Source organism: Mesocricetus auratus, unplaced genomic scaffold, assembly GCF_017639785.1.
Source record: "Mesocricetus auratus isolate SY011 unplaced genomic scaffold, BCM_Maur_2.0 Super-Scaffold_100008, whole genome shotgun sequence".
Lineage (NCBI taxonomy): Eukaryota > Metazoa > Chordata > Mammalia > Rodentia > Cricetidae > Mesocricetus > Mesocricetus auratus.
Window position 1 is genome coordinate 84,829,713 of NW_024429192.1, and position 121,896 is coordinate 84,951,608.

The window sequence follows — 121,896 nt, forward strand, 5'->3', positions numbered from 1 at the left end:
GCTCTCTCCAACAGCTGATTCGGTGTGGTCAGCACCAGACACCCTAATTTACACCTGCCTGTATCTCCGTCTCACTAGCCAGAGGATAAACAAGCCATCTGAATTCAGGGACGACTGCATCTTGTTCCTGTGTACCCTGCTTCTCTCCAGTCACTGGTACACGTAATAAACACCAACAAATGCTTGTTGAATATTTAAATGAGTGAAAACTGCTTTCACGCAGGAAGACATCGGCTTAGAATTTAGCTAGGCAACATCACTAGGCTTACCAGAGTGATCTAGAGCATGCATCTCACCCTTTCTGCAGTGGTATTTTTGTTTATATCCATGCTTCTGTGACTTCGCCAGATTGCCACAGCTCCTTAAATATCGCCCACCTCCGTCCTTTTCAGAACACGAATTTGTCTTTTGAGAAAATCTTGCAGAGCAAAAGCTAAAACGTTAAAATCAAATTTTACTTTATTGCTGTTCTTCAAAATGTCGTAGCGCCTCTTCCCTTAAGAAAAAATAGTGGAGTAAATTGGAAACTAATGAGGGGAAAAACTCTTTAAAAAAAGTGAATTTCGGATACAGAGTAGGAAAGCATTCTAACATGTTTGGAAATGGGTCTTCCCGTGCTGCCTGTGCCAGGTGGCCTCTTATTTTTCAGAAAAAAAAAAAAAAAATCAAGAGGGGCCGTCCAAGCAGAGGAAACAGGTGCTGTTGTAAGCAGGGGGTGTGTTGACATCAACGGTCCTGGCTCCATTTTTTGACAAAGAGCCCAGAAGCTAAGGCCATCTGACCAGGAGTGCCATCACCTTCGAGGGGGAGGACAAAAAAGGATAGAGGGCGGTGGGCAAGAGTGAAGAGGGAGAGGAAGCGTGACAAGCGGAACGAAAACTACCCTCGTCTTCAGGGAGCGAGGCTGGGCCGTGTCCCCCTCTCAAAGGACCAGTGACGGGCTGTCAAATTTTGTCTTTTCACTTCAAAGCTCACAAGCACCTGGCTCAAGCAGGAAACTCTAAGGAAGGCATCCTGCCTCGTGAAACTTCAGCACCCGACCCGCGACGAGTGGAAGACCACGAAGGGGCTTCGGCTGGACCAACCGCCTCCCCGGCAGCTCGCGGATGCCCCCGGGGGGCCACGCCTGCCGCCCGGGCCCGGCCTTTACCCACAAGCCCCCGCGCCGCGCGCGCACGCGCAGAGGCGGCGGCCGTCTCAGGAAGAGGAAAATGGAATAAACAACTCGGAGGAACCAGAGCGCAAGACGACGAGCGGAGGCAGAGTTTAAAAGCAAACCGGCTCCCTCCGCCGTGTCTTCCCCCTACGGCTGCCGGCCGCCGCCGCTTCAGGGTTCCTCCCACCCTCAGCCCCGGCCGCGCGCCCACCGCGGCGTCCCGCGCGGCCCCTTTAAGGACAGCGGAGAGGGAGAATCCCCACTTGCCGCCCGCCCCTCCCCCTCCCCGGGCGGCTCCGGCTCCCACAGCGGGCCCAACCCGCCCGCCCGGCTTCCATCCGGCTCCGGCGGCGGCTCCTTCCCGCCCTCGTCTATGGTGGCGGCGGCGGGAGACGCGGCTGCGGCGTGGCCATGAACAGTGGCGGCGGCCTCCCGCCCCCATCGGCCGCCGCCTCCCCGTCGTCGTCCTCGCTGGCGGCGGCCGTGGCGGTCGCGGTCGCGTCGGGCGTCGGGGGCGTCCCCGGCGGGCCGGCTGCGGGTGTGAAGCTCAAGTACTGCCGCTACTACGCCAAGGACAAGACGTGCTTCTACGGGGAGGAGTGTCAGTTCCTGCACGAGGACCCGGCCTCCGGCGCGGCCCCGGGGCTCGGCCTCCATAGCAACAGCGTCCCGCTGGCGCTGGCGGCCGCGTCGGGGGCCGGCTTTCCTCCCGGAGCGCTCCCGGGCGGGGGGAGCCGGACCGCCCGTGGGGCCCAAGAAGCCGGAGCTGGGCGTCCCGGGGGCGGCGGCAACGGGCGGCGGAGGCGGCGGACTCGATGGACCGCGGCTGGCGAGTGAGTGAGGCCCGGGCGCGGCGGTGCGGTACGGGCGGGCCGAGCGCGGGGAGGAGGCCTGAGGTCGCCCGCTTCTCCTCGCCTCCGGGCGGCCCGAGAGGCCTAGGCTCTGCGTAGCCCTCCTTCCTTCTTCCTGCTTCCTCTCTCCGCCGCCCTGGGCGAGCCCGAGAGCTACGGGAGGCGGGTTCCCCGGGAGCGTGGGTGGGTAGAAGCGGTGTCGGGGGGGGGCTCTGGGAGAGGGTGCGGGGAGGAGGGGGGGATGGGCTGCGGAGTGTGAGGGAAGGGGCGTCGTTTCCGGGTGTGTATGTGTGGAAAGGGGCCGGGTTTGCGAGCACATGTGTTCGTGCGTGCCCGTGTGGAGTGCTGTCTGCCTAAAGTTGAGGTTCACCAGTGGGTGTGTATGTGGGTAGGAGGCGGGAGGTGAGGGGCGGGCTTAAGGCCCATTAGCTTTGCAGGAAAAGAGGCGAAAAGTTTGTAGAAGGCTTTTAGGAGCAAGGTTTTCCGGGCTGGAAATGCTTTCTAAGGATGCCAAAGGGGCGGGGTGGTGTAGGGACGTCAGTCCTGTTTTCGTTTCTTTTCAATAAAGTGTGCACAAGTTTTATAGAACGCTTGGATTAGGAATTTCCTAGGACTTGCACTCTGGTAGTGTTCTGGAAAGCTAGAGTAAGTGAACAGGGTGTCTGCCGGAATTTGTCTTTCCCATAACATTATGAGGGAACTCTCGGCATTGTGCCTCAAGAGCCTCTGGCACTACACAAGCTTTCATGAGACTAATTTAGAGCTCTTTAGTTCAGTGGAATTCGCTGAAACTGTAAATGTTTGTGGAATGTTACCCTTGAATATTAGAGTAGGTGCCTGATTTCCCCTTTGTTTTAGATCTTGCGATAATGCAATAGGTTGACTTGGACTTCACAGAAAAGTCTTGACACTGAACAACCTGACACAATGTTTTAGAGTGCTTACTGGGACTATCTATCTATCTATCTATCTATCTATCTATCTATCTATCTATCTATATCTATCGAGACAGGGTTTCACTGTATTGTTTTGGAGCCTGTCCTGGAAAGCTCTGTAGACCAGGCTGGTCTCGAACTCAGAGACATGCCTGGCTGGGATGATTTATTTATAAAAGCTTGTTTCTTTTTGAATAATAGACTTGTCTCTGTTTACCGAAGCTTATGTACTAATAAATTTAGATGTTTTATAAAGAATAACTACATTATTGCTGGGATGTAGCAGTTTTTAAAAATTGCATTGTATGTATGTGTGTGTACCCACCATAGATAGCATGGTTATAGGGGTCAGAGGACAGTCATTTTTCTCCTCTAACAGTGTGGGACCTGGAGCTGGAACTGAGGTGGTCAGGGTTGTCAGCAGACACTTTAGTTACTGTGACTCAACGAGCCAGTGTTGTCTGTGCCTCCCGTCCTCCACTTCTGTTTCTTTTTTCAGACAGGGTTTCCCTCTGTAGCCCAGGCTGGTCTGAACTGAAGTTCATGTGTTAGAAACTAATCCCCAATGTCAGAGGTGGAAAGGAACCGTAATAAGAGGTAATTCTGCCCTGCAGTGGTAGTGCATACCTTTAATCCCAAAGACTCAAGAGGTAGAGACAGGTGAATCTCTGTGAGTTTGAGGTCAGCCTGATCTACTACACAGTTAGCTCCAGGACAGCTAGGGCTACACAGAGAAACCCTTTCTTGAAAAAACAAAACAAAAACAAAAGTGCAAAGTTCATAGCCACATGTAAATGAGGCATGGGAGGATGGTAAGATGATTCCTGAGGCACCTTCCATGAGTCTTCCAGAATTCAGTGGTGGAACAGGCACCCAGATAGATTTAGGGTTAATGTTCTCATTCCAGAAAGGAAGAGGCAGGAAAGAGGTTGTCTGTCCCAAGTATGTGCGTAATCTAGTGGAGAATTTAAGCATATGCTCCTCATCCTGGACTGGGAGTTGGGGCCCAGAGCCTCAGGTGGCCCTAGCTATCCCTGTGTCTTTTTTTTTTTCCCTCACTTTTAAAATATCTTAGCTTGAATTTTTCCATTTGATTTGGACACTGGTAACCTTGCCATTCTGTGGTGTCAGGGTTAGTATTGTCTAAATAGGGGCTGTGAATGTGTGACTCTAACTCCCTTATAAAGTTGGCCTTCAGGCTCTCCAGGGCACCCTTTGAAATGTGGTTGTGAGTTTGTCACAGCCCCTTAGATTTTACACTGTGTGACAGGCAGTGGTATAGTCCTGTATCTATCTGTTCTTGGCTGTGGGTTATGCTTTCTGGACTGGGGGGTGAGGGGTAGCTGCTGGGCGCAGAGAACCTGAGGCGATTTGGCAGCCAGCCTGAAAGGGTAATCTGGCCCTGGGTGCCTAGACTGTTTTCCTTTCTCAGAGCTTTGGATCAGTCCAGGGAGAGGCAATCTTAGAGGTCTCTAAATGCACTAGCTGGCATTTTCAGTGTCTTCTTGACCCCACACCCCCTTTTCATCTTCCTATTTTTTTTTATTTTTTTATTTTTTTGCCCCTCCCTATTTTTTTTTTAACAGTTTCACCCATGTTTATAAATGTGCTTCCCAGACCCTCTCTTACTCCTTCTCTCCCATTCCCTTTGGGACTCTTTTCCAACATGTCTCTCTCCTACTTTTAGGTATTTTATTTTTTTAAAGTCTTATTTTGGTTTTATGAGACAGGATTCCCTCCTGCAGCTCACTGTCCTGGAACTCACTCTGTAGACTGGCCTCAAACTGGATGGAGATTCACCTTCCTCTTCCTTCTGAATGCTGGGGCTAAATAAAGGTTTTCGCCACCAACACTCTGCAGTCTTTTTAAATTAAAAAAGAAAAAGTAAGTCTGGGGGTGGTGGCACACGCCTTTAATCCCACAGCATTTTTTGGGAGGCAGTGGCAGGCAGATGTCTGTGAGTTAGAGGCCAGCCTGATCTACAGAGTGTGTTCCAGGATAGCTAGGGCTACACAGAGAAACCCTGTCTTGAAAAATCGAAGAAAAAACAAAAAGTAGCCCATTGAGTTAAAATGGGGTGGTTTGCATGAGCATGCGTGTGGGATTATTAATGGAGCATGGGCAATTTACCTAAGTAGCAACATCCCTGAATAAAAATGACTTCTGTTCCCCAGTAGCCATTAACTACCAATAGCTCCTGTGGGCTAGGGGTGGGGCCTCATGAACTCTTTCCCCATCCTTGCTGGAATGTGGACGGGTTACATCCTGATCAGGTAACGAGTTCATGAGTTCCATGACTGTGTCATGTCCAGAAGACAGTTTCAACAGTATCCTCCAGCGCTTACATCACATTCTTTCTGCCTTTTCCCAATGTTCCAAGAGCCTTGGGGTGGCATGAGTGTGCCTGTGTGTGTTACAGATAATGTCCTGTTCAGAGTACTCAACAGTGGCTTATTCTCAGTACTTAAACCAGTTAGGTGTCTCAGTATTACCTGCTGCCCACTGCCTAAGGAAGCATCTCTGAGCAATGTTTCTTAGTAGGGTAGCTGCTGATGCAACTGCACAGAGTTGAAAGGTGAAGTTCTTAGAGCCCTCTGGCTCTAGCCCGACTCTGCTGTTTGGCCACATTCTTCCTTATGCTCCTAATTTCCCTTTTCATTCTTTCACGTGGTGAAGCTGCAGATTTCCTAAGTCTTTCTGCTTAGCTACTCTTAGTTGCAAATTCTGTCTGCTTTCTGCTTTTTCAGATCTTGTATGCAGCTAAAGGTAGTCATGTAGTTCCTTTGTATTTCCTGTAGAAACTTCTGCCAGATAGCCTAGTTCATTGTTCAGTTTCAACATTTCTCTGGCAGGGACAGAAGTCGGCCAAGTTTTGACACAGTAACAGGATGAGCTATTTGCTTTTGTGTAGTAAGAGCCTCTTCAGCTCATTTGTGAATAATGTTACATTCTATAAATGTATCATTTGCTTTCTAATTTTACTGTTAGTGGACACTTGTGTGTCGTGCTGTGTTGGTCTTGGAACTCAGAGATCTGCCTTCCTCTGTTCCCCTAGTGCTGGGATCAAAGGTGTGCACCACCACCCTCTGGCCAATTGTTTAATTTTTCTGTCAAGAAAAAGTTATGTATGTGAACTGGAGAAATGCTCAGTGTGTAGGAGCATTTGATCTTCCTGAAGACTGGAGTTCAGTTTCCAGGACCCATGTCCTACAGCTTCCAACCACCTGGAACTCACATCTTTAAGGAATCTGGCCTCTGCTGTCATCTTGTACACACATGTACACACAGACATAGACACATACATAAAAATTATAGAAAGAATTCTAGGTATATTTGGAGAGCTTCTTGCTCAGCTAACTAGGGGCAGAATTATTAGGTACAATAATGTGTGCATATATTCAGCTTCTGCAACCCCTGTCAGCTTTCTCCCTCTAGAAGTTTATTAATTTTGGTCATTCAATATTTGGAGTTTGACATTGTCTGTCATAATTGCAGCTATTCTGGTGGCTAGAATGTATGGTATGTTTTATATCTATGTGTGTTGACTTCAAATTAGTTAACAGTGACAACATGAGAAGATAAAAGAGGGAAATACAGATTTTTTTTTTTAAGTGCAGTGCTAACCTGTGTAGGCTCAGGTTCCTTGATGGGGCAAGACTTTCCATTTTGTCCCACTCCCTACCTAACCAGTGATTTACATGTGGGCATTTGAGTTTTTGACTTTTGCTTTAGTATTTCACATTAGCAGAATGTTTTGTTAATGGTCCTGATAGATTTAAAATAACCTTGAAAGCTAGTGTGGGGGAAAATTCTACCCTTACTTTGCAGGTATTGCAAGGGTGACCCAGGAAGGCTTTAGTATAATGAGTTGCCATGATGTTTCACCCTTGACAGGGAAGTAGCTTTTATTTTTTATTTTATTTTTGTAGTATAGGAACGCTCTCTACTCCAGTTCTGCTGACCTGGCAGTGGGGTAATAAGTGTGTTTTGACAGTCAAGGTTGTTATTAGGAGGTAATTTAAAGGCACTTGCTTTTTTGTAGTCATATTTGTTAGAGTTGATTTTTTTTAAGGCTTGGATGTGGTTTGTGTTCAAATGAATTGGTTATTTTTTATTTAGTTTTGCTTTTTTGAGACAGGTTTTCTCTGTAATAGCTCTGGCTGTTGTGGAATTCACTTTGTAGACCAAGCTGGCCTTGAATTCACAGAGATCCGCCTATCTGCCTCTGTAATGCTGGGATTAAAGGCATGTGCCACCATCACCCAGCTATGAATTGATATTCATGGGATTATATTTTCAAGTAGCTAAATTTTCAGGATGGCTTTACCCTAGGCGGCACTCAAACTTTAGCAGCCAAAATATGTCAATATTTAATATGCTTCATTTTTGTTTGAAATACAGAAGATCTATTTTTTTTTTATCAAAACTCAATTCTTTTTCAATTCACTGATCTGGTTAACAGTGAAGGCTTTAGAATAAGGATGTATGACAAACTGCTTCCTTAGTAGCTTTGTAACCTTGGTCAGAGTGTCCAAGCCTGTCCAGTGTTTCTCAACTTGGAAGCAGGTATTAATTAGTGCTGCAGGTGGAGCTGAGTAGTGAGGCCAAGCCAGGCAGCTGTAGCACCTTTTATAGAGTAGTTAGGAGGCTTGTGTGGGAGCTGGTAGGCCTCATGTGGCACGTGATAAATTGTTCAACCTAAGTTGCCACAGTTACTGAGTTACTATTTAGTTTAAGTTTTTCTGTTGTAGAGACTCTGACTGAAGCTCAGGCTGTTCTTCATGTTGCCTCAACCTCCTTAGGGCTGGGATCATTGCAGTGTGTCACCAGGCTTGACTTAATGTTAACCTTCATTTTACATCTGTTTCCTTTCTTTGTACATCTAGTTATTTGTGTTTGTACCTACCACTTCCTGTGCGTGGCCCCCCCACACTTCCTGCTTTCCTCATTGTTCTCTACATCATCATCATCATCATATTATTATTATTAATAGTAGTAGTATTTTGGTTTTTCAAGACAGGGTTTCAAGACCAGGTCTGCCTCTGTCCTGAGTTCTGTGATTGAAGGCATGTGCCTCCTCTGCCTGCCTATTTTATTCTTGAGATAGGGTCTGTTAAGTGAGTCTGGGTCTGTCTTGCTGTGATTACAGGTGTAAGTAGTCTCATTTGACTCTTTCTGTGGGTGCTGGGGACCTGAACTTAGGTTTCATGCTTGTGAGGCATGTTCAGTGAACCAAAGTGCAAGATAATAAAATGAGAGGAACTGTCATCTTAACAGATGACTACGCATCTAATGTTGTGTCTCCTTTGGTATTAGGAATTACTAGTATTGGATTGAGAAACCTGGGATTGTGGTTTTTAATGTTGTGATTTTCAAAAAAGTTGTGGCCTTGGACTGTACATGTGGTCTATGTGAAAATACAATTCTTTTTATGTGAAATAGAGTGGAGTATGCATTGTTAGCCTGTGTAGAATTCAGGCTCTATGATGGGGCAAGACTTTCCATTTTGCCCCACTCCCTACCTAACCAGTGATTTATCAGTGGGCATTTGAGGTTTTGACTCTTGCTTTAATATTTCACATTAGCAGAATGTTTTGTTAGTGTTCCAGATAGGGTTTTCCAAATGCCCTTTAAAATGTAGGTACTCACCAATGTCTTCATAACTGCTATACCTAAGTACTCCTATAGTTAGCACGATACAGATGCTAAGTTTACTGTTGTCCCTTTCCTAGTGGTAGCCATGATGGAGTAATAGCCAAGAGACACTGCACAAGAATTCACTGGGGGCAAGGAGAACTGAGGTCCTGGCTATCTCTGGGTCCCTCCTCTGAGAAAGCTGTCATCAAGGCCATGACATTTTGGGCATGTGGTAGAAGTGGCAGACTTGGCGATAACCAGAATACACTCAAGGTCATTTCATTCTTCTAGCAAACACTGACTGCATGAAAGGTTGCTTGATACTCTCTCATAACCTGTCAAGAGTTTTCTTTTTCTAAATTCTTCCTTTTGATTATAAATTTCATCTTAAGATTGTCTCCAAACATTTTCCTGTGAGCAGTTAAGAAACCGTCTGTCATCTTCAACACTTAAAAGTTCAGAAAACACTTGGGAGGCAGAGGCAGGCGGATCTCTGTGAGTTCGAAGCCAGCCTGGTCTACAAAGTGAGTTCCAGGACAGCCTCCAAAGCTACAGAGAAATCCTGTCTCAAATAACCAAAAAAAGAAAAAAAAAAAAGAAAAGAAAAGAAAAGAAAAAAAGTTCAGAAAACACTAGGACATGGAGATAGTTCAGTCAGGTTTTGTCTTTGTATTTATATGGCTTTTTGAGAATCTTACTATGTCAGACAGGCTGGCCTGGAACTTGTAGCAAACTTCCTGTTTCAGTCAGCCCTCCCTCTGGGTGATGGGACAGGTGGGTCCATCTTTGTCACTTATAAGGATGATCTTGTCTCCCCATTTCTACACTGTTTGACATTTCTTTCCATCTTAAGATCTCAGCGAATAGTCTCTATTACTTTTATCCTTGTGTCTTTGGGTGGGTATTGTGGAGGCCAGAACAGGGCGTTGGATTCCCTTGGAACTTGAGTCACTGCTGGTTGTGAGCTATCTGACATGGGTGCTTGGAACCAAAGTTGAGTCCTCTGCTAGAGTAGCAAGTGCTCCTAACCTGTTGAGCCATGTGGCCAGCCTTCTGTTCATGTTTTTGCTCACATTCTGACCGTGACCTCTTAAGTATCTGTAAAAAGATTTAGGTTCTGGTTGTGGCTCTCCACCTCACTAGAGTCACCTTTTAGTATGGTTCACCCTATGCTTATTCAGTTCTGAAGCTGCTTCCACACCTTTAGGCCTTTGTTGATATGACCGACACCCCGTTTCTGAGTACCAATATTAGTCTTTTTCTGCAGCTACAGCAAAATGTCTGAGACCAAGTAATATGTAAGAAACAGAAGTTTATTACTCATAACTCTGGAGACTGAGGTGTTGAAGTTCAGTGTGCCAATAGGTCCATTTTCTGGTGAGAAATGCTTTCTGCTTCAAAGTGATGTGGTTCTTTTCCTGGTGAAATGGAATGTAAAAGGACAAAGTTAAAATAATTTGGTTTAACATTTTTGTTAAATTCATTTATTTTTATTTTATGTGCATTAGTGTTTTGACTGCATATGTGTGTATGTCTGTGTGAAGGTGTTGGGTCTCCTGAAACTGGAGTTAAAGACAGTTGTGAGCTGTCATGTGGGTGTGCTGAGAATTGAACCCACCCAGGTCCTCTGGAAGAGCAGGCAGTGCTCTAACCATTGAACTATCTCTCCAACCCACTTGGTTTAACATTTAATTGACTTTATTATTAGCTTTAGAATTGTGATAACACTTGTTTGAGAAAATAGAGGTGTTCATGGGCTAAGTACAGAGATTTGATTTTTATAGACATAGGCTGAAGAAGGCTGAAGCAAAAAGAACAGAACAGATTGAAATAAACTTGTTACTATCAAATGCCTTGAAGTTATCTTTTCTTTGGGTAATGATTTAAACAGATATAACTTACTGCCTGTGTTGAAATTCGGTTGATTGGAACATGCAGCTTTTTTCCATTCTGAGTTCTTGGAAATTAACAGGTTAGTTTTACTTGATGTCTAGAGCTTCTGTTAGCAGGAGTGAAGCTGTCTTGAATTTTAGCCTGATCTTTGGGGCCTTGTGTAGTAAGAGCTTAAGTCCCAAACAATGAGCTTCTGAAAACTTAGTTAACAGCTCCTTGGGCAATCTCTGTGGGCGCTTTCCCACAGAGTCTGGTTTCAGACTATCTCAGACCTCCTAACTACTCAATGCTTGGATGAGACTTCAGTATGTGAATATACTGGGACATTCACAGTGCTGTTTGCAGAGGAGTAATAACGGAAATGGCCCCTGTAAAGATTCAGGCATTAAGCTGGTCGCCCCATCACCTGGCAGAATGCACTCAGTACCCTGGTCAGCCCAGGGTTCCATAACTACCAGTCTGCACGCCTATGTAAAGGGCCCCTTTAAAAGACAGACTCCCCATCTACGCCCCCTCCCCACCTTGCTGTTCTCCTGGACAGACAGGTCTTTTCCTGTCTCCCTCTTCTGTCCTCTCTCTGTCTCTGTGTCTCTCTACCTATTTTCTCCTACTAATAAAACTTCTCACTTAAGTTCTGTCTGCCTGGCATGTTTGTCCCTCTGCCTTGGTCACCCTCGCCTGCCATGGAAACAGCCAAGGTCCCCCCTCCTGCATGCTTTATCATAACAGCACCAGACTTTTGCAGACAAAGCTTAATTTAAATGGATTGCAAATTACTGTAAAACTAGGATTGAAGGAATAAAAAGAGCTCAGTAACATTTATTACCCTTAATTTAAATTTAAAATAGCACTCATACCCCTTGAGGTAGGATTGTTTTGTTCTAAGTTAAAAATGTTAGTGTCTTCATAATCTGTGTAGGATGGAATAATGTATTATAGATTAGTATTTTCCCCTTAACTAGTCTTGAAGTATGAATTGACTTTCTGTTCATCTCTAATCTGTAATTTGCTAAAACATGGAAATGTAAATGTGAGCATATAGCACTCTATATGTGAATTCAGATGTGTTTCAAAACTGTTCTATTAGCTTGTGGAAAACTGAAATTAAAATAGAAAAATACCTTTTAGATGTATTTTTATTTTTTGGGTATTTTGCCTGAATGTATGTATATGCAGCACTTGCATACCTGATACCCAAAAAGTTCAGAAGAGGCTAGTACGACTGCTGGGATTAAAGGTGTGTATCACCATTGCCTGGCTCTATGGCTGTGCCTAGCTTTGCTTTCTGAATCCTCAGACAAGCTTTAATAAGTCATAAATATGCATCACTACATGCAGGTCCTCTGCAAGAGCAACAAGTACTAAGCCAGTCCAAATTTGAAATTTAAAAATACTGATATACACCATTTGCAGTGAAAAGCATTTGGGGTAAATACACTATTTAAAAATAATTTGACTCTGGCACTGTGGTGTTAATAAAATTGCAGTCTTTTCTATTAGGGAAATGTGTAGATTAGAGGACCTTCTTCCTAAATGGCTCTCTCAGGTCTTGTCTTCATTAATGTTGCAAGAGTAGTTACACTGCAGAAAAGTCAGAAAAGAAATGACTTCTTTGGTCACATAACACAAAATAGTCAATATCTTGGCATATTTATTCAGTCTGACTTTCTGTGTTTATGTAAGTATGCATGATCATTGTGCTGTGAGATATGTTCCTCTCCCACTTTAAATATTTTAAGTTGTTACTGCACTAAAAGAGAAAATAGCTTGCTTTTTCTCTGTTCTGTACAGTCCCTCTACAGGAGCTGCTCTCCAGCTCTATACTCCACTTGGACATGGTGTGATGACAGCACTTACTGTTGCAGGATTCCCACCTGGGTCTCATTGCCGCTTTAGCCCCCAAATAACACCCAAGACACTATATTAATTATGAAGCTGCTGGTCATTTGCTATGGTTTCTAATTGGCTAGCTCTGAATTAATCATTAACCCATAATCACCAATATATATTTTTATAAGGACTTATCTTTCCCAGAACACTAGACTTGTGTTCTCTCCTCCAAGGATCACATTGCAACGACTCTCTTCACTACATTTCCCAGAATCCTCCTAGACTCCTAGTCCCACCTATCTTGCTTCCCTATTGGCTAACAGTGCTTTATTTACATATACACAGAAGGACTTCCCTCGTCACTTACCTGCCTCCTCACAGTTCTACAAGGTTGCCATTTCCTTCTGCCCCCTGTACTGTAGACATAGATTGCAGGTAGTAGGTCTCCTTATTATCTGTTCTTCTGTCTGACTTGGCTACAAATTGAGGGTTCCCATGACTTGCTTCTTGGGTTTGAGAATTTCCCCTATAGCTCACAGAACTTAGGATACATACTGACAGCCAGATGAGAAAGGTAGGCAAGGCAAGTTTCTGTCCCTTTGGAGTGGGTGCCATGCTTCTGGTCCTGCCTGGTAGTTGTTCGAAACCCATTAATTTAGGAGTTTTAATGGAGACTTATGTGAGCATGATGAATATTAATTCAATCAGTAGCTCTTTCCCCTCCCTGGAGGAAAATCTAGATAGGGCTGAGAGTTTCTTTCTTTCTTTCTTTCTTTCTTTCTTTCTTTCTTTCTTTCTTTCTTTCTTTCTTTCTTTCTTTCTCTTTTTAATACTTTATTTATTTATTGTGTATACAATCTTCTGCCCGCATGCCAGTAGAGGGCACCAGATCTCATTCAAGGTGGTTGCAGGGAATTGAACTCAGGACCTCTGGAAGAACAGTACCTCTGGAAGAACAGTCAGTGCTCTTAACCACTCAGCCATCTCTCCAGCCCTGGGGGTGACAGTTTCAAGCTGACAGTAGCAGCTTAGCACGTGATACCTTTACCCAAGATTAGAATAAAACATTTTAAGATTTTTGGAGCACTATGCTAAGAAGCAGGGTCAGAGATCCAATATTAGATCAAAAGGTAGACCTGACACTCCCCCCCCCCCCCCAGCTGCTTGGTGAGTTAGAAGTCTTAGGAACACTGCTAGGCTATGGAAACAGCTGAAAGAAAACTTTCATATTATCACAGATACATGAATTATTTAATCATCTTCATTTCTACATCCTCTTATTATGGAAACAATAAATTCCTCTTTTTCCTCTAGGGTCTTAAACTCTTCCTGTCACTAATTGTGTGTGTGTTGCGGGGGTGGGGGGTACATTCATAACATGGCCTGAAGATGCACATATGGTTTGTGTGTGTGTGTGTGTGTGTGTGTGTGTGTGTGTGTGTGTGTGTGTATACACTTAGCTTTTTGGCTTTGGGACTTGCACATCTGGAGGTGATTTAATTAATTTAGTATTTTGAGACAGGGTCTTTCTATGTAGTATTTCAGAACATACTATGTAGACCAGACTGGCCTCACAGTCATATGAACAGCCTGACTCTGCTTCCTGGGTATGCTGCTGTTAAATGTGTATACAGTCATGCTAGTTTTACTTTTTTTGAAGTTACTTTTCTTTCATTGGGATTGTTTATAATATGTAGGATGGGGTGGAGGGTATGGTGATAATGTACTACGTTGTAGTAAAATTAGTGATACTGTATTAGACTGGTGCTCAGAATATCAGACTCTGCAACAACAGTCATCATTCACGGGTATTGCTTTGTTAGACATGATGATTGGTATAAAACAAATCACCTCTTAAGGATCAACCATTTGGGGACAATGATAGCGTTGTCTAGTCATCTATTGTTCCGGTCTCTGCAACCATCATGGCCAGCAGAGTGACAACAATCTGGAAAGGCAGGAAGGTAGATTGGTTCATCACAACTCAGTAGGTGCTGTTGGTTCATACTTCAAGACTTTATTTTAGGTATATCAGAACGGCACAATTGGTGAAACATTTCCTGGTGATAAATAACTTAGTCTAGTGTGCATAGTAAAGCTTAACATGACTACATTGGAACTCTTCGTAAAGTACATGTGACATCTTCCATAATGATGGATTCTATAGATTGACAAGCTCACAATAGGTGTCTGGGGAGGATCCATGTGGTTTAGGTTACACAGATAACGCAAAGGTCACCAGACTATTAACTACACCCCCATCCAGCCTTCTGGGGGGAAAAACAGTTTATACATTCCTCCCTTTGAAGGGACACCCTGTGTGTTAATATTCCTGGTTTCTTAGTGCTTATCTGTGAGCTTAAGGACTTGTGTTAGTGTCATGATTAGTTATTGTGTGAATGAAAAGAAAAAATAAGTCTGTTGATTAGTATTGGATTGATTAGTATTAGTATTGCTAGAGCAGAGGAGGGACACAAATATATAGTACAGAATTAAGGGGCAACAGAGTGGGTGACGAGTATTGGCCAAAGGCTGACTGAAGAGAGAGGTTCAGGTAGACTTTCAAATAATTCAAAGTAGTGCTATCTTGTTGCAGGCTCAGCCAAAGAGTCCCTGCAAACCAAACCCATCTATGTTCCTTGGGAGAGGAAAAAAAGAAAGAAAAGAGTAAAGTGAAGAACAAGGTGATTATAGGATAGAACAGAAGTGAGCTGGCCTGATAGGTTGACATTGGTGTTAATGAAGGAGAAGATGTAGGGGGTGAGAGAGCTTGGTGGAAATAGGTTATGAAAACTGACTAGTGTGATTGTTGGACTATGAGCAGTTCCATCCTTTCTCAGTCTTCTTGGGATGTCTGGATTATGGATGCTGCCCCAGTCTGTAGGTCATGCCTCAGAGACAGGCTCCTATGCTGATTATACCTCTGCAAGTTTCTTCAGGGTTCATGCTGAGCATGCTGACCCTAACTCTATTCTGTATATTGTTTGAAGTCTGAACGTTCTTCTGTAGACTATTGTGACCCCTAGATTTTCAGCTCTCCAAGGGATGCATAGATCTGATCTAAAGCCCCTCTCCCACCTCCGTAATTGCACAATATTCTGTTAGTCTGCTTTCACGGTATAGTCCTTTGATACTTGGCCTGAGCTCCCTAGTGTATGGTTCACAATGGGTCTTGGGCTGCCATGCTGCCACAGTCTTAGTGAAGTGGCATCTTGCTTTTGTTGTGAGTTGACTCTGAGGAAAGAGGAATTCTCTTAGCATCTTTCTGCTGCTGCTGCTGCCTTGGATGTGATCCAATGGTTTTACAGAGTGTTTATTACTCTTCTGATTGTTGCTCTTCAGCTTTGCACAAATTAGTCCCTGAAGACTCTTGGCAGACCATGCCTGAGTGTTGTCTACTACATTAAAAGAAGGGAAACTTCAAACTTGTATAAAAGTAGAGAGGAGAGTATAATGATTCCAAGGCATTGGACTTTAGTAATGCTAAACGTTTTGCCAATCTGTCCAGTTTTGTTTTTCTGGAGTATTTGTGTATGGTAGGGAACAAACCAGGGGCCTCACTCATGCTAGGCAAGTCATTTACTGTCAAGTTCCCAACCCTCTGCTTTATTTTAATTACTTATTTTTGTTAGTGTTTGGTTGCTTGTTTTTCTTTTCTCTTGCTACAGTCCTGGCCTGAAACTCACTGTGTAGCCCAGAGGGGCCTCCTGACTCTTGAATGCTGTGATAAGGGACATGAACTGCCATGTCTTCTACCTTTAATTTTGACACCAAGGTCCCATTGAGTTGCTCAGCACGTCCTTGAGCTCACTTTGTAACTCCATGTATGCCTTGAACTTGCTATCCCACTGCCTCAGCCTCCTAAATAGTTGAGATTATAGGACTGTAACACCGGGCCTGGGATGCCAGGATAGTTTAAGTAAATCTTGCCCATCAGTCATACCTGGTAATTCTTCACTGGATGCATTAAAATTTACTTAATCATTTTTGGTCTTACTATATTTTCAGCTTTCTTTAAAGCGATTCATTCATTCTGTCTGTCTGTCTGTCTGTGACAGGGTGCCATAAATCCTAGCCTGGTCTCAAACTTACTATGTAGCAGAGGATGTCTTTGAATTCTGATCCTTAGGTCTCTACCTCTCTGGTGAAGTTCTGTGATAATAGGCATATACCACCATGCTTGGTTTGTGCAGAGCAGGGGATAGAGTTCAGGGTTTCCTGTATGCTAGGCAAGCACCCTGCTACTGAGTCATATTCCTGAGCTTTGTGGATTTTTTTTCTTTTTTTCTTTTTTTTAGTTTGTTCATTTAGGTGGGGGCTGATAAATTTCTCAGTGGCTACTTGGATCAGCTCAGGTTCCTGGTGTAAAACATAAGAGCATAAGGCATTGTAGAAAGTCCTGAATGTTAGCTGGGTGTTGGTGGCACACGCCTTTAATATCCCAGCACTCGGGAGGCAGAGGCAGGCGGATCTCTGTGAGTTTGAGACCAGCCTGGTCTACAGAGCGAGTTCCAGGACAGGCTCCAAAACAATGCAGGGAAACCCTGTCTCAAAAAACAAAAAACAAAAAGAAAGTCCTGAATGTTAGGTCCTGAGGATAGCCTTGAACATACGCTACCCAGTACTGTGGCCCTGCTAGTTTGATTGTCCTCTGTACCTCTCCCCTAAGTCAGCACAGAGCTCCCAGTATTCTGGTACTGTGGCTTTCAGTTTCTCTCTGAATTCTAAGATAGTGTAAAACTGACAGTTTCAGATTGGTTGTGAAAGAGAAACAGATTTGACAAACTTGTCTCTGTTTTCATTACTCCAGAGGTAGTGATTAGGAGTCTTCAGTCCTTTGCTAAATTAAAGGAAGGAAACTTGTCTAGAAAACTAGAAATACAAGATGTTTGGTTTTTTTCATGTGTGTAGTGTCTGTTAGGTGATTAGTATAAAAGTACAATTTCTAGTGGTGCAATGGTAGTGCATGCCTTAATCCCAGAGGCAGGAGTATCTTTGAGTATGAAGGCAGCCTGGAGAAGGAGCAGCCAGGGCTACACAGAGAAACACTGTCCTGAGCCCCCCTACCCCCTCAAAAAAAAAAAAAAAACCAAAACCAAAACAAACCTCAAATAAACAGAAAACCAAAAACCATTTCTGGATGCAGGGAAGGTGTAGCCAACATTTTTAAAAGTTTTTTAAGGACAAGTAAACCTTAATTTTATCTTAGATTATGACCTGGTAAAGAAACAAGTGACAGATTATGGAACTTTCAAACTTATTTAGAAATAAAGAATGATAATTGGTGTTTTGTCCTTTTAAATAATGGTAAATACTTGCATTTTCCTTCTCTTTCCAGTTCCTGGCATGGATGGAGGTGCTTTAACTGACACAAGTCTCACAGATTCCTATTTCAGCACCAGCTTTATTGGAGTCAATGGATTTGGAAGCCCTGTAGAAACAAAGTATCCCTTGATGCAGGTATCGTAGTGGATTGAGACGTTTTCCATTCTTAAACATTGTAGGTGGGAAGAGAGATGTTAGAGGTGAGAGGTGGGTAAAATGCAGGAAGTCATATGGTTGGAGTCAGTGAGAGCTTTCAGGATAGGGTTTGTGAAGAGAGATGGCAGTGGAGTGTGCAGAGGGTAGATAGAGAGTGTTCCACATGGATTGTCTGTATTAAGCTTGATCATGGTGGTAGTAAAATTTAAAAACATTTAAGTAGATAAATATATGCATATGATTTCAGTTTTGACAAAACCTGTCATCCCACTCACCAAACCTCTTGTTAACTTCTCAGGCAGCTTGCAGTAGTGTTAACAGTTTCCTGAGCTTTCTTTCTAGCAGGAAGATTCTACTGCACATTTCTGAATTTGCATTTAAGCTGTTGTGAAGCCAATGTACTTGAGTGATGTCATGTTAACATTGCCTGTACATTTTTAAAACATGTTCCCCTCTTTGTAGCTGACTTTTCTTTGTCATAACTGTGCAATGCTGTAGCCATTTTGTAGATATAGAAGAATTTTTGTAGAATTAGAATGAGTTTGGAAAATGTTTCTAATGTTATTTGTTGGAAAACTGCCATGATTGTGCCGTGAAAATGGTGCCATGCTGTTCCTTGCCTCGGTGGTGCCCCGCTGGTCCCCATGGTTTTACTAGGATGTTAAAAACACTGACTGTTTGGTTTCCATTCAGTGGGGGACTGACTCTAAGGAGCAGTACTTTTGAATGATTCTTAATTTAATTATTAAAAGCTTCTGTTTTAGCTGGGCGTTAGTGGCACACACCTTTAATCCCAAGAGGCAGAGGCAGATGGATCTCTGAGTTCAAGGCCAGCCTGGTCTATAGAGCGAGTTCCAGGACAGCCTCCAAAACTACACAGAGAAACCCTGTTTTGGAAAAACCAAAACCAAAACCAAAAAGTTTATGTTTCAGTGTTTCTATGTTCTTTATGGGCTATTTGAATGTAAACACTTCAGTAAGCATGCTGTCAGGGGCATGAGTAACCTCTCCTTTCCCTGTGTGTGTTTAGTGTATGTGTGGCATGATCTTGTGGAGACCACAGTTGGATGTCAGTTGATGACTCTGTGCTCTTTACCTTATTGCTTTGAGACAAGATCTCTCACTGAACTAGAAGCTCGTTGGTTTGGTTAGGCTGGCCAGCCAAAGCATCCAGGATCTACCTGTCTCCGTCCCACAATGCTGGGGCTACAGTAAGCTTTTGACATAGGTGGTGGAGATTCAATTTCAATTTCTTATTGCTGAGCAAGAGGTTAGCCACTGAACTTTATACCCATTCCTGAATTCCTTATTTTGAGTCAGGATCTCATGTGGCGCTGGTCAAAAATGACTATGTAGCAAAGGATGGATAACCTTTAACTCCTGATCCCCTCACAACTATCTCACAAGTTCTGTGGTCACACCATGTGTGTTACATGTCTGTTGTTATGTTCTTTTATATCAAAATCGCTTTAAGAACGTATTCTCCTCCCATCCCTCCCCCCCTTTTTTTCCCCGAGATAGGGTTTCTCTGTGTTGTTTTGGAGCCTGTCCTGGAACCCGCTCTGTAGACCAGGCTGGTCTCGAACTCACAGAGATCCACCTGCCTCTGCCTCCCGAGTGCTGGGATATTACAGGCATATGCCACCAACGCCCATCCAGTTTCCCCCTTTTAATAATGCAGAAGCTGACTAAGAAGTCAAGTTACTTAAGTTTGGGGTTGCAGGGTTTTTAAGCTAGAGCTGAGAAAGTCTAACTTAGATTACTTTTTCAGAGACTGAGTTAGCTTCATATATAGGACTTGCTGGTTTCAAAATCTTTCTAGGACAGACATAGAGGCAGTGGAATAGATTAGAAAAGCAGAGGATTTGTTTGGTAAAGAGAATAGCCTAATTGTACTGGCTTTTAAAGGTATATGAAGGATAATGCAAATTGAGAGATATTAGACTATGTACTGATTTAATATAGTTACTTTTCACATTGTTGGATGAGTATTAGAATTTATATATTGTCTTGCCCATGCTAGTAGGTTACTGAATTGTGGTTCAAAATTGGCCTGTCTTTAAAACACCTGGCTATTAAAGCATTTGATGTGCTTCCAGGGAGTCTGTGTGTAGGGAGTTGTAATCTAAGCAACAGTAGTAGGATGTGTAGGAGGGAAGATTAGTTTGTTGGTGATGTGAAAGATCAATTGGCATCATTAAAAAGGAAGGGGAGTATTCAGGCTGAACCAGTCAGTCTTACTGTTGGATGCTTTTAATTCTGTATTTCTCAATGCACATATGCATATTTTATTTTTCAGAGAATGACTAGTAGTAGCAGCTCCCCAAGCCTTCTAAATGACAGTGCCAAGCCATATGCAGGCCATGGTAAGATCTGATCTTGTATGTGAGTGCCATGTGTGGTTGCCTGTGTGTGTAATTCAGGTCCTAATTAGAAAATAAAAAAATTTCAAGAATAAGATTTTGAATCACCCATTTTTTTCCTTTTTTTTTTAAAGATTTATTTATTATATATACAGTATTCTGCTTGCATGTATGCCTACAGGACAGAAAAGGGCACCAGATCTCATTATAGGTGGTTCTGAGACACCATGTGGTTGCTGGATATTGAACGCAGGTCCTCTGGAAGAGCAGTCTGTGCTCTTAACCTCTGAGCCATCTCTCCAGACCCCCATTTTTCTTTTTACATTAGCAAATAGAATGATTAGGAATACATTAAACATTCTAATCATGGCACTTCTTGACTAATATAAATTAAATTCTTGCTTATTTTCATATGTTACATAATTGGTCCTTTTTTTTCCATTTTAGTTTTTTTTTTTCTTTTTTTCTTTTTGGTTTTTTGAGACGGAGTTTCTCTGTGGCTTTGGAGGCTGTTCTGGAATTCACTCTGTAGACCAGGCTGGCCTCGAACTCACAGAGATCCGCCTGCCTCTGCCTTCCGAGTGCTGAGATTAAAGGCATGTGCCACCAACGCCTGGCCTCATTTTAGTATTTTCTAATCAGCTCTTTTTTTTTTTAATCCAGGTTAGAAACAATCTTGTTTCACATGTCAATCCCAGCTCCCTCCCCCCCGCCCTCCCCAATTGTTCTTCTTTTACAAGAAGTGACACTAATGAGCTCTGTGTGTGAATAGTTTAAAAAAAAAAAAAACACTTTCATCTTGTATTTCTGTCAGTGTTTTTAATCATTTCTGTCAGTGCTTTTAATCATTTGTTTTGGATAGATCTTAGCAATGGAATTAGTTTTAAAATTATGAGCATTTAAATAACTTGTTATTTAATAGTTCCAGATTTTTCCTACATTTTCTTTTAAAAAGTGTTCCATAGTAAAGTGTGTGTGTGTGTTTGGGGGGGGTGCATGTGTGCACACACAGACATGTATGCGAACAACCCAGATGAAATATAAAATGTTAAAAACTACTAATAGTGATGAGTAAAATTTGCAATTTGATAATTTTCTGTGATATTTTATGTCTGTAAAGTTTCCATTACTGTTTAGGAATTTCAGTCTTGTGATGAAGAAAAAATAACATTTTAATGTTAGACTTAGTGTTAGAAATTACTTTGTAGCATTATATATTTTGGTATTCCCATATTATTTTTAAATGCTATAGAGGGTGACAAATGATACATAATAAATTACAGCGTTTTGAATGCCTTAAATGTATGTGTTATATAAAAACTTGTTTTGCTATATGTTAGCTTTTTTTGGCATTTTATATTAAATCATTTTAACACTAGTGAATTGTCACGACAAAGCAGCAGCTGGAAGAAGGCAGAGACATCAAGCAGAAATCCCTGTGTACTGTGTTGTAAGGAATTTTAGAGCTCCTTTAAGGGAGAGCATCAATGCAGCCTTTTAGAGTCTCACATGTAGTAAGATTTGTTGTGTCCATAAGTGCAGATGAAGTTCCATGTCTTGTGTCCTCAAAACTCCTGATGTGTAAAGTGGGAAGCAATTCAGACTTGTAATGTTTGAAGAGTAACATACTTTGAACCTCTGGATTCTGTTTGTGTACTTAAACATTTAGTATTTTAATCTTTAAATACTTTGACAAGAATGTCAGAAGTGTGCTAATAAACTTAGAACTATAGATTAGTCTATAGAGTAGGTTTGAAGGCCTTGATATTTAATTTAATCTGCGTCTGGATCTCTCTGGCCTGACTCCTTTTATCCCCAGGATTTGGTTTTAGCACAAGTGTTTCCTATAACAACACTCCTTTCCTCACAATTTAACTCTTGTATTTTATTTTTCTCTTGTTTTAATCAAACAGGTTCATTTTTCCATAGCTACATACTTGGCTGGGTAGATAGCAGTGCAGGCTGGATGAAGTAGTTATGAATTTGTGTCTCATGCGTTGAAAATGCAGGTGCATCAGCACTGAGCTTGCTGCTGTTGTGGCCCTGACATGTTACCTGAGTTAGAAACCTGTGTGACTTGCCTTCCAGATCCTCTGACTTCACCTGCTTCATCCTTGTTTAATGACTTCGGTGCCCTCAACATCTCCCAGAGAAGGAAGGTAGGTGACATTGAGATTCCAGTGCAACTACATGCAATTTATGTGGGAGTAAGACCTTTTGTGGGCTGAGTGCTCTTCTTGGCTTTACTGAAGTTTTTTTCTCATCTCTTTGCTTTCTCTCATTGCTTTTGGCTTATTGCATTGGGATCTTAAATAGCTCAGGCTGGCTTTGTATTTGTGATGGTTCTCCTGCCTCAGCATCCCCAATGCTGGGATTGCAGGCACACAACACCATGCCTGACACCTTATCTCTTTCTTATATGTGGAATTTTATTAGATCTGTATGCATGGGGTGAAACATTTTAAGGAAAGGGATGAAATCCTTCTGCTTGCTTTATTTTTTCTAAATATATTCCATTGCTGTTAATATGATCCAGTGTAGATATTTTAACCATATTTTAGCATTTTTTTGACTTGAGACTAGATTTCAAGAGGTTTTCCATAATTTGAGCTCAATACAAAACAAACCTAAGATTTACAACTTTACATAATTGACTCAGCTGTTTAAAACTAAATTTTAATTAAAATTCTATGGGTTTGTTTGTTGTTTTTGGTTTTTTTCTGGGGGCAGTGACAACACAGATTTACTAGGTGGCTCAGACTGGCCTTGAATTCATAACACTTCTGCCTCAGTTTCCCAAGTGCTAGAATTACAAGTGTGCCATCATGCTTAACCCTTAAAATCTGTTCATGTTACAAATTTGATATAATTTAGAATTGAGATTATAGGCCACTTTAGGATCTTATGAGGACTGATTTTTGTGACAAGTTGAAATGAGTAGTTTGGTGCCTTTGGGTTGGGTCTTAGTGAGAGCCGTACTGATGTGCATGGTCAGATGGTTAGGACTAGAGATACAGGACCTTGTGCATCTTGATGGATGTTACTATGAAGTTTAAACATTCTTGTTTTTTAAGTAATGGGAAAAAGGCCCCATGTTAAATACCACCATTAGAAAAAATGAACTGAAGAGGAGTTTGAGGGGAGGCGTTGGAATAGAGAGGAGTATAGCATGAAGGTAACGATGACTGTGGTGATGATGGCTTGTTTCCAGGCTTTGTGTAACCCTGTGCCTGTCAGTCATACCTCAATAAGTTACCTACAAAACTTGAAGAGACTGTGTGTTTTCAAAGCAAAAACATTTCAAGGATGTGGCGTATAATCACATGAGCACTTTGTGCACTTAGTGTTGTGTTCATCTTAAGAACTGGATTAGAACAAGAAGGTGATTGGAAGTGCTTTTAACAGCTAGGTCTGATAGATACAATGTTTGGGCTTGATTTTTATAGATTTTTAATGGTTTCACCAAGAATAAAGTTAGTTTTGTTTTGCACATTTTTCTCCTGGGTTGGTGAAAGGTGGTAGAGGTGGATACCATTAGACTTGCCGGCAGTAGTGAGGGGTGGCACTGAAGGCTCATTATGGCAGGAAAGTGCAACACCGGCCACAACCAGGGAACAAGTTATAGATTATAGAGCTCTTTAGAGAAAAGAGATTTCCACTTAGCCTACTGGTCCTTCTCACTGCTTTCTCTTAGTTTAAAGTTTTAAAAAGTTAGCTATAGTAAGTGGTGTTTGTCATACCTTGCCCATAACTGGCTGTATCTTAAACAAAGAGTTGAAATATACCATTTAGAGCTATTTTTGAAAAATATTAAAAATCAGTGGGGATTTTAAGAGGAAAACACAGCACGTTGTTTTTTTTCACTGAAGAAAACAATAGTGATTTCAGTGCTATGTAGCCCAGGCTGGCCTCAGACTTGCAGTGACCCTCCATATACTTCAGACCTAGAATCACATACTTGAGCTGCCCTGCCTGACCTTCAGACTTTATATAATTTAATAGAAGTGGAATAATAATACAAGGAAACACGGTGACTCTGGAGGTGCTGGGATCTCTAACCCTCTGACCTTGTACCTTCATTCTAGATTATAATCTTCCCACTCATGAAATGATAGACATATCCTAAACAGGTGTTGTGTTTTCCTTTATTTCTAAAAAACTGCAGCCTGTAATTGAAAGTGTTAATATCTGACTGCAAAATCCCCATTGTTGCAGTGGACAGTTAACATAATGTGTAGTGGAAGTACGTCATCCAGTAGATTGAGGTAGTAGGTACTATTTCTGTGGGTATGTATTGTGTTTTTAAATTCTAATTATTGCTCATAAAGTTAAAAAAATCTTTGTTTTAAGAATTCTTTGGCAGTGGGAGTAATGTATAGCATGCTGGCAGTCATGGGGCCTACCTTCTTTTCTTTTGTTGTAATTTATATTTGTTACATGATGTAATTTCATGGAAGTAAATACAAATTATATTTAATTAAATTCAATGCTTATTTAAGCAGGTTAACATTATTGATATTTCAAAATAATGTCAGAGTAAAGGTAGTAGGGCATTCACTACCATTTCATAGCCTGTAAGGTAAATAACTTCCCCAAGATCCCAAGTGGGTCGATCCCAACAGTCATGTGTTTACTATATGTGAATAAATTAGTGAGTGCCAGCTTAAATATTTGATGATTGCAAAGTAGCAGTGAATTCTCTATATCCATGAGAACATATAAAGAAAGAATTCTTGACAGTGAAGAATATGGAGAGGTTTAAACCGTCTAGGTAGAAGGTGCCCACAATTAGGAAGGAACCTCAGTCAGTAACTCCTCTCCTGTCCTTCACAGATAAATCAAGAGACTAGACCTGAGCAGCTTAGTATTTTTATGGGCTTACTGAAGCAAAATGTGGTATGAAAAATAGTATAGAAAGGTTCATAGCCATCATCTAATTGTCATTAGATATGTGAGAAGACTCCTGAATAATTCCATATCTGAACATATGGCCTTTGGTCATTACAATAGAACCATAGGAACCAGAACCAGCTTCAGCAGAGTCTAGAAATACCTGAAGCAACCAGTAATGCTGTGGCATCACAAAGAATTATTTTTCTTGTAATTTAGTCTTTAACTTGATACAAGTCAACTGTGATGTATAAGAAATGATTTTAAATGATTTTTATATTTATGCTTGAAAAGCATTGGTATTTTTCACTTTGATTTCCCTCATTAAGAATGTATATAGAATGAAAAGGTTATAGTAAGGAATTTATGTAATCATTCTTGGGCAAGATACATGTTGGAAGAATTAGAATTCTAATTTTGTAGTCTATGGAAAAGTTAAATCCCTGTAAAATGCTACTTATGACTAGAGTTTTGTTAAAAATTAGAGTTAATATACTAGATATTAGAGATTAATATACAAGGCAGTCTTAGCAAGGTAGGCACAGTTAAAGTTGGTTACTGGTATGGACTCTCTGAATCATAGGTGTGATCCAGACAAGCAGTAAAACTTGGGTACTAAATCCTTTGAAAACAAAATCTTTTATCAGAGTTAGGTATAGGAGCACAGGCATGAATGCAGTGCTTCAAACTCTGGTGGGGTTCTTGCCGCTCTGTGGTTTTTTTGTACAGAACCACCACATGTGATTGGTATAAGTCAGGCAGATGAGGATTGATATTCTTGGATTCCCATTTATCTCTCTCAGGGTGATGGTCTGCTTGTTATTTATTCACCTGATCACTTGAATTCATTCTATATGTCTCGAAATAAAAACACCCTTAGGTATGTGCTATTTGCATGTCTTTGGCTCAGTTAGGTGTGTTTCAGCCCTAAGCTGGGGTAAGTTCATTTTTGTCCATGTTTTTTAAGTAAGACTTCAATATTAAGCTAAATTCCTGATACAACAATATCTCTGACTCTTTGTTTTGCTCTCTGTCAGAATGAGAGCAGTGGGATCCAGGGGGATAGTCACTTGCCGTGGTTTGTTTGTGATGCAATGTGGGTGATGGAAGAATCTCCTGGGTTATTTTGCTTGAGAGCAATTCACTGATAGTGTTCTCACTGATGATTTCCTTGTTTGAACCCAGGTCCGGTCTTCCTGACTCTAGTTTCTTGAGAGCGTCCAATTGTCTACTGTCTCTATCACAAAGCCTCCTGATAATAAAGTGTTTCCTCTTTTCTAATGAATACTTTTTTTTCCAATTGGTTGTGCAGTGCATTTGTGTTGAACTAAGAAGGATTTCCTTTTTTTTTTTTTTTTTTTTTTTTTTTTGTCTATACATAACTCTGGCTGTCCTGGAACTCACTGTGAAGACCAAGGCAGCCTTGATCCACCTACCTCTGCCTCCCAACTGTTGGGAATAAAGGTGTACACCACTGTGCCTAGTTCTAAGAAAGATTTCTTCAAATCCGTGAGATTGCAAGAGAATTTTGTTGGCTTTTGAATGGTTTTTAAAAAGCTGACTTAACATTTTGTTTGGGAGGTGATTTAAATGTGTATGGTAGTGTGGAGTTTAATACCATACCCAAACAAGTGAATTGAAGTTTGTGCAATGCTTATCATCCAGTCTTAGAATTTTAGAGATTTTTGAGTTTTTTCCCCCCCAGAAAAACAGTAGTTTAATAAATACAGAGTACTTTTACCTTGGACTTTAGAACAAGTAGATCATTGTGACATTATCTGCTTGACTTTTCTATACCCTACTATAGTCATTGAATTTATGAAGTATAACTGTTACCAAAAACAAGTCTTGTTAGTGATTCATCTCTGTTTTCCAAGGAAGTAGGTGTGAGGGTGTGAATTAGTTAAGATGATTTTCACCCACCCAAGTTGTGTTCAACAACCTGACAATTGAATTTCTTAATTTTAGGCTTTAGTTTTTTGAATATCATCTCATTGTTTCTTACAGATTCCTTCATGCTGGTAAGATTAAGAGAGATTGGTTCAGGTTTAGCTAAATGACATTAAATCTGTGATACTTGCTGGGCGGTAGTGACATTGGAGTCCTTCCTGGTCTACATAGTGAGTTCCAGGACAGACTCCAAAGCTAAGGAGAAACCCTGTCTTGAAAAAAAAAAAGAAAGACTGATACTTTCAGATACTATTTGGAATAGATCTCTTTGGAGACAGGGTGCTATAATTAATAGAACAGGCATTAGAATCTGACCTTGTTTGTGGTGAGAGTGTAATCTCTTTTCAGATTTGTTTCGAATCCATGTAATGATGGACATTAGCTTCATAAAATTGTATATATTAAAGGTATTAATGGATGTAAAATGTTTGGCATAGTGATATGTACTTTTGGTTATTTATAGTCTTCCATAGCTTGCCATTTTGCAGTTAAAAACTTAATCTGTTTCTGAGTATGTAGTTGGGTTATTTTTTATTACTTCTTACTTCAAATCATAGTAGGGCAGTTTTGAAGATATTCTGCTGCTTTTAAACATTCAACTAAGCAAGTATAACACAAGTTAAATTAAAAAAAAAAGTTGGCCTGGGGAAATAGCTCTGTTGGTAGAGTGCTTGCCTCGAATACATGATGCTTGGGGTTGATCTGATGATCATAGCATTGCATAAGCCAGATATGGTGGTTCATATTCAGGAGGAGGAATGAGAAGGATCAGGAATTCTAGACTAGCTTGGGATCTCAGACTGTCCCTCACAAAAACAAAACACGGGGCTGGGGGAATGACTTGGTGTGCAAACTACTTGCTTTAACAAGTCTGAGCACCTAATTATGATCCTAGCACAATGTAGAAATGGGTGTGTTGAAACACATGACCTCAGGTATGCTGCCCCGTGCCTGTATGTAATCCCCAGTGTCCCAAAGGCAGAGAGAGGCAGGAGAATTGCCTCAAGTTGGAAGCCAATGTGGTCTACGTAGAGAGTTCTAGGATATTCAAGGGCTGTGTAACAAAACTGTCTCAAAAAATGGAGAAGGAGAAAAAAATTAAATGCAGTTTTTTAGCATCCTGTTTATATTCCAGTGAATTTATTTTTATTTTTTTTAAAGATTTATTCATTTATTATGAATACAACATCCTACATCCACATCTGTCTACATGCCAGAAGAGGACACCAGATTTCATTATAGATGGTTGTGAGCCACCATGTGGTTGCTGGGAATTGAACTCAGGACCTCTGGAAGAGCAGTCAGTGGTCTTAACCTCTGAGACATCTCTCCAGCCCCTACTCCAGTGAATTTAGTTACTGATCATTCATGTAATTTAATTATTTATTTTCATGAATAAAGATATACTGAAATAGTCAGGACATTTAGTTAACCAAGGGATGACCTGTTGTTAGAAGAGGTTGTAGAAAAAAATGCATGTTTATTTGGGATTAAGTATATAGTGAACTCTAGCCAGAGGCTTCTGGTGGATGGACTTCACACTCAATTTGAGGAGCAGATGCTTGATTGTTAACTGCAGAAGATAATGGATTTGGAATGTCAACTGATCACATCTACTGAAGGGATACAGTTTTCTTATGTGTTCATGACTTCTTTTTTGAGCATATGCTGTTTTCATCATTGTTTCACAGTGCAGATAATGGAAGTTCTTGCTTATGACTTTGATAGTCAGAGGGATTTCTTGTAATTTGAGGTAAGGGAAACACTTTGGGGATAGCATCTTGTTTTCTCTGGTGTGTCATTAATGAAGACATTAATGATGTCTTTTTTCTGGTCTGTCACCAAAGTCTCAGTGCTGTGAGCCCTGGGCTGTTTAGCAACTCTTTTACATCGTTCCTGCTATATTCTAAATGTTCTTGAAAAAAGAACAAATTATTACTGATCATTTATTCCAAAGGACTGAAATCTTGAGTGAGTGAATGAATTTTTTAAAAAACTGTGCTCATGCAATAGGAGGGTCAGAGTTTAAGGTCATTCTCAACTATACAGTGAGTTCAGAAGCAGCCCAGGCTACACAGATGCCATCTCAAAAAGCAGTAACCTACACCCAAAAAACTCTACCCCAAGTAGCACAAACATGCTTGAGTCTAGAGACTTACCTGCCTTGATAGGGATTAGAGGATGACCTTCAGTCCTTGTCACAGGTCAACTCTTCACAGGCCACATCCTTAGCAAAGAAAGGACTTTGTTAAATGTGGGGCAGCACTCTCAGTAGCTTAGAAGGCTCTGTCAAAGGTTCAGAATATCAGGAAACTATAAAGCCTTTATGGTTTGAGGGTGTCTCCTGTTTCTGTTTCTATCACTGGTGGTTTCTCATCTAGGTCTTGACTCTGAGATCTTTTGGTCCTTTCAAGTGTGGTCTGTAGATGAGCAGTGCCTGGCAGTTTTGGATACTTTGTAGAAATGCAGTCTTAGCCTCAATCTTGGTTCACTGAGTCAGAATAAGTCTTTAAAAAATGTCTCTTGTGGTGATGGGAATGGGTCTTGGGAATGCTAGGCACTGAGCTTAACAAGATTCTCCCATGTTTGTTAAACTTATACTCTAGAATATATTTTCAGCCATTTCCCTTGAAAACTTTTGCTCAAGATGCTTTGAAACTAAATCCTGACAAAAAGTAAAACCTTTTTTGGGGGGAGGGGGTTGGAGACAGTATCTCTGTGGCTTTGGGGCCTGTCCTGGAACTTGCTCTGTAGACCATCTTAGCCTGGAACTCACAGAGATTCTTCTGTCTCTGCCTTCTGAGCGCTGGGATTAAAGGCGTTCACCACCACCACTTGGCCTGTCTTATTACTGTCTTAATAGTGTTAAGTTTGGTGAATTATAAAAATAATTTTTATAGGAATCTTGAGACACCTGGTTAAAAATATACATGTATCAGAGAGAGTGCAAGGGAGAAAGAGCAGGAGTTTATAGGCACTGCTGGATGTTTCATCCCAGGACAAGGACAGTGGGACTCAGCTGTAGTGTTGGTTTGCTGGCAGGCAGAGGGAAGTGGTTGTTACAGGTTGTGAATGCCCCCATCCTGTTCCCAAATAGCCCTGCTCAGATGGAGGTCAAAAGGCTCCCAGAACAAAATTCTGTTTACAATGGGGATCAAGCAAGTAAAGGTGCTTGCCATCAAACCCTGCTCAGGCTATTTGGGAGCAGGATCAACACAAGTGTTGACTTTTTTATTTTTGATAAGTGCAGTTTTCAGTGCTTGCTAAGTTAGCATTTTAGAAGTTAAGGGGAAGGAGAAGAGGTGCTGTGTTTGGCTTGTGCTGAAGGAAAACTCAAAAACTACATACATAGCCCTTTCACGTAACATTTTGTTTCCTCCTTCCTCACCATCCACTTGATAAATTCTGTCAGCCTCTGCTTTCAGCTAATCAATAGTTTTTAGCCTACCAGTTCCTTCCTCTGCACTCTGGGTTTATTACATCTGTCCATTCTGTGCCTTGGTTCTTAGCTAGAGGCAGTGGCAACCTATGTAGAAAGGTCATTTGGCAACACTTGAAGACAGTTTTGTCTTGCTCCTGTGGTGATAGTGCTGCTGTGGGAATCTAGTGGGGAAGACAGGTGCAGGTAATCATCTTGTAGGACTGGGGGCACCCCCATTAAAAAGATCTATCCAGTGGGCAGTGCTGAATTTGAGAAAGCTTGATCCAGACATCTCCGGCCACTAATTTGTCACCGGCTTCCAGTTTCATGTCAATTTTTCCTTCAGATTGCTATAGAAATTACTTTGTAAAATGGATCCACTCCTGTCAACTCTTTTCTTAACCATCCTCCTTTGCCAAGTGAGGTGCAGATTCCTTACCATAGGTTATGATATAGGAAGTGTTTTGTTATTGCTTTCAAGCTTCATTCATCCTTGTTTCTTTAGCTTAACCCTCTAGTGGCCTACTGGTGAGTGAACTCTGCCATTGTGCTTTGGCCTATAGGTGCATTTTCCTAGCCTTCCATCTCCCCCTTCAAAAACAGTCTCAGCCAGCCCACATACTCCCCATCTCTCTCTCCCCTTTCCTTTCTGAAAAGTGTCTACACCCTGATAATCCTCTCCGATGCAGCAATCCAAATCAGACCAAATCAAACTGAATTAGAAAAAGCCCACGTTTGACAGATATAGCACTCCTAGATGGCCTTCCAGCCCTCCAGAGAGGATATGGGAAAGGGAGGCAGTTTATATACCCTGTGGGAGTGGTCTTGAGTGTCTTTGGGGGAGACGTCATCATTTGGTGGGCTTTCTGAGATGCAGCAGGGTTTGGAGGGAAATAAGGGAGGGGGCTTCGGGGGACCTTATTCACCATAGCACCTTCCTCTCCACTTCCCTCTCATTTTCTCCTGCTTTGGCACACTTACTTGGCCTTAAGTCTGCTCTAGCACTTGCCTCCTTTGTGAAGTGCCTTTGCCTCTGCTCTCTGGATACCTCAATTATGTGTGCATTACTGTATTGTGTCAGTGACTTAACACTTTGCCTTCTTATCTGTATAGCTTCCTAGCATATGTATAACTTCTGTTCCAGGGAAAGATGCATGCATGCCAATGTGTTCTAAGCACCTACAGTAGCCCCCAATACAAAGTCTTTCCTCAGATGTTCCATTGGAATTCTTTTTCTTGAAATAGCCCAGCTGACTTTGAAACTAGCTTGCAGATGAGACAGTCCTGTATTTTTTTGTGCAGTGAGAGTTGTATTAGAATCCTCTTTATTTTTCTGTGTACTTTTTTTTTGCTATACCTTCATGCTTCCTGTTGCTGTCATTTTTTTGAATGCCATTTTGCATTGTGAATTTGTATCCTGTTGTTTCTGTTACTGTTTTTAAAGCTAGCTTGCTTGCTTGCTTGCTTGCTTGCTTCCTTCCTTCCTCCCTTCCTTCCTTCCTTCTTCCTTCCTTTTCCAAGATAGGGCCTCCCAGGTGTTAAAGACATTACCCACCACACACAGCTGCTTCTGTTAGTTTAAATGGTGCTACTACTTTAGGTCTTTTTAGTGGCCTGCAGGACCATGCAGCTTATTGAAGAGTTTGTGTCTATTCCGGCTCAGCTTCAGAGATCTCCTGCAGGCAGTAGGTATGGAGTAAAGGGAGAAAGGAGTAAGACTTATTTGGGAAACCAAGAAACAATTCTAATGAGAAATCTTGGGAGGAAAGGTGACCTATTACAATTTTTTTCTATATTAATGTACTATATGGAAGACAAATTCTATTGACTGTTACAATTGAATCAAAAAGAAAGTGAATCTGTGACAAATCTGAATTGCTATAGACCATCTAATAATAATATATAATATATATATATACATATATAAATATAAATATATGTATAGTATTTCAATACATAATAGAATTGAAGTATCTTTGTCTAAGTGTTTTGGACAGTTGTGATTTTAATATAAAAATTTTGCTTATGTGTATGAGTGTTCTGCCTGCATGTATGTCTGCACTATGTATGTGGTGCCTGTGGAGCCCAGAGGGGATCATATATCCTGGAACTAGAGCTACATATGATTGTGGGTGCTGAAAACTGAACCCAGATTCTTTGGAAAAACAGCCAGTGCTCTTAACCGTTGAGCTATCTCTCTTCTCCTTGTTATGATTTTAATTGGCCTTTGTTATTTTAACATTTGTGATAGAAGTAGAATTTATAGCTCAGGAATTTTCTAAGATAAAAATTTTAAATAGTAAATGCTTAATTAAGGCTCTTATTCTTAATATATATCAAAGCCTTTAAGTTACTCACTTGAACACAGTGATGTTTGAGTTTAATCTTAACTTTTCCCAAGGAGTTATGTTGCTAAAAATAACATGCTTTGAAATTGTGATTATAGCATGAGTCATAAAGCATGTAGAGTATTCTGGTCCAGAGACTTTCTCTCTCATTTAGATGTGCAGGGAGATTGTGTTTGCCCTGGGCTGCATAGAGCTGGAGCTGCTCTAGCTTCATGAACCTCTTAACACTGTTCTGATTGTAGGGTTGGTACTTTCAAGTTTAATTAGTTTTTATTCTCCTTAAAGACAATACCAGTACAGGCCTCTTAAGGAGAGGAGAACTATGTTGTATAGATTAATTTTCTATAGGGTTTTGAAATTTAGATGTTGTATATTTTCTTGAATTGTTGATTCCACCATCATCCTTTAAAATTTTAAGGGTATTTTATGGGTATTAGTGTTTTACTTGCATGTCTGTATGTGCGTGATGTGCATGTCTGTTGTCTGCAGAGGTCAGAAGAGGGAGTCACATCCCCTGGGACTAAAATTACAAGTAGTTGTAAGGTGCCACCTGGGTACTGGAGATTGAACCTGGGTCCTTTGCAAGAGCAACAAGTGCTGTTAACTACTGAGCCAATTCTCCAGCCTCTCACACCTTCTTTTAAGGTCAAATGTTGCTATGTAGTTTGGGCTGGCCCAAGGTTAAGGATACTCCTACTTCAGCTTCTCAAATTCTGGAATTGCAGACCTTTGCACCACCATGCATAGCAAATTGTGCTGCTTTCTTTACATTAGATTAAAAAAAAATCTCAATGTTGCACACAAATGATTTTTAGTATTCATTACATCTCAGGCTATAGCAATAAGTAAGTGTTCTTACTTCAATGTTTGTAATTAATCAAATTTATTGATTTGTATTTTACATCTCAACCGTAGTCTAGCATGTATAGATTTATTTCCTGAAGGGGACACATATGGGCATACATGTATTATGTATGTGTTTATGTGTATATTACCTTTAAAGTACAGTAGTTAAGGGACGATGCTGCTGTGAGAATGGCTTATGAACTTTATAAGTATGTTAATAAATGAATTTGCTATTCTGTTGCACAATTTTTAGCTATTCATGTGTTCAGGTTACTGCAATTTAAAAGGCCCAGTGAAGTTTTTGTTATTGTTTTGCTGTTTACTTTTTAACACTTTAGTCTATATTTTTGTTCTTTGAGTACCTTACTTTGCCAATTTTAGAGTAACTACCATACTCCAGTCTATAATGCACAGAATTAAAATTATTTATAAAAAGCCATTTCTTAGCAATCAGTTACTTCCTTCAGTTGGAGTAGTTCAGTGGGAAATAAGATAGTGAGGTGAGTCGTTGAAGAAGACAAGAATTGAGAATTTCTTTAATTTTTATTTTGTGCTCATGAAAACAGTTTTTTCCATATTGCAGTGAGAATAGGTAAGTTAATTGGGAAGTTGTGTAAAAGCATTCACCTTGCTAAGTTAATTTCTAGCCATAAAGTTATAAGATCAGATTATAATTCTCTATAACATTGGTTATTTATGTAATGTTGTTCAGTCCATGAATACTGAAGATCTTAGAGAGGTCTGGTGGGATGGGAGATGTGGGTGGTTATGAATTCAGAAAAGATTCTTAGATTTGACTTGTTTCCTGTCCCACCTTCCTAACATCTCCTGTATTTTCAGTATCTTAGTTTAGATTAGTGTGGGGATGTTAGGAGTGGCTTGGTTTCTTTCCTTCTTTCTCCTAGCCAAGGAAGTGTCGCCTGGGGATGCTGGAGGAGAGGCTAGTTCCGATGGGATCAAAGGCACGAAAAGCAAAGAACCCTATTGGCTGCCTTGCTGACAGGTGTAAATCAGGAGTACCCATCAATATGGTTTGGTGGAACAGAGTCACAGAAAACAATTTACAGGTAAAAATAATTTTTATTAGACATTTTTGAAAGTGATTCTTGGTTTCATTCTCTGTCTGTGGGTTGGTGGATATGAAAAATTAAAATTAAATTAAATTAAAATTTTTCTAAAATCAAAGCAAGGTAGTAGCCTATTAACTAGCTATTACAAATAGTTTTTGTTTGTTTTGAGACAGGGTCTGTCTGGTAGCCCTGGCTGTCCTGGAACTCTCAGTGTACCAGGCTGACCTCTGCCTCTTGGGGGGGGGGGGCGCTAAAGGTGTATGCTACTACATCTGCCTCACAGATGACTTTTGTTTGACTTTTTTACTTTTCCTGCTTTGAAAGGTCCGCCCTTTCATTTTTGCATTTATGTGTGTGTGTTCTGCTGCATGTGTATTCATGTCTGTGCATGTGTGTGCATCAGGGCACAACCCGTGGAGCTCATCATATGGGCCCTGGGAATCAAATTCAGGTCATTAGGCTCGGCAGCAAGTACCTTTATCCACTGAGCCATCTATCTTGTTTGCCCTATTTCTCCTTTTTTTCTGAGGTGGGGTTTTTCTGTGTAGCCCTAGCTGTCCTAAAACTCACTCTGTAGACCAGACTGCCACCTCTGCCTCTCAAGTGCTGTGATTAGAGGCATGTGCCAACACCACCCAGCTATTTTATTTTTATATTAACCCATTCCTTTTAATATATGTTAATATTTGAAGGTATTTTTTCTTTTTCCTGGTATTAGGGAATTGAATCCAGTTCCTCGCACATGCAGAATCTATGCTTTAATTATTGAGCTACATATATGCTCAGCCCTAGTTGAATTGTCTTTGAAGAATTATTGCTGTAGATGGTTATATTCACTTGGAATTTGAAACATAGGAATCTTCATATGTCTTTTTGTACTTTGTTTTTCTTTTTTGAGACTGTCTTACTTTGTAGCCCAAGCTAGCCTTGAATTTATTTGAAGCTGTGGTTCTCCTGCCTCCACCTTCCTTTTGTACATTTTTTATTGGACATATATTTGTCAAAAAAAAAACCCAGTTTCAGTAGTATACTATTACATGATTCTTATAATTTGACTATTATAGCAATATATTGAATAACGGAGAAGAAAATTTTAAAGTCAAGAACCAGATTCTTTGTAACATTTATACAAACCAATAAAATAACTTACATTCCATTTTAATGTATTATTATATTTTCATTCTTAAAAATTGGAATTTTTTATATGATGCATAGTGTTTAATTATAATTTCAGATTAGAGATTTTCTTTTCCACCCAAATTTTGGGTGGGTTAGTATTTAAAATATATTCTTAACTTCAAATATCACATGCTGTACATACAAAGATACTACAAAGTTAATAACTTGGTTTAATTTCTGTTTTCAAACTTGGTCCTACAGTATTTTATTCTGTAATATTAATACAGCAGCAATAGCTATGTTGATTTAGGCACAAGGATAAATTATTCCAAAAATTGTTGCAAAGTGTGGTATTTGCCCTACTGAAACTTTATAGTTAAAGAAAACCAGCCAACCAGCCAGCCAACGAGGCAGTGTCACATAATCATATGTCTTTAAAAAATTTTGTTGGAAGGTTTTGAATATTATGAATGCTAATATAGTTTTAAATGACTTTTTCTTGTCTCTGAGATCTGTAGGAAAAGCTATTTTGATTAGGTTATTATAGTTGTTTCTTAGTTTAAAAATCAAATGTGAAAATACACTGACACAAGGATTGTGGGGAGGGACACTGTCAGGGTCTAGGTTCAGTTCTTTCATCTCTACAACTGCTTTCCACCTTACCCCAGTGACAGTTCTGAGCTCCTTCCTTCCTTCCTTCCTTCCTTCCTTCCTTCCTTCCTTCCTTCCTTCCTTCCTTCCTTCCTTCCTTCCTTCCTTCCTTCCTTCCCCCCCCTCCCTCCTTCCCCCCCTCCCTCCCTCCCTCCCTCCCTCCCTCCCTCCCCCCCTTGTCCCCTCATCCTCTCCTTCTTTTATTCTGTTTACAGTTTTCTGTCTGCATATATGCCTGCATGCGTTGTGAGCTCCCATGTGGTTGCTGGGAATTGAATTCAGTGTTCTTCACCACTGAGCCATCTCTCTAGTCCCTGAGGTGCTTCTTTGTAGTAGATGCTGAAAACCATTGGGTTACTAAAGGAAGGCACATTTGAATTGTACTTAAAATTGTTCATAGAAACATGGCATTTGTGCTGAAAAGATGGATGGTTCTGAGGTTGAGAGAGCTATCTATCCCTTATCCTTAAGATGCCCTTCCACACTGTCAGTTTGGTTCCCAGCACCCACATTGGTGCTCACAGCCATCTATAACTCTGTAGACAGACATACACACACATACCTACAAAAATGATTTTCATTAATATGTGACAAAAGAATCTGTGTCATCTGAATCTGACATGTTTTTTTTTGTTTGTTTTTTTTGTTTGTTTTTACGAGACAGGGTTTCTCTGTATTATTTTAGAGGCTGTCGGTCCAGCCCGGCCTCGAACTCACAGAGATCCGCCTGCCTCTGCCTCCCGAGTGCTGGGATTAAAGGCGTGCGCCACCACCGCCCGGCACCTCCCGGCAACCTGACATATTCCTGATAGTGTTCCTTTATGCTTCACATAGTTGCTTTTTTTTCAAAGACACGGGAATGTTGTCTGAACTCAGAACTTTATAAGCTTGAAAATGCCTCCCACCATGAATCATGTGCTACATTTACTGATGAACACTCCTGTAATCTCATTAGTATATTTATGGATTCCTAAACCGAGGGCCTGTAGTAGTTTCTGAGTCATGGTTATGTTAGTGTACTGTATGTTTTTCCATACCATTTTGTTACCTTTTAATATGATTTTTATATTTTTCTTTTTTCAACATAATTTATTTATCCATTATTTATATGATGTGTGTATATGTTATGTATGTACAGGTGCCATATCTTCCATGTAAAGGTCAGAGGACACCTTGAGTCTTGGTCTTCATCTTCCACTCTGTTGAGGCAGGATCTCTTCTGATTCTCTACTGCATATTCAGGCCACTTGGTCTTCTCCCATCTAGCTAGTGAAACTTGATGTGTAGAATTCTCCAAGTCGCTTCCTTTAGGTGTCCCTTTTCTCCAGATTCTGGTGGCCTATACATTTCATGAATCATCTGAGTTGGTTGGGGGCTCTCAGTGGTTTTAAAGATTATGTTGTACCCAAAATTTGAATCCTCCAAATCACCAAGACCCATTTCGATGCAAAAGCAAAGAGTGTTTTTTTTTTTTTTTGAATTGTAGTTGTTTAACGAGCTAACCTTATCCATTCACCGTGGTAGATGGCTGGAAAAGACTGGTTTTTATATTTTTGATATGTTTTAAATAATTTTACATCTGATCCATTATTTGCTTTTTTATTTTTTTAAAGATTAGTCGTCTCGAACAGCACTTTAAAAATTTTGTTCATACTTTATTTAAAAAGCTATAGCCATATCATGTGGTAAACCTGTAATAGATACTATGTTTTACAAATGTTTTCTTTTGGTTAAGCATTTATGGCATGAGTGTTATAGTTCAGGGAAGAGGCCCATCTTGAGAGAAACTGAGTGACATTGAGTATAAACAGTATAGAGAGCTCGGAGCACACACTAAAGCCATGATTTTCAGACTGTTTCTCAGACTCTACTGTTCACCTGCACTAGAAGTATGATTGGTTCCTGTAACTATGTAACTGAACTTCTGCCAGGAGACTTCATTTTTAGAATGGCAATGCCAAGAGAGTTTACTAGAGATGGGCTACAGCTTAAGCATAATTTATGCCACTTGATAAACAGAACCTTTTGTTGAAGTGACATCAAATTACCTTTCTTTCTGAGACATTTTTTCTTTCCCTGAGACAGTGTGTCTCTGTATAGCTCTGACTGCCCTGGAACTTGCTTTACAGACCAGACCAGAGATTCCCCTACCTCTGCCGTCCAGGTGCTGGGTTCAAAGGCATGCACCATCACTGCCTAGTTTTTTGAGATTTTAAACATTTCTTCATTGATTTCTTGATTTTGATTTAACACCTTGGGTTTTTTTCCACTTCTAATGCCAAATAAAAACCAATTTAACAATTTAAAAATTAGCAATAACATCTCTGTTTTTGCGGCTTTGTTTTTAATTTAATTTTAATTTATTCTTCCATAGTTTCATTATATGGTGAACTTTTACTGTTACTCTTTTTTTCCTTTTCTCCTATTAAATCCCTCCTTCCCAATAAATATCCTCCCTATTTCTATGTCTTTTTCTGTTATGAGTCATTGAATTGGGATTACTTGCATGAGCATGCGTGGGAGGTCATTTACTGATTACTTTTCAGTGGCTATATTGCTAAAGAAAATGACACTCCGTCCCCCAGGAACTTGTTAGCTGTCACTTGTTTCTCAGGTATGAGTGGGAACTTGTAAGCCCTTTCCTCATGCTTGATGAAATGGTAACAGGTCTGTTCTTGTGTAGCTAAGTATAGCTATATAGCTACATTGAGTTCATGAGTGCAGTGGTCATGTTTTGTCCAGAAGGGTTTTTAGTTTTGTTGTGTTTTGCAATACATCTCTTTATCTTCTGGGTCTACATTCACTATATATTTATTTATATATGTACATGTGTGAGTGTGTGTATGTTTGTATGTATGTATGTATATGTATATGAGTGTTTTGTTGCATATTATATGTGTAACTGGTGCCTTTGGAGATGGATCCCATGGAGATGGTTTTAAGCCCTCATATGGGTCCTGGGGGAAAAACCTTTGTCTTTCTTTCTTTTCTCTTTTCCTTTTCCTTTTTGTTTTTTTGAGACAGGGTTTCTCTGTGGCTTTGGTGGCTGTCCTGGAACTTGCTCTATAGATCAGGCTAGTCTCGAACTCACAGAGATCCACCTGCCTCTGACTCCCAAGTGCTGGGATTAAAGCGTGCGCCACCAGTGCCCAGCTGACCTTTGCCTTTCTTAAGAGCAGCAAATGTTTTTAACCCATGAGCCATCTTTCTAACCCCTTCATTTTAAAAAATGCTTTGTGTGTTTTGCCTGCATGTATGCATGTATATTATGTGCCTGCATTGCCCGTGGTGGCCAGAAGAGGGCATCGGAGATCCTGAATGTGGCTTACAGATGGTTGAGAGCTATTATGTGGGTACTGGAAATGGAATCTAGGTTCTCTGGAAGAGCAGCAAGTGCTCTTAACCCCTGAATCATCACTCCAGTCTAAGTGAAGGATATTATAATTATAAACTTATGGTGTTCTTGGTAATAGCACATGCCAAGGAAGATGAAGAGCTAGAAAAGCGGTTATACTTTTTACTTGAGATGAGTCTTGAGCAGTCAGTCAGTCATTTTTTATTGTGATCATTTTAAATTTAGTCTGAGTGTAATAAGAGATGTAGCCAAAACCAGAAGGAAGACATAGGAGACTCTTCCTATTAGAAAGAAACTGATCTTTCGAGAATCAACATGATATATGTCTATATCTATCTATCAAAAAATTTTTGGAGGCTGTCCTGGAACTAGCTCTTGTAGATCAGGCTGGTCTCTAACTCACAGAGCTCCTCCTGCCTCTGCCTGCCGAGTGCTGGGATTAAAAGCATTCACCACCAATGCCTGGCTTCTAATTAGTATATTTTGACTCATGCTTTTTACCAACTTGCTCTATGCCATTCTTCTAAATTAAGTGTATTTAATTCTTCTTCGTCTAGACCTTCTCTACTTGAGATTTCCATCAGAGAACAGTGTCAGTGTCTGCATTTTCTTGCTTGCTGGTTAGCCTGTGAATGCTGCTACTTCAACATTTTCAGCCCTACCCTAATGACTTTGCTTAGATTTTCTCATCTTTACTTAAATCCCCTGGTGCTGGATCTTCCAAGACTGACTACTTTCTTTTTTTTCTTTCTTTTTTTTTTTTTTTTGACTACTTTCTACTGCATCTCATTGCTTTACATCCGTGGGGTCATCACCTTCCTCATCACCCCTCTGTTATGAGCACCATCTGCTTCCTCATCATCATTGGCCAGTTGATGACTTTCAAACACCTCTAACTGAGGATCATGAAAACTTGCCCTGCGTTGAAGTCGACTTGTCCTTTTCTCCACATGTTCAGGTTTATCAGGTTGTTGTCTCTCTGAGAAAAGGCTCTAGAGCAGTGGTTCTCAATGGGGGGGGGGACGGGGGGTCTTCGAAGGAACCTTTTACAGGGGTCAGCTAAGACCATCATGCATATCAGATATTTACATTACAGTTATAATTGTACTAAAATCAGTTATAAGTAGCAATAAATTAATTTTATGGTTGGGAGTTACCACAACAATAACTGTTAAAGGGTTTTGCAGCATTAGGAAGGTTGAGAACCACTGCTCTAGAGTAACTGGTACATTTCAAGCTAGGACAGAACACTGTCTTTCAGCTATATCTTTCCAACAAGTAATGCGGGAGGCACAGGATACACAATATAGCATCATACCTCTTACCAGCCAGCAGCCTAAGGAAGTATGTACCAGTTCAGTTTTTGTGGTTTTTTTCCCCCCCCCTTTTCTGACTTACTGTGTTTCTTGTTCTCAGTCTGAAGAGATGGCTCAGTGGTTAAGAGCACAGACTGCCCTGCCAGAGGACCTGGGTTCAACTCCCAGCATCCACATGGCAGCTCACAGCTATCTGTAACAGTTCCTAGTGGTTCGGCACCCTCACACAGACATACATGGCAGACAAAAATACCAGTGCACCTAAAATAAAAGAGTTTTTCATAAATGAGTGTAAATCTTTCTTCATGTTTCCCTCTCTGAGTTCTTGTGTGAAAACGTAAATTTGCTGCCTTGAATGATTGCCCTTTTTTGAAGAACACATGGACTACAGTCTTGGGTCAGCATATTTATTTATTTTTGAGTAGTAAGCACAGGTTTGGACAACTCATGTAAGTCTTGTAGTCTTCATCATGTTCAGTTTCTTAAAGCTTTTCTTGTGCCATCTGACATGGATTTTGTTGACCAAACTTAAGTTAGGAAATGACAGCTTTAAGAAACTTCTATTGAGCTGCTGCCCCCCCCCCATGTTGTTAATATTATTTTGGAGGAATGGGACAAGGTCTTTCTATTATGTAGCTCTGGCTGTCCCAGAACCAGTCAGAGATCAACCTGCATTGGCCTGCTAAGTGCTGAGATTAAAAGTGTGCTCCACTTGCTTGGTTCCTTTCTTATTCTGTAAACTAAAAGTCTTGTCTTCTGTAATTCCCTTTTTCTGCTCATTCTTTTGCTGCCCCCATCCTGAATCTGTTTCAGGTTGAACATTGAGGAGATAATGGATACACAGCACAGGTGGGGGATTAAAGGTGTGCACCACTATATCTGGCAAAACTAAGTCGGTTTGCTTTGTAGGAGCAAGCACATTATACTATTTTTTAAGGGATGAGAACAATTAATGTTCACCTGCCCAATAACTGAAGGATGAAAAATCGGGCAGTATACATGCTGTTTTATTAAGTATAGCAGTCATGTTTTCCCCATTGACAAATGGAAAACTGATTTAGAAAAGTCATGATCTTGTAAATCCTGAGATTTTCTTACAATACTGTCTACTTTTATCCCTGTTTTTAGTTTCCCAGCTGTTTTTCACGACTTCTGACCTAGTTTATACATTTCACATAAGTCTGAACATTTGTCAGATGTTTTTAAGATCTGTGCTGCCTTCCCTTTCTGGGTCATGTCTCCCATCTGCCGACATACAATGTATTTTACTTGGATGGACTCCTGCTTTACTTGGGAAAGTGGTGGTTTATATAACGCACACACTGAGCATCTTAGTGGGTCTCTACCTCTGTTACCCTATATAATTGCTACTAGAGCCTGAAAACACATTTTTCCTTTCAGAAGATGGTGCTGATGCCGCCTCTCCTGTGAGCACTGTCCAAGCACCTGTTTTTTTAAAATCTGTTTGTCCTTTGACACTAGATTGTTAACTATTTGAAACTATTGTTAGTAAATGAAAACATTGGAGTATGTTAGTCATTTGTGTAACATCACTTTGATTTTCTTTTGCTGAGTAGTATGGGCCTGGCTCCCCCCCCTCCCCTCCCCTCCCTCCCCTCCCTCCCCTCCCTCCCTCCCCTCCCCTCCCCTCAAATGTGAGTGCTGGGGATCTGAACTCAGGTCCTCAAATGTGTGCAGCAAGTACTTTACCTGCTGACCTGTTTGCAGCTCCTTCCTTCCTTTTCATATTTGAAATGAATCATGGCTTTGTGGGGAGGCTTGTTTGTTACTTCTAGTATCAACCTGTTTTAGATGTTCAATGGTGATTTCCTCTGGAGTTTTAGAGATCGTACTCATTTTGAAACAAAAAGTCAGAGATTAATGTTCTGATGAACTTAATATAGTCAATCTTGTGAGCCTGTTAATAGTCTTAATTATTTTCATTTCTTTGGTTAATGACAAAGCATGTCTATATTTCCATGTTTTTCTAGTGATCTCAGCCTAGCACTAATCAAAGAGTTGATTGAACTGTCCCATCAGCAGCACCCAGTTCACCTTCATGCAGATTTATTTTGATGTCTGGTCCCATCTGGTCATCTATCTAACTAAGGATTTGTTGAAATATTTTATCATCTGCCTAGAATTGTGAGCATTCAAATTTCTAAGCATGTAATAAATACTTATTGTTCATTCTTCCAATTCTCACCTATCTCTTAAAATTGGTCTTTGTTTCCATTTATTGAGGATGCTCATTGTAGTTTTAGTTATGTTGTGTAGCATCACAATTTGTTTAGGATAGGGCAGTAATCCTGCTTTGTTTTAGTGTGTTACCATCTTGATGCTGACTTGAAAATTTTTAAAAGTTGGTTTTAAAGTCCCTTTTTAAAACCTTTTAATGGGACTGGAGAGATGACTCAGCAGTTAAAAGCACTGACTATCCTTCCAGAGGACCACGGTTCAATTCCAAGTACTCACAATGCAGCTCACAACTGTTTGTAACTCCAGCTCCATGTGATCTAACACCCTCACACAGACATACATCATGTACTTTTTTGGGAAAGGTTGCCTTAGTGTGTTTCATCTTGTAAGAATCTGGGGCCTGCTTGAATGACAGCATTGAGGAGATGCAAGGTTGTGTAACATTCTTGTGGTCTTAGAGATTAAAATTAGCCTAAAGGTAATGATATATTAAAATCATGTTCATTTTTCCTCAAAAGTTGTACAATAGTTGATGAACCCTAAGTTATAGGAATTACTGGGAATGTAACAAGAGGAAAGTGCACGAGGACTGTTGGGTCTGTGAGAGGATCCACTCGATCTCATTGTCTACGTGTCAGTATCTCCTTTGATGTCACTTTACCCTCCTGAAAAGTAGTTATTAAGAAGGCTCATGTTAAAGTTTCATGGATCACAATAAGTATGTAGGGCCCAGGAATCAGAACATTTTGGATCTGATAAAATAGATTGGAATTAATAGACATAAAATTTGCTAATAAGATTATAGGGTTCCTTGGGTCTTTGAAGAATTACAGAACTGCTGTGTAACTGCATTGGTCTTAATGCATACTCTCTGCTTCCATCCACTCAACCCTGTCTTCACCTCTGTCATTTCATTTTCCTGAACTCTACCCAACTTGCTGTTTCATGTTAAGTAATGACCTGTGTGTCTGTTAAGTTGTTTTTTCAGACCCTTTGTTGCCATGGTGTGTGCTCTCTCTTTGTACTGTGTGCTCTAGAGTCTGTGTTTACTCCTGTTGGCAAATCTTTGATTTGACTTTTCAATTTGTAGATAACCTCTTCCTATATAAAACTTTCTTCCTTCTACGTTATAAACACGCCCTGTTTATTTTTCTATTAACTTGGTACCTAGAAAAAGAATACTACATGGAGAAAAGGGTTCATATGTTTAGGCAGTTGTACAGCAGATTTGGGGAACTAGTTCCTACTTGTATGAGCTAATTTCCTGCTTTTCATTCATCCCATAGCTGAAGTTTTTTCACTTTCACCACTCACTTGAAAATAAATTTGAAAAGGCTGCCTACTGGTCAAAAGTTAATTGGATTTGTAGTAGTTACTTTTTTTTTTTTTTTTTTTGGTCATAAAATGCCTTGACCAAAAGCAGGAAAGAAATGATTCATTTTGGCTCATGGTTCTTGATGAGATAGTGAGGGGGCATGGTAACTGGCAGGTATATCACATTTCGTCCACACACATGGGAAACAGAACTGTGGTAAGGCTTTAAAACTTTCAACCCCTGCCCTTGGTGACATAGTTCCTTCATCAAAAGCTTTGCTTTTTTTTTTTTTTTTTTTTTTTGGTTTAGAGACAGGGTTTCTCTGTATTATTTTGGAGGCTGTCCTGGAACTTGCTCTGTAAACCAGGCTGGTCTTGAACTCACAGAGATCCACCTGTCTGCCTCCCAAGTGCTGGGATTAAAGGCATGCGCCACTAACGCCTGGCCAAAAGCTCTGCTTTCTAAAGGTTCTGTAATTCCCTCACTCCCATTCCCTAACAGCACCACCAAATGGAACTAAGTGTTCCATTACATAAGCCTGTAGTGCAGTGGTTCCCAACCTGGGATTCAAATGACCCTTTCACAGGGGTCGCCTAAGACAAAACACAGATACTTATGATTCCTAACAGTAGCAAAGCTATAGTCATGAAGGAGCAGTGAAAATAGTTTTATGTTTGGGGGTCACCACAGCATGAGGAATTGTATTAAAGGGTTGCAGCATTGGTAAGGTTGAGATCCACTGCTGTAGTGGAACATTTCTCATTGAAACACTATATGATTCTCCATATTCCCTATAGGTATGGTCATAGCCCAAAGTCTCTTCTTCCATGCTCTCCTTTTTTTTTTTAATCAGAAAACAAATGATAGCTTCCAACATTCATTTCCATTTCAAAAGTAAGGAATGATGGCACAGTAAATAAAAACTTGATCAGTGCAAGGCTGAAATCCAGTAGGGCAAACACTATGTGTGGCTTTACTGTCAGCAACATGCATCTTTCTTTTGGGCTGATTCTACTCTCTGAATGCAGCTCTGAGGAAGAAAGAAGAGTTAGTGGCAGAATTGGGAGGATTTTGAGGTCAGGGCAAAGGGAAACGGCAAGGGTCTTCAAATACAAAGTTAATGAGGAACAGACTGAGGGGAGTAGAACTGTCAACAGTGTTCCTTGCAGGAGAGGACAAGTAACACTTGTGTCTACTGACTATTGTTATGTAGATTGACAGTGAAGAAGAACAAAAAGTAGGGCCCCAAGAAATTAAAATGTGCATACTATAATTGCAGCCTATTGAATTACTTGAAAGACCATACCCCTCTGACCTCCATGCCTTTAGGCCTTCTTTTACGACATTGACATTATATGGTATACCTTTTGTCCATCGTGGCTTAATGAACCTGTCCTTTGGTATTCAAGTCACTTTTATAGGGTCTTATGGCTTAACTGCATAGCATTTGATACATGCTTTTTCTAGAACTTACTGTACTGTACTTATTTATATCACTGCCATATAGGCCATATTTGGGTAGTAAGGTATAGGTACTGTGCTATTTGAGGTTCATGGATGTTCTGAGCTCTTGGGTGTACAGACCTCCATTTAGAATGTGAAGTTCTGTCCTGTGAGCTTGTGGCGCACTAAGTGCCAGCCATAGTAACCCAAAATGTACTGTTGAATGTACTCTGATAAGTGAGTTAGCTAGGTGCATAATTGGCCTATGAGTCCAGAAATGTAGAGTTTTATATATTTTGTTAACTTTCCCTTGGTAATTTTATGACAAAAAAACCATGTGAAAAAAATTGAAAAGTTTAGTATATTTTGTGATTACATATGCTTAATTCTTGGTTTATCAAAAATGGTTCTAAATAAATCTGCTTATTGTGAACTGCAATGGATAGGGTTAACTATTTGGTCCTGTGGATAGAAGGAATATATGTTACTGTAGAAGGGAATTGTGCCTTCATGGAACATTCTTCTCTTGAATGTTCAGGGTACTAGTTTCCTGAATTAGTTGATATTGAGAATCCCTATGACCATGAGCTAGACAACATGCTCTGACTGCTCTGTATTTGGATTTTTAGATACTACCACTATTTAGTGAAGACATGAAAATAAAATAGAATGATATGAGTGCCTTTGTGATTTATAATCTTAAACTGCCTTTTATAACTTTTCTAAAGTATTTTATAACTTTTCTAAAGTATTTATGCTTTTTGAAAATACTCAGATGTGAGAGGAGTACAAATAAGAAATTAAAATGCTTTCATCCTTCTCACAGCCTAGAGACAACATCTTTGCTGACAATTTAGTGAGTGTCCTTAGGTACTTTTATACACTTGCCTGTGTTACTCTCTCTGCTATTTTTCTTCTTACACATGAGCAAGCCTCTTGAAAGACGCAGCAGTTTATCAGTGCCTGTGTTTTATTTTGTTTTGTTATCATGCATCTGCTATCTCTGCTAGTTAGAAATACATCAGTGTACATAGTTTTTGAGCTACACACTGTTGTCTACCATAATCCTTATTGCCAGATCTCTAGGATAGTTCTTTGTCAATTCCTTTATTTTTTTCTAAAGCAGAGTGAATATAGGTCTATTAAGGAAAAGTTTAAAGAGGGCCTACAAGAGAGGAATCCCTGCTATTTATTTCTGTTACATTGCTGTGAAGCAGCACCATGACCAAGGCAGAAAGAAAGCTTTTCAGTAGAGGCTGGCTTACAGTTTCAAAGATTTAGTCCATTATCATCATGGTGGGGAGCATGGGGGCATGCAGGCACCAGAGCAGTAGCCAAGAGCTACATCCTAATTGGTAAACAGAAATTGAGAGCCTAGGTCTAGTATGGAATTTTGAAACCTCCAAGTCCACCTCCAGTGACATGTTTCTTTCAACATGGCCACATTTATGCCAACAAGGCCACATCTCCAAATCCGTCTAATCCTTTCAAAGAGTTCCAGTTCCTGGTGACAAAGAATTCAAATATATGAGCCTATGGGGATCATTCAAACCACCACACCTTAAAAAAAGAAAGGAAGGAAGAAAGATGTGGGGGTTGCATCTGCTTGAAATCCCAGAACTTGGATAGGTCCAGGAGTCCAGGATCAGTCTTGGCTGTGTCTGAAATCTGAGACCAGCCTAGGTTACTTGAGACCCATCTCAAAAAGGTAGAAGCTAACAGGGAGGGAGGGAGATGTAAGGGGGAGGTGCTAGTTTAAACTTAGTATATTCTACTTATATTGTTTTTCTCCTTTGTTAGAGGTTTTCTGGTCAAAGGGCATTATGTTTCTCATTTTGATACGTACTCTCAAACTGAAATCTTAAGTGGGGCCCACCTATGGAGTTACCAGTTTCAACCTGAGGGGACTTGGATGCTTAGGTTTTACCCTGTTTACAGAGGATTCCTATGTGCTGAGTTGATACTTTTCATCTTACTCTATCATAATATAATGCTTGTAATACTGATATTCATTTGTAGGATTCAGCATACACATGATAGTTTACTTTAAGATCGTCCAAAAGAACACTAGCAGGAATCTTGAGGAAATATTGGAACCTTCACCACTGTCCATCAGTTTGATCTGATGTCGGCAATCCTATCTCTGTTGGACTGCTTAAGTCAGAGGGCTTAGTTTACTTCAGGATATGTAACTAACTGTATTACCAAACAGATTGCACAATAGCAATAGTATTTAGATACTGCATTTAACTTCCAAACACTAAAACCTGTGAAATGGTGTGAAACAGATCCTTACTTCTGTGGCCTCATCTTGTCTTGTGAGAGACTGTTTAGCAAGGCAAAGTGCCCAAGTTCACCCAGTCCCCAACAGGTAACCACAAGCAATACTTGAAGCCAGAAGAAAATTCCTGTTTTCAACCAGGCAACATAGGGGAAATAATGGAAGGCATTTGCCACAGTATGGGGACCAGATTGGTCTTAGAATGAATGCTTACACACACACACACACACACACACACACACACACACACACACACACACACACACACACACACACACACACACACACACACACACACACACACACTGGTGCCATCAGCTGTTCTGGTATACTTCTGGTATATTGTTCCTGAAGAGAGGCTGGTTTATAAAGAAAAAAATGCTATTTTTAGAATTAATGGACAAGTATTTTCTGAATTAGATACAAAGATTAAGTCCACAGATAAAAGTAGACTAGAACCACCACCCAACAAACATTAAGCAAGGGGCACTAAGCTATACCAGACAAACAGTGCTGGGGAGAAAAACAAGGTTTTGAGTTCAAGGAACATATTCCTCACTGGAAATAATGCAAACTATCAGTGCAGCAATATTTTTGTTTGTTTTGAGAAAGTCTGTTATATAGCCCTGGCTGTCCTGGAACTCTTTATATAGGTCAGGCTCACCTTGAACTTGCTTCTGCTTCTAGAGGGCTGGGATTAAAAGTGTGTGCCACCATGTCTACCTCAGATAGTGTAGTGGTATCTTTAATATGCAAGGAGGCAAATATATCTTTCCAGGAAGCAAAAAACATCATACCAAAGTTCTTTATTTATAAAGATACAGAAATGTATGCATCCAAATGAATGCATATAAAAATTGGTGATACTCAAGTTAGTTTTGTAGTTTAGTTAAAGATGATCATACTTGGCCTAATTCTCTGATTTTGGAGATGTGCTATGGTCATGTAAGATGTTGCCTGTGATATTAGGCAGTTAGTCTCTCTTGTGACGCATTATTTCAAATTTAAAAATTCCCAAGAAACAAAACAGCTAGTGGTGCCCAGTGGTAGAGCCCTGTCTGGCATGTACAAGGCTGCAAAAACAAATGAAATTATTTCAGACACCCAGAAGTGGGAAGAGCCAACACCTGTAGCCCCAGCATGGGACCAGGTAGTAAGTAGTAGTATTGTGGGTAGGTGGTCTACCTGGGCTGCATAGCCTAACCCATTCCCATCCCTGAAAAAAACAGAGTACATCACCATTAGATATATTTTAATAAATACCAAAGTTAGTACTTTAGAACATAAGTAAATCCTGTAGAATCCCTGCTATGGGGAATCTAAATAGTGTTTGGTTATGGTAGTCCCAGGAGACATAAGATAGTTTGTGAAAATCTAAAGACAGGTACTTGAAAACCTAAAGGAACTACCATAACAGTAGAACAGGATTTTAGGTTAATACACTATAGATGAGTGAAAAATACTCAAATTTGGGGTGTGTGTGTTTGTGGGGGGGGTCCTTAGATGGAACCAGAAGTCAGATGATGGCTTTATCACTGATGGCATAAAATCTACATTGCCTGAAGATAACAGTAATGGACAGAGTGTTTCAGGCTGGATTTTAAAAACTATAATGGTGGTAGTAAGAAACTTGTTTTAGAGACTAGGGAAGCGGCTCTCTGTGCAAAGAGGCGCTCATTCTGCAAGCTTGAGAACATTCCCCAGCACCTACATAAAATTCTAGGTGTGGTGCCAGTCGCCTGCAACCTCAGTACTGGTGGGGGAGTAGGTAGGTTGCTGAGGTTTGCTGGCCAGCCAGCCTAGCTGAAAAACAATGGGCTCCAGTTTCAGTGAAAGATCCTTTTAGAGGATAAGGTAGAGAGCAATAGAGGAAGAGTTCAGACATCTCTTCTGGCCTCCACATGGGTATGGCCAACCCCCCCCAATTCAGTACTTATTTACAAACAAAAAGGAGCCTACTTTATCACTTTATCTGGGCAGTGTTGATGCACACCTTTAGTCCCAGCACTTAGGAGGCAGAGTGAGTTCCAGGACAGCCAGGGCTAAACAGAGAAGCCCTGTCTTGAAACACCCGCCCCCCAAAAAAGAAGCCCACTTTATATATATGTTAGAAGATCCACTCTGCTACTTAAAAGAAAGCTAGGCCATTTGTACATTATGTGAAACAAGCTGGACTTGACAGCATAAAACATCAGGGATAAAGGTCATTTGATAAAACAAGGTACCTCTGTACCATTTAGCCATTAAGAGACTGTACTTGCCATTTTTTTTTATTAATTTAGCTTAAACAGATGGCAAAACCTGCACTTAGGAATATAAGGCAATACTCCTAAGCTAATCAAGTACGTTTATGAAAAACTGCAGTCATTATAATAAAATGAAAATAAAGATTAGACAAGTTTTTGTCTGCTGTTACCAGTTTACTTTTCATGTTAGTGCATGTGCTAGTGTGCTAAGATAAGAAGGAACACATAGCTCACCTACTGGAAGGTAGTAAGTAAAGAGGTCTTCTTGGGTACAGCCATCTTTGTAGTATGCTGGATTACTTTTTGGGTGGTACCCAGAGTGTTCACAACGTAATTCCTGGAACCTGTAAGCTTTATCTTATTTGGAAAAAATGATCTTTGAAGATAAAATTTAAGGTAAGGATCTTGAGATTAGATTGTCCTGATACACAAGGGCCCCAAATCCAGTTCTCTTTACAAGACTGAGATAGACCACACGAAAGAGAAAGGTGATAGGAAGATGGGCAGAAATGGGAGTGTTGCATTACAAGCCAAGGAAGCCAAGGAATGCTTGACTTGGTAGCCACTAGAACCCAGGAGGCACCCAGATATCTTCTGTTCAGCTCATTTGGAAGTTGTGTGAATGGCCACCACCTTTATTTTGTACTTCTGCTTCCAGAATTGTGTGACAGTAAGTTTCTGTTTTGGTGTTGGACTATGGGTTTTGTGATAATTTTCTAAAAGCAGGAAACAGATATATTTTCAGTATTACTTTGACAAAAAGTATGAAGATACAGACATTTTAATTTTATTGTATGTTTATGGGTATTCTGCCTGCATGTTATATCTGTGTACCACTTGTGTGCTTGGTGTATGTGGAGGCCAAAAGAGGGCATCAGATTCTGTAGAACTAGAGTCATAAATGGTTGTGAGCCAACATATTGATGCTAGGAAATGAAACAAGTCCTCTGCAAAAGTAGCCTTCCCTTAATTGCTAAGCATTTCTCCAGCCCCACACAGGTATGAGCTAATTGTGTATCTGTTTACAGAGCAAACTGTATAAAAACATCACTCCACCACCAAATAGTATCAATAGAATTAGTAAGAAAAAGGCTGGAATGGTACTAGATTTTAATCTACTTAGTAATTTTTTTGTTTGATCAAATTTGGTTTGAAAAACATGCTTCTAGTTTCATGAATGAGAAAAGATTACATAGTTCAGAAAAAAGAATGTTAGTAATTTCTTATCATCACTGTGATGAGATTTCTCCTATAGATGTTTTGGATTTCTGTCATTTCTGCAATAAAACATTCTCTTTTTTATTTACTATGAACCATTGTCTTATTGGAACTTCTAATGGTTATATTTTTATGCTGTTTTGCTACTTAAATTAATCCCTTAATTCATGGGCTCTCTTATTTTAGTCTTGTTTTTAGTAGATACATATAAGTATTAGAGACTAAAGGTTAATGTAAAAACTTTATACAGAATAATACTGTAACATGAAAGGACCAGTTTATAGTAAAACTTGGTAAGAAAATTCTTTGAGCAGTATTGAGCAGTTGTAGATGAGTAGCTAGCATTTACTTAGATGGGGTATCTGGTTGGAATGTTGCCTCTTTTTTGTTTTTGTTTTTGTTTTTTTTTTTGGTTTTTCGAGACAGGGTTTCTCAGTAAACCAGGGTAGCCTCGAACTCACAGAGATCTGCCTGCCTCTGCCTCCCCAGTGCTGGGATTAAAGGCGTGAGACACCAACACCCGGCTGAAATGTTACCTCTTTTAAGATGTAATTCTAATATGTCCACCAACATTGAAGATAAGACTTGAGACTCTTCATTTTCTGTAATTGGGTCCAGAGAGTAAAGATGATGTCATACCCAAATGTTGGGAGATGGTATTGTGTTGAAGAAATTGCTGCACAAGAAGCAATAGGTGGTCTTTTGTACAGAAAGTGAAGCGTGAATTTAAGTATATGGGAACTTAAATATAAATTATAAAAAACTAAACGGACTAAATAAAGTCTGACTTTTAGAAGTCTATTTGAAACTATTTAAGACACAAATATGAGCTAGGACTAATTATGAATAGAAGTTAGTGTTTACATATATTTTCTATAAATAAAAACCGCAGTACATGGCTTTAATCCCAGAACTCGGGAGGCAAAGGGAAGCAGAGAATCTCTGTGGGTTTGAGACCAGCCTGGTCTGTAGAGGGAGTTCCAGGGCAGCCAGGGCTACACAAAGAAACTGTCTCGAAAAATAAACATAGAAAACCAAAAATTGATTATTACAGAAATGGCTTAGTAACCCTGTTTTGCATTTTGCCTTTTGGAATCTTGTTCTCGTAAGGTCAAGCACTAATGGACCTTTGAATTATTTTCCTTGTCTAGAAAGGCTCATTAACATCATAAAGCAAAAAGTAAAATTTGGACTTTTGCTATTTTTTTACTTGTTAGTGTTGTTCATGTTAGGTGAATAATTGTATAAACTAGTCCTTGAATCCTCTTCTAGAGAAACTTTGACTTGAACTGGGATGTAGTTAAATTGTAGAGAATGTACCTGGCACAGTCAGGGAACTGGGTCAGATATCCTCTAGAAATGGGGCAGAAGAAGGAATACAGTTTTACCTTCTGCGCCTTAAAGGAATAGTTTTCTTGTTTCCTTATTTACTTAAGGAGTTACTTGCTTTCATTTTGTGTGTATGAGGTGTTTTGCTTGCATGCTTGGTGCTCACAGAAGCTGGAAGCGGGCATCAGACTCCTTAGGACTAGAGTTCAATGATTATTACAAGTCACCATATGACTGCTGGAAATTGAACCCCGGTTTTTCTGGAAGAGCACTCAATGCTTTTAACCACTAACCCAGTTCTCCAGCCCAGTTTTATTTTCTAAACATTTTATTTTAATGTTTACCAGTTTGCGTTTCAGATAAGTACCCTTAATATGTAAATGTCATATGCTTATTCTACTTTGTTAATTGCTATTACACTTTTTTACTTATTATTTTACACTGATTTATATTTAAATGAAAAATTCAAAATGTTAGAAATGCCTCTTTTAAATTTTTTTTTAAGAAGTTGTGTATGGGTGCTGGAGAGATAGCTCAGAGGTTAAGAGCCCTGGCTGCTCTTCCACAAGTCCTGAGTTCAATTCCCAGCAACCACATGGTGGCTCACAACCATCTGTAGTGGTATTTTCTGGCTTAAAGATGTGCATTCAGATAGAGCACTCATATGCATAAGATCAACAAATCTTTAAAAAAAAAAAAAAGGTGTTGTGTGTCTGCATGAGTTCATGTGCCCTGTATGTGTGCAAGTGCCAAAGAATGTCAGAAGAGGGCATCAGATCTCCCCAACAACTGAAGTTATAGATAGTTGTAAGTTTCCTTGTGAAGCATTTATCTAAATTGTTGTATTATCAATAAAAACTCGGGAGTAGGATGTGGAACAAAACCCAATAGTTCAAGAAAGTAGAGGAATGAGCAGCTGACCCCTTCTCTCTAGGCTTCCTAGATCAAAAAGTCTGAGAATCTTTCTAAGCCCCTCCCTGCTGTTTCCTGTGCCTCTCTGTTGTATCCTGGGTTCTCCAAAATCTCTCTGGCTAATTCTGGTCAGCTAGTTGTTAAGTCTGCCCCTTGATTTAAGGTTGACTTTATTAACAGTCTCAAAATGTCACAGCGATCAAATATTTCTCCACAGCCTTGTAGGTACTAAGAACTGAACCCAGGTCCTCTGCAAGAGCAACAGATGCTCATGACTACTGAACAGTCTCTCCAGCTCCAAATAGTAAATTTTAAAAAAGAAATCCATTGAAAAGATTTTTTAAAACTTATTCCATGAAGATTTCATCATGGATATAACATACCCCTCTACTCCCTCTCACAAACTCTCCGAGCCGGCCTCCCCGCTTCCCCCATTTCCCCTCACCCCCAAACAACTACCCAATGTCCTCTTTTTTCTTTTTTAAGTAACTCATTGAGTCCAATATTTTCGCTGCCCATATACAAATGGGTGTTGGACAGTTCCCTGAAGCACAGGGAACACATTCCTAAAAATTCTCTCTTTTAGCAGCCATCAGCTTTCCATTGGTCCTCAACTAGAGATGGGAGCACCTTTCCCCTCCATGTTGAAATGTTGACATATTTGATCTTGTACTGGTAATGTATAGGCCACCAGAGCTTCTGTGAGGTCCTGAGTAATTCTAGTTGGTCCTATAATGTTCAGAAGACAGTGTTTGACCTCAGTCTTGTCCACCTCTGACTCTGGACCCTTAAGTGAGGAGGAGGTGGTGTGAAGCAGATATCTCATTTGTGGTTGAGCACTCTACAGCCACTTACTTATTTGCTGCATTCTGTCCAGTTTGAGTTTCAGTGTTAACCACCATCCACAGCCCAAAGAAGCTTCTTTGATGAGGGCTAAGAGCTTTACTAATCTGTGGCTAGAGATTTTCATATAGAGGGCTGTTTGATGCTGTGGCAAGGTAATAATAGGTTCACCTCTGGAGACCACAGCTCTTAGTCACATTTATGGTACCAAGCATGAATTTCCTACTGTGGAGTGGGCCTTAGAGACAATCAGAAAGCAGTTATTCTACGACATTAATGCTACTGTTGTACTCGTGGCCATATCTTACCAGACCAGTTGTTAATGTAACACTTAGGATCCTTTGCTGGCCAAGACTATTGATGATGTCTTCCCCAGCAGCTTACATACATAGTACCTTCTAGTACTGTGAAAGTCCTCTAGCAGGGAGGAATCGTCTAGATCAGTACTAGCTTGATTTCTCTGTGTCCTGTGACCACAAAGTGTATGTTGCCTTCAGCAATAGGGTCTTAACTGTCAAGTTCTGGTGGGCAGCCAAGGGCAGTGGAAATCACATGATTACCCCTGTGCAACTATTTGAGGGACAGTATTTCATACCCAGCATTGGGCTTATTTGGCAACCTGATTCTTCTTTGAGGAGTAGAATGGCTTTAGTTATAAACTCAAGCAGGCATGTGTGTGTGAATGCGTGTGTGTAAAGAAAGCCTATAAAATAAATAGTAAGTTTCCACATTGACTTTTCAAATATACTGTTAGGTATTGCTCCCTATCCTTCCATCCTTCTCCCCCTTACACCTTCCTCCCAGTTTCTTCTTCATATCACCCAAACTCTACTACCCACCTTCCTTAAAATCTTTCTTCTCCCCCCATAACCCCAACTGTCCCTTCCTAGTTTCCTGACTTCCAAGTTAACCACTGAAGTCTAAAGATTCCATGTTAGGACCCACATGTGCAGAAGCTTGGGACTTTTATCTTTCTGAGTCAGGGTTGCCTCATTCAGTGTAATCTTTGCAGTTCCATCCATTCACTTGCAGATTTCCTGATTTTCCTTTCCTAAAGCTATGTAGTTCCATTGTGTTTAGGTGGCCCCATTTTCACTATCCAGAATGCATCCCTTTATTATAATGACTGTCTTACTGAGCTTTACTATGAGAGTCTTTTGAGTTAGAGTTAAAGAACATAATACTTCTCTGTTCTGTTAATCTGTTAGTAGCAGTTATGCTCTTATTCCTGGATTTTTTTATTTTTTGAGACAATTTCTCTGTGTTGCCATGACTGTCCTGGAACTCTCTCTCTGTAAACCAGGCTGGCTTCAAGATTCACAGAGATCCACCTGCCTGTGTCTCCCAAGTGATGGGATTAAAAGGATGCATACCACCACCCAGTTCATTCCTGGAATCTTTTAAGCTTGTTTCTTATTTCTGAGTTCACTAAACGAACTCAAAAGATACCTACTCAAGGGACAGGAAGAAAGGTGAGGATTTCAGGACCTTTTTCACTTTTAATTCCTATTTAACAATGGGTGAGTTTTTGGTTTTAGTGATTGACTATGGTTACAGTTTAGTGTGTTTCATATCTTCTGTTGTAATGCATATATGTATGCATGTATGTATGTGTGTACTCACACACACACGATTTGTTTGTTGTAAGCACAGTGAATCTTCCTCTCTATTTTCTTTTTCATAGGAACCCTTAAAAATAGGCTTTCGTGGGGCTGGGTGATGGCTTGCTTGCTTGCTGAAGTGTTTGCTGTTGTAAGCATGACCCGAGTTTGGAATTTCAGCTTCTATATAATTACTGGGGTAATGATAGGCTTTTGTAATCATGGTACTTGGGAAGTAGAATGGGAGGGTTCCTAAGGCTCGCTGGCCGGCCCATTTAGCCCATTTAGTCGGTGTGCTCCAGGTTCAATGAAAAGACATTTCACAGATAAGGTAGGACTGATAGAGGTAAACAGCAGATGTTGACTTCTGACTGCCACATATAGTCATTCACTCTCACACACAGACACATACATCTTCTTCTCCCAACATGTACAGAAAATACAGGCTTTCCAAATAGAGTAAACATAGATTTAAGTTGGAGAAACTCAGCTTTGAAACCTGGTAGTCCATTTCATTCAATATAATTATGTATAATGTATAGGGTGATTTTTATTTTTTAGGAATATATTGAGTACACGATTTCCCCCTATCTAATTTTATTGTATTCTCAATAGAGTTGTCATCTTGATGCCATCTCCCCTAAGCATTTTGGATTCGGTTTTTGTTTTGGCTTTCCTTTTTGAAGGTAGATTTAGGGTTGACTAGTATAGACGGAGGCTGCCGTGCTGGTGCCTGTTAGTTGGAGGTGCTGCAACACTAACTCTCACTGACTTGCTTTCTATTCCAGAAGTTTGGGCCATCCACTTCAAAGATGTGCCACTACTTCTGAAAACGAGTATTGGAGGGTTTTTTTTGTTTGCTTTTGTTTTTCCAAACAGGGTTTCTCTGTATAGTCCTGGCTGTCCTGGAACTTGCTCTGTAGGTTAGGCTGGCCTCGAACTCAGAGATCCATCTGCCTCTGCCTCCCAAGTGCTGGGATTAAAGGCATGCACCACCAACACCTGGCTCTGCCCGCCTCTTAAGTATTGGGATCAAAGATGCGTGGCACGCCACCTGCCTTCAGGATTAAAAAAAAATCTTTATGTCAGCAGTTTTCAAGCTGACTCTTTCACAGGGGTCGCATACTAGATATTCTGCACATCAACTATGTACATTAATTTTATGGTGGGGATGGCTACCACATCAGGAGGTCATAGCATTAGGAAGGCGAAAACCACTGCTCTATATGAAAAGGGGATTTTGATTTTCTTGTTTTTCTTTTTCTTATTGGAAAACTGATTTTGGGCTGGACCTAGGTATTCTTTAAGAATTTTGTGTCTGAAGATGTGGCACGGGAAGCACTTCACTGTGTACCTCCAGGGTGTTCACAATAAGCCAAACATTTATTTCTTCTGTATTTTAGTACTGTGTATTTAAGTGTAATTGAGTAGTTACCAGTAGCATTATTTTTAAAGCTTGTAATTTGTTCAGCCTGTGGCTTATTTCCTTTCTAATCTAGTACTTTGAACTCTTAACTTGATAGTTTAAAATGTCATTAAAATGTCAAATAAGGAAGTTGTGTTAGGCTTTATAATAATTAGTTCATCTTTTCATTTTCTACCTGCTGTGAGAATTCCAAGTGGATAGAAACAAGCTTTGTGAATTTACCATATTGTATAGTATCATAATACTTTAGTAGTTTTTAAAGCCAAAAGTAACATCCAATTTGAATATGTTGGAGTTCCACTGTGAAAAGATAGTCCATGTAATCTTTCATGGTAAGTGCTGTTACAAGTCATTGTGACGGTGCATACCCGGGGGCTTTTCCATTTCCTTTTCTTATCCCTTGTTTCTTACACTTGCCTTAAGTTTCTTGGATTCCGTGTTTCAGTGAATGGTACCATATTGGGGAAATGTCTATCCTTATAATAAAAGGAAGTGATTAATTTAGAAAGAAAGGTGGTTTTGATCTTTATCCTTGGAAGCAGCTTAAACATACAAGTTTGAAAGTTATTGCTCAGTTTTGAGGTAGCCTCAATCTCCAGTTCTCAAAAATTGTAGGAATGATTTAGAAATGATGCATGCACCATGGAGGTTAAAATTCTTCACATGAAAAAGTTTTATCTTAGATTTGGTTATCCGATTTCCACTAAGGAAGTTATACTCTACTAAAATACAGAAACTAAAAGACTTAAATCCTAAAAGATTTTAGTGAGTGAGCACTGAAGAGTAATACCTAGTAGGGTCAAATGTCTTTTGGGGGCCTAAAGTGTGTTAACTTCCTATATTTGATTTTCAAATAGACACCAAATCCTACTGCAAGCGAGTTTATACCTAAAGGAGGATCAACCTCCAGGCTGAGTAACGTGTCCCAGTCAAATATGTCTGCCTTCTCTCAAGTTTTCTCTCACCCATCCATTGGAAGTCCTGCTACTGCTGGATTAGCACCAGGTAAGTTGAGTAACTTTCCAGTGAGTTTCAGGTATCAAATCTGTAAGCATTGTGTTTTTTTTTTTTTTAATTTATTAGAAGTGAAATTGTGTACTTGAATGATTCACTCTGCAACAAAGAGCATCTGTCTTGCCTCTCAGCCTGGAGTCACTAAGAGCTGGAATAACAAGCTTGTGCTACTAGGTAGGGGGTTATTGGCCTTGTCCCCTCCTCTCTTGCTTTCCCCCTTCTTGCCCACCACTTACTCCCTTGCCACCTCTTTCCTTCCATTTGGTTCCTTCCCATGGCTTCTCCTGTGGGTCTTTCCAGTTAGTTAGTAAACATTTTCAGCCCTGGAAAACAGTGTCAGAACTGAATGTCTGTTAGTGTAAAAGTGCATGTAAGTGATGTAGTATTAGGAACTTTCTCCCATGAGGTGGGTTCATAATTTTTACAAAAGCATAATCTACATATCAGTTAGGTGTTCTTTTAGAGCATGTCTGTGCTTCTGCATAGCTTCATAAATCGCTGTTATGACCAACAATAATGAGCTCCATAAGCCAATTGCAAAACATGGGTTTGCTTAGTTAATACCTTATATCAGTAGTAAATACTGTGTTCACATAGTTGATAAGACTACTTGAGGGTTGCCATTTTAAGGAATGCGGCTTCCCACATACTACAGGTGTATTACTCTGCCCCCTGCAAAGGCCTTTTTAAATGAGGAGGTGAGAATATTACAGGGTATTTAAATTTTAAAGCATTTAGCTTAGAAACATCCAGAACCACTTTGTGGTTTTGAAGCTTTCTAGTAACTTGTAAGAGCTGTTTTAGAGGTTCCATACTTGAGTAGCATGGTGCAGCCCCACACGAAGCCTCACCCTTACTTAAGGCATGATGATTTTTCCATTTGTTACCCTTTAGCAGTTTAGCATGAACTTTGTAGATGACATCTTGTTGCAGTGTCAAAAGGTTGGACCAGTACCTCTAGGGTGAATTAATTGTAGCTTAATTAAACTCAGAAGTTGCTTATTCTCTTGCACAACTAACTGTTAGAATGGTCACTCTTCCTCCTATTAATGACGAAATAACCATTCTCTGGCACTATTGGAAGTAGGTCTCTATCCTGTCAAGTAAAGTCTTGAACTTTAATAGCCATTATGTCGGGTGTTCATTGGGATGAGAGTTGTCTAAGCTTAGATACTTTGTAGAAGTACTGGGGTGATGAATGGTGCACTTATTAACTTTTCTTCTACCACTGTGTTAATGACTTAACTCTTGAGATGAGAAAAGAAAAACTGAATTGTGCTTTACTTTCAGAACACTGTTTTTAAAACCTTTCTTTGCCTTCCATTATTTTTTTTTCCCATAAAATTTCAAGGCTTAGAAAAGTGTCTTTGGTTATAATCCAGCCATCTGTAGTCTTAGTTGTTGTGCACACATTGACATTTCTAAGTGTCCTAGGTTGTAGTGTATGAATTTAAGGAGTGAAAATGAGTTTGGGCTTCCATGTCTTTCAGAACCCCTGCAATTATATTCATATATTTTATTTATAAGTAGGCCTTTTCCTCTGGACACAGATTTTATTAGGTTCATAGCCTTGTTAATATCTGAAATCAAGGACACTAGTTTATACCTTTCTCAGAAGTGACTTCTAAGCACAGTATAGTAAAAAAAAAAACTGTAAGAGTAGTGTGGTCTAGAGATTGTTCTGATGACCTTGTCTTAGCAAAGGTTTATCTCAACTCATTTTTAAAAATGAAATTTTGAATGTGCTAAGTTGTGAAATGATAGTGTAATGCTTTCATGCCGCAGAAATAGTTTAATCATGAAAACTATTTGCTAACTTTTTTATCACAGTTTTTCCTCAATAGTGTTTTGGTTTTATAATAGACTTAATTAGTAAAAGATTCGTATACTTTATTACTATTAACAAATTGACAGAACCATAGCATGTTTAAAAGTGATTTTGAGAGTGAGTAATAGACCTGTCTCGTAAAACAAAACAAAACAAAACAAAAAAAAAAGAATGAGTAATAGAAACAACATACATTTCTGGGTAGCGGTCTTTATTTTCATGTGGTGTGGCATGTGTGGGTGTGACTCAGGGACTGAACACTTCTTGTTCTGTTTAATGAAAGAATTCTTGAGGTTGAAAAGATGATTATTAACATATAAATAAGAAAAAGCCAGGGCTGGAGAGATGGCTCAGAGGATAAGAGCACTGGCTGCTCTTCCAGAGGACCTGAGTTCAATTCCCAAAAACCACATGGTGGTTCACAACCATTCATAATGGGATCTGGTGCCCTCTTCTGGTGGATAGGTGTACATGCAGACAGAACACTGTATATGAAATATTTAAAAAAAAGAAAAATGGATAGAGCGTCTTCAGCATTTTCAGGTGTCTATCCCTTCAAACTTTTGACCAGTTACTATATCTTACTGTAAATTATTGATCAGTCAGTATATCTTATGGTAGAGTTTATATGGTTGATATAAAGAAGGAGAATTAATTACTATGTTAAGCACTATTAGTGATACTCATTTATTACCAATTTTATTTTAGGTTTTTGTTTGCTTGTTTTTACATTTACGAGGGTTAAACCCAAGGCCTCATGTGCTAGGCAAGTATTCTGTCACTCAGCTACATGCTTTCTCTGCTCTTCCCATAAACTGAAGGAAATAGATAACCAGTTTTTTGAGGAAGTGACCAGTTATTTATTGCATCGTCCTGGTGCCAGATGATGAGCTGAACTGCTAATGTTTTTGTTATTCTTGTTTTGGGGAAAGTGCAGGAGAGAAGCAAAGGGGAAGGCATGGGGACAGGAATTGATTCAGCATTCTTACTCAATTGAAACATTTTAAAAATGTGCACATTACAAACATCTTTATGAATTTTGAAGGGACCAAAATAAGATCACTTCCAGCTTAAGAAAGTTCTGTGCCAAAAATAAAGTTCTGTGGATCATTAGGTCTGATGTTTTCTGTCAGAGTTGAAGAAGGGGAGAGATTTAATTCCTCTAAATTGTAGTCTGACTTGTTTAGCAATCTAATACTGACATCTGAGTAGATGGAAACAAGTTTTTTCCATCTTGTCCACAGGGGCATTTCTGACAAGTTGTGAAATCTTTTGAGTTGCTTGGAGTGATAAGGACTGTATAGCTCAGCTCAAGTATCAGTGGGCTGGAAGAAACAAATGATTGGTCATGTTGAACTGTACTGTGCTTGGCTGTCACTCACTCATCCACTGCTTCTAGCTCTTTCTCCTTTGTCAGATGCTCTTAAAATGTTTTCCACATAGTTTTAATTACCCTCTTTACATTAGCTCTTGTATGCATATATCCATAAAACTGATCTCTTTTAAAGTGGAAAGGTAAGAGGGAGGACAAATGGAGAAAAATAATTAAATTGATAAAAATGTATAGATTGAAAAATACCTCCTATAAATTGAAAACATGAGAGCAATGTTATAAAATCTACAGCTATGTCTGCCTGGCTATATAACTACAACAATATCCAGTCAAAGAAATCTACAGCTGAAATTGACCAACAGCAAGCATCTGATGTTGCAGAATATCCAAACTCATACTTAAAATCACACTGTCTTAAGCTGCATGAGTCAGTCAGAGGGCACCACTACAAGTGAAGGATGTGATATTGTGAGTCATAAAAGATTTATGGGTTTTTAGACATGATCATGGTGTGCAGGATTGTACTCTAAATACTTTATCCTTATTATTTTTCAAGTCTACCCTAAAATGGATTCTGTGAGATTCTTAAGTAATTCAACCTCAAATTTATTTTGACATTTTAGTCTGAATTTTTTTTATATTTCTAGTAATGCAATTCATGATTAAGCCATTACAATTATTTTACAATTATTTCAGGTGTTAATCTAGATTTCCAAAGATTATTACAAATTTCATATTCTTAAGAAAGGACTAGGTTTTTTATTTAAAAAATCTAGCATAAAGTTAAGTATTTGTCATTCTTAATAATGCTTACTCAGTAAAGCTTCGTTTTTGTATTGGGAAGTAATTTTTTAATTAGAGCGTATTTCTTGAATACAGTGAATTTTAGTGATTCAATAATGTCTTTGAAGAACTTTAAGGGTTAATGTTCAGTTTGTATAATTATATAAGTCAAGTAAAAATGAATCAGAACTAAAGTCCATTTGAGGTACTACAATTCCTGTAAGCAACTTCAAAGTATTTCTAAGTGTTATTTTAAAGTTGCATGTGTCCGTCTTTCTGTAACTGCTTTGTTTTTCAGGTGTATTCTGCATAATCTTTCAAATATTTCAAGGTTCTCTAGTTTGAGGATTACTTTATTAAAATAACAATTTTAAGAAGTTAACGGTTATTTCACTGTGAAGATCAGGGCCTTCAGCATTTTTTGAGCAGAGGAGCATTTTGTTGCCCTTTAATGTTGAGCTTGTTCAAGAAGGGGCTGCTGCATTGCAGTGAGCATGTACAGACACAAACTGTGGTGCCCGGGGAAGGTTGCTGGCAGTGGAACTCTAGACCATTCCCAAGTTGTGGATACCAGCTGGCTGTATCCCTTGTCCCACTTGGGAATTTCAGGAAACTGAGGCAAGACATTTTTTTGGCGCAGAGGGGGATGTGGCTGCGGCAGCTGGCTTGGAGACATGTCAGGTAAGGCTGAAATAGCTATTAGATATGATGCTATGGCTGGGGAATCCCTGGTTAATCTGCCTGTTAGGCTTGAGAGTTCCAGTTGTGGGTTTCCTGTGCGTATTGCATTATGTTGCCTGCCTTGTCCCTGATCTGATCTGAAGGGGGGTTGGGTGGGAGGGGGTAGATTTCCATTTAATGGTAGGTGGCAGATTCAGTGACCTACATCTGTAGCAAAGGTTCCTGCAGTTCTTGGATAAGATTGTACTGTTGATATTGACTGTGACTTGATGATGTATTTGAAAAAAAGAACAGCTCTACTAAAGTAGTCCTATGGTTTTCCATATACTGCTTGGTTTATGTATGAAGACAGCTTTAAAAACAGAAATGTCATTGTTTAGCAATGTTTAGGGGGCAGAAAACAATTACAAAAGTAAAGACTGTGAAGAGGAATAGCAAAAACAGAGCTGTGATTCTTGCATTAGATTAAGAGTGAATTTTAATGGCCAGTGAGCTTCCTTGCCATACTTTGTATAAGTAAAACATTTCAACCAGTTCAAGAGAGTGAGCTGTATTAGCGCACTGTACTACTTCTGATTGAGCTAAGAGGCAGAGAGAGCATTTGTGAGTCTTAGGTGAGTGTACAGAGCTAGAAGTCATTCCTTTTCCCTGGTTCAAATCAAGTGTGTTTTAGAGCCCCATGATCATTTCTTGTAACCTTTCAGCTTACTGTGTCTAGTGCTTTGTAAGCGTTGAGTCAAGAAGGAATGCAGTGAGGATATTCACTGTGCTGTGATTGCTTGTGTAGTTAGGAGCAGTCTTCATTCTGGAGGGAGGGGCTTGATGGTTGCAGCCCTTTCTGTTCAATTATCACTTGAATCTTAGCTTGATTATTAAAGTTATTTTTGTTTTACTTCTTTTAGATAGTTACCTTAGAGGTTAAGGCATATGCAAAGCGTCTTAGTGAAAGTAGAATTACAGTCTTAGCCCTCTCCTGTCCATAGTAGAGATAAACATTCAGTGAAGGGTCTTTAACAGAAGTCTGGTGTGGGTTGAAGGGTTGTGCTGAGAATTTATTTAGTTCTGGGTGATTTGGTCATGAATTTCTTATTTGCTGACATTTGCTGAAGCACGACCCCCCCCCCCTACGATTTTATAACTTCCCCACATTTAGAGTAATGGTTCTGTAACTAGTAACTAGTAGTGGTCACTTACTGGGCATGGAGCAGTGCTCCAGCTATGTAGATCAGTGCGGTGGTGATGATGCTTTTAGTCCCTAACTGCTTCCCAGAATGTGCAATAGTGAGTTAACCTGCAGAAACAGATCCCCAAAAGCAGAAGTTCATTTCTTGGTTACAGAATACTTGAGGGCAGGTGTTCAAATTTCTTCTCAGCATCTCTCTAGTCAACCAGAAGCTGCCAAAGTAGAAGAGCATGAGTGGGAATTCCTTCCATGGCATTTCCCCAAAATTAGGATCTGCACTACTTTCAATAGTTTGTTGCATTATTTACATATTTTGAGCCTATATTTTAATTTTTTAGCTCCTCTCCTTTTTTGCTTATAAAATGGTATCATGTTAAGAGAAGCTTTTTCCTTTGCTAGCCGCTTTGGTTTATCCCCCGCCAGTCACCTGGGCTCTGCCGCGCCAGCCTGGTTCTAGATCCGCATGAGTCCCAAATAAACACACAGGAGGCTATATTAATTATGAAGCTGTTGGCCTGCTTGTCCCTTACTGGCTAGCTCTGCCTTAAGTAATTACCCCATAATTGTTAATCTAAGTATGTTTCTTACCGGAGAATAGTTCCCGGCGTCCTACCCCCATGGCGTCACATGTTGACTCTCTTGCCTTTCTCCTTCCCAGAGTTCTCCTGGACTCCTAGTCCCTCCTATCTAGGTTTCCTATAGGCTCAACAGTACTTTATTGACAAATGCACAGGACTTCCCCCAACATCTCCTCTTTTCTGTTTAAACAAAAAGAAAGGTCTTAATTTTAACATAGTCAAATTATATATGACAGAACAGTTATCAAGTAAGAACATAGTTACAATATTTTAGCAAGATTTAAAGAAAATATCATCCATCCCATCCTTGTGAGTCCAAAGTCCTATATGTTGCTTATCTTTTATCATAACTAAGGAAAACTATAATTATAACTATCTGTCTTCAACTCCATCAAAGACCACAGAAGGATAATATATAAACACTAGGATTGACAGAGACATCTTACTGCCTGGACAGTCACCCGAAGTTCCTCTGTATTGTCCGGGCATCCATCTTCAGCCCATAGGCCACAATGTGTCTGCAACACTTCTCAGCAAAGCAGGAAATTTCAAAACTGTCCATCTGCATCAGCAGTCTGTCAGTCATTTTTCTGTGTCCTGCAGAAAGTCCCGTAGACTCTTCCATGAAGCAGGAACCCTGTAAGACTGAGTTCAACAGTCACTTTCCTGTGGGTCCTGCATGTCCAGATTATACAACAACAGTCAAACAGTCTAAGCAAGAGCAGTTTCTTGCCCAAATGGCTAATCTTGCCATGTTGAAAGCAAACTCCATAACGAGTTTCTTCGATGCCCGTTTTCCTCTCAGACATAATTGGTGCTGCCAGGAGCAGACATTTCTCATTGTCAAGAAAAACCCTAAACCATTTTAAATGCCATGTTCTGAAGGTCTTTGAGAGGTTTGAAGACTGTCCATCTCAAATATATTTCTGTATATCTAGAAAACCTAACTAACCTAACTATAAATTCTGACTATTATAAGTAACTATCTATAATCTGTATTTAATTACGCATTACATTTTAAAAGATCAGTATAAGCACAATACTTAATCAGGAGGAGAAATATACATATCACAAAATTGACCTTGAATTTGTATCAATAAATGAAAAACAATACCCATACCATAATTCCCCTTTTTTCCATTAAAAAAATATTGGCTGTGATCATTAGCCAATTATAAACAACCCCATTTAAATGAAAACAAAGATTTATAAACAAGATGGGAATTGGGACGTCGTTCATTCCAAACTGCTTCCTGCTGGAAGGGGCGCTGTTCATACCATGGGGATCATGACAAAACTCAGAAACCTGTATAAGTCCGTATTTTCGGGGTCTGTAAGGCTGTATCATCTTAGCTGTCTCAGTCGTTGAAACACCTGGTCCACTGCTACCGGGGGTCTTGGTTGGTCAAACCACAGAAGCCTGGAAGAAATCCTCAGCTTTTTATGTTCTGTGGAAACATAAATTAAAACTCCTTTTCCGAGTAACATATCCTTGTACTTAAATTTTGAAGTCAAGGCATTTTCAAAAGATAGAAGTTGGATTAATTCAGCAGCATTTATAATCAAGTGTACTTTAGCATTTGTTCCTTCCTTAGCAATCAAAAAACTGAAAAACACAATAGCGTACAGTATCCAGACTCTCTGTGTATTTTCCATCTTTACGTGGCTTATTTATTTATCTAATATTACTTTATTTCTTTCACTTTTATTTATTTTTCTCTGAGACAGGGTTTCTCTGTGGAAACCCGCCTGCCTCTGCCTCTGGAGCAATTCCTACCGGCGTGCGCCACCACAACGCCAGCTTTTGTATTTATTTACCACTTTGCCGTTTCATTTTCTCTCTCAATCTCACGTATATTTTTAAACACACTGTAAACCTTTAAAGGTTTTGTTCATCCAAGTCTGACTGTACTGTAAATCTTTATGTTTTTCTGGCCACGTGTCTTATCTGTTAAAACCTCGGCAGTTTAAACTGCCTCTTTTTTTTTTTTTTCCAAGATCGCGGGCGTAAGCATGATTCCAGCTTACCGCCTCAGTCCATGCTGACCTCCAGCAAAAGCTGCCACTTCCAGCTGTACGAACACACCTTTTAATTGTTAGCAGAGTCTCTTAAAACAACCTTGCTGGGTTTTTTTTTTTTTCCTTTTATGCCGAGTCAGGAAGACTCCGGTAAGCGAGCCACGTGAATCTCGTCTTGTCGCTAGCAAAACACACCTGAGAAAAATGCTGCTACCAAAAATCTGTGCTTCTCTCCGTTCTTCTGTTTCTAAAATTCCTTTAAATCTTCTGTTATTTTTTGTGGAAATTTATGATCCCACTCCTGATCACCATTATGTTAAGAGAAGCTTTTTCTTTTGCTAGCTGCTTTGGTATATCCCCCGCCAGTCGCCTGGGCTCTGCCGCGCCAGCCTGGTTCTAGATCCGCATGAGTCCCAAATAAACACACAGGAGGCTATATTAATTATGAAGCTGTTGGCCTGCTTGTCCCTTACTGGCTAGCTCTGCCTTAAGTAATTACCCCATAATTGTTAATCTAAGTATGTTTCTTACCGGAGAATAGTTCCCGGCGTCCTACCCCCATGGCGTCACATGTTGACTCTCTTGCCTTTCTCCTTCCCAGAGTTCTCCTGGACTCCTAGTCCCTCCTATCTAGGTTTCCTATAGGCTCAACAGTACTTTATTGACAAATGCACAGGACTTCCCCCAACAGTATCAAAGCAGCTACATTAACTGATTTAAGCAACTTTAAGTGAGCTAAGAAGGAAAAAAGTGTTCTTTTGATCCCCCAAATTAATATAGTAGCCACACCTTTCATGTGCCCATCTTAGCCATTACATTTTTTATATTAGTAGTACACAAAATAATGGATTAAATTCATTACTTTTTTGACCTGCTCTGTCCTTCCAGTCACCACCTTTCTGCTTTAAAATATAGAGTGAGAGAGAAAATGTGGGATACCGGTCTTTGTCCATCTGGTTTATTAAATTTGTGTCTTGTTGTGTGGGCATGCCCATTTTCACCATGCGGTGGAGGGGATCTCATGCTGAAGCAGGCAACCCACACTGTTATGGTGTTTGGTTGAAGTAATCCAATGATGTGGCTTAACAGTTTGCTACCATTGACAAGACTACAGAAAATCTTGTCACCTCTGGTCTTGGTCAATTTTGGGGACACACAGGTCACTTTTCTGTTTTCTTCAAACATTAGAGATTTAACGAAAGTTAACCATCATAGACCAGTCAGCAAGGTGGATGAGTTATTCATAATTTTAGGGTTTTAATTTCTGTGTTTTATATGTGGTCAACATTTTAAGGGTAAAGGTTGAATTAATGACAGCTAGTCTGGAAATTGTGCTACTTATAATGACCAGGCTGAAGTTAGGGCAAAACGAAGGTCACTGTATGAAGGAAGATGTAGAAGAGAAAGTTGACACTGTGGGAAGAAGCTTTAGGGTTTTTTAATTAGTTTATGAATTCATACATGGGTGTTTCTGAAACTAATAGCCACGTATCTTCTACAATAGATGCAAATTCAACCAGAGTGTGAAGTACGGTTACATAAGTCAGTTCTAAAAACTATTTTGTTATTGACATGAAAGCCAGGCATAGATTAAATTGCATTTTGACCAGATTCCCATGTCATCTATGAATTTTTAAAAATATTTTCTTTGGAAAAGTTAAGAAAGCTTTGAGGAAGTGTGGAAACAAATGTCACTTTTTATATAATATATTGAAGAAAAATAAATAGTTGTAACTAATCAATTTGAAACATTTTATAGTTGTTGTTGTTGTTGTTTTTTCTCCCAGATGTGAAAGACATCCTGTCTTAGGGTTTCTATCGCTGTGAAGAGACACCATGACCATGGCAGCTCATATAAAGGAAAACATTTAATTGGGTCTGACTTACAGTTTCAGAGGTTTATTCCATTATTATCAAACTGGTGTGCAGTCAGAAACCGGTGCTGGAGAAGGAGCTCAGAGTTCTACATCTTGATCACAGGCAACAGAAAGTGAACTGCCACACTAGGCCTAGCTTGAGTATAGGGGACTTAAAGTTCACCCCCATGGTGATACACTTCCTCCCATTCAAATCACTACACACCCTTCCACCACCTTTCTCATTTCCCCCAAAGCCACAGGGATCTTGCTGTATATTGCCCAGGCTAGCCTCAGCCTTAAGGCAGTCCTCCTGTTGACTCCCCCCAAGTGCTCGCATTGTAAGCATGTATCATCACACTCAGCATATAAATAAGCTATCCTCATGATCTCATCCCATGCTTTTTAGTTCTTGGTTTACTGATTAATTGAAACTGTTCATTTGGCTAACAGGATTGAAAAAAAAGTGTAATCAGATACCCCAAACCCCACTGAATTAAAATGTTTTTCAAGGATAAAGTTTTATGTCTGTTTGATATGTACACTCCTGTATTGCTTGTGTGCTTATATTGTAGTTTTAAACTCTGCTAGGTACTTTGTACACTACCTGCCACCACCCAGAGGCGTGAACTTAGGGCCTGCATTCTGCCAGGTAAAATGCTTTACCACTGAGTTGCATCCTCACTCCCCATTTAACCATTTAAAAATTGGTTCTGCACTGGGTTTGGTGAGGCATGCTTGTAAGCCCAACACTTGGGAGGCTAATGCAGGAGGATTACCAGTTACAGTCTAGCACTAACTAAATAGCGTTTTAGTTATACATTTTGTTCTCTTCTGGAGAGTATAAGTTTTGGGGATTTTTTTTCAAGTGCATTGTTTCCTATAATACCCTTAGTCTTGGGATTGCAACTTTATTTCTCCTGTAAATGAGAAATATTCTGTAGTATCATGCTTTTTTTTTCCTTCTTTATTGCAGATTTTGCATTTTTCCAAGACACAGTTTCTATGTGTAACAGCTCTAGTTGTCCTGGAAATTGCTTTGTAGACTAGGCTGGCCTTGAATTCACGGAGATCCACCTACCTACCTTTGCCTTGTGTTGGGATTAAAGGTGTGCTGACCATGCTCGTATTTTGAACTTTTTATCTGATTCTTGAAATGAAGAGCCACATCAGGATGTTATCAAATCAAGATCTTCCAAGCAGACATTTTCTTTCTGAAATCTACTTAATCTCTCTGTCGGGAGAATGTTTGAGTTTTCTATCTTTGTTTCTATGAAAAGAACACATTTGCAGTATCAAAGCTTTTGTGTCTGGTCTAGAGTTTGAACTCTTTACAATGTGAGTCTGATTTTGGACCAGCACTCACTTAAAACCTGGGCATGATGCCATGCCCCTGTAATCTCAGTTCTGGGAGGCAGAGAAAGGAGGATCCCCATGGGTTTGCTACCAGTTGGTTCAGCTAGTTGGTGAGTCTCAAATTCAGTAGGAGTCCTGTCACTAGCTTCTATGTGTCTGTGCATGGGTATACTCACCATATATATATATATTTCCACCCAGACCACCACACATGCTTTGTGTCATGAAAAATGATTTATGCAATAAAAGTTTAAGTTTATGATATTAAATAAAATGAGTTATTAAATATCAGCACTTTCCCAGTATTTCAAATTTTGAAAAGTCTAGGTAAAGTTAGGTCAAGGGGTTTTTGCTTCTCATATATAACTACAGAAAATGATTTTGTATTCATGAGAGAGGGGGGATTGTTTTCTGTAAAAGTTTTTAAGTAGCCGGGCGGTGGTGGCACATGCCTTTAATCCCAGCACTCGGGAGGCAGAGGCAGGCGGATCTCTGTGAGTTCGAGGCTGGGCTGGACCGACAGCCTCCAAAACAATACAGAGAAACCCTGTCTCGTAAAACCAAAAAAAAAAAAAAAGTTTTTAAGTAGATGTTTGGATGTGGTGTAAAATTGAAATGGTAGTATATACTAAAGTCAGTGAGGGGCTTGTTCCCCTCCAAAAGAAAGGAGAGTTTATTTTATATGTAATTATGTAAAAAAATCCTTTTGTCTCTATTTAACCGTTTAAACTTGTATTCAGTAAGAAGGTTCTGTTTGAATCATTAGTGTTAGAAAAGCCTAATTTAGGAAAATTAACATGGCTCTGATCTTTGAGCAGTTTACCAAGGAGCATCATACCAACATTTCCCCAGGTCTTTTTTGTACATTTCTCCTGGGTATGGGGCACATGGCCATAATCCCAGCCTTCAGAAGGCTGGGACAGGTTTGTGATTTCCAGGCCAACTCTGAGTAGTAGTGAGTGAAACACTGTTTCTAAAAGCAAACAGATGAACAAACAAAAACTAGTACATTCTTGACTGGGAGCCACATCTTAAAAATCCAGTTTCTTTCAGGGCAGTGGTGGTGCACGCCTTTAAACCCAGCACTTGGGAGGCAGAGACAGAGAAACCCTGTCTCAAACAAACAAACAAACAAACAAATCCACTTTCTCAGCATTTATTTCCTTTCCTCTCATTTCTACATACCTGTTTTAGAAAGGAAGGCTTTCAGGCAGTTCTTGTGGTCAGTCCTGATCAAGAACCATGACTTTAACATAGCATGGGTGGCCATGAGGGAGGTAGGGCTTTTTTCCCTTTGCCCCTATGTACTTTCTGTTCCTTGTTATAATTACTATAAAAGGCTACTACTACATTGACCTAATAGGTTGTTGCTCCAGGACTTGGGTGTGGTTATTATGAAGTTCTTTTTAATGTGAATGTATAATTATATAATTTTATTAAAATTATAGGTAGCAAAGATACTAAACTGGTTCATGTTTACAGTCCCAGTATCCTCTTTCAGTAGCTTGGCAGTGTGAAAATCTCTGCTTCCTGTGAAGAATGTATTCTAACTTGTATTGGACCTTGGTTTATTTAGAATTTCCAATTCTTACTTCACATTTCATTTGCTGAGTTACATGTAACCTCTTGTCTGACCTTTTAAACAGTTGACATCACTCTTGGAGAAATGCTTGAGCAATAAACTTGAAATTTCTTTTCTTGCCTTTTTCATGTTGAACCTGTAGTAATATTGTTTGTCTGTTCAGCCTTCAATCCAAAAGGTTTGCTTCTGTGTATTTTTGTTATACCAACCCTGGAGCAAACCATTGTGTCTCCTTTTGTGCATTATTGCAGCAATTGGATTGGTTTGCCTTTGCAGTGGCTTTCTTTATACTAGCCCAAGTGACAGTCAGATTATGGCTTACTATTTGTCATTAGAGTAAAACTACACCCCTCATACTAGCTTACTCGGTCTGTGTGCTGGTTGTCCCTCACTTCACCCTGCCATTCTTCCTCTGCTGCACCCAGTTCAGCTGTGAGCATCTTCAGTTGTGTTTAGTTCCTAGATATGTTCTCTGTAGAGCTCCACTTGGTCTTCCTGTGGTGTGGCTCCTGCCTTATCTTTTCTAGGACTCAGCTCAAATGGCACACTTTGAAGAAAAACTTAGACTAAAACATTTTCCACCATTATATTTGATCATATATTCCACCTTATTTCCTTTTTAGAACTGTTTAAAGTTTTATTTTTATTTGTTTCATTTAAATTTGAGTGGGAAAATCTTTTTATACTATTGGAACATATAACCTCCCTTTGAACAGTGTCCTCCTAAATATTTTTCAAACTAAAACACTTGAAAATTTACAGTGTAACAGCATGTCCAGTTTCCTATTCTGTAGATGGTTAGTAAACATGAGCATAAAAATATTAAATGATGAATTCCAGAACTAATTGATGATTTCTGAATTCTCTACTATTCTGAATGGTGAGATGAAATATCCCTTCATCTTGCTGTGTCCCATCAACTCTTTGTCCAGCATATTCCTCTTTGTATATACTACCCGTGCATCTGTTCCTTAGAAAATGCCTGTCAGTGTGAATATCTAATATGTTCAAGTAACACCTAATATACTTCCTAGTGATCCCAGTGCACAAGACTTGACATGTGCCTATGAGAGACTCTAAGAGTTCCCAGTTTAATAAACAAACCATGGAATTGATGAAGTAGGAATGAACATTGTGCTTGTGATGCTGTGAAGGAAGAACAATGCATAATCACTCTGTTAAGTGCATAGTGTGTGCTTCCTAAAACCTCAGAGCTGCCCTTGGTCTAGTATCCACTAATAATGTCCAGGGAAGAGCCTCTGAGGGTCACTTTCTTTTCTGAAAAACTCAGCTCGGCCTCCTCAAGTCTGTCTACCCCAGGTGGGCTTGCTGTCTGATCTATTTGAACATGGGGAGCTCTCCCAAACTCTAATGTGCTTATCATTGTTCTGCTGCTGGATGGATGCTTGATATGCCTGATGGACCGGACTGGAGTTTGACTCCCAGGAAATAAAGAATCCAGTATTGCAAATTGTCTTCTCTGATCTCCACACCACATGCACACAGATAGTAAATATATAAATGTTAATTTTTTCTTTTTTGATTTTTTTTTTTCAAGACAGGGTTTTCTCTGTATTGTTTTGCAGACTGTCCTGGAACTCGCTCTGTAGACTAGGCTGGCCTCAAACTCACAGATATCTGCCTGCCTCTGCCTCTCAAGTGCTGGGATTAAAGGTGTGTACCACCAACATCTGGCTAAATGTTAATTTTTTTAAAATCTTGGAAATAATTCCTGTTTATTGAGTTCTTGCCTGCATTTCATCGATCAAGGTTATGCCTGTTTTCCTCAATACCATTTCTGTTTCTCTTAGTCCTCATTAATGTTTTCCACTTACATGCTTTGATGTTGTTGAGTCTTTCATCAGACTTTTATAGTTAGTATCTACATGTTTGGCATGTGCATTTTATCCTCTAAAGTTAAATGCTTCTGGAGACTTTTTGACATTAAATCTGTTATTGTGATCACACACAGGCCTTCAAGAACATTAAGTCTCTTTCATTGCTTATTCTGCCTTAAAAGTTCCAGGAGGCTTTCAGGTGTAGGGATCATAGTCACCTGTGATGACTGTCCCCATCTGAGACCTAACTCTGAAACCTCAGATTGGGAGCATTCACCTTTATGTGTATTTTTAAAATTCTCCTCTTTACACAGCCCTATCATTGTAGGGGGGGGGGGTGCAAAATGTCAGAAAAATTGAAGTGAATTTTGCCTGATTTATATAAGGGTGTATAAGTAATACATTTTCATGGAAAAGAAGATATTTGAGTTGAGTTTTAGAGGATGGTTAAGATTTGTTCTGTTTTAAGCACAATTGAGCTGTGCATTGTGACGTGCCTTTTTTTTTTAAAGATTTATTTATTTATTACATATACAGTATTCTGCCTACATGCCAGAAGAGGACACCAGATTGAATTGTAGATGGTTGTGAGCCACCATGTGGTTGCTGGGAATTGAACTCAGGACCCCTGGAAGAGCAGTCAGTGCTCTTAACCTCTGAGCCATCTCTCCAGCCCTGACACTTGGGAGGCAAAGACAGGCAGAGCTCTGAGTTGGAACCAGTCTGGTCTACAGAGCAAATTCTAGGACAGCCAAGGTTACACAGAAACCCCATCTCAAAACACTACCACCAACAATAACAACAAAAGCACCCCCCCCACAAAAAAACCCTACCAAACAAAAGAACTCACACAGTTGAGAGCCTAAGAGCTTGATTTTTTTCCTGTTTAAAAAGTTTAAATTGTATTATTTAGTCGGTGAACTTTCAAAAGAAAAAAATTTTTAAAATTTTATTTTCCAGTTTAAATTTAGTTAAGAAACAAGGTTGCTTCACAAGTCAGTTCCAGTTCCCTCTCCCTTTCCCTCCCCTCCTCCTGTGCCCTCCCCCTAACCCCCCCCCCCCCGTTATCCCCTCATTCCCCCAGGGAGGGTGAGGCCCTCCATGTGGGTGTCCATAGTCTGTCATTTCATATAGGGCAGGGCCTAGACCCTTCCCCAAGAGTTCAGGGTGAGAGTGCACCTCACATTGTTCTATGGGAGTCCAAAGTCCGTGTGTATACTTGGGATGGGTACTGATCTGCTGCCCAAGGCTCAATAGATTACCTAGGCCTCCTCATTGACACCCAGATTCAGGGGGTCTTGATCAGTCCCATGCTGGATTCCCAGGCTGATGCCTGGGATTCAAGAGTTAACCTTTGTCTGGTCAGCTGTTTCTGGGGGTTAAACCAGCCCAGTCTTAATCTCTTTGATCATCAGTCCTCCCTCTCTGTTACTGGCTTTCTTGAGTTCAGCTCATTACTTAACCAAGGGAGTCTGCCTCTTCTTCGATCAGCCACTAAATGAAGTTTCTGTTTCCCAGACTCTCTGGCCATAGGATTGTAGGCTGGCACTCCCCAGATCTATGTCTAAAATCTATATATGAGAGAGTACATGCCATGTTTCTCTTTTTGTGACTGGGTTACCTCACTCAGGATGGTTTCTTCTAGTGTCATCCATTTGCCTGTGAATCTCATGATTCCATTATTTTTTTCTGCTGAATAGTACTCCATTGTGTAGAACATCAAAGGACCCAATTAAAAAGTGGGCTGCAGAACTAAATAGAGAGTTTTCAATAGAGGAGTCTAAAATGGCTGAGAGGCACTTGAGAAAGTGCTCAACATCCTTAGCCATCCGGGAAATGCAAATCAAAACAACTCTGAGATACCATCTCACTCCTGTCAGAATGGCTAAAATCAAAAACACCAATGACAATTTATGCTGGAGAGGATGTGGTGAAAGGGGAACACTCCTCCATTGCTGGTGGGAGTGCCAACTGGTTCAGCCACTTTGGAAATCAGTATGGAGATTCCTCAGAAAAATGGGAATAAACCTACCACAAGACCCAGCAACTCCACTCTTAGGCATATATCCAAAAGATGCCCATTCATACAACAAAGATGTCTGTTCCACTATGTTCATAGCAGCTTTATTTGTAATAGCCAGAACTTGGAAGCAACCTAGATGTCCCTCAACCGAAGAGTGGATAGAGAAAAAAAATTTTTTTAAGTCTGAGTTACACCAGGATTTGAATAGATGGGAAGAAAATCCTGCTTCAAGCAGGATTTCTCTGCTTGGAACAGCCATTAAGTCTTAATTGCTGATTATGAAGAGCTCAAGTTCCTAGGAATACCCAAGGTAGAGCAGAGTCTTTTCTATCTGTTTCTTCTTTTTTTCTTACTGCTACTGTTTACCTTCATTTTGTACATTCATATTTTGCTAATATCTCATTAGCTAACTTCCAGCCAGTCACTATTTAGTTCATATGGATAGTTCTTTTTGATAGTACCCACACTTTTCTTTTTACTTTATCTTTCAAATTGGTTTTTTAAAGAGGCTGTGTGATATGGAAAGCAAAAAATTATCTGATCACTTCTCTTTTACATGTTTGACAGTTTTGCCATTAATTCTTCAAGTTGGACACATTGTGTTTGAGAACTGGTAGAGTTAAGGGATCTTGGAGCACCTGTAGCAGGAGATGGTAGTAAAGCCTTGGATGATTTTCTAGTAGAGTGTAGAGCAATGTCTATACATAGCCTCCGGATCAGAATTAGAGAGAACTGGCATATACAGGGTCAAATTTATTACATTAACTCACAGAGTTACTTAGGATAAGGGTGAAGTCATTTAGTTAAATAGTAGCTTGACACTGTGAGGGGGAGGTAACATTTGCTCTGAAATTCCTCAGTTTTCCTTTCTGTGTTGTCATGTGGTGATATGAACATTATAGGTCTATGGATGAGTTGTGTGCTCATTTATTCTGAGTACATGTACATTTAGATAAAGATTATTACTGAGGGTTCACCCTATAATTATAAGTGTTTATGTTAAGTACGAAGTTGACAGGAGTGAGTCTTTCATTTGTGGCCTGCTTGAAAATCCCGCAGCTGAGCATGTTATATTGGTGTCAGTATGTTCAAAAACAAATGCAAACTAATTGTGGCCTGTATTTGTTTTGCTGATGCAATAAATAGTGGGAAAATAGTTCAAAAATTCAAATTGAGCATTGGCAGAGAGCCCTGAAGCATTTACAGAAGCTCATGATTTTTAAGTAGTTTCTAAAAACCACTGGCAAAGAAAGCTGGTTTCCCGGGAGAAAGGACATGACATACCGTGTTAGAAGCTTCTCAGCTTTTCACAGTAGAGGCCCTCATTTCAATACAGGAATGCTATGAGTGTCATTTTCCCAAGGGTCTGTACATAACAGATGCCATTTATTGCATTCTAGGGTCTCTTAGCTTCTTTGAAAAAGAAAAAGAAAATGCCTAAATGCCAGAAGGCAGTGTTCAAATGATTACAACTTGCAAGATGCAGTTACCAGTATATCTTCTTCCACAAATCTGGGTTTCATCTTAAGACATGGAAATGAGGATAGTTGTTTTGATTAGGGTATGTTTACATTCTTGATTACTCATTAACACTGATCAAGTCTTTTAAAATGAGAACTTAGGGGCTGGAGAGATGGCTCAGTAGTTAAGGAAGAGTGGTAGCTTAAAACTGCTCTAACTCTTCCAGTTCCAGGACATCTGAAACCTTCTCCTGGCACTAGGCACATACAAGGTGCACAGACATAGGTGCAATCTCCCCCCACCCACGCATACATGAAATAATAAAAAAAAATGAAAAGTCATGTTGGTTATTCTACCTGGTTATTTCAGAGAGAGATTTTGGAATTAGCTTGAGCTTTTAGGTTTCTTTACATTTTTGGTTTTGCTTTTTAACAACTTCCTTACTCATAGTAGCAATAGTATTGCAACAAACATCACTAGCTATTGAGATGGAATAGCTGCCTTGTATTGCTGAGGTATATCCTGAAGCTCAAAGGCTTTGCGTGTAGACCCTTTTTCCTTAGGCATACCAGGGAATGCAGCAGGTTGCAATGTTAGAACTGAGGACGAGTGTTGGTTAACTCTTCTTACATTTTGATGAGAACAGTGAACTACAGAATGAGAACCTGTGCTTAAGGAACAGCCCTGAAGCAAAGCTACTCTAGGTGTGCGTACTGTTCTCGAGTGGAGAGGTTAACATTCTCTACTGTAGTATCCTAAGGCAGCCTTTCAAAGATAAACAACATTTGACCTTTGGAGTACTTGCCATTTATAGTGCCTTTTCTGTCAGGAACCAGATGGTTCTGTGTGGTAGCTTTTCTTAGAAATGTTGTTGACTATTTAACATTCTTGCTCTAACTGACTGAACACTTAAGCAGTTGCCATGGAAAATAGATGCCCTTTGCTACTGACTACTTCTGTAGTTGAAAGGAAGTTGATCTCTGTCTCTGTTTATCTCTTTCTCTCTCTCTCTTTAATTTTTTTTATTTTTGGACCCAATAAGTATGTCCTTTCCACTTGGGTGTTGAAAGAGCCTATGAGCAGTAGCTGTTCTGATTTTTGTTGGTTGTTTTCTCTAGGGAACAAGCTACCCTCTGAGTCAGCACTGGACTTGAAGATAAATCCTACAATTCATGAAACTGACTGATTCGACTAAAGGATGGATAGTTTGGGCAGCGTTGGACAGCTCTATGAGGGGTCTGTTTGTTTAACTGGAGGGATTGTTGAGTTCAGCAACTTTTAATTCCCCTAATTAAATGAGGGGTTGCTGTTGTGAAAACAGGGTTTGTAAAGGAACCGATTCTGGCAATTAATTAATATATTTATTGACTCTGTTTTCATTTTAATCACAAAACTTCATGGAATAATTCTATAAAATGAAGAAATTGAAATTTGTATGTCCTAAGCAGTCAGTATAGGGTATTTGTGGCTCAAAAATCTAAATTACCCTTTTTTCACACATGGGTTATAAGCTGTCTTGAGTAAACCTTTGGCATTTGGATATTTAATCTTTGTAAGGGAGTGTATGCTCTCATGGCTTGAAACTGTAGGATAAAGTGGGATGTGATTTGATGATTAAGTATATTACCAGATCAGTGAATAAGTATTCCAGGCTATGGCTGATATTTCAATGTGATTTTTAGTAAATGTCAAAAATACTGATAAGGTAATTTTTACCTTACAACTTGCAGTTTTATGTCAGGAAATTTAAAGGAAATAAGATTAATTACTTGTTTAGTTAGATTTTTAAAGAATTTGTACTGAGGGTTTTAAAATGGTACAGAAAGAAAAGTCTTTCTCTTTAATTTTCTAGGCCACAGTACATTATGTAGATTATTCTTGGATTGTCATTTTGAAAGATTGAAAATATGTTGTGGTTAAGATAATTTTAGTTATGTGAAAGCTAATGTGGTTTAAAAATAGGAATCATGGGATTTTTTTCAACCTAGCAATAGGTAAATTTCTTTTCAATATCTTTCATTTTTGAGGCTATAAGCTAGATGCATCATGTCACCTAAGGTGGCAGTTTGAAACTTTGAGTCTGTCAGCTGCACCATGACAATTATTAGGACCAGAAGCATGATGTTCACTATACTTTTAAGCCAGTTTTAAGAATTACTTGGAAAACGAAATTTGATTGAACAAAAAGGTTGAGATGAAGTAACATCTAGTATTCTCCTAGCTTTTCCTTAAGAATTCCACTGATAACTGTTTGATGGTTGGGTGATGTCTTTTATGCAGTCTATCTTGTAATTAGAAAGTGCGCCTGTATGGGGCTGGAGAGAAGGCTCAGCAGTTAAGAACATTGGCTGGCTATTTTTGCAGAGGACCTGGGCTTGCTGAGTCCCAAGTACCCACACAGTAGATAAAAACCTTCTGTAACTCCAGTTCAGGGGATCCATGCCCTCTTCTGGCTACCACAGGCACTGCATGTATGTCCTGCACATAATGTGCATTCAGGCAAAACAGCCATGCACATAAATTAATCTTAAAAGTGACAAATTTTTAACCTCCTGTCTAATCTGTTCCTTTATATCTGCTTTTTAATTGTCCTTTTCTCATCCCTTTTAGCAGCTTTAAATAAAGTAATAAAATGATCATAATTCCAAGTTTAGTAAATCCCCTTTTTAAAAGCACCCATGGCCAAACCTTTAAGAAAAGACATATTACCATTAGTTTCAAAGTCACAAATGTGACCACAGATATAATCAAGGTTTATAGTATTCCTGGCTCCTAAGGGTCATCTTTGCTATTCTTCCTTTTCTTTCAGTAAAATACAATTTATCAATTAATGATAGTCTTTGCCTATGTATTTTGGTGAGGAAAATATCCAAACATGTATCCACATTGCTAAGATTCTCAAAACCCCTTAAAATTTAAAACCGACAGAATCCCTTTTGTCTGTAGCACATAATAGATTCCCAGCACCTGAGCTTTAGAAAGCATCCATGTAAGTGTCAAGAACATCTGTAGCTTTAATCTTTTAGGATAGATTTTCAAATTCAACAGTGTGCTTTCTTTTAGTGGTATTTCCTCTTTGTCCTGTAGCTTTTTCTTTTAGGCATATTGTTTTACAAATCACTAAGTTATAAACCTTGGTTAAACTGGACAGAGTAAGTCTCTGTATATATTAATACCTGAGTTCATTTTCGTCATTACTGATCTAGGAAACCTAAACTATAGCTGAGGAGTGTGTAAAGAGCAGGGAAGCTTCACCTTCTTTGGACTTAGAATTGGAATTTTAAAACAATCTCTTAATTAGATTCTCATTTACAGTTTATTATAAATGACAACCTTTAGTTAATTTGTAACTCAATGGGGTGTCTGTTATGAATTGACCCTGAGGATTTCTAAATTTGGAACTTTAAGTTTATTCTAATAATGATTACTTTATTAAAATCAAATGTGATCAAGGTTATGAAAAGGATAAGCATAAGATTCTTGAGGAGATGGGAGGATTGTTGTCAGTTCAAACCCAACCTATGCTAGCTACAAAGTGAGTTTAAGGCTAGCCACAGGTACATAATAAATCCATGTCTCAAAACAATACAGCAAAAGTAAGAAATCTACATTATTTTAGTTAGTAAATTTTTAAGTTGCCAAGTCTTCCAGCAACTTTCCCGGATGTCTGTGTCAGATAACTATATTATGGAGAAAAAAAGTTAGCTGTATGTCTTTTAGAATGGATGTGTTTTATTCTCTTCCTAAAACATCATCTAAACAAATATCATTTAATCGACATTGTTTGTTCTGACTTAAATTGCTGGTCACTAAAAGACAGCTTTTCTATTAAAAAGTTGGGTCGCTGTTACTTTTAAAGCTGCCATTTCCCCATTTCTGGTGTGGTTTTAGGATCAGGGCCTTGCATATTCTTAAAGACCTATTTTTTAAAAATATTTTTATCTGTATGTATGTGTGAGTGAATTGTGTGTATATGTGCATGCATGCACATTCCCTGAGAGGCCAGAGGAGGACATTATATCCCTTGGAGCTGGAGTTACATATAACTGTGAGCCCCACCCAGTGCGGGTGTTAGGAATCAAACTCATAATCTCTGGAGCAACATTGTAAGTGCTCTTAACCACAAATCTATCTCTCTAGTACCAGGGTTACCTTTTTAAAATGTGCGTGCGTGTGTGTATGGGTGCGTGCGTGTATGGGTGCGTGCTTGCGTGTCGAACTCAGGATCTTGTAGTGAATGAAGACTACCACCAAATTGTAAGTGCTCTTAACCACAAGTCTATCTCTCTAGTACCAGTGTTACCTTTTTAAAATGTGCGTGCGTGCGTGTATGGGTGCGTGCGTGTATGGGTGCGTGCGTGTATGGGTGCGTGCTTGCATGTCGAACTCAGGATCTTGTAGTGAATGAAGACTACCACCAAACTATATCCTTAGTTCAATACCATGCTCCCACCCAAAAGACCTTTCTCTTTTTCCTCTTTCCTGAGAAATGTATTTAGCCAAAAAGATCAGAACATTTGCTCTTTTGTTCCTCTTTATAATTGTAGAGCAGAGTGATGATCAAATGGTAGCCATCCTAAAGACAATTTGTGGTATCTATCCAGAAATAGGCCCGAAGTGTAATCCTTAAAGGCCTGCTTATGAGGCTGCTGCCTATGCCCAGCTGGTATATGAGAACTTGAATTTAGAAGACTTCTCAGTCTTTTTGGCAGAAACATTCTATTTATGTTGCACAGTCTATTTCTTTGCAGACTTCATAATTCTTTTGTGCTAGTCTAGGATACCTTTGCTATCAGACCATAGTAAAAACTTTGGGCACCAAATCCTCACAGGTTTCTTTGCATGTAAATTGCACATGTAGAGTGCAGAGTGTATTCCTAGGCCATGCCATGTATTCCTTTAGATTTCTGTTATATCTTTGTCTCTTACCATTGGTGTGCGTCACAGTGATACATCATAGTTGAGCAGGATGCATTCTAGTGATTTTCTGAATGTGTGGAAGGGTCTTAAACTCAAAGTGTTTTTAATCACTAAAATTTACTGAAGCATTTAAGGGTTAAATTGTAAAGCAGCTTTACTTATAAGCAACAGCATAGGGAGTGTTCACTGTGTTTCTGATGTTGTTACTTTTAAATGTCTTATTTTAGTGAATTAAAGGTTGCTGTACACTGTGGCCAGCTCCCAAACGTGTCTTGTGTTGATGGGGGGGGCGAGGGGGGGCTGGTGTTTGTAGAGCAAGTTGTTATAAGAAGTGAAAAGAATCCTATTTACAGCACTGTCTCTCTGGAAGAGAATTCCATCCTTCATTTCTTTTTCCAGATTGTCTCTAACATGTTTATCTTAACACTTTCCATGAAATATTACAGCTTTGAGTTTGGATCTTTTACATGGTTGTCAGATATCTTTTCAGTATCAGAATTGATTCCCTTAAGCCGTGTTTTCCTGGCTATTTGTGTTGTATAGAAACACAATAGCTGGTGTGTTTTCTGCAAATGGTAGTTTTATTTCTGGCTTTACGTTTTGTTTTGTTTTTTTCCTTCTCATATGCTAGCTCGCTTCTTAACTTGATGTTAGATAATTTGGGCACATGACTTTTTTGTCTTGTTCCCAGCTGCTTGTCTATTTACTTGTTTGTGTAATGTATGGGTGCTCTATCTGCATATATGTCTTTGTGTCAGAAGAGGGCACCAGATCCATAGAGATGGTTACTAGACATTGAACTCAGAACCTCTGGAAGAGCTGCTAGTGCTCTTAACCACTGAGCCATCCCTTTAGTCTTTCTCAGTTTTAAAAGCAGTGTTTTATGTTCAAGGCCAGCCTGTTCTACAAGAGCTAGTTTCAGGACAGCCTCCAAAGCCACAGAGAAACCCTGTCTTGGGGAAAAAAAAAATAAACCAGCAGTGTTTTGCAGTTTTATATGAACATCTTTCTGGGGACTTTGGATATATTTGTTTCTGAGGAAACATCTATTTTAAATTTTCCCATTGAAGAAAATAATTGCAATTTTTTAATAATGGTTATTTGTATGTTCTTTGGGGAGTTGCTTTTGTTTTTTTGAGACAGGGTTTTTCTGTGTAGCTCTGACTGTCCTGGAACTCACTTTATAGACCAAGCTGGCCTCAAACTCACAGATATCCTCCTGCCTCTGCCTCCCAAGTGCTGGTGCCTCGCCACCAACTGGCAAAAAATTGGTTTTGTGGGCGTGGGTGTGGGGGGGGTGGCATACATACAACTAAGCACAAGTGGAAGGCAGAGGACAACTTTTTGGAGTGGATTTTTTTCTCCTGTACGTGGGCTCAGACATCAGATGCAGGTTATGATGCTTTTTCAAGGTTAGTACTTTGACCTGATGAGCCATTCTACTCATCCTGGAAAGACTCCTTTATAATTGCCTTAAATGGAATTGAAATAATCTTAGTATTTACTCATGAGGCACTCACTCCTTTACCCTCCTACCTTTACCGAGGTCTAGGGGTCAAACTCTAGTAGCCAGGGTTTCACAGCAAGCCCTTTAGCTGCTCGATCATCCTGCCGACTTGGTTTACACCATATGCGTTCCAGAGGACCTCTAGTCACCACAGTTGTTAGTAAATGCCTTTACCCACTGAGCTAGCTTGCCAGCCACCAGTTATCTTTACCAGTCTGAGAAGCCAGTTTCAATTACTGTTTCTTGGAGCTGGGGGGAATGAGATGGGGAGGGGGATGGCTCACTGGGTAAGATGATTGCTGAGCAAGCTTCAAGACTTGAGTTTGGATTCTCAGTAAATGCTCATATAAATGCATGCATGGTGCAGAGGTACTTGCCTATAATCCTGGTCCTGGGCAGCAGGGACAGGAACAGTCAGTCTAGGTAGTTGGTTCCCTGCCTCTAGAAATTAGATGGAGATGTTGGAGAGATGGCTTAGTGGTTAGAAGCACTTGTTTGCTCATTCAGTGGACCTAAGTTCAGTTCCCAGAACCCACATCTGGTGGCTCACAACCTCCTATAACTCAAGCTCCAAGAAAAAAGATTTTTAACATTCTGTTGGTCTACATGGGCATTGCACACAAGTACGATCTGTGTCGTCTTGTCTGTCCCCTTCCCAACACACACACACACAGACATATCCCAAAATAATTAAATTAAAAGTACGATGGTGAATGACAGAGGAAGACACATGTTATTGACCTGACCTCCACATGTGGATATGGTTACCTACAACATGTAGATATGGTCACCCATAACATGTACATATATGTATATACTGCACCCAAATAATTTCCATTTCTGTATCAGAACACAAAGATACCTTTATGTTTGAGGGATTTGAATGTATGCATGTATGCATGTATGCATGTATGCATGTATGCATGTATGTATGTGTGTGTATATAACTAATTAGTTGTATAATTTATTTCCTTCTGGTTCCTTTGTATTTTATTCTTTTTACAGGGTCTCAGAATGTATTTGTGGCTGGCCTGGAACTTGCTATTTTCTCCCCTGGCGGGCCGCTTATTGTATAAATCTGCCTGTCACTTCCTCTTTAGTGCTAGAATTAAAGGCAAACCACTTTGCATTCCCTAATGAGTTTCAAGAACTATGGGTTAATCCCCCCCCTTTTTTTTTTTTTTTTTTGGTTTTTATGAGACAGGGTTTCTCTGTATTGTTTTGGAGGCTATCGGTCCAGCCCAGCCTCGAACTCACAGAGATCCGCCTGCCTCTGCTTCCTGAGTGCTGGGATTAAAGGCATGCGGCACCACCGCCCTGGCAGGTTAACCCTTTAATAAAATGTTGCAAATCACTCTTTTTTAGTTACCATTTTCTTACCTTTAAAAAGAACACACACACAACCTTCCCCTCTCCCAGACAGAATTTCTCTGTGTACCTAACTGTTTCTGTCTCACAGAGATCTGCCTGCTTTCGCTTCCTGGGATTAAAGGCCTTTTTTGACATTTGTATTTTTGTATCTTTGCAGTGTATTAAAAAAAATAGCATCAGAGCCTAGCATGTTGTCACATCTGACTACTTAGTCACCTTTTCCCTGAAGTTTGTTTTATCATCCTATTATTTTCATTTCCTATGTAAAGGCGTTTGCCAGTATGCACACAGTCACCACAGAGGACAGAATACTACTATGAATCCCCAGAACTGCTGGTAATATGATTGTTAGCTGACCTGAGGGTGCTGAGAATTGAAATCAGGAAGAACCCTTTTGGAAGTACAGACAGTGCTTTTAATTGTTGAGCTATTTCTCTAACTGTTTTAACATTTGTTTTTCATGTGTATTTGAGCTTCTTTTTGTTGTTCTGTTGTCTCTTAGATGTATTTATTTAATTTTATGTGTGTTTTACCTGCATGTGTGTATGAATGCATGTGTTCTGTGTTGGAACACAGTGCCATGGAGTCCAGAAGATGGCATTGAGTACCCTAGAAATAGTTACAGACAGATGGTTGTGAGCTGGTATGTGGTTGCTGGGAACTGAACCCTGCAGAGGACCCGTTGTCTTGATGAATTCCTATAAAACCCTAGAAAATCTTGAGGACTATGGTTTTCATCTTTTACTATTACTAATGTAATACCTCCCTCATTCGTTTTTCTAACTTCCTTTTTGTTTGTGTTTTTTAAGTGTTATGTTCTGGCTTTCTCAATGCATACTTTTCTACACAGATAGATTTAGCTTGGGCATACCATTGTTATTATTGTTACTTTTGCTGAACTAGCATATATTTTTTTTAGCTTAGTTTGAGTATAATTGTCATCTGAATAACATAAGAATTTAGTTATTTTTCTAAAGTCTACTAATTTGTATGTAGTTTATGCTTATTTTATTAACCACTAGTTAATGTAAAGAAGGTGGGTTTTGTGTCTGTTATATTTTATTGCTCCCCTGCCTCATTCACCTGGGTTGTTGGTATGATCTGATTACTAAGTATTTTGTTGGTATTTAGTTTACATATTGTAGGACTGGACCCTTACTTATGGTTTAGGTGTATTCACAAGATTGTGCAGGTGTAACCATGAGCTATGTAGATAATCTGTGCTCTTCTGTTTTCCAGTCCTCAGAACCACAACTCTGCTTTCCTGTTTCCTAGGCTTGCCCATTCTGTGTACTTCACATGACTAGCATCTTGTATGAAGTAGCCCTTATGTACTTGGCCACTTTCACTTAATGCTTTCAGGTTCCCATAGTAGTGTGGGTTGATGTTTGTTGTGGTTTATGCAGCATACCATATTTCACTAAGCCATTTCTCAGTTGGTAGATATTTGGGTTGTTTCCACCTAGCTGTGATTCTCATGTGCTATGGGTATTCACATACAGTCTTTGCATGGACATCTGTTCTTACTGCTACTGGGAAGTATACATAGCAGTGGGATTTCCAGGACATATGGTAACTTTAATAATTTAAAGAACTGCTAAACTTTTCAAGATGACTGCACCATTTTACACTGTGCCAGAAGGAATAAGAGCTCAGATTTCTTCCTTCCTCATTAATGGCATTTGTACCATACTTTTGACTGACTACAAGCATTCTAGAGAATGATGTGATATGCCATTGTTGTTCTGATTTTCATGTCCCCAGTGATACTGTGTTTCTTTGCATATGCTCAGTTGGCATTTGTATGTTGTCTTTGAAGAAATCTCTGGTCAAATTGCTTGCATAGTTGTTTGATTCAGTTGTTGTTATTGTGTGCAAAAAATGTTCTCTTTCTATTGAACACACTAGACTTTTACTGCAGCCTTCCTACCATGAATACTCCTTATAAAGTACAGAAACTTGTAAGTTCTTATTAGTCCCATTTTGAACATTGACATGTTTTCCTTTATTGTTTGTGCCTTGGGTGGCAAGATAATCGCTCTGTTGAAGGTCACAGGAGTTTACACCTGTTTTCTTCTTATAGTTTCATGCTTTTAGGATTTAGGTTTGGTTTATTTATTTGGTTTTTGAGACAAGATTTCTCTGTGTAACAGCCCTAGCTGTCCTAGAACTCCTATGTGGACCAGGCTGGCCTCAAACTCACAGATCTGCCCAACTCTGCCTCCCTAGTGCTGGGATTAAAGGTGTATATCACGACCACCTGGCTGCTACATGTGCTGTGGGGTTAATGACCATCATACCCAGCTAATTTTTTTAAAATAGCTTGTTTTACATGTCAATCTCAGTTCCCTCGCCCTCCTCCCGCAGCCCCCCACTATCTCCCCCAGCCTCCCACCCTATGGGATATCTAGAGTCTGTCATTTCACTCAGGGTAGGGTCCAGGCACTCCCCTAAGAGTCCAGGCTGACAGAGCATCCCTCTTTGTGTTACAGACACACGATGTCTGTTTGTATTCCAGGGACCAGCTAATTTTTTTAAAAGGAGTTTTAAAAGCTGTTTTACGTATAGTATGAAATTGGTATTGAACATGATGCATTTTGTTTCTGTTTATTACTCTTCCCCAGAAGGCAAGGTCTCACTTTGTAGCCTAAGATGGCCTCCTGCTTATGCCCTCCTTAGTACTTGGATTACAGGTGTGTGCTACCATACCTGGCTTGTTGTGATTCTATGTGGTTGTCATCCTATGGTTTTAATTTACATGCTTTCCTAAGTAAAAAGTACAAGAAAAGTCCCTCACTTGTTCTTCCGTGCTGGGGGTAGAACCCAGGGAGTTGTGCTTGCTAAGCAAGCCCTCTACCATTGAGCCACACTGCCAGCAAATAATAGATTTTAATGGTTTTTAGCTGCCCTTTCCTTTTTTCAGTATTACAGTTTTCTAGAATTTTACCTACATTTGTACTTTAAACTATCTTAAGACTTTTTTTTAAAGCAATATTCACCTATTTTTACGTTCCAGTGCTTTCAGCTGAGGAATTTTTTCTTAACGAATGATTGTTGTTTTTCACCACAGAAATCCCAGTGACGAGTCCTGAAATTGTTGCTATTATTTTGTTCTTTTTTAGAGATCATAATGAGTTTTAAGATAAAAATGGTCTTTCTTCCTTAGTCTACTAGTTTTCCAGTCCAAGTAGTGGCCTTCATCATGTACATACACACACACACACACACACACACACACACACACACACACACACACACACACACACACACACACCTACCTCCTCCCTTTCTCCTCCTCCTGCTCTTACTTAGATAGTCTGTTTTCCAGTATGTACTGTCTTTGTCTTTGTCTATCACATCATTTGTTCTTTACTGCTCAGATCCCTTGCTCTCAGAATTTATTGATGAGGTGTGGGTGTGTTTGCTGTTTTTTGTTGTGTGTTTTGTTGCTTTTTGTTATTTTCTTTTTTCTGATTGAATCTTGCTTTCCAAAACCTTTTTTTCTCTCCTAGATAATCAAGCTTTTGTACTGTCCAATTTTATTTTTAGCTAGTCTCCTCAGTGCCGTTTCTGGTTTGCGTCTGCTTTAGTTCACCTTCTGAGAGCTTTTTTTTTTTTCTGAGAGCTTTTTTTTCTTTAATTTTGATGCTTTTGCTCCTATTTTTTTTATCTTGTAGAGAGCCTATTTGCTCTGTTCAAAGAACAAATACCTTGTTCTTTGTTTTAGTAGTGAGGTCATATTCATATATATATATATATATATATATATATATATATATGTCTTCCTTTATATGCTGTTATCTGGGATACTTTGTAATAGGGTGAATTTTCATGAATATTGTGCATTTGAATTTTGTTACTTTTTGATATCTGAAATAGGGTCTAGCGACATGCTACGGACTATCCTTGAACTGGAAGTCCTCCCACTTTCTCCTGAGTAGTAGGATTATTAGTATGTGCCATCATTCAGTCTTGAGTTCCCAAGTGGGGTTGCTTCCTGGGATCATAGCCTCTGGGCAGTAGAAGCATTCATCAAGTGCTTCCGTCTTCTGGGTGCCCATTTACATTCCACTTCTGCAATGTGTATTCTGTGTGTGTGTTGACAGGCAGTGTTCCTATTTTCAAAGTGCAGTATAATCCTTTTCTTCCCTTCTGTACCAGCAGGTTTCCCTTCCCTTCATGTAGCTCTGTATTCACTGTTCATACATCTTTTCCAGAATTCTTTCTTTGCATGGGGTTTTGGTTCTGTTCTCCATTTTTATGGACTCAAGGCTCCGTTTCAAATGCCTTCAAATTGTGCTTTTGTTTTGTTGTTTTCTTGTCTTTTATTCCTGGCTGTGTTATAAGCTCTTGTATGGCACACTCTTCCAGTACTGTATCTATATCCGCCATGGGGTTGAAGAGGGGTGTGAGTGTGCTCTTGTTTTCAGAAGCAGTATTGTCCAAACTAGTTGTTCTGTTTGGGGAAAAAAATACTGATTTTATATATATTAGTTTTTAATTTGTATAATCATTTAATTTGATTAAAATTTTTCACTGTTTGCAAGTCTAGAAGTACTGTCTGGATGTAGTGGCCCACTCCTTTAATCCCAGCACTTGGGAGGCAGAGGCAGGCAGATCTCCTGAGTTCAAGGACAGCCTGGTCTACAGAATAAGTTCCAGGACAGCCAGGGCTACACAGAGAAACCCTGTCTCAAAGAACCAGAAAATCCTCCTCCTCCTCCTCCTCCTCCTCCTCCTCCTCCTCCTCCTCCTCCTCCTCCTCCTCCTCCTCCTCCTCCTCCTCCTCCTCCTCCTCCTCATCCTCCTCATCCTCATCCTCCTCATCCTCCTCCTCATCCTCCTCATCCTCCTCCTCCTCATCCAGAAGTACTATTATGCCTCTAAAAGCAGTGGTACATTTGCCTCCATAAATCAGCCTGAATCCTCTGTCTCTCGTTTCTTTGCTTGCTAATAGCTTTGGTTACCACTCTACCTCTATATTGTTGCTCACTGCTATTTCTGTGCACTTTGGAAGTGCTCTATAGTAGTTATTTCTTTCAGTCACTTATGTTTCTCAGCTTGAAATTGTAAACAGTGTTACCCTGGCCATGATTGACCTCCCCACCCCTCTAAAAAAAAAAAAGATAATTCAGAAATTATGACAGTGAATACTGCTAATTTGTGGAATTTAAAATTCATGTTTTCATTCTTCTAAATTGTCTTCTATGCTTATTTGTTACATGTTATGTTATTATGATTTAGAGTTCTGTTGACTGAATACCAGAGTGCTATAATAACTGCTGGTAAGCCTTCTTATAAGGAAAGATAGAAATTGCAGGTGGATACTGACATGAAATGAAATTTCTAATGAAGAACTTGCGTTATATCTGCCAGTATCATTCTTAGTTGGGAACTCTGTTTTGTTGTAACAAGTGGATTCTGAAACCTTTGGGAAATTTCTGTGGTTACAGGCATGGGCGGGGAAATGCATGCACACACGTGCACACATTTTTTGAGACCGGATCTTGCTATGTGACCCTGGCTAGCCTGGAATTCACTTTGTAGATCAAACTGTCTTCAGATATAGAGTTATATTCCTACTCTGCCTACTGTATCCTCGAATTACAGTTGTGTGTTTAGCCACGGGCTCTTTACTGTAATTATCTTCCCTTGATTAGGCAGAATCTGTTCATTGTAATTCAGCACCCTACTCCTTTGTGCTGTTTATAATTTAGTGTTGTATTAATTAACAGGTACATCATTGTCTAAGCACCTATTTGGGAATTCCATCTTATCCTTTAACATCTGAGTGACTAGATGCTGTGTTCCATCAGTGTCCATGTGGGCACTAACTGGTGTTCACAATTGAGCATGTTCTAGTTTCAATGTATTTGAGTAATTACTTCACGTTAAAATAGTTTCACGAAATTGAAGCCTTGATACTTTGTAGTGTAAATTCTGCCGCTTCCCTCCTCATTGTCCTTGGGTTGTCTGTGGTGACATGAATTTAGTCCTATAGACTCAGTTTTTGTTTTAATTGTATACCTACCAAGGGTCTGGAACTTCTTCCTCTTAGCTTAGTTGCATCCCCTCCCACATAAAACAAGTCATCACTGATGCTGCTGAAATGGCAGTAGATCCTTCTCCTCCTTCATATGAGACAGACATTGGAGTGGATTGGATCTGCGTTCAAATCTTGTCTGTTAAATCTGTTTTTACTTGTAATTCTTTTGGCTTTTAAGTTAGTTTGCTCTTCTGTGGTATGAGGATGAAGTAGGCTGATGCTTAGGAAAACATTTAGATTAGTGTCTACCATGGGCTAGGGGGCAGAATTAACCACCAGAAATTTTGCTGATAATAAACAGAAAAGTAGTGAACTAATATATTCCTCTCAGGAGACTTAGAAACTACCTTTAGGGAAAACTATGTATATGTAGCCCATACCATTAGCTAAATAATGTTCATTTTAATCTTTTTTCCCCCTTATTTTGAAAAGGCTGTTGAGTTTTAAGGTTTCTCCATATATTTGAAATTTCTGTATTGATACAGTAGTAGCTAGGTTATAGCAGTTTAGGGGGTGCTTGGTTGAGAATTTTCAGTTGGCTTGAGTTTGAGTCCTGGCTCTGCTGTTGACTTTATACATGTGTCTTTGGTTGAATGACATAAACTCTGTGTTTAGGTTCTGACTTGTATTGTATGGTTAGTACCTAGCTTCCCTGCATGCTGGTAGGTGCTCAGAAACTGATACCATCATTGTGTTGAGGCTCCTTAGAAGTGCAAAGTGTTCTTCAAGGACAAGGGTTCTTTTCTCAGCTTAAGCTCAGTTTTGTTCACCATGTTTTCTGAAAACAAAGCCTTGATGTCTTATGAGACACTACAAATTGAAACATATCCATTCATGATAGCTCCATGGCCAAAGGGATTTTGATAACTCCCCTCCCCCCAAATTGTGAAGGTTTTTAGATATTCACCAAGTAACAAACAGTTGCTGGACAAGTGTGACTTGTAGTTCTAGAATGCCTGTTCCATCCCTGCTCAAAACCAGCCACCTCCATTAACCTGTGACGAACTTCACCTGGCTTTAATTAATTTGTATTTCATCTGCTTTTACGCATGTGGCTCTCAGTATAATTTCTGTTTGAGTGTTTTGTAAATCATTTTATGCTTTTACATGTGACTCAGTCTTGTTTTCTCAGCTGGCTTGGAATATTCCAAAGGGTAAAAACACTGGTTCTCCCTCCTAGAGCATCTGTGGGAGAGGTACTTTGTTCAAGCGGTGTCCATGGGCTGTGGATGAGTAACTTGCACTTGGACACACAGCTGCAGCAGCTTCCAGCTATTTAGTGTATGTCTAGAGTTATAGACAGGCATCAAAAGAGGAAGTTTTTAAAGATTTGGTGTATTGCCACCATGTATTTTAACATAGTCTTAACCTTTTCTTTCTCTAAGAAATCTTGCTATTTATATTTGGCTGAAGGAATTTACTAGCTCTTTATTAATTTGAATTTTATTTTGTTTTGTTGGTTTTGGTTTTTCGAGGCAGGGTTTCTCTGTAGCTTTGGAGCCTGTCTTGGAATTCACTGTGTAGACCAGACCGGCCTCAAACTCAACCGGCCTCAGATCCGCCTGCCTCTGACCCCCAAGTGCTGAGATTAAAGGTGTGTGCCCACCACCGCCCAGTCTATTAAATTGAATTTTAATATCATAATATTGGACATTGTGTCATTTGGACAGTAATAAACAGCTCTAAAAGACAGAGAAAAAGAGTTATTCAAGAGTCTCAGTTCTGGTAGTTTTCATTAAATTAGTTAAATCTCTGGTGATTCTTACTATAGAGTTAGGTTGTCGACTTTGTCAGCCTGTTGCTGATTCATCTGGAAATGACCATATTAAAAAGAAACATCTTTGCATTTGTTTTAATTGGAGCTTTCCTTAGAACAAGATTTTTTTCTTTGCACTTAAAATTAATATTTCTTCCACATGAGTGTTTGCATTTTATTTTCAGAAAATTTTCTCTCTAAAACCAATGTACTGCTCCACTAAGACCCTGTTTTACATCTTCCCCAGGAATGTCACTGTCTGCTGGATCCTCCCCTCTCCATTCCCCCAAAATTACTCCACACACTTCTCCTGCTCCTAGAAGAAGAAGCCACACTCCAAACCCAGCGAGTTTCATGGTGCCGCCTAGTGCCTCCACTCCTGCCAATAACCCTGTTCCTCAGACTCCATCCTCTGGTCAGGTGATCCAGAAGGAGACTGTTGGGGGGACGACTTACTTCTATACAGATACAACGCCAGCACCTGTGACTGGAATGGTATGGCTCCCATTAAAGAGGAAATCAGCACTTTTAGGAAATCTGCTCCTCACAAGAAGGGCACCCTCACACGGGAAGGTTTATAGGGACATAACAAAGTATTTTACTTTTTAACTTATTCTCATGTCTTAAGATTGGTATGATTCTTCCTTTCTAATTTCATTCAGAAATCAGATTGTAGTTGTACTTTGTTTTAGTATGTTGGGGCTTGTTTTTACCATAGGGTTACCTAGTTGTCAACGGGCTAGCTCTTGTTTCTAGTTACTGGAGAGGTAGGTTTACCTCTAGGAAGAAGTTGAAGAAAGTAGGTTGTCTCTCAGTTATTGAAAGCAAACTGATAGTCACTCATACCTCAGATAAAGCAAAGATGTAAAGGCCAGAGTTCCAGATAGCAGAGTGGCATGCCGTGACAGAGGCCATAGTGGTCATAGTGCAGGAGGGAAGAGATTGAGACTGGAGGGAGGGAGCCGTGATTGACTGTGAGCAGCCAGAGACTGCTGATGGGACGAGGTAGTGGTAGATAGATGGGCTTACAAAGAGCAAGAGAGGAGAGCGTGCATGAGCAGAAGAAATGAGTCCTTCTCAGGGAGAATTACCAATGTCAGGAGAGGGCTGAAAGGACAGGCAGAGTGGTGGACAGAAAGCACCGCCGTGCTGCATATACCTTCTCCCTTCAGTCTCACTCTTTGGTCTACATTAAAGAATTTTTTTTAAACTAGAGAAATTAGTAAATAGCTCTTGACTAAGAAAAGGCAGATTCCATTAAAATGATGGAAGCTTCAACAACAGGCATTGGACTGGGTTTCTACAGCACAGCTTGATTGTCTGACTAGGTTAAATTTCAAATTTTGCTAAAGGATCTCTTCAGCGGCTGGCAAACAGCTTCCTTTGTCCTTGTTGGAAAGCTTAGTCCTGCAGTGTTTTCACACTCAAGTCTTTGTACATTTGAGGTGGTTTCCTTATTTGTAAAATGAAAACAGTAGTACGTCTTCTAGAAATGTGAAAACTTGTAAATCCTATCAAAGAGCTAGTTTTGCTTTCTTAGTGCAATTTTATAACCGAATAAAATGTTTTTCTCCGAATACTTTTTAAAATTACTATTTTTAAAATAAATTTAAAAATTATTGAAATAGAAGATTTATGAAATGAATTCATTCAAAAAGTATTCTTCTAAGAGTTGTTGTCTGAAGTGTTTAATTCACTGTTATTAAAACATTTAAAATGTCCCAAAATGTATTATTATCAAATAAAAATTAAACTTTTATAAAATTATAAGAATTACTGAGAAAAATTGATTGTATTTTCCTTCTTCTTGCCTTTTTAGGTATTTCCAAACTATCATATTTATCCTCCAACTGCACCTCATGTTGCTTATATGCAACCAAAAGCAAATGCACCTTCTTTCTTCATGGCCGATGAGCTCCGACAGGTATGCTTTCCGAAGCCAGGACAGACGCTGACCATCGGTTGTGCTTTAGAGCAGGAGGAAGGATGTGCAGACCACTGTGTCTAATCTCACACAGTCATCTAGGCAAGGAGATTTAGAACATGGAAGTTTTATGCATGTTTAAGAAAACCTTTTTAAGGAAATCTTAAATAATGTGTTAGAGTACAAAATATAGAATTATTTAAATGTGCTTCATAGTCTTTTGATTTTTCGAGAGAGGGTTTCTCTGTGAAACAGTCCTGGCTGTCCTGGAACTCACTCTGTAGACCAGACTGGCCTCAAACTCACCAAGATCCACCTGCCTCTGCCTCCCAAATGCTGGGCTTAAAGGTATGCGCCACCACCACCTGACTGCTTGTGTTCTTTGTACAAAAGGGACTCTTTACATGGGTTTGTTTGTATATGTGTGTTCATGTGTATATGCATGCTCACTTGACTGTGTCAGGTAGAAAACATGGAGGTCAGTGGACAACTTGTGGGAGTTGGACCATGTGGGTTCTGGGTACCAAACGCAGATTAATCAGGCTTGGCAGCAACCACCTTTCCTCACTGAGCCATCTCACATGGAAAAGGCTCTTTAAATAAAGCACACATAATTTAAATGGTTTCCAACCTTTAAATTATTGCTCATATTTTGATACAGTAGGCTTCATTTTAAGTGACCCAACAAAAATTTTAAAGTAGGTTTTATAAAAATTTTTTACTTTGTTTCATTTGTTGTAAATAGCTTAGATAATCTTGATAACTTCTTACATGTGCATTCTCAAAAATGTTTTACAGAAAGTTCTTTTAGTGTACACCTGTGTGTATGCTGGAGTGTATATGTGCACCTTACTTCTTTTTGCAGTGCTAAAGATAGATCCCAGGCCCTTGCGCATGCTAGGCAAACACTGAGCTATGTCTCCGGGTTCTGTGTTATGATTTTTGAATGAATTATTGGCTAGCTTAATAGATCTTGCATATTATATTTATATATGTGTGTATATACACACATCTCTAGAAATGTTATAGGTGTATTAAAAGTAATAAATAATTTAGTTAAAATGGAAAGTCTAAATACAAGAAGCTCTGTTTAGAGTCTCTTATTAATATACTTGTTTCTTGTTCTTAGGAGCTGATCAACAGACATTTAATAACAATGGCTCAAATTGATCAAACAGACATGCCAGGTAAAATGCATGTTGATAGACCCCCCCTCACCTACCCCTGGCAGAGGCAGGCAGATTTCTGCGTTCAAGGCCAGCCTGGTCTACAGAGAGAGAGAGTTCCAGGATAGTCAGGACTGTTTCAGAGAGAAATCCTGTCTCAGAAAAAAGGAAGAAGAAGGAGGGGCGGGGTGGTAAAATCGAATCCTATATTAAGCCACATTAAGAAAAAAATCACTAGATTAACAACTTATGCCTAAGAACTTTTAAAGTTCCTACTGTATATACTAGTAAGTAGATAAAACCTTTTTATACAGGATACAAGGAGCTTTTTTTCTTCTCAAGAAATACTGAATTTAGTTCAGCAGAAAATATTTGCCTGGAAAGTGCAAGGCTCTTGGGTTCATTCCCCAGCAGTGGAAGCTAAAAATCACTAAAATAAAACACTGATAAATAAGTTCTACTAAAGTAAAATTTAAGAATGACCAAAAGACACCTGCTATTAAAGAGGAACTAAAACTTGGAAGGAGGTGTTTGCTGTCTATACAATTGACAAATAATAGAAAAAAAAAAAAAAGACTTGATCAAATAGCTCACAGAAAAAATGACCACAAATCAATGTGGGCATTTCTATGGACAATCCTTATAGCCAATAAATGTGTCAAGAGAAGGAAATAAGGAAATGATCTGACAGTTTGCTAGCTTATTGTGGTAGACTATAAATCCATGTGTTCTCAATATTGGTGATAGTTTAAATTGTTGAACTGCAACTACTTTGGAAAACTCAAGTTGAGTATCTATACCATTTACCTAACATTTCTGATTGTAGATCAAGGCAAACTTTGGTCATTTCAAGGAAGCACTTGTAAAACAAGCCAGCAATAATAGTGAATAGGGATGAGTCTAATTTTTTTTTTTTTTACCCTAAAGGTTGGACAAGACAAGGATTCTACTTATTCCTCTTCCATTCAGATCTGTACTCCAAGCCTTAGCCACAGTAGTCAGGCAAAAGAAAGAAATAAAGGCATTCAGTTAGATGGCAGATGGCATGCCATAAAAGTCACAAGACTATACCAGAAAAATTGTGGAGCAATACTCAAATTCAGCAAAGATGTAGGATACAAAATCAACATTTAGATATAGCTTTATCAAAATAGCTGATAAGTAACAAATAAGCATACACCAGTGAAAGAATAAAATTAACCAAAGAGTCGAAATATCTTTGATGGAATCACTGGAGGAATTTGAAGTGGACACGGTGGGAGAGTTTCCTTCACTTGTGGAAAGATGGTGTTGTTAAAATGTCCACACTAAGATACAATGAATAAATGAGTATAACTAAAACAAACAAAGGAGTCCACACTATCCAAGGAGTTGAGGTTCATGTGGTTTCTATCAAATACAGATGTCAACAGAGCCACACTGCACAGGACAGACTATTCTTTTCTAGAGATTTGTTTCTTAGTTTTACAATTACCTGTGGTTTGCAAAGCTGTAAAACACATTCAATACAATCAGACACCAAGGTAATATGTGATCCATTAGGCAAAGCACAAGTGTTTTTTGCTGCCCATGTCACCCTTGGCTCTGGGACACTGAACCCAGGGCCTCATGCATACTTCTTGTGACCTAGCTGCATCCCCAGTCCTGAATCTGTGTTCTGGTGCTTAATCCCAGATGGCATTTTGACTCAAGTATAAACAAGTGCTGGGACTGGAGAGATGACTCAGTGGTTAAAAGCACTAGCTGGTCTTCCAAAGGTCCTGAGTTCAATTCCCAGCAACCACATGGTGACTCACAACCATCTAACGAGATCTGGTGCCCTCTTCTGTCCTGCAGAGATACATGCAGACAGAACACTGTATATACAATAAAGAAATAAATCTTTGGAGGAAATAAAAACAACTACTGAATGATTCAGTGTTACTTTCAAACCTACGTTAAGAGGTGTGGTGTGTTCTAAAATAAAGGAGCATGAAGGACACTGTTATTTTTCCTTTGAATGATTTATGTAATTTCTATAAAGATAAAGAAGATTCTCTCCCAGCTGTCTTGTCATGACTTAATTTAAATAATTTATGTGAAATCTATAAACATATTGAATACTTCTACATATTAGTGATATTGTATTAATGACATTGAGCTCTTATTCTGGAGAAGCTTAGAGCAAAGGAAATCCGCACATTTATTTAGGACATTGTAAACAGAACAACTATTTCAAAAGCAGAGTTTGTCATAACACTGACTCTAAAGCACAAGAGAGTCACGAGTACAGTTGAATTTGCTAATATCTAATACAGGGAAGGGCCCATACCTGAGGATAATAGGAAATGTCCTAAAAAGAAATAGCCATTTGTTACTTGAAAGTTGAGACTGCTCAGAGTGGACTAAACTAGGTGGAAAGGAGAGTGCCTTTAAGGGACTAAAATAAGTCTGCACGAGTGCACTGTGCTTGGGGCTGGGCAGACCCCACCACAGAGGCGCCAAGTTGTACTGCTGCTCAGAGAGCTGTGTCCCAGCAGGATCATGAGGACGCTTCAGTGTAATGTAGGGGGCTTGAAATTCATGAAGTCCAGCAGGGATGTATCTCAGGTGCAGCAGACTGAAGGAAGGATGGACCGAAACATCCTGAATTCATAACCTTTTAGTCCTGTGGCCATTTTCAGTCATGCACAGTCACTGCACACAAATTCAAAATGTACAGCTTCTAAAGTCAGATAGTGTATGCTCTGGAAATCCCAGTGTTCTTTTACCTTGTATATTTGCTTAATATTAAAACCATGGTAGCCATCAAAAGGTTGTTGCAAATACCTGCTGTAGCTGGTTTGCCTCTTGTGCCTTCACCTAACTATTTTTCACTGTCAGCACTGAGTCAACTGCACCTCTTCATTATTGGGGCAAGCATAGTTTCCTTCAGTTGTACTTACTTGAGCCAGAGCTTTTTTTTTTTAAGAGTTTAATGCCATCTGTCATGTTTATAGGTACTCACATAGATATGCTTGCATACATGTACATGGATGAACACACTTCCTGATTTATTTCAAATTTCTTTGCTATAAAGATAATAAAAGTATTTTCATTAATATTAGAATAAAAATGTTTAATTCAGTAGTGACTCATTTCTGGCAATTATTTCTAAGAACAAAAATCCCATCTTTTGCTGCCAAGAGACTGGAAATAACTGAGTATGTGAACTTGAGTTGTGCTTTGCTGCTCTGTAACTTGGTTTATTGGTAGCAAAGCCATAGTTTTATAGTATAAATCTAACAACTGCCTCATGACACAGATCTGTTAGGATTCGCCAGTGGATGGTGATAGACTTGATTTCTTTTTTTATTACTTTGAGATATTTATGAATGCTTGTCATTGAAAATTGTCTTTCTGTGACTTACTCAGCAGTCCCCACAGAAGTTGACAGCTACCATAGCCTCTTCCCTCTAGAACCACTGCCACCCCCCAACCGGATACAAAAATCAAGTAATTTCGGGTATATCACATCTTGCTACAAAGCTGTAAATAGCAAAGATGATCTACCATATTGCCTTCGGAGGATACACGGTAAGGAAGACGGGTTTGTTTTTTCAGGAGTATATTACTTGAGCTAAGGTTAGCTGTATGCTGCTATAAACAGTGCTGTGTTTATCATACTCGTTTGGAGAAGGTTTCCTTTTTCTTTTTTTAATCTCCATTTGGAGATTGATACCTTATAGGCAACATAGACCGATTTTTAGAAATTCATATTTCTCATGAGCTGTCATTTGCAGTTGATTGTAGCAGAAAAATTTCTTCTTTAGGTTTTCGTCTTGTTAACACAAAGTGCATGGTGTTGGTTGATATGTGGAAAAAAATTCAACACTCAAATATCGTAACTCTTCGTGAAGTGTTTACCACTAAAGCATTTGCTGAGCCCTGTAAGTAACTGGTCCTGTGGAGGTTCTGCTCCTGAGTTTTACTGTCTGGAGCTCGACTTCGTGATGTGTGTTTCTGTTTTCTTGCAAGCTCTTGTGTTCGCATATGATTTCCATGCTGGAGGAGAAACTATGATGAGCAGACACTTTAATGACCCTAATGCAGATGGCTACTTCACGAAGAGAAAGTGGGGTAAGAGAGATGCAGCAGACTGGGCTTTGATGCATGATTTTGTTCTGAGGAACAGTAGTTTTGTACTAAAATATATATAGATGGGGGCTGGAGAGATTACTCAGTGGTTTAGAGCACTGGCTGCTCTTCCAGAGAACCTGGGTTCAATTCCCAGCACCCACATGGGGTTCACATGTGTCTGTCACTCCAGTTCCAGTGATCTGACACCCTCACACAGACATACATGTAGGAAAAACATCAACACACATAAAAATAAATACATCTTTAAAAATGGTAGGTAGATAGTTTGGTGGGGTTTTTTTTTTTGTTTTTGTTTTTTTATCATTTTAAGGGCCCTACTATACCTTTTTAAGGCATCTCAAAGAATTGGGGTTGGTTTGCAGCAAATTAGGAGAGTATGTGAGTATGTATATCGGCTAAGATTTTTATGTCAGTATTTTTGATTTGCTCTGGATAGTTCCCAGTTTTTTGTACCCTGTAAGTATAATTTGATAGTCCGAACATCCCTAAACATATGCTTTTGTTTTTTTAAAGTAACTTTACGTAAAAACGGAGTATTTTTTCTATTCCTTTTCTAAATTTAAAATCATTTTATGATTCAACTATTTAAAAAAAACTAAAAGTTTATAATTTTATTGGGAAAATGAGCCAGGGAAAATGTAGATCCTTATTTTGTGGACAGTCTCATTGTTTGGTGTGGAGCCAGGAATGAAGCACCACACTGGCACCGTGGTTTTTATCTGAAGGTTTTCCTGAACACAGAAAATACTTGGTTTGCTCCTAGCCTTGATCCCTGAATCCTGACAATTGAAAGAAGAAAGATGTGGTTACGTAGTTGTTTCACATTGAAACCCTGATTGGTCCGTCGATCTGACGTGTGGTCACTTCTCCTTCTGTTGTGTCAGCTGTACACAAGCACAGTTTTGTGGAGGATGTGGTGCAACTTTCCCATCTTAGTAACAACACCTGTGATGTGGCTGTTGGCTTTGATTTATAACAGTATTAACCTGAGCAACGTTGCCGTTAGGGCTGGATCATTTGTGGTAGCTATTTTATATATTGCAGGTTGTTGCACAGAGGTACCTGCCAACTGGATACCCCTCTACCTCAGCTCTGATACCAGAGAGATCTGCAGACATTGCCAGTGTTCCCTGTTGAGAAATAACTCAGAGCATTTTAGCAATTAAAAAAGAAAAAAAAATCTATTTTGTTCTTGTATCAAAAACATATCTCAACGCTTACATTTTCTCAGAATGGATCCTTCCATTTTCCCCCTTCTGAGGAGGGGTTTCTCTGTGTAACAAACAGCCTTGGCTATCCTGGAACTCACACTGTATACCATGCTAGCCTTGAACTCACAGAGATCTCCCTTCCTCTGTCTCTGGAGTGCTGGGGTTAAAGGCATGGGCCACCACCACCCGTCCCATTTTATACTCTTAGAACCTCCTATAACATACCATTCACACATGAATATCTATTGTTTCTCTTACTATATAATTATTTAGCAACAACTTCTTTTAAAAAGGCATATTTGTTAGACGTGCATTATTTAGAATATGGGGATGATTGAGATAGAGAAATTGTATTTATATAGGAATTATAGATATTTAAATCAAGTGAAGTAAATGGTACAGCAAGAATCAAATCTGATAGGAAGTAAGTTCGATGAGTTTGCTGTAAGTCCTCACTATTGTAATCCTAGCACTTTGGAAACTGAGACAGGAGGATTGCTACAAGTTGGAGGGCTACAAAGTAAGACTCTGGTCTCAAAAATAAAACAATAGCTGGGTGTAGTGGATCATTTCTTTAATCTCAGTACTTAGAGCAGATGCAAATGTATCTCTGAGTTCAAGGCCAACTCAGTCTACATTTCAGGACAGCTAAAGGTACACACTGATACCCTATCTCAAAACAAAATCAAGATAGAATAACCAGTACTCCTTTTCCTTATGACCATATCATTTTCATAGTTTAAGATTCTTTCCATGGGGCTAGAGAGGTGCCTCAGTGGTTAGGAGCATTGACTGCTCTTCCAGAGGTACTGAATTCCCAGCAACCACATGGTGACTCATAACCATCTGTAATAGTATCTGATGCCCTCTTCTGGCATATGGGTGTACATGCAGAGCACTCATAAATAAATTAACAAAACAAAACAAAATGTTTTTTCCACCCCCCAGTACAGGGCTCTGCTGAGGACTCTCCCAGGTCCTCTGATGTCATCGTAGCAGTTTCTGCTCAGAGCTGTTTGGAGACTTCTTAGATTTCTTTGTAGAGTGTAATATCTTCATTCTATCCAAATTGAGATGAAGTGGTTCATTTTATATGTGCTTATTAAAAATGTTGTCCCGCCAGGAAGTGGTGGTACATACCTTTAAACCAGTACTTGGGAGGCAGAGGCAGGTGGATATCACTGAGTTTGAGGCCAGCCTGGTTTATAAAGCCAGTTACAGGACAGCCAAAACTGTTAAGCAGAAAAACACAGTCTTGAGGAAAGGAAAAATAATGTTGTCTCAAGCTGTAATTACATATTCACTATTTTTTTTATTCATGATTTCTGAAGTAAGGTCTTGTTTTGTAGCCCTGACTGACCCTGAGTTCTTATGTAGACCAGCCTGGCTTCAAACTTGCAGCAGTCCTCCTGATTTGTTTCCTAAGTACTAGAATTATGTGCAGGTTCCATGACAGCTGACTTGTACTTTCTATTTATTGTATCTATTCATAATTAACCATTTAACTTTCACATTTGTCTCTTACTTAGTTAAATATTGACTTAGAAGGTGTGATGAAAAAGCAGTTTAAAAGCTGGGGGTGGACTCGGTGGCAGAGCGGTTGCCTAGTATGTGTGAGCACCTAGGTTAAATTCCCAGTACCACAAAATAGACAGACAAAAACACCTGCAAAAGTTGTTAGAATAAAGAATACTACTTTTAGAGTAGATTGTTTCACCATTGGTAAGGACACTGCTTTTAGAAACACTTGGGCCTCTCTGTTAAGTTCTTACTGTTATGAACATGCATGAAAATTCATTTGCTTTCTAGGCCAGCATGATGGACCACTGCCCAGGCAGCATGCTGGACTATTACCAGAGTCTCTCATTTGGGCGTATATTGTCCAGCTGAGTTCGGCTTTGCGCACTATTCATACAGCTGGTTTGGCATGTCGAGTAATGGATCCAACAAAGATTCTGATAACTGGCAAAACAAGGTATTAGCATTTTGAATTTTTTGAATCTGGGTTTCTCTCTTTAATTTATTTTGAGTGTGCAACTGTTCTGCCTATATACATGTATGTGTACCATATGTGCTTGGTGCCTATGGAGGCCAGAAGAAGGTATTGGGTTTTCTGGAGTTACAGATGGTTTTGAACACCCCCAGAAATGTTGGTGTGGTATATGGAAATAAAGACAGTATCAATTCTACTTTCTCATATAGAACTGTCAGTCTCAGAGCGACAGACTCTACCTGCAGAGCTGTTCATCTGGGAAGTCTGCAGTTTGCCCCCAACCCACTCCCACCCTTTGGTTTTTCAGGATAGGGTTTCTGGATGTCCTGGAACTCACTCTGTAGTTCTGGCCTTGAACTCAAGAGATCCACCTGCCTCCGCCTCTTAAGTGCTGGGATTAACAAGTTGCTTAGATGATTGTTGCCAGTTAGGTCCTAAGAGCTGAGAGTAGTACAATGAAGCAACAGAGACCTTAACTTCACCTGACTTTTTAGTGACCATAATTTTTTGAGAGTTGCTTTAAGTAGTGTGGATTACAGGACTGATAATCATAGCTGGACCCTGAGGTTCATACCTATAGCCTCATTACTTGGGAGGCTAACTGCTTGGGCTGTAACATAGAGAGACCTTGCGTGTGCACACCCAGTAAAAACCAACAGCAGTAAAGACCACAGGTATCCTGCTCCATGTTCTTGCTGTTAGTTACTTGCCTGTAGATGGCTCAAGGAAGTTCTAGGCTTTTCTGAGTTTCAGCAGGTGCTGTGACACTTTATCTTAGTTTAAAAATAGCTGTTTGGTAGATTCATGAAAACATTTGAGTTAGTGTATGTAACATGCTTGGAGCAGTGCCAGCTGGCATCTTTAGCATGTGTTGGGGAGTAAGTAGTGTTCTTTCTTTGAGTAACTCATAAACAGCGTGGTGTGTTTAAGTAAGGTTATTATCCTGATTGTCGTTACTAGCCTTTACGACTAGAGTCACACCATTTCATGTCTCTCAGTCTTAGTTTCTGAAATGGAGATGGAAGTTACAGTCATTAATATCTTAGATCTTTTCATAATATTAGGAATGTTACTCATTAGTATATAATAAGAAAAGTATAATAATTTTCTTTAAAATTTTTGGTCCTTACAGGTTGCGAGTAAATTGTGTAGGAGTTTTTGATGTTTTAACATTTGATAACAGTCAAAACAATAATCCTTTGGCGTTAATGGCTCAATACCAGGTAAGAATTAGTATAGGTGCTTAAAGCTTATTTTGGTTTTGTTCTTTTAATCTAAACTTGGCTTTAAAGTATTCAGGGATTTAAGTCTAACTTTCAGTTCATTCTTGAGTGATGTCTCAAGCTCTGTGGTGGAATTAGTGCAGTCTTACTGTTGAAACAGACAGAATGAAAGACCATTAATACAAGGAGAGACTCTAGCTGTTTAACATAATTGTCTCAGTCAGGTAAATGGATTCTATTAGATGTTCCTACTTGTTTCACCTTTTTAGACCTACTAGTTTTACTTTTGAGTACTTTTCCCACTATATCATTTTCAAAGGAGTGGCATTAAAATAAAATCTGCCTCTTACGTATTACCAGAATTTCATTAGTCTCTAAATTCATTGTGTTACTACTGATTCATGCTCCACGGTGTTCTTGACTATTTTGTTGTTTATTTCCTTATTAATATGCTACTGTATAGAAATATAAGAACCCTAGGAACCCTAGGTCTGGGAGTGTGGTTCAGTGGTAGAGTGATTCTTAGCATACTCCAGGCTCTGCATTCGATCTCCAGTACTGCAAAAAATGACAGAGACTGTCCCTGTGAGGGAAGATTAGGAGTAGGTGCCTCTGTTTTGATTACTGTGTGTAAAGTAACCTGTGTATTTAAAGTAAGTAATTCATCTTAGTCAGTTTGTCTTAGAGTGCTTCACATTGGGATATGTAGTTGTCATTAAAGCTGAATTTTGTTCTTTGCATAAGAAGTCATTCATTTGTGTTTACATGCTTGTAAACCTGAGGTTTGGTACAAGGCAGAATGATTTCATCACATAAAGAGATACTTCTCATTGTCCTCCTCTTTTCAATTTTTGTTTGCTTCAAAAGGAAGTTTTAGTGTAAGACATTTTCAGAACAAAAAGGAAGGAAATGACAGGGTAAGAAATGGAATCCTATGCAATAGTCTATGGCTATTGAACCACAAGCCATGTTGTTTGAGATACAGTGGCACTTTTGTACACATAGTGTGCATGCCTTTCCTGTTTTAATTCCCCTTGGCTGTGCCTGCGTGTTACCAGGCTGCCTTGGTTGGTAGTGGCATCTGGTAGGCAATGTAGGAAATAATCCTGATTGCATACATGCACACCTACAGAAGCAGCTTTATTCCATCTAAATTGTGGTTTATCCCTTCATATTTTGTGGAATGTTATTTCTTAGTGACATTTCTTCTGTTGTTTTATACTTATTAGTAATTATTTGGCCTAAATTTTTTTCCCTCCAAAAGTGACTGATGAGCTAGGTATAGGTGGTTCATGCCTCTGGTACTGGCACTGAGCAGTGAGTTTGAGGTGAGCATAGCTTATCTTATAAGGTAGCCAATGTGTGACTGAGTGTCACTAAATACTAGTAATCGGCATATGTCTAAAAAAGTTAGACCACTACACTTTGGGATAATAATTAGAGCCAATACTGTAACCAGGAATCTAGAAACCTCTGGTCCACATTTAAAAAAATGAAACTCACACCTTAGAGTTATCACTGTTCTGTTTTGAATAGAATTTTTTTAATTAGTATTTGACTAAGGAGTCATGCACAAAGCTCTGAATTTAACCTCCAGCACTTAAAAAAAATCACTTAAGACATGCTTGAATTTTCTTTTCCCAGTCACTTTTTTGGTTTTATTTGCAAATGGATACAATTTCACTTATTTAATTTATTGTGTAATGCCTTATAAAATAAAGCTCTTTAAAAAAGAGGGGGGAATGCCATGAATTACAAATAACTATTTTACAAGCTTGGGCAAGCATTTTGTGAGTCAGAAACTGCTTTTATTTATAAACTCTATCAACTTTCAACCAATTGTCACTTTATTTTTCAGTAAAATGGATCTATCTTGTTTCTTTCCATTTTTTGTTGTGTGTATGTATATGTGTGTATGTGTATATGTATAGACATATAGATAGATTTTTATTGAGATTATTATAGAGAGGCATAGGAGATGTTTAAAGATGGTCCCAAAGGGAGAGTGTTTGATGGGAGAGAGGGCTCAGGAGAGAGGCGTACATTGTTTCTTGTAGTCTATTTCTCATAGTCTGTTTCAGCCTTGTGACTAGAGACTGACTTTCAGTAAAGTGGATATAAATAGAGCCATAGATAGAATCAAAGAAAGAAACAAGAAACCAAGAATCGGGAAGAAACTTGAAAATGAGTTGGGGGGGAAACCTGAATTCAACAAATAGGGGGAAAATACCTGTTGGAGGTAAGAAGCAAAATAACAATTGGAAAATTATTTAGCAGGAAAAATAGGAGGGAAAAAAGGAGTTCCTGAGTTTTTAATGCTACAATTTCTTAACTAATAAAGACTTTTTATTTAAAAAGTAATTTGTCAGCTGGGCGTTGGTAGCACATGCCTTTAATCCCAGCACTTGGGAGGCATGTGGATTCTGTGAGCTCGAGGCCAGCCTGGTCTACAGATCAAGTTCCAGGACAGCCTCTAAAACGATACAGAGAAACCCTGTCGGGGGGGGGAAAAAAGTAATTTGTAATCTAAATGTAATCTAAGGTAGATTATATCATGTATTTTATTTCTGAAAGGGTGTTTCCATCTTGAGTCAGTTCTAGACGGGGGGGGGGGGGGGGAGGAGACGGACGGACGGACAGATGGACGATGACGACGACACACACACACACACTCAGCATAGATTTTGTTTCTTTAGACCCAGGTAGTTCTCCGACTACCTCGGGTCGAGGGAGGCATCACACCAGGGTGGTGCCTTGCTGAGACTTGTAATGCTTCATAGGTTGAGAGGTTGTCTGTTGACACAGGCTGCTGACACACTGTTTACATTGGATTGAAACCATGTAGAAATGCCCAATATTCCATATTGCTCAAAGCCAGAATTTCTATAATTTCATCAACATCCTTTGGGAGGTTTTACTTATTTTTTAAGGTGACTAAAAGGATTCCTGGTCATTCAAAGCACTCCTGCCAGGTAGCAATGACAGAAACCTCCATCCCATGCTGCTGCCTGGGCTCCTAACTCTGAATCCCAGGCTTCTTCCAGCTAATTCAAAAGACTTCGTAAATTTAGTCAGTTTTGCTGGTCATAGAAGCTCATGTGTAAAATGTCATGCCCACAGTAGTAGTTTTGAGTAAAATGTTGAGTTTTAACCGTTAAGTGGTTTTAGTAATGGAGCTTGGGTAAAATGTTAGGGATAGCCATCTGGTGCTACAGTTCACTAGTGATTGCCTTAAAACCCCTGGTTTCCCAGACACACCCATTTCTTTTCTCTTGAAGGCCACTAGGAACATTATCAGAGAGATGCTAAACCCTAGACTGTATCTCTAATATATAGCACCAAAACTCAGGCAAGGAGAAGGCCATTAGGCATCATTTTTGTTTGGTTTGTGTTTAAGCTTCTTGGGTGCCTTTTAGCTTATGATTAGATTTAAAAAACTCGTACAATAAACTAATGCTCCAGAGATGAACATACATGCACTAAGTGAGATGCTGTCTCAGATTTTAAACATTTATAGAAAACCTCAATGAAAATTTACTTCAAATGTGTTCCATGCTTAGAGCAACCACATTCTTTCTTCTAGACCAGTAATGGTTGCCTTTGTAGAGGATTACTGCAGGAGACCATTCTGTCTTATGGAGTTGTAATTAGTACTCAAATCCTTTTAGAACAGTTATTCACAACCTGTGGGTCATGATCCCTTTGGGGTCAAACAACCCTTTCACAGTGTTCACATTAATAGAAATCCTGCATACCGTATTATTTACATTTGCATTTCCTAACGAAACCAAAATTATGCTGGGCGGTGGTAGTGCACACCTTTAATCCCAGCACTTGGGAGGCAGAGGCAGAGAGAGGCAGGTGGATCTCTGAGTTCTAGGCAAACCAGGTCTACAGAGTGAGTTCCAGGACAGCCAGCACTACACAGAGAAACCCTGCCTCAAAATAAAAAAAAAATAATTTTATGTTTGGTGATCACCACAACATGAAGAACTATATTCAAGGGTCACAGCATCAGAAGGCTGAAAGCTTCAGGGTATCTCATTTTTAAAACAAGAAATTGGGGAGGGGGGAAAACTTGAGAATTCAAGGCATATTATTATTAGTGATCAAAAATAGTGTTTTGGGAAAGAGACACAAAGTGTCGTTGAGGTCTGTGCCATTTGATGTTCAATGATATATATGCACTGAAGTCACGTAAATGCTTGCTTGTAGTGGGATGTCCTGTCTTCACAATCACATGGCCATTTTGGATTCATGAGATGAGAAATCTGTTTAGCCATAGTGATCTTATCAAAACCAGCCTGTAATGGCCTTCAGTTCTGTGTAACAGGGAAGAATGTCAGCTCTGTTTAAATTTCAAAATAAAAACACAAACTTTGGGGCAAGTGAAATGGCTCAGGAGGTAAAGACAGTTACCATATAAGCCAGGTGGATGCCCTGAGTGAATCCCTGGAGCCAGTGTAAGTGGGAAGAGAAAACTGACTTCTGGAGTTTCTTGGCACCCACTTCCCCAATGGTCATAAAAGCTTTTAAAAGCAGCAGTCCCATAATTTGAACATGAATTGCTTATAGTGGTGTTTGTTAAAAGTGTAGTTCTAGAAACACTTTGATTAGAGTGTCTTGGATGCAGTAAACATTTTGGACCTATTCATTAAGTGAGACTGAAAGAGAGGCCCAGAAATCAGTGCCCTGTGGTGGTGGCACACACCTTTAATCCCAGCACTCATGGGGCAGAGACAGGCAGATCTCTGTGAGTTCAAGGCCAGCCTGGTCTATAGAGTGAGTTCCAGGACAGCCAACGCTACTGAAGCCCTGTCTTGAAAAACTAAAAAATTTTTAAAAAGAAAGAAATCCTTTTCAAACAGGTCATAGTGATTCCAGCAGGTAACCATGCTGAGAAAACCTGCCCTGAGTCTTCTCTCCTGTGTGTTTACAATGTACTTTCCTGTTAGGTGATGTGTTTGGTGTGTTGAAGGTGTATACATGTGAAGTAGAAATTAAGTTATGTTTATTCTCTCATGTCAGCAAGCAGATCTGATATCATTAGGAAAAGTTGTGTTGGCTTTGGCTTGCAACTCTTTGGCAGGAATTCAGCGAGAGAATTTACAGAAAGCCATGGAATTGGTGACAATCAACTACTCCTCTGACCTGAAGAACCTCATCTTGTAAGTGTTCCTGCTTCATGAAGCAGCGTGGTCTTCCTCTATAATTAAGATAGATCTTTCCATAGGAGCCTCCCACTGTTTAAAGTCAAGCAGGCACAAGCAACTGCTAATGTCCTAATCTTTATTACTAAGTATATATTTCTTACAATGAATTCATAGTTTGTTTCAATTAGCCACTTGGTCAGAGAGTACCCTTTAAAGTTGTACCAACACGTACTAGCTACTAGCTCTTGGGTTGCACTAGTCATATTTCAGGAGCCCCACAACCATGTTTATACTTCCTAGCTAAGTCATGGACACCACAGACCGAACATTTCTGCCATCTCTTAAGTTTCCTTGGCCAGTGTTGCTTTATACAGTGAGAAATAATATAATGGCAGCCTCCTTCAGTACACCCTCCTTTACTGTGGTCCAGTTGTGTATATAAGCCTCTGGTCCGGGCATGCAGTGCAGAGAACAGAGCTTGGAATGGATTTGACTTAAGAGAAATCCATTGTGGTCTGCTATCGCTACTGAAGGATCCCTTACTATCTCAGATACATCTTTATTACAGTTTATTCTAGGGGGAAAAGATGCTAGGACGACTCTAATTTTCCCTATTGTGTTCTAGAAGACATTAGAATTTATTGATCCTAATCAATAGTCTCTTTTAGCTTCCAGTGATCCCTTCTGCTCTTTCTGTGTAGCCCTGGATGATCCAGTTTCTTTTTGGACCAGCCCTGGGGTATGGAACCTGGGGGATGGAGGATGGGGCTGCCCACCTGTTCTTTGTTAAACTGGCTTCCCTGTCTTGCTTGTGAGACACTGGAAGCCAGTGCTTGCCTGGGACCTAGAAATAATAATCAATTAAGATGACACAGCTCTTAGAAAAAAAAAGGGTTTTGTGTATGATTCTAGCTTTAGTTTGCAACATCCAGATTGTTTTACACAATTGCAGGCTATAAACTCTAAATATTCCATTTTGAAAAAGGAGCTGAGGGTGGTAATTAAATTCACTTTATAGTAATGATTATTGAAAGTGGATAATGGTACGTGAGGCTACATATATTATTATTATTATTATTTGTTTTTGTTTTTTACGAGACAGGGTTTCTCTGTATTGTTTTGGAGGCTATCGGTCCAGTCCAGCCCAGCCTCGAACTCACAGAGATCCGCCTGCCTCTGCCTCCCGAGTGCTGGGATTAAAAGCATGTGCCACCACCACCCGGCTCATATACTATTATTTTTTAAATACTTGAAAAAAGTAAGTGAAAGCCCATTATGGACAATAAACTATCACTCTGTATAGAGTTACTACACTAGGCACTGCTGAGCTACTTGACATGACTTAACACTTGTCTGTAAATGGATGTCATTATTTGCCCCATTTTAAAGACAAAACTGAGGCACAAAACTGTCAAGGTGTCACATAGGTTTCAGTATGATTAGGCAAATGTAAATATCAGTGGTTACAGTGGATAACTAAGATATTTTGTGTGGTTATAATCATTCATCTACTTATGGAAGGAATGTTTACTGCATGCCAAAATCTGAGGGTGCTTTAGTTAGAGTAGCATAATTTCCATCCATCTTTTAGACACTTGCAAAAGACATTAAGGGGCTGAAGAGATGTCTCACCGGTTTAGAACCCATACTTGCACTTGCAGAGCATCTGGGGAGTTAAGTTCCAAGCACCCATATCCAGCAGCTCAAAACTGCAGCAGCTCCAGGGATGAAATGAATCCCTCTTGTGACCTCCATGTGCATCTGCACTCAGGTGTCATACCTCACCACCACACATAAGCATGAAATTTTTAAAAAGATGTTAAAGATAAAAACAAGTGAGCTTGTTTGCAGGCAGCGACAAAACCTGTAAAGACAGTGTCCTGAAGCATAGTTGCAAGGAGGTAAGAGAAGGGCTTACCTTTAGAGTAAGTAGCAGTCAAGTGATTGACCATCACCGTATTTGCAGGTAGCTCTTGAAAGAATACTACTTTCTCCCTCAGTGATGATAGGAAAAAGAAGTGAACAGGTCCCTTCCGCCGTCTTAGTCTCTAGAGATTTCCCCTGAAGTGACAGGTGACACATGAAGTCATGGAGCAGAGGACAGTGTTTTGGGGACTAACTCATTTTTGCACAATTTAATTTTGGTTAGGCATGGTGGCGTGTGCCTCTGTCCAAAGATAGTTTAAAGCTTCCTGGGGCAACATAGCAAGACCTTGTCACAAAAATAGCCGCAGGTTATCTTTGAAGAACAGGAGGGAAAACTCCCTATCCCTTTCAGCCTTCCAGTGTTTCACACCCTCAGACTTCTTCAGAGTCATTTCATGTAGAGCTATTGAAACAAAGGGCTTACAGGTGGAAATGGGTAAGTGTGGTCCTCTTCTGTTTAACCTCTTCACATCTGTAACAGTGGACACACAAAGGAGACATGTCTGGACTGTTTCCAGGGAAGAGAAATAATACTGAAGTTTCAGAATAAAAGTAATTTGCATGAAAACTGTCTTCAAATTGCAAACACATTATAGTGACAGCAGCATCTGTGTGCCTGTGACTGTGTGGTCCCAGCTTGCACTGGCCATTCATGGGATTCTTTTCTGTCTTGATAGGTACTTGTTGACTGACCAAAACAGGATGCGGAGTGTGAATGACATCATGCCTATGATTGGTGCTCGGTTTTATACTCAGCTGGATGCTGCTCAAATGAGAAATGATGTCATCGAGGAGGACCTTGCTAAGGTAAAGAGTCTGGTATGAGTTACTGTGTAAATTGACATACAGTACTCACTATCAGCTGGCTGGGACTGCAATGCTCTTGTCCACACTGGGTGTTAGTTTAGTCTCTAATATCCTGTTCATTCGTGACTTTGCTGTAATCATGTATCTAAAATCTTGGTTTCATTTAATGTATTTTAAATACTTCCTAGAATTGATCAGTTGCATAGTCTATTTGAGTATGACTATGCACAAAAAGGCGTATGATTAAGAGCAGAACCCAAAAGTGTGGGTGTTAGGGTTTACTATATAGGAATAATAGGGGTGCAGAGTACCATTTTAAAGACTTGTTTATATTCAGCTGGAACATTAACATTCTCTCTCTTTTTAAAATGTTTTATAGGAGGTTCAAAATGGAAGACTGTTTAGGCTTCTAGCAAAATTGGGAACAATCAACGAGAGGCCGGAGTAAGGGTTTATGTATTTACAGCATGTTTTAAAACCAAGGGAACTAATTGTATAAGGAATGAGTGGATTGCCTTCCTAATGTTTTATTTGGAAAAGAGGAAAGTTCTTAATGAAGTGATCTTAAAAGTGATAGCCATTAAAGTGCTGTTTTGGCTCGGCAGTGGTGGCGCACACCTTTAAAATCCCAGCACTCAGGAGGCAGAGGCAGGTGGATCTCTGTGAGTTGGAGGCCAGCCTGCTCTATAGAGCAAGTTCCAGGTCAGGCTCCAAAGCTACAGAGAAACCCTGTCTCGAAAATCCAAAAAAAGCTGTTTCAAACCACAACCCAGGTGTGGTTGTTCTTATGAACTTGTATGCCATATTAGAAATGATTGGTATGTGCAGGTAAGGGACGGCGATGGATAGGAAGGGCCCTGTCTCAGCAATAGATGACAGACACACGCCACTGCTTGTGCAATTTCTTTTCCCATGGAATTAAAACCTCCTTACCAGGTTTGTTTGTTTGTTTTGAGATTTATTTTTTACATAAATATGTATTTTGCCTTCATGTATGTCATACACCACAATTCATGACTGGTGTGTGAGGAGGCAGAATATGGCATCATATCCCCTGGTCTGGAGTTACAGTTGGGAGTCTGAGAATCAAACAGATCCTCTGTAGCAGCAGCCAGTGCTTTTAACCATTGAGCCACCCACCCAACACCACTTGGCTGATTTCAAAATGAAGGTTCTCAGTTAGGATTATCTCTAATAATCTTCATAAAAGAATGTATGCTGACTAGTTCTTGACACCCTGTCTAGCATTTTCATTTATTTGCCTTTGTACTTCAAAACATGTGGCTCTTCTGTTCTGTGACTTTTTCTGTTTTTAATTCACCTGGTGACCCATCCTCTTCCTTCAACATAGCACTCTCACTGTCCTAATGGGGATGTCCACTTGCTGTGAAGAATGCACGCCATTCTCAGCAAAGCAAAAAGTGAAGTACAGTTACAGTTCTTCCTTCTGTCGTTTTCTTAGTGATGCTGTCTTGGAGTTGATCATTGTTTCTTACAACAAACTTAAGCAAATAATTTTCTTCAGCACTTCACAGTCAGCTGCCAGAGTTACAAAATACTTGAAAAGTAGATGATAGCCTCGCGCTTCCCTTTCTTACCTCCTATGCCCATCCTGGCTGGTTGTATCTTGCTATTGCCACATGCCTCTTTAGCTTGGCGCATCTGTCTTCTCTCTGTTCTGGGGGAGTCTTTGCTTCTGTCTTTGGAGTAAATGCTCTGTTGCTTGCTTTCTTTATGCAGTGGAGCACACCCCTCTTATAGCATATACCTTTCACAAGAGGTGAGTCCATGAGTCTTTTGCAAAGCGAAAACAGTCTTTCTTTGTTTCTATTTTTACACGTTATCGATAAATGATTCCATTTAAAATTCTAGATTTTTTAGAAAATTCTATTCATATTTCTTAATATGTTATATATGAATTTTCAAAAAGGTTTGTGGTAAAAATATCCTCACTCTTTTCATACATGACATCCTCAGTCTTACCAGTTGCCCCTCCCTATTTTATTTGTAAAAATTTTATGTATACTTCCAGAGTTATGAGTACAAACATGTTGTTTATTTTCCCTTCTTAAGTACATCACTTTATTAATGTTGGAAATCTTTCTGCTCTGCTCTGTTCGGGATTAAACAGAATCCTACATGATATAGCAGTCTGACCTGATTGTCCCTCTACCACCCTAGTGATGGTAGTGATGGAGGCATTGCTTCTGTTTAAGAGAACTGGAGCTGGGTGGTGGTAACGTACAGCTTTAATTCTAGAACTCTGAGGCAAGTAGATTTTTGTGAGTTCAAAGCCAGCCTGGTCTACAAGGCAAGCTTCAGGGTAGTCAGGGCTATACAGAGAAACTGCCTCGAAAAACAAACTAGCAAGTAAGCAAGCAAACAAATGAGAGAGAGACAGAGACACAGAGAGACATGCCCTGTGCATTGTGCTGCCCTTTGCATGTGTTAGCTCCAGTGTGGTATCGTTGAACAGTGCTGCAGAGATGCTTAGTCACCATGAAGTGACAGTGCAGTCTCCAGATGTCAAGTCTCCAGGGTAGTGTGGTGTTTTCTGGAGAAGGCCTGGCTAACAACCCTTTCCTTAAAACTTAAAACTTGGCATTTGTCAGCTCGATGGGTATGAAGTTGAGTTTCAGTGCTGTTTTTCTTGGGACTTTCTTTAGCCTATCTGAGGCTCTTTTGTGTCTTTGATGAATCTTTATTGTGCTGTCTGATCCTTGACTGTTTATAGGTTGCCTGTTTGGGAGCTAATTGTCTCTGACTTTGCTTAGGCTTTTCCTCTGTAGATGTTTATGTATGTGGCTAAATTGATCAAACTTTATGACTGTGAGTTTGGGCTAAGAATAATATTTTCTACTTTGAAATGAATGAATGAGCTCATTGTTTCTTCTAGAATGCATGTGACTCTTCTCCCCCAGCTCTAACCCCATCTAGGCCCATTGGCCTTTCTTTGCTTACTGCGTGTCTTGTTTCTGCTGACTACAGAGCATGCTTTGCTTGGGGCCGGCAGGCCCAGCTTCCTCCTTCCAGGAAAAGTACCCCACTTCTCCTAGCACTATGTAGTTGGACAGTCCTTGCTTCCTCTGCTTACGGGACTGTTTGCTAATAGACTGTAGGTTCCTTGGGTCACTGAAAACTACAGGAGCTCTCTGGTTCTCCACTTCATTCCAGCTCACCTTTTGGTGAAGTTTGAAGGACAGGAAGCTACCTCCCGACTTTTTTTTTTCTGAAATACACATTTTGTTTCTTGGTAAAGTGGAAACTTATCTGACATCTTTGTAACATGGAGAATGGATGGAAGGAAGGAAATGTTTAAAGACATTTTTCTTTTTCGTCTTTTTATCTAATTATAAAGATTTCGTACTATATAACGGATAATTGTTCTTGTGAATTGGATGTTGAGAAGTGTGATTTATGTATTTTGTGTTGGTTGAGGTTGATTTTTTTTTGTTGTTCATTTGTTTTTAAACACTTTACAGAACTTGTCTAATTTCTTATTTACTGGAGAAAATTGTGTTATCTTGAGTCTGAAAAATATAGCCATGTGCAATTAGAGTGAGTGACTGAGATCAAATATTAATTCCCCAGGTTTCAGAAGGATCCAACTTGGTCAGAGACTGGAGATCGTTATCTGTTGAAACTCTTCAGGGATCATCTTTTTCATCAGGTCACAGAAGCAGGTGCTCCCTGGATTGACCTCAGTCATATCATTTCCTGTCTTAACAAGGTAATTTGTAAGGAAATCAGCTTTTTGTTTTATCAGTGTGTGGGTGTGTGGGTGTGCGCTCCATGTGCACACACAGGGTCACTTTGGAGCTTGTTCTCTCCTTTCTGAAGGTGTGTCAGGCTTGATGGCAAGCACATTTACAGTCACTGAACATCTTATTCACCTTGTAATTGGACTTTCAAGATCTCAAGGGTAGTTATTACAACTTGGTAGAGATGTAATGTGTACAGGTTCTAGGAGACTGAAGAAAACAGGATGTATACCTGATGTACTCTGTGAGGAATTTAAGACAGGACATTTTTTAAAGTGGGATTGTTTTGGCTGGGCATGACACCTCACACCTTGAATCCCAACACTCAAAAAGCCAAAGCCGGAACATGTAGAGCAGGGGTTCTCAACCTTCTTAAAGCTGTGACTCTTTAATGCAGTTCCTCATGTTGTGGTGACCCCCAGCCATAAAATTATTTTTATTGCTACTTCATAACTGTGATTTTCATACTTTAAAGAATCATCGTGTAAGTATCTGATATGTGAACTCTTTGAAAAAGCCAATCAACTCCCTCTAACCTCCACAACATGCACCTTGCCACACACAAATGGCAGTAATTCATAGTCTTTGTATAAGCTTATGGTTAAATCAGGTGCTTACAAAGCAATGGTCAGGTGCCAAATCCCTTCCATGGTATTTTTTTTTTCCTTTTTCCTTTTCCTTCTCTCTTAAATAACTCGCAAACTAACAATAGTTTATTTTTAGAAAGTGGAAAGAGAAAAAAAAAAGATTAAGCAAAGGCATATATGTACATGAGTTACCTAAAGTATATGTGTCTCTCCCCCTCAACTCTCTGAAAATACTTACTACCTTGACCTACCCATCCCTACATTTGCAGTAGCGAGGAGAAAATGTCCAGTAGGTAAACCATACATGGTCAGATCTAATTTCCAGATGGTAGCTCTGCAGGGAGCTACCTGTGCTGCTAAGTGCTGCTTTGCCCTTGTCTGAGTTTCTGTAGGACTTTCTGAGAGTGCTGTCCACAGCACAGTGCTGTCTGCACTGGCCTAGTTCATGGTGGCTCACATGATCATCCTCCTTAACTTCTCTTAAAGGGAGATCATTTTGGGGAGCAGGAAGTAGAACATACTCTAACAGATGTAGTAACCTAGTATTGCTGGTATCAGCACATAGTAGTTAGAACTTGTTAGATTGTATACAGTGACATGTACTAAGCCATATTGTAAAATAGTAAATAAAACTTACTCCAAATCTGGAATGTGTATTTTCCAAGTTTGAAGAATACAATAAAAAGACCATATTGATTAAAATCTTAGATTTTTCGAAAGGTCATTTTCATGGGACTGATAACAAAAATTGTTGGAAAAACATTTTGAAAGTTTTAAACCTTCAGTGAAATTTAAACCTGTTTTAATGAGTCAGGTAGTAGGACACTGAAGGAAAAAAAATAAAACTCCAATGGGAACTGTATCCTAAACGCTGCTGCCAAACCCCAGTAGCTGGAATACGTTGACAGAGATCAAAAACTGGTGTCCAAGGAGGAAGCTACAGAAACACATGGATGGGAAACATTTTAAAAGTTAAAATGGCAAAACAGGAAGGTACCTGGCTGACATGTACTACTGTTATATTGTTACAACTCATTGGTGACATCTAATTGACACTCTTTGGAGTACAGTTTGGCTATGGATACAATAGTATCCTTAAGTATTTCTCCTAAAGAATATATACTTAATCCTTTCTGTTCTGAGCTGGTACTCATAATATACAAAATGGAAACTATTGGGTAAGTAATTAAAGAGTGCCAAGTTGACAGAAATAGTAACTGGACACATTGTAAACACTAAGGCAGACAGAAGAAACATGACAGTGTTTCTTTGGAAAAAAACAAAAAAACTTTTGAGTTGAAATTTTATGCATTTTGACCTGTGGTACTATAAGCTGTTTATGAAAATTTGAAAGGGACTGTGACAGAGATACTTTAAGTATTTCATTTATCATTGTTGAAAATGTCCTGAAATAGATTAAATCAGCTCTTTGCTTGATATGAACTGCATATTTTTTATACCTTGCTTCTTTCAGTTAGATGCTGGTGTGCCAGAAAAAATAAGCCTGATTTCCAGGGATGAGAAGAGTGTGCTGGTGGTGACTTACAGTGACCTAAAACGCTGCTTCGAAAATACCTTTCAAGAACTGATTGCAGCTGCAAATGGTCAGTTGTAGTATTTGCTAAAAATGTCCACGGCGCATGGTGAAGGACCGAGCCCATAGCCAGTTGCACTACGGTGAACTGTCCTCCGCCTCCTGCCACCAGGGAAAGGAGCAGGAAGGAGTGAAGCGTCCTGCACTTGGGTCAGGTGCACTGTTACTTAACTTGAGGAAGAATGTCTCACTTTCTACACACTCTGGCTGCCACAGGCCTCTGTGAAGAAGTTCTGTCAGATTATGGTCACTATATGGTGAAAGATGCTCCTGCTTCTGTTTTCCACTTGTGTATGCACTTCAATTTTTTAAAGACTTTCTGATCTTTGACCTCTTGCCACATTGTATGCTTATTACGAGAACTATTTGCAAGGACATTGGGGAAGAAAAAGAGGCCACTTTTTGACACGGAGAGATGCAGAATTTGCTTTTGGGGATAGGCCAGGTCAGTAGTTCATAGAAATACAGTGTAGTGCATGGTCCTTAAGAGTATTGTATGTAAGCTCTGTGTGCCACCTACCGTTAGCTCAAATTGAAGCTTATGTTGTGTTTAAGAACACACAAAGAGAAATATCAGTGAGTTGTTGGATATGAATTTTCCCCTATTTGTTGATTTAAATCCTTTTCCAGTGAACGATTGGAACAGTGGCTGAAGGAGGCAGGCCCTGCTGTTCTCCAGGTTCATCCAGAGCCTTCTTCAAAGAGCCTGCCAGTCAGATACACTTAACATTGATGCAGTTTTTAATAACAAAAAATGAAATTGTGTTGAAGGCCTAAAGTTGAGGAGTTATATTACTTTAGGATCTTTCCATTTGCTTTTTTTTTTTTTTTTGTCTTTGAATTACAGCTTTATAATGGTACTTTACACTGGATACAGACTCAGACGCTGTTGAGAAAGTGAACTGAGCACAGCAGTGGTCTAATGCTTTGCAGTCTGACTCTGGAGGGACACCTCTCTGCTGTGCCTTTGCACTCACTGCTTAATCCAAAGTAACAGGCCTTGTGGTGAAACTCACTCTGCAGGATCGTCCTGAGAAGCAGTTTTCCTCCTCGGAACTTTCTTACTATTTGGACATACACTTGTCGCCAAACTCGAGTATTCATGGGATTTGTGGTCACTTCAGTACTGAAGACTGCCAAATACATAGGGATTTTCTCCTAAGGCCACCATGAAGACTCATCTTCCCAGTGCTGAGTGGTCAGTTTGCGCTGGGTGTGTACCACATGACTAGGAAGACAATGTGGGGCCTCAGAAGGTCAAGACGGACACCCGAGCACTTGCAGCCGATGTTACGTCTTCATTTTTAACAAACATACGTATTTGTATATTTCAGAGAAGTTTTTAACATTTCTCTGTCCACTTTTTATAAGCTTTAAAATTATTTCTCTCTGCCTTGAGATTTGCATCAAGAAAAAGCACCTCTTGTCACCTAGAGACACACTTCACATGTTGAACAAGCACGCCTGCATCCATGAGTGGTAGCATCAGTTGTTAACGAGAAAATCAATTACTGCTTTTGATCTGGATGGATTTTAAAAGAACATAATGTTCAATATTCAAAGGATAATGAACATTTGCCACCATGATGTTCCTTTTGTTTAAAAGGAACAAGAACTTTTGATGTAACACACAAAAGTCTCTATCATTAGCTCATGTATTTGAGGAAGAGCAGCTGTCTTTTTATATGTTTTTTGACAAATCATATTGTAATTCTTTTGTACAAAAAAGAACTACTTGTATTCTAGAAGAAATATGAAATGCTTACTTTATAAGCGGGCTGGAGATTTTCCAATATTGTTTTCTTTGAAAATGAAAGGGGATCATCTATTTTAGTTCAGGGGCCTGGGAACTTTCTGAAAATTTCATTTGTGGACCAATGTTATGTGAATGCTAAAGAAGGCGGGGGTAAATTAGGGCTTGAACCTCTCCTTCTGCATAGACCAGCAAACTTCCCCTCTGCAAGGCAGGTTCACATCACACACCCAAGAGTGTCTGCATTGGAAACGCTAGTTTGCTTCAGCCCCTAGTAACCTCAGGGCTTGGTTTGGGTATTAAAGGTAGTCAGCTGAACGTTTCATGAGTAAATATTGTCAGCCAGAAAACAGTTGGTGTCAGGTAATGCATATTTTTTTAGCTTTGTTTTATATTTATTTTTCATTTCATTTTTATTGGGAATGGTTTTCAAAAGAACTCGAGTTCTGCTTTGGTGTTCTTTTTTGGGGGGAGGTTTTTTTATTTTTTGTTTTGGGGGTTTTTTGTTTTTTGTTTTTTTTAAGGGAGCCCTCTTTTCCACAATGTAAACCCATTTAAGAGGTTGTCTGAAAGTTACTATTTAGTCCATAGGAAGACTTTAATATCTGAGAATATCAAATTAAGGATGTGTACTTCCCATAACTTCCTGTTATGACAGACAAAGCACGGAAAGGACAACCCTTGAAATCATGTAGTGTCGCTCATTTCAGCTGTCTGTGCCTATTTTAAATCCTGTTAGTGTATTTACTTCATTGCACTTTGAGGGTGCCCTTGTATTTTGCTTTGACCTTGGTTCTGTCATTTGGATATCAACATTGTTCCTTAAAAGCACCAGTATGTTAAGTTCTAACATCACAGTCCCGGTATCTGTTGCTCATCTTAAACCCTATTTTCAGTCTCTATGTGTATAGCAGTATTTTTTAATAAAGAATTGCAGAGATAAATTGTCTTTGTTCTGTTATTGTTAGCAGTTCATATAGCACAGTAGTGTTGGTCTGGATTGGGTTTTGAAGATTATTACCTATGTATTTTAAAGCACTCTGCCTTTGAGAGAAATGGTAGCAGACTTGATCAGTGGTTTATCAGTTACTTGTTGATTGTGTGGCTCCTGTGTCCTGGGTTTGTCCTGAGACTAAGGCTTACAGATATGAGGAATTGCTATGTAGGATTGTGTAAGAAACTACTTATCTGACAGGACAGGAATAACATGGAGCTAGTCCCTTCCCCCATTCAGGGAAGGACTCCAGGGCTCACAAGTGCACCCTTCTACTGGAGCTGTTCCTTGTAGCTAAATGTGTGTCGTGTCCAGTTTTCCATGTAGAGGAGAGAGGCTCTTTGCCAGTTTCCCCAAAAACATTCCACAAGGATAAATTGTGCCAAAAGATCAGCATCTGTTGAGCCTGAAGGTTTACTGTTGCTTTTTTAATTACCTCCTATACATTTGAAAATTTTGTGATTTGAATAGCTAAAACTATAGGATGGAAAAGTAGTCAAGGGGGCTTGAAGCTTAGGATGAGGATGGCAAAGTGATAAAGGAGAGGAGATTGCTTCTGGCTGAGGTACTGGTAGATGGCTTGACAGTAAGCCAGGCCAGTGTTACATTTGGTGAACTTAAAACA

The 121,896-nt window shown here is 39.5% G+C and overlaps 1 protein-coding gene across 1 annotated transcript; it reads left to right on the forward strand.

Annotated features, from left to right (window-relative positions):
* Window positions 1-731: 731 nt before the first annotated feature.
* Pan3 (poly(A) specific ribonuclease subunit PAN3) lies at window positions 732-121,221 on the forward strand. The gene is given in 20 exon segments (XM_005083181.3): window positions 732-1,882; window positions 1,884-1,989; window positions 17,641-17,762; window positions 20,083-20,149; window positions 22,235-22,305; window positions 34,507-34,668; window positions 58,783-58,930; window positions 93,308-93,555; window positions 94,880-94,984; window positions 96,114-96,171; window positions 99,544-99,705; window positions 99,942-100,058; window positions 100,147-100,248; window positions 103,290-103,455; window positions 104,606-104,696; window positions 109,725-109,864; window positions 112,453-112,582; window positions 112,962-113,026; window positions 116,174-116,312; window positions 118,405-121,221. Coding segments are annotated over 20 exon segments (2,655 nt in total). The 5' UTR covers window positions 732-1,567; the 3' UTR covers window positions 118,546-121,221.
* Window positions 121,222-121,896: the final 675 nt, after the last annotated feature.